At 50.1% G+C, this 137,855-nt stretch overlaps 7 protein-coding genes, 1 non-coding gene and 1 pseudogene across 25 annotated transcripts in view; 6 read left to right on the forward strand and 3 right to left on the reverse strand.

Moving 5' to 3' along the window:
* Positions 1–4,765: 4,765 nt before the first annotated feature.
* ARPC1A (actin related protein 2/3 complex subunit 1A) lies at positions 4,766–31,425 on the forward strand. The gene is made up of 10 exons (XM_022587783.3): positions 4,766–5,002; positions 10,168–10,260; positions 12,082–12,186; positions 18,407–18,629; positions 20,989–21,096; positions 23,589–23,801; positions 26,053–26,128; positions 26,325–26,518; positions 29,364–29,454; positions 31,042–31,425. Exons 2-10 carry the CDS (start codon positions 10,197–10,199, stop codon positions 31,078–31,080), a joined length of 1,113 nt encoding a protein of 370 aa, XP_022443491.1. The 5' UTR covers positions 4,766–5,002; positions 10,168–10,196; the 3' UTR covers positions 31,081–31,425.
* PDAP1 (PDGFA associated protein 1) lies at positions 24,639–61,679 on the reverse strand. 2 transcript variants are annotated; one of them, XM_089895678.1, is made up of 6 exons: positions 61,552–61,679; positions 58,011–58,102; positions 56,524–56,634; positions 54,108–54,229; positions 53,008–53,159; positions 24,639–32,615 (listed from the first exon to the last, which is right to left on the reverse strand). In XM_089895678.1, exons 1-6 carry the CDS (start codon positions 61,562–61,564, stop codon positions 32,587–32,589), a joined length of 519 nt encoding a protein of 172 aa, XP_089751804.1. In that variant the 5' UTR covers positions 61,565–61,679; the 3' UTR covers positions 24,639–32,586. The 2 variants fall into 2 exon arrangements, with proteins under 2 accessions (XP_089751804.1, XP_022443506.1); XM_022587798.3 differs by lacking the exon at positions 24,639–32,615 and adding an exon at positions 49,692–51,878 and having other exon boundaries at positions 61,552–61,678.
* On the forward strand, positions 36,960–49,806 carry ARPC1B (actin related protein 2/3 complex subunit 1B). 2 transcript variants are annotated; one of them, XM_022587782.2, is made up of 10 exons: positions 36,960–37,043; positions 43,273–43,349; positions 44,090–44,194; positions 44,634–44,856; positions 45,601–45,708; positions 46,764–46,970; positions 47,058–47,133; positions 48,061–48,266; positions 49,065–49,155; positions 49,483–49,806. In XM_022587782.2, the coding sequence occupies exons 2-10, from the start codon at positions 43,286–43,288 to the stop codon at positions 49,519–49,521; spliced, it is 1,119 nt and encodes a 372-aa protein (XP_022443490.1). In that variant the 5' UTR covers positions 36,960–37,043; positions 43,273–43,285; the 3' UTR covers positions 49,522–49,806. The 2 variants fall into 2 exon arrangements, with proteins under 2 accessions (XP_022443490.1, XP_022443489.1); XM_022587781.3 differs by lacking the exon at positions 36,960–37,043 and adding an exon at positions 37,645–37,857.
* Positions 60,091–71,676, forward strand: BUD31 (BUD31 spliceosome associated protein). 8 transcript variants are annotated; one of them, XM_022587802.3, is made up of 7 exons: positions 61,723–61,839; positions 61,950–62,047; positions 63,080–63,209; positions 63,636–63,757; positions 68,700–68,822; positions 69,766–69,932; positions 71,436–71,676. In XM_022587802.3, the coding sequence occupies exons 4-7, from the start codon at positions 63,664–63,666 to the stop codon at positions 71,484–71,486; spliced, it is 435 nt and encodes a 144-aa protein (XP_022443510.1). In that variant the 5' UTR covers positions 61,723–61,839; positions 61,950–62,047; positions 63,080–63,209; positions 63,636–63,663; the 3' UTR covers positions 71,487–71,676. The 8 variants fall into 8 exon arrangements, with proteins under 8 accessions (XP_089751811.1, XP_089751809.1, XP_089751808.1 ...); XM_089895679.1 differs by lacking the exon at positions 71,436–71,676 and having other exon boundaries at positions 61,714–61,839; positions 69,766–71,324; XM_089895682.1 differs by lacking the exons at positions 63,080–63,209; positions 71,436–71,676 and having other exon boundaries at positions 61,713–61,839; positions 69,766–71,324.
* PTCD1 (pentatricopeptide repeat domain 1) lies at positions 68,751–85,550 on the reverse strand. 5 transcript variants are annotated; one of them, XM_022587789.3, is made up of 10 exons: positions 85,381–85,549; positions 82,901–83,402; positions 81,106–81,246; positions 79,382–79,600; positions 78,497–78,598; positions 75,955–76,656; positions 74,896–75,012; positions 74,009–74,191; positions 72,111–72,289; positions 68,751–70,860 (listed from the first exon to the last, which is right to left on the reverse strand). In XM_022587789.3, exons 2-10 carry the CDS (start codon positions 83,378–83,380, stop codon positions 70,842–70,844), a joined length of 2,142 nt encoding a protein of 713 aa, XP_022443497.1. In that variant the 5' UTR covers positions 83,381–83,402; positions 85,381–85,549; the 3' UTR covers positions 68,751–70,841. The 5 variants fall into 5 exon arrangements, with proteins under 5 accessions (XP_022443497.1, XP_022443498.1, XP_089751801.1 ...); XM_022587790.3 differs by lacking the exon at positions 72,111–72,289 and having other exon boundaries at positions 85,381–85,550; XM_089895675.1 differs by having other exon boundaries at positions 68,751–72,289.
* A 198-nt stretch (positions 85,551–85,748) lies between these two features.
* CPSF4 (cleavage and polyadenylation specific factor 4) lies at positions 85,749–99,793 on the forward strand. Of its 4 annotated transcripts, none has more exons than XM_022587793.3 (8): positions 85,864–86,106; positions 88,831–88,881; positions 91,037–91,189; positions 93,422–93,517; positions 93,834–93,927; positions 95,059–95,131; positions 96,560–96,730; positions 99,568–99,793. In XM_022587793.3, the coding sequence occupies exons 1-8, from the start codon at positions 86,004–86,006 to the stop codon at positions 99,634–99,636; spliced, it is 810 nt and encodes a 269-aa protein (XP_022443501.1). In that variant the 5' UTR covers positions 85,864–86,003; the 3' UTR covers positions 99,637–99,793. The 4 variants fall into 4 exon arrangements, with proteins under 4 accessions (XP_022443499.1, XP_022443501.1, XP_022443503.1 ...); XM_022587795.3 differs by having other exon boundaries at positions 85,865–86,106; positions 96,635–96,730; XM_022587797.3 differs by having other exon boundaries at positions 85,865–86,106; positions 96,638–96,730.
* A 1,530-nt stretch (positions 99,794–101,323) lies between these two features.
* On the reverse strand, positions 101,324–108,407 carry ATP5MF (ATP synthase membrane subunit f). The gene is made up of 4 exons (XM_022587803.3): positions 108,302–108,407; positions 102,870–102,977; positions 102,126–102,242; positions 101,324–101,459 (listed from the first exon to the last, which is right to left on the reverse strand). The coding sequence occupies exons 1-4, from the start codon at positions 108,312–108,314 to the stop codon at positions 101,431–101,433; spliced, it is 267 nt and encodes an 88-aa protein (XP_022443511.1). The 5' UTR covers positions 108,315–108,407; the 3' UTR covers positions 101,324–101,430.
* Positions 108,408–125,169: 16,762 nt separating this feature from the next.
* TRNAW-CCA (transfer RNA tryptophan (anticodon CCA)) lies at positions 125,170–125,241 on the forward strand. The gene has a single exon. It is a non-coding gene; the product is annotated as a tRNA-Trp (tRNA).
* Positions 125,242–132,699: 7,458 nt separating this feature from the next.
* Positions 132,700–137,855, forward strand: part of LOC149747376 (uncharacterized) — a 10,519-nt pseudogene continuing 5,363 nt past the window's right edge. Inside the window, exon 1 of the transcript XR_016387752.1 lies at positions 132,700–137,855. This exon is cut by the window's right edge and continues 718 nt beyond it. The product of XR_016387752.1 is annotated as an uncharacterized LOC149747376 (transcript).

Raw genomic sequence — 137,855 nt, forward strand, 5'->3', positions numbered from 1 at the left:
ATGGCCGCTGAGCCTGCGCGTCCGGAGCCTGTGCTCTGCAGCGGGAGAGGCCACAACAGTGAGAGGCCCGCGTATCGCAAAAAAAAAAAAAAAAAAAAGACTCCAAGCTTCTAATGCAGGGGACTCAGGTTCAATCCCTGGTCAGGGAACTAAGATCCCATATGATGCACGGCGCGGCCAAAAAATAAAATTAAAAAATAAAAATCAATCCAAAAGAAGGCAAGAAAGAAGAGAAAAAGAAACAGAATAGGACAAAAATAAAGTAAATGATAAGATGGTAGGGTTCAACTCCAATATATCAGTAATTACTTTAAATGTAAATGGACTGGATGTTTCAAGTTAAAAGATAAATATGCTATAAAAATAAAATGCAACTATATGTTGTTTATGAGCAGCTCATCTAATAACATAAGGTAATAGAAAAGTTTAAAGTAAAAAGAGAGAAAAAGATATACCGGGCAAACACTAACCAAAAGAAAGCTGGGGATGCTATATTAATATCAGAGAAGCAAACGTTAAGACAAAAAGCACTATCAGAAAGGAACATTTCATAATGGTAAAACATTCACTTTATCAAAAAACCTAACATATTATATAAAATAGAGGCACCTATAATATAGCCTCAAAATACATAAAGGAAAAAAATGACAGAATTAGAGATAGACAAATCTACAATCATTTGGGATGTATTAACACACCTTTCTTAGCAACTGAAAGAATAAACAAGCAAAACCAAATCAGTAGTTAAGCTAGAAATTATGCAGTTAAGGCAGAAATCTTTAACAAAAATATAACTTAAAACTTCCATGTTGGGCTTCCCTGGTGGTGCAGTGGTTAAGAATCCAACTGCCAATGCAGGGGACACAGGTTCAAGCCCTGGTCCTGGAAGATCCCACATGCCGCGGAGCAACTAAGCCCATGCGCCACAACTACTTCTATAAGTTTCTGTCAAATGAGGTAATGATAGAGCCTTATGATAGAGCCCGCGAGCCACAACTACTGAGCCTGTGTGCTGCAACTACTGAAGCCTGCGTGCCTAGAGGCTGTGCTCTGCAACAAGAGAAGCTACCACAATGAGAAGCCCACGCACCGCAACGAAGGGTAGCCCCTGCTTGCCGCAACTAGAGAAAGCCCGTGTGCAGCAACGAAGACCCAGCGCAGCCAAAAATAAATAAATAAATTTATTTTTTTAAAAAACTCCCATGTTTAGAAATATTAAAATGCTAATTCTACACAAACGCCTCCAGAAAACTGAAGAGAAAGGAATACTTCTGAACGCATTTTACGAGGCCAGAATTACTCGGATACCAAAACTAGAAATTACAAGAAAAGTAAATTACAAAACAATACCCTCCATAAGCAAAGATTTTAAATTATATTTTAAATTGTCAAATTCTTAACAAAATTTTAACAACCGAATACAATATTGTATAAAAAGAATAATACATCAAGACCAAGTAGGACTTTTCCCAACAATGCAAGTTTAGTTTAACACCCTGAAATCAATCAGTGTAAAAACTATAAAACTTATAGAAAAATACAGGAAAAAAAATCTATATAACCTTGAATTAAGCAAAAATTTCTTAAACAGGACACTTGATAAATGGACTTCCTCAAAATTAAGATCTTCTGCTCTTTGAGAGACATTAAGAGAATGAACCAAGAGAAGCCACAGACTGGGGAAAAAAAAATTGGGAAATAATAAATTATGACAATCAATTTGGTACAGTATTCTCAAACAGTAATTACCACAATTTATTGGCTGCTTTTAATGTGTCACGCACTCAAGTACTGTATATATGTCATCTATTTTAATCCTTAGAACCACCCTAAGAGGTGGGAACTATTATCCTCATTTGACAGAAACTTATAGAAGTTGATTGACTTGCCCAAAGTCATATATGTACTGTAGCTGGTAAGCTGCAGAGTAAGAATTTGAACCCAGTTCAATTTATTTCCAGTCAATGAACTCTCTTAAGCTGTCCATCATACTACCTTTTTATTAAAATAATAGAAGATTCCATAAAAACATGAAAAAAATGTGTCAGAAACAAAATGTGTAAGAAGTGGCCCTGGCCTCCAGGAGATTTACAGGCTTGCAGACTACAGATTTCACTTATCAAATTTGGAAAACGATACTTAGTATTCATAAGTATGCTTATCTGCTTGTTCTTGTAAGTATGGTTATTAGTGATTGTATGCTATTTATATACCACCTGAGACTATCTTACGTCCCTAGACATCCCATAAACTGGTCCCATCCCTGCGCTATGGAAATGAACTGGGTGAGCAGCCTAGAGTGGAAAAACCTGCATGCATTTTTCAATCCCTCTGCACTAATTGTATAAAATCCTTTCTATAGGAAACCTTCCCCCCTTGGGGCCACACCCAGCAATTGGGGCAATATCTAAATCATAAGGATTATTAAGTATTAACACAGAGTATGCATTTAGGTTTTTGTCCTTCTGTTAACTTATATCTTTTATATGCATTGATTCAGTAACATTTCCAAGAGTCTTGTGGTGAATAGGTGGCAGGCCTTAACCCATGTAAGAGAAATGGAGGCAAATTGGCAGTAAGTGTTCACTGTCATTCAGCTGGTGGTACAAGCAAGAACCAATCTTCTTACTCTCCAAATCAACATTCCAGAAACTAAATCAAAGGTCTCCTGAACAGGAGGAAATCCTTAGATGTTTGCAAACACATAACCTTTCCAACCTATGATTGGTTATGTTCCTGATGTGTCTGTACAAACCCCCTTCCCATTCACAACTGGGGGTAACCAGTCGAAACCCCAGACTGTTTTCATTTATTCATAGTTTCATTCAACAAACATTAACTAGGAACTTCCAGGTTCGAAGCACCATGCATTTCCTTGTATTTAAAATATGTGTGAACTGGTTTCATCCTAGTCTCTAAGTTCCTTGAGGACAGTGGAATTTTACCCAACTCTTCTGTACACTGCACAAAATGCTTGACACAATACTTGGCACTTGGTGAATACTCATTATTTGATGACTTGAAGCTTGATCAAAGCTTCAATTCAATCCTATTCCAATTCCAACTGAGAGGGGCTGGGACAAGATGGCGGAGCAGAAGGACCTTGAGCTCACCTCCTATCACGAGCTCACCTCCTATCACGAGCTCACCAAAATCACAACTGCTGAACAACCATCCATAATAAAGACCAGAACCTACCAAAAAAGATCTTCTACACCCAAAGACACAAACAAGAAACCACAACGAGATGGTAGGAGGGGCGCTCTTGCAATATCATCAATTCCAAGTGAATCTATTAAGCAAATAAAATCATCCCATGGCAGTGTCCAACCACTCTCTTCCTCCTGTTTCCCATTTCTAAGTACCACCTTCCCTGGAATTAATTTTTTAAAAGGCAGAGTCCTCATATTGGATACTAGATCAAGGTCATTACACTAGTCTAAAAAACAAACACTAAAAATAACTTGCCCTTCTTGTAACTCAAACTGGCTCTTACACCAGAACATGATGGGATTAGGGGCTATGTTCTGGACTAGGCATCAGGTCAGCCCTGCCACTGACTTACATCAAAACCTTCCTCAACTCTCAAAATCCTCTGGTCCTGTTTCTTCAGTACAGAACAAGATGGTTTCACTTCGAGCCCCTGTGGAACTAAGAGTAGTCTATCATCTGGAATGGCTCATAAAACATGAAAGGAAATGCATCAAACGGTAAGCTTTGCTTAGGCTGAAAAGCAAAATATTAACTCAAACGATAGAACCAGTGACTAACATTAAACGTCTCACTGTTACTTTTCTGAGGCTAAATTATTTCTTACCTTGTCATGTATCATAAAGAGCCTGGTATTACTGATTTGCATGTGTCACCCTCATCTGCCCGGATTATAAACTCCTTCAAAGAAGGAACTGTCCTTTGTAAAGAGGTGGGATCTGAATAAAACACGGTAGGTATTTTGACTCTGGGTACCAACTCTACGTACTTCTGGATTAGTTCACCTAACTTGCAGACACACGAGGAATCCTTGCTTCCACGCGTGCTGTCCTTTCTTTACCAGGATGTTGTCTTCAGGAGGGAGTGATTAACTGAAAATGATCTTTCAGCTCTCAATCTGTCCTCGATCGCCCTTAAGACCAAAGGCTTTGCAGCCACGGGACCAAATACAACAATTACTTCCAGGGCGTTACTGCTCCATGAATAGCCCCAGAGAACACAGTGTGACTCTGAAGTAGGGAATTTGACGAGTTCACTTTGGTGAACATCACCTGACAGCCAAGCATTGGGGGTCAAACTTGTAAACCACCCCAGGGCCAGGAGAGCCGGTTCAGAATTTCTGTGGGTTCAAGAGCAACCAGTCTAGCGGGAAGAGGGGTTCAGGGCATTGTCTTCCTGTGTTTAGGGGGCAGTTGAACTCTCCCAACTCCCCGGTGCTGTGGCGCCATCTCGGGAACAGGGAACAAGCGATTCTGACCGGGAAAGGGTCGAGAAGGTTCCTTGGAGAGACTTCCACAGAGGGAGACGGGCTCTGACGGGGCCTCTATGAAGGGAGAAAAACATAGGGATTTGTCGGTCCGTGTGGCTCAAAAGGCCCCAATTCTCAGTACCTCATTTCGTGACCAATGCACTTGTGAAAGCGCCAAGGCTCCACACACTTCGGTCCGTGAGTCTGAGGACATTTTTCGAGGGAATCAGTAAGACGTCCACGCTGCCGCGCCACCACCTTCCAGCGGTTTTCTGACGCCGACTTCGCAGAGGCAGCAGCTTCCCCTCAGGCCCGACCCTCCCCCGCCGGCCGCGCTCGGGACCCCGGCCGCGCGCCCGGCTGTGCGCGTGCGCCGACCGCCCCAGCCGCGCTGCGCAGGCGCCGTGGCCACTTCCGGGATCTGTCAGCCGCTCCCTCAGGGCCTCGGTCGTTCGCCCGCGCTCGCCGGAGCCTGTTCGCGTCGACTGACCAGAGTCCGCGAATTCAACGCTCCGAGCCCGTTCGGACGGCCCCGACCCCCAGGTAAGGCGCAGCAGGGGCGAGTTTCTGGCCTTGCCGGCCTCCCCTGGGCCGGCCTCGTCCCGGATCTGAACCCGCGGGGGCGGCGAGGCGGGGGCTTAGGCCGTGGGGCCCTGAGGCTGAGGGGCGGGCCGGGGGTAGGGGGCGGGGAAGCCGCGTTCTCAGAGGGGCCTGCCGAGCCCTGGGGTCCCCACACGTCCAGATCCCATTTTCACGATTTTCGAGCGCCAAGCCTTCTCCGATGCCAGAATTAAAGGTTGCTTCTTCTGCGCTTCCATTGTGGGCATTTATCCCAGTCTCTAATATTGTGGTGAATGGAATCATCTCCCCCCAGTCGAGCGTCACGAGGCACCGTTCATTCCTTTCTTCAGCGTCTAGAATAGGGTCCCTGCGCGCCATAGGCGCCCCTGGAATGTTTGGCTCCTGTCTAGGGCCGCCTTCCATCCTTCAGATGTTGGGGGACCTTACCGAGCTCGAGAAGAACCTTCCCCCGAGTTCTTTAAGAATCCCCCCGCTTGGGTGCCTCCTTCCCCTAAGTCACAGTTGTACCTCTTCGCTCCTGGTCGCTCCGTGGAACCCTTTTGTAGCGCCTTTCCCACCACACCCCTTCGGTTCGGCTGCCCAGATTGCTATCCCGGCGCCACCATTGCTTGGATGACCCTGGGAAGATTGCTTCTCTGAGTCCCCGTTTTCTCATCTGTAGTAATAGGATCCTCAGGGGGTTTCTGAGGCTCCAGTGAGTTTATTTGCATAAATGCTTAGGATAGTTCCTGGCCCAGAGTAGGTGCTCAATAAATGTTAGCAGTTATTCCTGCTTCTCGGCGTTCTCTGTCTGTGTATCTATCTCCCCTTCCTCTTCTACGCTTCTCCCCCCAGATTTGAGGACCAGGAAAGTGTCAGATTTATTTATGTTTCTGGCCCCAACCTGGTACTTACTACACTGCTGGGCACATGGCAGGCACTTAATAAATTGTAGTTTAGAACCTTTAAATTATAAAGCCATCTGTTCTCATACTGGGGCTTTGGAACCGGAAGGAAATGCTGACCTACTTTTATCTCTTTCAACTCATTGCTGAAATTACCTAAATTATCCTAGTTCTGCCCTCTTTTATCAGTTTTTAAATCTAACCTTTTGGTTTCCCGGAGGCCCTGGGTTTTTCAGGTATCTTAAAAAAAAAGAAAAAAGAAAGAAAAGGAGAAGGTATCATTCAGGAGGCAATTTTTTGCCCTGTGAGGGAGTAGGTGTAAGTGCCTGCTTCCTACACAACCTATTCGGAGGCCTTCCGAGGTTAATTTATCTACTTACCACAATTAAAGGAGGGGATCATTCTCGGAAAATTAAATCTCCTGCTGGGGGAGAGTATCAGATCTAGGTAACTAATCCGGTGCTGAAACAGGTTCTGCCTAAGGAAGTTTGGTCTGCTGGTGAGACTGGTGCCTGGAGTTGGAACCTGTCTCTGAACGCTGGGGAGGGTGTGGTGACCTTGTCAGAGCACCTGCTATTGCTGGGCTGGGTATTGAGAGCAATTAGAAACTGGATGAATCACAGTCTCAAAAACTGGCCCCAAGCAGGGAACTGAAATCCCCACAGTACAAATACTTTAAAGCTCCAGGACCGAGAATTTAAAGCCTAGGTAGGTGTTTCCAAGTTCAGAGGGTACTTACTGGTGTGTATTTCTAGGGATGGTTTCAACAGCCTTGGGTCAGAGGAAGAAAGGGAACTAACTAACTTAACTTACCAAGCATCTGTTTTAGGCTAGGCTTTGAACTACATGCTTTCACGTATTATTTAATCCTGCTACCACTGGCCTTGGGATGTCAGTTCTGTGTCCATTTTACAGATGAAGAAAAATGAGTTTTAGAGATATTGAGTGACCTGCCCAGGGTTTCCTAGCTACTGTGTGTCAAAGCCAGGATTCAAACCCAGGTCCTCTTGGCTCCACAGCCCATGGCTAACCAAATACCAGGATGACTCAAGTGATAGGTAAAGAAAGGAGTTGGGGGGTGGAGGGGGTCCCTGGAATCATAATGTCCTATAAATTGTTCTTTCTCTCTCTGTGCTGGACATTAAAAGTTCATCAGTAGAAGTTTGTTAAATTTAATGCAGCACCTTTTTGTCTCTCCCTTTTTCTTCTCTCTACCCTCGTTAAGACAAAGTTTTTCAGATTTCACTTAAATATGAATCACAGTTTAGAAATTATAATTATCACCCTACGACAGAGGTTTCTTTTTCTTTGTACAAAATTCAAGTTGTCATTATTCTGCTTTCACACTGAGTTTAATGAACACAGGCTGTGTTTACTGGTGTCTTATGAATCTGACAAACATGAGTGTTGTCTTGGCCTACAGACTTAAAATAGCCACATGATTATAGAAGGAAGTACAGGTCTAAGTGTATGTCCAAATATGGAACTTGAATGCTATAACGAAATTAGAAATGTGATTTTAGAAATAATTATGCCATTGAGTAAATGTTTACCTCTTTTGAAGGCTTTGCTGCATTGCTTATAACCGTGAGGTTTAGAATGAGAAAGCCTTTGTCTGCACCTTTTTTTTTAATATAAATTGAGAACTTTTTTTTTTGCGGTACGCGGGCCTCTCGCTGTTGTGGCCTCTCCTGTTGCGGAGCACAGGCTCCGGACGCGCAGGCTCAGCAGCCATGGCTCACGGGCCCAGCCACTCCGCGGCATGTGGGATCTTCCTGGACCGGGGCACGAACCCGTGTCCCCTGCATCGGCAGGCAGACTCTCAACCACTGCGCCACCAGGGAAGCCCGAGAACATTTTTTAAAATTAATTAATTTATTTATTTTTGGCTGCGTTGGGTCTTTGTTGCTGTGTGCGGGCTTTCTCTAGTTGCGGTGAGCGGGGTCTACCCTTCGTCGCGGTGCGCGGGGTTCTCATTGCCGTGGCTTCTCTTTGTTGTGGAGCACAGGCTCTAGGCATGCAGGCTTCAGTAGTTGTGGTGTGCGGGCTCAGTAGTTGTGGCTCACGGGCTCTAGAACACAGGCTCACTAGTTGTGGTGCACGGGCTTAGTTGCTCCGAGGCATGTGGGATCTTCCCAGACCAGGCTGGAACCTTTGTTCTCTGCCTTGGCAGGCGGATTCTTAACCACTGCGCCACCAGGATAGTCCACCTTTTCTTTTTTAACTATATATGAAATGTGTGCTTTTATTGCATGTAGATATTTACATTAAATTATTAATTTGCAGACCAATTTTGTTTCAGTTAACAAGTAAGCCTTTAAAATGTGGCATATAAACTAAATTGCTTTTAATTAAGCAGATGTTTATGGCACAACATGTTATTTTGAGTAACTGAGTAAAACCTTTTGTAATGGGTAAGCGTATCATATCAGAGAAAAAGAATCATGTACTGAGCTTCTGGAGGTTTACTTAAAAAAAAAATAGACAAATTAAGCAGTGTTATTTGAATTCATTTAAAAGTTTTTTTTATTTCGAGTTAGAGATTTTATTTGTGAGTTGCAATTTGCTTTCTAGAACATGTACCCGTAAAAAAAAATTAATGACTTAAATATCCTCACTCTTAGAATAGAATGTGAAACACTGATATTTCTCTGCCAGTTCAAGATATCAGATGTTTTATTTAAGGGTACACTTATCTCTTTTTGACCTTTAGGTTCCCTTACAACAATTAGCAGAGACACTTCCTTTGCTTTCTACTAAGATTGATTTCTGCTTTGTCTGAACTTTCATTGTTCACTTTACAACCTTCTGATGGCCTTTCCATTCATTTCCTTCTTGCATCAGAATTCCTATCTCACATTTCAGTCTCCACCCTAGGTTGACTTGTACTTAAGTATTGAAACGTCTGAGTGCTGTGGGAGTGCCTCTTAGAAATGATAAAAAAAGGGATGGGGGTGGGGCCGCTGACTGCTTTTTTGAAAAAATTTCTCCTATTTCAGGTAAAAGTTGCTTCATCAGTGTATCTAGATTTCGGTGCCTATAGAATGGAGAGTGTGATTTGATTTTTAATTTAATGATGTTTCACAGATTCCTGCTTTTCATTTAGTTACAATAAAAGGTTTAAAGAGTAACTAACATAACAAACACCTGCCTACTCTTTGCCTTGATTCGCCAGTTGTTGACGTATTGCCACATTTGCTCTTTATACATCTACTTGTTGTCCTGAATGATTGAAAATAAGTTACAAAAGACGTCATGACATTTCATCCCTAAATACTTCATTATCTTTGTCTCCTAAGAGTTAGGACATTCTCCTACCTAACAGCCAACCATTATCATAGTTAAGAAGTTGAAAATAATTCCGTATTGTTGTGTGATAGGTAGTTCAAATACAAATTTTACGAAATACATCTTTTACAGCTGTTTTAAAAATGTAGGTTTACAATCAAGTTTCATTTATCAAATTTGGTTTTCATAGCTCTTTTAATCTAGAACAGCCACCCTCCCCCACCCCAACCTCTTTTGAATTGTCCAGGCCAATTGTTTTATAGGATGGCACACATTCTGGTTTTAACTGTTTGTTTTCCCTTGGTGTTACTTAACTAATTCCACTCCCCTTTATTTCCTGTAAACTGGAAATTAGGTCTAGATGCTGATTGGATTTAGCATAAATACAATATGTTTGGCATAAATACTTCATAGGTAGGTTGGCCATATTACCAGGTTTCTCCAGCATAGTCCTGTGGCCTGTTTTTGCAGCATAATTATTAATAGTGCCCCTTTATGCTCTCTTGAAAGTATTCCGGTCTGGATAATAAATTAAGTGGTCACTATTTATAAGTGATGGTGTGCCCTTCAGTTTGTCTCCTGTCAGGAGGCCCATCAGATTATATTTTTCCACTACTTATGATACTAAGATTGATTGCTTGGTTAAGGTGGTGACTGCCAGATTTTTTTATTGTAAACGCATGTTTTTCTGTTTGTAATTAATAAATAATCTATGGGATGATCATTTGAGACTGTGTGAATATCTTGTACCCCAACAGTTCTTAAGTCATGGTTTTAGAGTCCCTTGATGTGGTTACAGTGCTAATTGTATTTAAATGATTAAGTTTTGACATTGAGATTGGTCTTTTTCAATGGGAGAATTGTTTTATTTATCCCCAAACATTTCAGGATCCCCAGACAACTTAAATATGGGTTGCCTGCCATTTTAAGTGCTTTTTCTGTTGCTTGTTGCAGCTTTCTGTCCTTTGAACACACTAAGAATAATGTCCCTGCATCAGTTTTTACTAGAGCCAATCACCTGTCATGCCTGGAACAGGGATCGTACCCGTAAGTATGCTATTAACTTTGCTCCTTTATTTTGGTACCTTTGATTCTTTTAGATGTAGGTACTTTTAGGGATCACATATTTCAATATCGTATGTGAACAGGACATAGATATAGCTTCAGAGAGAACTAGGTCAGTCCTTTGGTTTACAGGTAGAGAAATCGAGGCTGAGAGGGTTGGAAGGACTTTCCAGTGGTTACACCCAAGTTAATGTCAGAGCTGTAATTAGCACTCAGGCCTTCTGGCTCCTTGTCCACTTCTTTTTCTACAGTACCACCTGGAGGACAGTTTATATCAGAGACATCTTTCATTGCCCTAATAACCCAATGTCTGGGATGGTTGTACAGTAACACTCACCACCCAGCATTTAGTCAGAATACTAGGACCTAGATATAAGACACATATGGTTTACAAAGTGGCGTACTGAGAGCAGTATTTAATCTAGTGTTTACTATGTTATTCGTAATAAGCTTGAGTTTCCAGTTTTATAGCTCTAGCAAACTAGAAAGGGATAGAGAAGACTTTTACAAGTAGGTGTAGTACAGCAAGCAAAGTGCAGGTAACATGACAAGGAGAAGGCAAAAAAAAAAAAATCTAAAAACAGACAGAAGTGTAGTATTATGCCCTTGAGTTATTTTTAAAAGTTAGGTATTTATTCACTGTCTAAAATAATAGCCTTATTGAAATATAATTCACATGACATAAAATTCACCCTTTTGAAGTATACAGTTCAGTGGTGTTTAGTATATTAAACAGAATTATGCAACAATCACCACTGTCTAGTTTCAGAATATTTTCATCACTCCAAAAAGAAACTCTATGCCCATTAGCATTCACTTCCAATTTTCCTCAAAACTTCCAGCCCTAGGCAACTACTAATCTGCTTTCTGTGTCCATGGATTTGCTGTTCTGGATATTATGTATAGATGGGGGAACCATTAAATGATTGACCTAAAGTTTGGGTCATAGACTTTAATTTTAAGAAATCGATATTTATTTTTAAAACATGGATGAACTAGAAAGGAAAAAATACCAGTATAAGTTCAAAAAAATCCATCATATATGTATATTCTTAACATTTTAGATTGGTCTAAGAGAGTTCTCTTGAGAATTCTATTTTGTGATTTATATTGGCTTTATTGTAAAGAAAAACTTCAATATATTTTATCAGTAGTATCAAGGGTTGTTGGAGGTTTTGTTTGTTTGTTTCTTTGTTTTTATAAACTAGTGGTTCCAGCCTGGGTCTGTGATAGCAGTAATGAAAGCCTATGAGCTATTTTTAGTATTTCAGAAAGTCTAACAGAAATAAAATGTTTGTCTTTAATAGTGTTGTACAGGCAAACTAAAATGTCAAATATATTTACTGTGGACTAAAATTATGTCAGTTAAGGGAATTCCCTGGCGGTTCAGTGATTAGGACTCAGCACTTTCAGTGCTGGGGCCCTGGGTTCGATCCCTGGTCGGGGAACTAAGATCCCTCAAGCCTAGCGGCTGGGCCAAAACAAAATAAAATAAATAAAATTATATCAGTTAAGTATAGTAATATTGTTTATTTGTTACTGGTTAGAACTTTAATTGACAGTTGTATATGTTTCTAATAAAATGAATTTTTTAATTCAGTTTTTCTAGAAAACATTTTAAAATATGGAGTACAAGTAGAGGTAAAAATAATAAAGGAATTCTTCAGGACGAATATTGGGAACCATTTTCTGAAACCGCTTTCCTGTTCCCTCCTTCAGTCTGTTTTTAAAATGCCAACTGTAACATCACTTTTTTTGTGACAATTTCGAGTTCAGGTGTTAACTATTGACTTTTTTCTCCAGAGATTGCCCTTAGCCCCAATAACCACGAAGTTCACATCTACAAGAAGAACGGGAGCCAGTGGGTGAAAGCTCATGAACTCAAGGAGCACAACGGACACATCACAGGTAAAAAAAAAAGGAGATCACATGAGCTTAGTATGGCATTTCCAAGTCTAGCATGCTTCTGTGTAAACAGATAGCCTAGTAAAGGAAGTCTGCCATGGTACTTAGTGCAGCATTTACTGATTTTTCTTGAGAAAATTTGAGAAAATATATAATAGTGACCTCAGTTTTTAAGTGCGTCTCTGAGCCCAGCTGGTATGCATTGCTCTGCTAATGTTACAGAAAACACAACCTACTCTGGGGACTAGAGAGCTTAGATTAGATGAGACATGAAAGCGAAAACCAGACAGCACGTCAGCTGTGTGCAACCGCAAGCCAAGCTGTGTTCCCAAGTCCTAAGGGAATGCTGTGTCTTCCAAAAATTTCCTGTATGTTGTTTTTAGGGCAAGGAAGACATTCCAAAATATTGAAAAGGACATAGAGTAATATAACAAACACCCATATTCCTGCCACCCAGAATTAGCAGCTATTTATATTTTTTCCTGTGCCAGAAAACTTGGGACACAAAGATTTGATTATAAGAAGTATATTATTATAAGAAATATTATTCCAGATAATGGTAACGTCTCCTGTCACCACCAGTCCTATTCCTCTCCCCCAGAAGACACTGTAATTGGTATGACATTGTCCCAGTCCATTTTTTATACTTTCACATACATGTATGTGTGTGTGTGTGTGTGTGTGTCAGTGTGTGTAAGCAGTCTTTAGCACTATTGGCTAGAATTTTTAAATACTGCATAAATGGTATCATAGCATGCTTCTCCTGTGGCTTACTTTTGCATTCCACATTGTTTCTGAGTTCTCTGTATGTAGGTGTATCTAGATCAAATTGATTCCTTTTACCCGCTGGGTAGCATTTCATACCTCATCTATTTACTCTTTCCTCCATTGAAGGATATTTAAGTTGCTTCCACTTTTTCCCTGTGACATTTTAGTGCTAAATTGAGCGTCCCTGGGCAGATCTCCGTTCAGGTGTGAATGTCTCTGGGAGACTTGCTGTACCACAGGGGTGCAAGCATCTTCAGCCTTGCCAGGCATTGTCAGATCGCCTGCATTCCTGCAGCCCTGATAGGAGTGCTTTTCTTCCCACACTCAACACATGCTTGATAGAAGCAGACTGGCTGATGAGTGACCTTTGGTCACTCTATAAGCTGCATTTCTCTGATTAATAGAAAGGTTGAGCAGATGTTTATTAGCCACCTGGGTTTTAATTTTCATGACTTTACTGTTCATAACTCCTAACCATTTTTCCATTGAGTTTTTAACTTGTTCTTGTCAATTTGTAGAAGACTGGATCTTAAAGCATTAGCTCTGAGGCAGATTCCTAAGTGTACAGTAACTTTCATCTTTGACAAAAACTATCAATGAATAGTTGGGTAGAGGTAGCAAGCAGAGCAGTGTCGAGTTTTATTAAGCAAGTGTGAAATAAAGGAGAAGGAAGAAAAAATGGAGAATTTTTACAATGTTTTCAGAATTTAGTAAACCATATCTTGATACCAGATTTCAAGACAGTGTATTGCTTTGTTGTTAAATCATGTCTGGCTACTTTTTTTTTTTTTTTTTACGGTACGTGAGCCTCTCACTGTTGTGGCCTCTCCCATTGCGGAGCACAGGCTCCGGATGCGCAGGCTCAGCGGCCATGGCTCACAGACCTAGCCACTCCACGGCATGTGGGATCCTCCCAGACCGGGGCACGAACCCATGTCCTCTGCATCCGCAGGCGGACTCTCAACCACTGCACCGCCAGGGAAGCCCTGTCTGGCTACTTTTTAAAAAAACATACTAACTTACTGCTGCGTTCAGGGAGAACTCTTAGTCTTTGACCCTTACTACCATAGTTTCTTTTTTATCCTATTTTCTAAGTGATTCAACTGCTTTAAACAATTGGCCAAGCACATCAAAACTTATTCTCCTTAACTTTTCAATTATAAATTTCTCACCGCAGTCTTGGGTTTCCCTTCTCACGATGATTTTTTGCACTTAAGTGGGCAGCACAGGGACTGATGGTAATTTTCTTTTTTTTTTTAATTGGGACCCTTGAGTTTTGCCTCTCATCCCCTAATATACTGATTAGCTTAAATATATCCTTCCCCCCAATCAGAAAAAAACAGCATGTTTTGACCCTCTGCACCCCTTACATTGTATCCCCAGCAAAAACTTATGACCATCCCTTCTTGTTTTTACCAGTGCTTTGTATGTGATATCAGTCAGGAACCGACTAACTGTATTACCAAACCAGCACCAAAGACATAATTTCTATTTTTGTTGCTGTTGCTTTCCCATGACCTTATTTTTATGAGGTTTGGCCTATTTTCTTTAAGTCCCTTTGCCAGTGGCCTTACAGCCTAAAAATAAGAACACTCATATTTTAAATTGGAATTTTAACATTAGGAAGTACTTATAAACGAGAAAGGGCCAAGATGAAAGACCAAAGAAATAGCCAAAAAAGTGAAATGGTTAGTTATGTCCTTTTTCTCCCCCTGCTTCTCTTCTGGAATCCTTTGAACTTGGGCCTGTTTTCTGTCCAAATGTTCAAATGACATTTTTTTTAAGATCTGAAAAAACTGTTGTTGGAAAAGTCTAAATATAACTCTGTGGCAGGAGACCAAGGATCAAACATAATTTCTCAGAGAGATAGTAACTACGGAAAAAGAAGATTACTCTCTGAAGCTTTTTAGAAGAAAAGTCTGCTCAGTACTACAGAGAAAAAGAGTATGGCATGCATCAAAGGGATATCAGAGTTCTGGTGTTTTTCTCTGACTTTATTCTTTTGTGTTAAATGCTTGATCACCATCTCCTTTAAAAAAAAAAATTTTTACTGTGGACACTTTTAAATAGAAAGCATATAAAAGCAGAGTAATGTAATGAGCCCCTGTATACCCATGACTCAGATTCAGCAATTATCAATTCACAGCTAATCTTGTTCTCAGCTCACTCTCAATTCTTTTTCCTGTACTATTTTCAAGCACATCCCAGACATCGCATCACTTCATATTTCAGTTTGCGTCTCTAAAAGGTAAGGACTCTTCAACAATAATCAATACAATAGTCTGTTTTAATTGGCATCCTAATAAGGTACACACATGGTTGTGATCAGTTGATCTATCTATTAAGTTTATAGGTTCCCTTCTTTCTTTTCCTTTGCAATTTATTTGTTAAGAAAATTGAGAAATCAGGTTGTTTGTCCTGTACTGTTTTCCAGAGCCTGGGTTTTATGGATTGCAAGCCCGTGGTGTTTCACATATTTCTCCGTCCTTTGTGTTTCCTGTGAATTGCTAGTTGAAGTTAGGTGGTAGCAGGTTCTTTCATGAAGGAGGCACATAATGTCCGGTTGTCTTTCTTTCTGTGATGTTAGCAGTTGTTGGTGATTAGTGCCTATAGCCATTAATTTAATAGTGGCTGCAACATGATAATATTCTAAATCTATCATTTCTTCTCTGTTAGCTGGAATACATTCATAAAAGAGATGCTTACCTTCATCTACTGTTTGGTTATCCTGAAATATAGTTAGTATAGGAAAGACAGGATAGATGTTAGATTCCTTTTCTTTTCCTTCGAAGTCTTCCAATGGCAGGAAAACAAAAAAAGATGCAACGCTAAATGAGCAAGAGATGAGAACTTGCCTTTACTGAATATTTGCCCTTCCCACTCTCTTTTTAACAAGTGTGTGTTTTAAAAAGTTAAAAGCTAATGTTATCTAAAAACAGGTTGAGGCTACGACTCTGGTTTTACAACTCCTATATTCAAATGAAAGATGTAGCCACAGAAGTAGACTTAGAACTATAAAATGAAGCAGAAGGCAGTTCCTTGTATTTTTCTTAGAGAATAAGGATCTATTGATTTTTTTTTTAAAGCACCTCAGGAATTCTTATAAAATACATACGTGTGTAATTAAAGTGGTGGTGATATTGGAATGGGGTGAAATTTGAGATTGTCAAAATCATTACAGAATCACTGAGTTTTCTCATTACAAGGCAATATTCTGGATATTAGAGGATGTATTAGTCTTCTATCGCTATGTCACAAATACTACACACTTAGCCACTTAAACCAAAACACACTTATCTCACAGTTTTTTGTGCGTCAAGAGTCTGGGCTTGGCTTCTCTGGGACCTCTGCTCAGGGTCTCACATAAGCTGTAATCAAGGTGTCAGCCACGGAAGGGCTGTTCTCATCAGAGGCTCCACCAGGGAAAGATCTACTTCCAAGCGCCTTCAGGTTGGTGGTGGTAGAATTCATTTCCGTGCAGCTGAGAGATTCATGGCAGCTTGCTTCTTCAACAGAGAGTAACAGAGAAAGACCTTGAGAGTCTCTAGCAAGAGGGGTGCCGTGCTCTTAGGTAATCTTGTGCACTAGTCACATCCATCTCACCTTCCCAGCATTCCACTGGTTAGAAGTGAGTCAGGGGTCCTTCCCACACCCACAGGGAGGGGGGTTCCACAGAGTCGTGAACAACAGGAGGTGGAATCTCGGAGACCACTCCAGGGTCTGCACCACAGTAGTTTCAGAGACTCGCTTCATATTGTCAGGAATCTGGTAATCAAGTTAGGAGAACAAGACAGTCATAAAAATAACTATTTTGTATCACACTTCTGGGAGTTTATCATAGAGATCATTTTAACCAGAGCAAGAAGGTGTGTGCCTGAATGTTTATTTCAGTTTTATCTATTCTAATAAGTGATTGGGAATAAAACGTACAACAATGGGATGTTTTGGGAAATTACTATGATAAGATCAGTGTTCTAAAATAATGTACAACCACTGCTGATTTATAAAAAACAGGAGAAAATGTTTGCCATGATATTAGTATCCTTTGCGGGAAGAATGTGTGTGAAGAATGGAAGCAGGGCTTTTTTGACTTTGCATGTGTCCCATTGTGATGTTTGTCTCATGATAATATGTGGGTTTGCTTTTGTAGTTAAAAATAAAATTTAGGGCTTCCCTGGTGGTGCAGTGGTTGAGAATCCGCCTGCCGAGGCAGGGGACACGGGTTCGTGCCCTGGTCTGGGAAGATCCCGCGTGCCGTGGAGCGGCTGGGCCCGTGATCCATGGCTGCTGAGCCTGTGCGTCTGGAGCCTGTGCTCCGCAACAGGAGAGGCCACAACAGTGAGAGGCCCACGTACCGCAAAAAATTAAAAAAATAAAATAAAATAAAATTTAAAATCTAATAAAGAGAGCTGCAAAGCTGTCCTATAATGAATAGATTTAAAATAAAAATACATATCACCGAGAATACACTTCCCCATCTTTTTCCCTTCACTGGTATGAATAATTGAGCTGACTATTCCTGTAGGTGAATGAACATAAACTGTTCACACTACTAAAGTCACTGTGATTTATGGCTAATGGAGCCTTTGATTCTTACTTTTTTCATGTAAATGTTAAGAATGTTAATTATTTTTAAAGAGATATCTGTAATAAAAAATTATTAGTAGTATTTCTATACCTTCAGTGTTAAGTTATACTTATAGAAAATACCTCATCAGTAACTATAAAATGACTGAATCATAGCAGATTTTACTCTTGGTATATAACAAACTGACCTTGACTTTGGGATCCTTCATAGAGGCACCAAGTAAGTAAAAGTCTGATCAAATAAGAAAAATAAATCTTACATTCAGATACATATTTAGGTCTTTTCCTTGTTTAGATGCAAAGATACTCAAAGACTCTTTCATAGAACCTGTATCATGTAAGAAAGGTATTTCGGTTAGTTTAAAAAACAGTGAGCTTCTGAAGAATCACAATTTATATTTTCCCCTCTATACTGATGATTGTTTACCCTATATGTTGTTTTATTTGTAGGTCATATAGCAGTCTTTCAGTTAATATCATGGACCAAGGTCTGTTACTGAATGAGTAAAGGTACTTTCAGAGAAAAAAAAAAAATCCAATAAAGAAGGAAGAAAAGGGTCTTCAGATCAGATATTCTAAAGATATGTGGCTGGGTGTTAAGAATGCCCCTGCTTGGTTTGTAACCTCCGCAATTATAACAGCTCTGTTCTGCCTGGCCTCCAGAGGATCCTGAGTTACAGAACTTTGCAGAGAAACATCCTTGCCTTTGTGTGTGAAGTGGTGACCAGGACCATAGGTGGGGAAGGATGGGCTGGGGAGGAAGGTCCCAAGCCCTCATCCAGCCCTGCCACGCCAGTGCCCTCCTGCTGGTGCTGTGTCAGTTGTCAATGGCCAGGCAGAGCAGATGCCACCACATCTCAACTTGCAGGTATCGACTGGGCTCCCAAGAGTGACCGCATCGTCACTTGTGGGGCTGACCGCAATGCCTACGTGTGGAGTCAGAAAGATGGTGTCTGGAAGCCGACCCTGGTGATCCTGAGAATTAACCGTGCAGCCACTTTTGTCAAGTGGTCCCCGCTAGAGAACAAATTTGCTGTGGGCAGCGGAGCACGACTCATTTCTGTTTGTTACTTCGAGTCCGAAAATGACTGGTGAGCAACATGAGTATTTTTATTTCTCTGTAGAATCATACATTTGGACTGCTGTGTCCTCGGTGACTTCTTGAGGCGCTGGGTGGAGGCTTAACTGTAACTTCATCTTTTCCTCATCTGGATTTTTTTTTTTTCCTTTGAAATTCTCCATTCTCTCTGAACATTTTTCCTTCTTCTGTGTGCAGTGAGTCCAATCTCACATCTTTCTCATATTAATATCGAACTGTGGTTTACATGTTCTGATCTCCTGACTTGTTTGTTCTTTAAGATGCTACAACTCTTCTCACTCTGTACTGTCTAAATTGCTGTTTTCTTACTCTGATATATAAATTATAAGCTTGAAAGATGCTCAGTGCCCTAAGGAAGTTTTTTTCCCTATCTCTATTGACTTAAAATATCTAGGAGTCTTACAGATAACAATATTCTCCTTTCTTTAAAGTTTTATACCAAATCTGTGTCCTGGTATAATATTTTACTTGTTTAAACTGTTAAACTTTAAAATTTGACCAGAATCTCAGAAATATAATCAGGCTGTTGTACTTACTTTATACTGTAAACCACTTGGAGCTGAGCCAGTGAAAATACGGGGATTTATTTAATGGCTAAGTAAGTTATTTTAACTACTCCTTCCTGCTTACTTTGATAAGGAAACCACTCTGCTCTACCTGGCACGTGTTCAGAAAGGGTGGTAGATACGCTTCAACATGGAATTGTCATTTAGTGCGAAACTGGCAGTGTTTGTACTAAAAATAGCCGGGTACACATTACTCTTCATGTGTCACTGTCTGAAACAAGGAAAGGAAGGGATTATCACATTACAGTTTGTAATTTAGTAAAACCTCAGAAATTTTGATTCTTTGAAACAAGTCTGTGAATTTGCACCAAGATTGAATTTTGAGTTGAAGACCTGCGGTTTTTCTTGCTTGCAAGCTTGCAAGCATGTGTAAAAATAAGGCTAACAAAATGTTGCCTGCAAGAAATTGTTTAGAAGGCTCACTGTAACAAATAGATTAGAAACAGCTTTTTTCCTGGGTAGCTTTCAACCTCAGTGACTTTGCATTTTTATTCATTGAAAAATAGTCTCAGATTCAGGCAAATGGGGCTTTACTGTAGTACGAGGTATTGTCCCTTGATCAAGCCATTATATTCAGGGGAGTGTCTCAGCTATGGCACTATAATTCATTTGTAGGATGCGAGTACTTTAAAACATCCTCTAAACGCCTTTAAGGTAAAATAACTGTTATAAAACAAGTCAGAATGTTGTCTGCTTTTCAGAAAAGCCCCTACGAAAAAGATTCTATAGAAAAGTGATTTAACGTTCAAGGAAGGGCGCTCTGCTCGAGAGTAAGTCTCTCAGCTCCTAAGCAGCAGAACAGCATTGGTCTTTAAGCAGCAGTTTAGGGACAGAAATTGAATTAGGCCAGAATAATGACTGATCTTAGACATAAATAAACATTTTAGTGGAGCTAGAGAGTTAGTCAGAGGCCCATCACCAGCAAGAGGTTCTGCTAATTTCTTGATTTCTCTGTGAAAAAATAAAGAATTTGCAGCTTCTCAGAGACTTAGAAAGGAAATTAAACTATTTTACAACCCAAACTTAACCCAAAACAAAGGAACAAATCACTGAATATTTGTAATAAAAATTCAGCAGAAAAAAAAAAAAAAAAAAATTCAGCAGACTTCCCTGGTGGCGCAGTGGTTAAGAATCCACCTGCCAGTGCAGGGGACACAGGTTGGAGCCCTGGTCCGGGAAGATCCCACATGCCGCGGAGAAACTAAGCCTGTGCACCACAACTACTGACCCTACACGCTGCAACTACTGAAGCCCACGCATCTAGAGCCCGTACTCCGCAATAAGAGAAGCCACCGCAATGAGAAGCCCGCGCACCACAACAAAGAGTAGCTCCCGCTCACCAGAACTAGAGAAAGCCCACACACAGCAACGAAGACCCAACGCAGCCAAAAATAAATAAATTTATTTAAAAAAAAAATTCAAGTGATTTCAAACCTCAATTTTTATTTCAAAGGTTAGAGTTACACATAATGTGAAAGTCCGTGGGGGACGGTATGAGAGTTAATCCGTAAATATACTTAATGATGAGGATCCCCTGGTAGCCGGGAAAGTTCCGAACTGGCTGCTCTGATGAAAACGTCAAAGCCTGAAAGACAGGAGAGCAAAGGGGCCACATATGGTTCCCCTTCCTCTCTTCCTCTAGAAATGCACCTTCTCTCTGGTAGAACACTCGGTGGCCACGTGAGAACCACGTGTAGGTGTTTTCGCCTGACACACACTTGTAGGTCATTTGGGGACGGTTGCTTGATGCGTGGATAAACTAAAATGGGTTTTCTCCTTTTGTAGGTGGGTAAGCAAGCACATTAAAAAACCCATTCGCTCCACGGTCCTCAGCTTGGATTGGCATCCCAACAATGTCTTGCTGGCAGCAGGATCCTGTGATTTCAAATGCAGGTGGGAACGAGTGAGGATTGGTAGACGGCCTTGAGCTCTTCGTTTTTCATCTTTCAGCAAGTATTTTTGAGGTTCCTTTTCTTTGTAAGGTACTGTGCTAGGCCCCACGAGGGTCCCAGAGATGAAAGGAGCTTGTGATCTAGAAAAGGAGCTACAGCAAGTGCGGAAATCAGGAGGTATCAATAGAAAGCAGTGGACCAGGAGGGGCAGGCGGAGGGATGCAAGGGCAGAACCAGGAAGTTTCCTTAGGCAGAACATCCAGGTACAGGGTCCCCCGCTCCCACGGTGTTATTTCTCACTTCATAACCCAGGCAGCAGACTGGGCAAATTCCAGAGTGAAACCAAAATCAACAAAACAGAGCTGAACAGAGCACTGCTGAGCTGTTATTGTGCGGTTCCTTTTCAGTTAAAGCTCTTTATTTGTCATTAGCATGAGACTAGAAGAAACACAGCCACTTTGCTGAGAGCTTTAAGGGTCATACAGTGTAATTGCTTTTTAAAGCTGTTCTTTATCAAGAAGGCTCCCCCCTCCCCACCCCGGCCTTAGCCAGAAGAAAAGCAAATGTTGCTTCATGTTGACTCTATGGTGGGGTGCAGCATTCTTTGGTAAGCTATGTGGAGAAATTCCAGAAAACCTGGCCAGTGATTTATATCCAAGAATCCTCACGGGGTTTTTGGTTTGGGATTTTTTTTTAAAGGATATGTATGGGAATTTGGCTGTGGGATGGGAGTACAATAGTGTCAAGGTACTTTTTGGAAAAATATTGGCTCTTCTGCTTGAGAACCAGTGTTAACAGTAAAGATTTTTTCATATTCAGGAGTTTTGTTGTTTGTGATGTGTTACGCAGAGTCATTCCAGCTCCCTTAGAAGATGCAATTTAACCATACCACCTGGGTTGTCAGGCTGTGTCTAAAAATCTCCTTGTACAAATAGCTTACAATTCTTTTGTTAATATTAATTTCCAGAAATAAACTTGGCTTTGACCTGTGGTCCTGTGGGTAAGGGTCTTTTCTGTTCGAACTCTCATTTTGGCAGCACAGTTCTTTCCTGGCTTCTGATGACTAAAGCAGTAGCCATCGTGATGCAGATTTAAAGCACAGAGATTCTGAGGTCACATCATCTAACTTACAGATTAATTCGAGGCTTCCTTTACCTCTCCACTGTCCTACCTCTTCCAGAGCTGCTGCCGCCAATATTGTTTTAGGGGGGAAATATCCCAGATCGCTTCGGGAGGCTTTAAGTTTCAGAAGTTTTTGAAGAGAAGCTGTATAAAGAAATAGCATTGGAGGGCAGATCCCCAGCTGTTCTATAGCCCTTCTGCTTCCCAACTCTGGTCAGAACATCCTTACGCACGGCTTCATGGAATTAGAGAAAGAGACTGATGATCCCAGGCTGTAAAGGACCCGCCGTCATCCCAGACTAGCCCTGCCACAAAGGCTGGACAGTGGACCTGAGGGTGACACTAGGGAGAGCCTACCCACTCTCACTGGCCTCCCTTGACTTTCTCTTTGGTTGTCTCTTTCTTCCTTTCTTTCCTTCCTTTCATTCCTTTCCTTCCTCCCTTCCTTCTTTCCTATCTTTCTTTCCTTCTTTTCTTCTTTCTTTCCTTCTTTCCTTCTTTTCTTCTTTCTTTCTTTAGTTTTGCCAGGTCTTAGTTGCAGCAGGCGGGCTCCTTAGTTGCAGCATGTGGGATCTAGTTCCCTGACCAGGGATCAAACCCAGGCCCCCTGCATTGGGAGCATGGAGTCTTAACCACTAGACCACCAGGGAAGTCCCTCCCTTTCTTTCTTTAAATGAGTTAATGCTAGTGGTTTATTGCAGAGTAGCAAATAGTTTCCTCTCTCCTACCATTTGACTGTGTGGGCTCTGGACTGCTGTGTTAAGAATGATGGTGAAGCAGACACGAAAGTATGCTGTGCTCATTTAGCAGAGTCTGCCATGGGCCAGGGAGCGGAGAGGGGCAGGACAGAAAGGTCCTCCCCTGGATGCACTCCAGGAGGGAAGGGCTTTTGTGTCCATCACTTCTAGAGCTATGCCCCAAGAGTAGTGCCTGACACGACGTAGGCCAAACTTGAATTGACCTGTAGGCAGCCCTTAGAACCCTTCTGTGTCTTAAGAGGTTTGTGTATCTGAACTTGTCTGTCATCAGGTTTTGCTTTTTTTTTTTTTGCGGTACGCGGGCCTCTCACTGCTGTGGCCTCTCCCGTTGCGGAGCACAGGCTCTGGACGCACAGGCTCAACGGCCATGGCTCACGGGCCCAGCCGCTCCGCGGCATGTGGGATCTTCCCGGACCGGGGCACGAACCCGTGTCCCCTGCATCGGCAGGCGGACTCTCAACCACTGTGCCACCAGGGAAGCCCATCAGGTTTTGCTTTTGATGAGTCAGTATCTTTTCATTTTGGGACACCTTACAGCAGCTGCCTGTGGCCTGTTTCTATATACGCATATTTTCATTTACTCTTTCTTTCTCTTCCTGCCCTTAAACCACAGAGTGTTTTCTGCCTACATTAAAGAAGTGGATGAGAAGCCAGCCAGTACACCCTGGGGCAGCAAGATGCCTTTTGGTCAGCTGATGTCAGAGTTTGGTGGCAGTGGCACTGGCGGCTGGGTGCACGGGGTCAGCTTCTCCGCCAGCGGGAGCCGCCTGGCCTGGGTCAGCCACGACAGCACCGTGTCCGTTGCCGATGCCTCAAAAAGTGTGCAGTGAGTATCTGCCTTTGTCTGGACTTAGAGAGGAGTGGGGTGGGATCTCAGCAGCTGGCCTGAGGCTGCCCTTCCCTGGGTATAAGTGCAGGGCACCAGCATAAAAATCTGAACCAGGTTGCGAGGCAGCCTTTAAAGTTACCTTCACACGTTTAGATTGTCCATTTGGGGAAATTTTGAAGACTTAGGTCTCACTTCCAGAAACACTTCTTAATGGAAGTGCTGATTGTGGTTCCTCCAAAGGAGTCTCCTGGTTTGCTCCTGGTAAGAGTTCCTTCAGATGGCAGTTTAGTCTGTTCCTGTGAATTCCTCACAACACGTAAATGGCATCCAGCAGCCTTAGATGAAGTGGGAGATGTGTTCTTACTCTGTAGTCAGTGGACAGTGCTCCATTCATGTGGGCCTTCATGCAGTGACACTTGACACCCTGGGAGCCAGTCCCCCTGGTGTGTGCACTGGGGGAGCCCGAATCGCAGAGACTCGCTGTGAAGAGGTGCCTGCTCAGCCCTGAGGAGAGCAGTGTGTGTCTCATCAGACTTCAGTTTGTGTCTGCTTATCATGTCTAGAGGGAGAGAGAGGGTGACCGCAGTCCTTTCCGCTTGTGAATCTTGGTTCTGTCCTGGTGAATCCTTTCCGTTGGCAGCTAAAGGTAACCCACCTGGGGCTTCCCTGGTGGCGCAGTGGTTGAGAGCCCACCTGCCGATGCAGGGGACACGGGTTCTTGCTCCAGTCCGGGAAGATCCCACATGCTGCGGAGCGGCTGGGCCCGTGAGCCATGGCCAATGAGCCTGCGCGTCCGGAGCCTGTGCTCCGCACCGTGAGAGGCCACAACAGTGAGAGGCCCACGTATCGCAAAAAAAGCAAACAAACAAAAAAAAAAGGTAACCCACCTGTAAGGGTTTCCTGACTTGTCCCCTGTGCAGGGAGCCAGTCACATCTGACTCCCACTGCCCCACACTGACAACAAAGTGACATTTCAGAAAGAATATATATTTTACTGATTGGGGTGAATTTTTTTTTTTTAATTTTTAAACACACCCCCAATCTAAATTATGAAGCCTTCCAGAAGATTTCTGTACATATGTAGACACATATATCTTTTCATTTTTAACTCCACTGGGATTATGGTATACATTTTGTATAGTAATTTGCTGTTTGTCATTCAGTAATGTTTTGTCATGGCTATTTGATTTCTGTACAGTTTATTGTAATGCATAATAAGCTCTTAGCACATGCTTATATTATAAGCTCTTGTCTACCTTCATATTGATTTATTATTTGGCTTCTCTGGTCCTGCAAGTCAGATTACATCTGCTACCCTTCTCCATATCAGAGTATTTCATGTAGTAAGAGCCAGGTATGCCACAGGAGAGCCTAAGATGAGGTGTTAGTACTTTAATCCAATACCATTCGTACTGAAGGGGATAGGGCAGGGGTGTCTCCTGAGACACAGTTTCAAAATGCATCATCTTTTACATGGAGCCATATGATCCTACTTCATCAACCAGCATGTTTGCTGCCGTATCTGTGTAATCTCTCGGCCAGATGATCATGAAGCATACATGTGTACACACACACACACACACACACGGCCCATTCGCATGTGAGCTCCTGGCTGGCCAATACTGTGTCATGTTCATCGGTGGCCGTAGCTCCTGCCCCAGTGCCTGGTGGGGCACAGAATAGACTCCCATAAATGTCTGTGGTCCCAGCCCTCTAGGAGCCCATGTGAGCACAGGTGAGGAGAAGGGAGCAGAGAAAGGCCTTCAGTCCTGCGTGCCGGTGATAGTCAACTCTAGGAGGCCAGAGAGAAGAGCAGCCACTGCAGGCTGATGTGGTCCAGGAAGGCTGTTCATGGGGGTGATGAAACTCAAGCCGAGTTTCGGAGACTGGGGTGGACTTTGGAAAAGCAGGAGGAGCAGAAAGGGCGTGTGGGTAACGGGGCAGGGGGAGCCAAGGCCGAGGCGGCAGAGAACCAGCGCTCCTGGGACCGCAGTGTAGGGCAGTTGGTGGTGAGCAGGGGTGCAGGAGGGGTGGGCACAGCCAGAGGGGGCAGAGGCCTGCGCGTCTGCGGGTCACCTCAGGGCTGGCTCATGCTGGAGATTCCTGGAGGCTTGGGTCATGGGACTCCTCTTAACGTAAGTGTTTGTTCATCCTGCCAAGCCCCCATGAGAACAGGCCCTTTGTCGTCTGTGTCTGAAGAGGCTGCGTGGTCCGCTCCATCTCAAGTTAACACTGTTCTTGTGTTCAGGGTCTCAACTCTGAAGACAGAGTTCCTGCCCCTCCTAAGTGTGCGCTTCGTCTCGGAGAACAGCGTCGTGGCCGCTGTAAGCATCTCTCTTGCCCCGGGGCCTGTGCTTACTCTCCAGAACGGGAGCAGGGCGTGCCCTGTGGCTGTGCACACGAGCTCGGAGCAGCAGCCTTGTAGGGGAAGCAGCTCTAGAGGCTCCCATGGTGGGGCCGCTCTGCTGGGGCGCTCGCTGGGCGCACACCCCGCAGGGCCTGACTGATCCCTCGTTTCAGGGCCATGACTGCTGCCCCATGCTCTTCAGCTGCGACGACCGCGGCTGCTTGACCTTCGTCTCGAAGCTAGACATCCCGAAACAGAGCATCCAACGCAACATGTCGGCCATGGAGCGCTTCCGCAACATGGACAAGCGGGCCACGACCGAGGACCGCAACACGGCCCTGGAGACGCTGCACCAGAACAGCATCACGTAGGTGCCGCCCGGCCCCTGGCCCGACGGCTGTGCAGAAGTGTTAGGTGACCGGGCTGCCCTTCTCCCCTCTTCGTTTCCTGATGGGTCCCTGTGATGTTCTCTGTCCTGCGGGCCCAGACATCCGTTCAGGAACGGGGGCGGTGAGGGGTCTGTAACTTCCCGGCTGCAGGCTCTTACTTCCAACTTGTCACAGAGAGCGAGCCGCCCCCACGTAGTCATTACGTCCTTCAGGGCATAGACGGCCTGGGCGTCCCGCGTGCGGAACGCAGGCCCTGCTGCGGGCCCGTGAGCTGGCGCGGCCTGTCATACAGCCTCTTCTGGGTCTTGCTTTCTCAGAAACTTGACTGAGGACAAAAGGAGACCTTCCTGAATGTCGTGTTCCTCTAACAGTGAGCACCTGACAGTCATATCCTTTTTGAAAGGTAGCTGTCACTTCAGCCATGGATTTCAAGTAAGGTGTACAAGTAAGAAGATAGTTTAACTAGAGAGACAGCTTTTTCAGCATCATTATGACAAAGCCAAAAAACTCCTTATTTTTCATCAGGCGTCTGTGATTAAATAAGACAGTAGAATTGTGTCGTGTCTAGAAAGCTTGGTGGGTTTTTTTTTAATCTAGAGGAGAAATGCACTGTGTTCTTTTTTTTTTAATTTATTTTTGACTGTGTTGGGTCTTCGTTGCTGTGCGCAGGCACTCTCTAGATGTGGTAAGCAGGGGCTACTCTTCATCAGGGTGTGCTGGCTTCTCATTGCGGTGGCTTCTCTTGTGGAGCATGGGCTCTAGGCGCAGGCTCAGTAGTTGTGGCACACAGGCTTAGTTGCTCCGCGGCATGTGGGATCTTTCCGGACCAGGGCTCGAACCCATGCCCCCTGCATTGGCAGGTAGATTCTTACCCACTGCACCACCAGGGAAGCCCTGCACTGTATTCTTTGACTAGACCTTTTGTGTTGAGAGACTTTAATGTGGGTGATGATCATGGGAAGAATAATGGAAACCTCTAGACTTTCTCTTCGAGAGAATTTCTTCTTTTTTTTTTTATAAGATTCGTATTACTTTCTTTTTTTTATTATTTACTTGGCTGCGCTGGGTCTTAGTTGTGGCATGCGAACTCTTAGTTGCAGTATGTGGGATCTAGTTCCCTGACTAGGGGTCAAACCTGGGCCCCCTGCATTGGGAGCTCAGAGTCTTAGCCACTGGACCATCAGGGAAGTCCCTCTTCAAGAGAATTTCTAACTGCAGGTTGTTATGTTCAGCGGAAAGGGCCACTGGACTTAAAATAGGCTGGAAATAATCTGTGCTCTATTGAAAAGTAGTCATTTGAAGGCATAGCAGAACTTTTCTCCACACTTTTCAAGTTTCTCTGTCTTGAAAGATTTTCAAAATTATTTTCTGTGAGGTTCTCTTAAGCTTCTCTGCAGACTGTGTATCTGTAAAGAGACAGCTCTCATTGCCTTTTTGAGACTTTGAGGTTAGGAATAAAAAGCCCCTTGCAGGTTGGCGTGACTGCTGCCAGATATTAAGTCCTCTTTACCCTAGAGCAGGGTCAGCACACTTTTTGTATAAGGAACCAGAGAGTAAATTTTAGGCTCCGAGGACTCCATGGTCTCCATGACAACTACTACAGCCCTGCCATGTGGCCTGCAGGCTGCCATGGACAGTACAGAGATAAATATGTATGGATGTATTTCAGTAAAACTTTATAGGGACTTCCTTGGTACCACAGTGGTTAAGAATCCGCCTGCCAATCAATGCAAGGGACACGGATTCAAGCCCTGATCCAGGAAGATCCCACATACCGCAGTGCAGTTAAGCCCGTGCGCCACAACTACTGAGCCTGCGCTCTAGAGCTCACCAGCCACAACTACTGAAGCCTGCGTGCCTAGAGCCCGTGCTCTGCAACAAGAGAAGCCACCGCAGTGAGAAACCCACGCACTGCAACGAAGAGTAGCCCCTGCTCACCACAACTAGAGAAAGCCCACGCGAGCAGCAACAAAGACCCAACGCAGCCAAAAATAAATTAATTAATTTAAAATTTTATTTAAAAATAAAACTTTATAGACACTGAAATGTGAATTTCACATAATTTTCATATCATGAAATAATAGCCTTTTAATTTTTTTCTAAGCACTTAAAATTGTAAAGGCTATTCTCTAGCCCATAGGCTGTGCAGAAACAGGTGGTGTGTGCCATCCCCTTCCCCAGAGGGAATGTTCTAGGCATTTCGGGGAGAAAGACAAATATTGTCTGAGCTGTGGAATTGGTTTTCTTGAAAGGTTTTCAGATAATCAGGCCAAGCCAAGTTGTTTCATCAGCCTCCTCTGCTGAGCTTGGTTGGAATTTTGTGGTGTGTCTGAATGTTGCTAATATTAATAATGATTAATTTCAAATGTAAGGAGAGCTTTTGACTCATATGCCCTCATTGTCCTAGAGGGTAATTTGGGAGTTTTGGTTTGGAGCCAGTTGGATTTCAGTCGTGCTTCATGATGCCTCTAGTATTTTTTTTAAGCAGCGTGTCCATTTCAGTCACAGCTGTGGTCGTGGCCTCTCCTGGCTCCGCAGGGTACACGCTGTGTGGCCTGAATTGTCCTGCTTCTCCACGTCCCTCTAATTAATGCACATTCTTAACTTTTCTCTCTTTCCAGTCTTTTTCTTTTCTGGACATCTGGTAATAAAATACATTTTAATATTTTCTGAGTCAGATGGCTACAGACTAATATCTATGGACACTTTAAAGGAATTGATAGACAGTTCGTTTCCTGAAGACGCTGTTGCCCTTCTAGGAAGGTTGGAGCTCACTTTCACCATGTGCCTTACAGTCTCTCTCTTGTCTTTGCCTTTTTTCAGTCAAGTGTCTATTTATGAGGTGGACAAGCAAGATTGTCGCAAATTTTGCACTACTGGCATCGATGGAGCCATGACCATTTGGGATTTCAAGGTATCGTCTGTCTTTCAGAACAGATCTCGTTTGTGTTAAAAGTCTTCCCATGAGAAGACTGGTCCTCATTTCTTGGACCCAGCCGTCAACTGCAGTGCACGTCAGGAGCGCAGTGCACGTCAGGAGTGCAGTGCACTGGCTGTGGTTCTCTTGAAACCCTGGGAGTTGTTAGCAGGAGAGAGCCGCACTTGCTCACTGAGGTGGAGTCCACACTTCTGGATGTCCTCGGAGTCACTGAGGGGGGCTGGGGGCTGCTTTTGTGGCGGGCCCCAGGTTGGGCCCGGACTAGCTGAACTCTGTAGACATATGTTTATGGTTGTCACCAACTAATCGGATCAGCACTCACTGCCTGCCTGCCGGGTGCCGGGCCAGGTGCTGGCATTGAGGACGTGGACGTGAAGGAGCCCTCGGGGAGCTCGTCGTGGGAGAGAGAGGAGGGTGGGGGTCGGGTGGAGCTCCGGGAAAGGAGCCAGCGCCTCTGTTTACACCTTGAGGAGTTGGGGGGCTGCACGAACTGCCTGAGTTGCCTCTCTGGGCGAGCGGTCTGAGCTGCAGGGGCAGCACGTGCAGAGCAGCCGAGCGGCTCAGGGGGCGCGTGCTGCACTCAGGCCCTGCTGTGGGGCCTGCGGAAGCAGAGCAGAGCGGGCCCTGCCTGTGGGCAGCTGGGGGCTGCTCTGGAACTGTTGTGGAAAGGCACCTGCTGTGACGTGCAGGTGGCCTGGACTCTGGACAGAGGCTGCTGGAGTGAACGGGTGGCAGGGATGTGCCTCCAGCCGTGCTGGGGGGCAGGGGGTGGCCAGGAGGTTCTGGACTAGAGGGATTTAGGAGGCCGCATGGAGGGGTGTTGTGACCATGAGGGACAAACCCCGGAGGCCTCTGCACCCTCCACCTTCGGGGTTGGGATAAGGAGGCGGGGAGGAGGGGCGGGGCTAAGAGAGCAGTTCCGGTGTGCAGCTCTGCGGACTTAACCCCCAGAAGTTAAACGTTTACAGAATTCTGCCACTGCCTGTGCGGTTCCATGATTGATGTTGCTGCCTCTACAAGTCTCTCCTCACCCTTGTTACCTTCACCTGCTTTGGGGCATCGTGCACCTGTGCAATTAGCTCCACCTGGGCAGGTAGCTCCGCCCTTCATCCTTTGATCCCTGCGGCCAAGTCCCTTCTCTCCTGTGCAAGTGAGCTGGGGAGTTCCAGCGCATTTTCCTCTCTGGTCCGTCTGCCTTTGAGCACTGCTAGGCGTTGTGCACCAGGCTGACTGCATGAGGGCCACAGAAACACGGGAGTGCCTGCCATCAGGGCACCTGGAGTGAGGGCCAGTGACACAGATGATAAGCACATACGTGCCCTGGGAGCAGGCGTGTGCCCAGAGCCTGTGGGCTGGGGCCTAGGGGACAAGGTGGCGCAGGGCCTGGAAGGGCCAGCAGGGGGAGTCCTGCCTGGGAGAGTCTCTGCAGGCCATAGTCCCGGAGCCCGTCTCAGAGGGAGCGGGTCACAGCCAGGAAGGAGGGGGTGTGGGGTAGTGCCTTGGGGAGAACGCCAGGATGGCCGGTCCCCACTGACCATCGGTGTTCTTCCTGCCGCTCTCCAGACCTTAGAGTCTTCTATCCAGGGCCTTCGGATAATGTGAAGCTGAGTGAGCCGCCCAGATCCAGCATGAGGACGGACAGGCTGCGCCGGGCAGCTCCGCCATTCGCATGATGGGCAGGAGAGCCGGCCTCCAGGAAACACTGAAGACACATATGGCGCAAACCTTGTTGTGTGTTTCGTTTGAGGATAATTGGTGAAAGTGTTGGTTTTTTAAAAGCAGCAGTGATTTGGGTTTTGTTTTTTGTTTTGCTGTTTCATTCCATTCTTGACCAAAGCTTCTCTTTAAGTAGTTTATTATGGAAAATTGTCACACTAACTTAAAGGAAGGGGTGGGGGAGGTATGTAAATTGTTCGCTACAAAATTAAATAAAAATACTGAATGTGTTCTTGGTTTTGTCTCCTTATACCGTTTGCATTTTTAGTAGGAAAAGATGCGTAAATTCTTTGTTATACTAGTTAGTTTTTAGGGTAGAACCTTAGATTCTTAGTTTCTTATATTGAGCCATCTTGTACAACCTTTACCCAAAAGAACCGGTTCTCGAATGCTGTTTTAGCCGTGCAGGACTTCGGCAGAGGAGGCCTGCTTGCATACAGGCAGCAGAGAAACCTGCCTCCAATGAGCAGCCAGGGAGCCCCTGCCCAGTGCCCGTGGCAGGCGTGTGCAGGGGAGTGTGCAGTGGGAGAGAAAAAGCACAAGTTGTCATTTTGGTTTAGAGATTATTGTACCCAAACTAAGTCATCTTCATCATAATTAGACACAAAGTTTGACATTTCAAGGCTGAGACTCTTGAGAGGCGCAAATAAATGAATACAGCGTAGCCTAGAGCATGGCTGTGTGCCCAGAAGCGGAGCAGTGATTCCAACACAACTCTAGTAGTTAGGACAACGCTGGTAATAGCACTTCTCAAAGGACATCGTGATATTCTTAAAAGAGTAAATTTGCCCTTTTGCTAACCCATGGGAAGCATTACTTCCCTCCAGGAGAGAATCCCAGCACCTGGACACCTGCCTCTTTCCGTTTGCTGTGGCATCCTCCCTGCCCGCCCCCCACCAATGGCAGGAGCTCCTTTGTGTACACGTGTTTGTACCAGTACATCGGCAAGGCTGTCGTGACAGAACAAGGATAGACAAAAGCAGGCCAAGAAACAGGAATTAGCTACCAATTTCTTTTTAGTTTCATTAAATCACATGGTTTGGGAGCAATTCCAGAGGTTTTTAGAGAAACAATGTATTCTGTGAAAGAAACAAATTTACTAACTTGGCCTCCAAGAACTTAAGCCTAGAGTCATCTTTTTTCTTTTTTTAACTTGGGCCATCTCACGTCCATGGAAGAAGGCCCATCCCTGTGGTGGCAGCCAGAAACCCGCAGTGCTGGGGTCTGAGATGGTGGAAGGTCCCTTCTCATCTCGCCCTGCTTGTGAGACTCCGAGCAGTCCTCGGTCCACAATCGCTACCGATTTGGAGGGACAGTGGCCAAAGCCCTTTGATTGGAGGCTTTGGTGTCAGGTCATAGTTCTGCCAAGCTGCGTAGCCTTGAGCAACATAGTTAACATCTCTGAGCCTCACTGTCTTCACCTGTAAAATGGGAGTAGTAAAGGGTTAGCAGTTCCTGTTATTCAGTAAAGCCGAGGTTTGCCTTCAGGCTTGGCATTGGCCCTATACTAGGCCCCCGGAGACCCTTAATAGCAGAGTGGGGTAGGGTGGGAAGTGGTGTAAGAAGGATTCTGCTAACCAAAAAAAGTTTTTTCTAGAATATGCTGAGAAAACTGGGGTTGGCCTCAGAACCCAGATTAATTGCTTAGGCATGGCCCCTTCAGTTTGACCCAACAGTCACGCAAGTGGCTTAGTTCTCATGTGTGCCCAGTGAGGCAGTGATGCGAAGGCCTAGGGTTCCCTCAGGTGCCTGCGATGTCGGTGAGGCCATCAAGCTACCCCACGTGGAATAGTACAGCTGGTCTATACATTATAAAGGCCTGTGAGGTGTGTGTGTGTCTAATTCAAATATTAGGTGTGGTAGGTAGACTACTGGCCCCCCAAAGATGTCCCTGCCCTAATCCCCAGAACCTGTGAGCTTTGCAGATGGGATTAAGTTAAAGATCTTGAGCTGGGGAAGCTGAGCCTAGATTATCAGGTGAGCCCAGTGTAATCACAAGAATCCGTAAAGGAGGGAGGCGGGCGGGGGAGAGTCTGAGCAAATGAGGGGGTAGAATCACAGATTGGGGTGGGAGAAGGCCAAGGCCTCTAAAAGCTGCAAGAAGGAACCTGGTTCTCCCCTGGAGCCTCCAGAAGACACAGCACCCCGCCAGCACCCTCCAGCCACTGATGTGGGCTGTGAAGATCTGACCTCCAGCGCTGTAAGAGAAGACACTTGCGTTGTCTCAAGCCACCCGCTCTGTGGTGAGTTGCTCCAGCAGTAACAGGAAATGAATCCACTAGGTCCATTCAGAAAAGGGGAGGAGGGACTTCCCTGGCAGTCCAGTTGTTAGGACTCTGTGCTTCCATTGCAGGGGGCACGGGTTCGATCCCTGGTCAGGGAACTAGGCTCCCACAAGCCACTCAGCACGGCAGGAAAAAAAAAAAAAGGAAATATGGTCTGGAGCTGAGTTTATCAAACTGAGGGTCAGAGCCCATTTGTAGGTTGTAAAATCACGGCTGGTACTTAGAGGAGAAAACAACATTCTGCATTGCGTGTCGTAAGTTCTGCTTCATGGTACTTCTGTTTCAGATACACAGGGGGCTGTGGACTAGGCCGCAACATATGTCTGTGGGGGTCATGGTCAAAAAAAGTTTGAAAGCTACTAAGGTAGAGGAGCCAGTCACCTGAGTGGGGCTTGATGAGGAAGGATGGGCGGATCCAGCACAGCAAGAATGTGTGCCATGCACACAAGGTCTCTGTGCCGGGCACCAAGGGAAGCAGCTGATATGCAGGAACTCCTCACAGCAACCCTGCAGGGTTAGAACTGTGACTGACTGCCACATCTTAGAGATGACAAAACTCAAGTTCAGAGAGGGAGGGCAGCCTGTATCGAGGCAGCCTCTCCAGAGCCCCAGGGGTAACCGCCAAGCATGCTCCCTGCTGGGTGGTGACAGGCAGGGGAGATGCCTAGCGACCCAGCCCAGTTCTGTCACCACACTCAGAAGCAGGGTGATGTCATTGGAACCAGGAGGGGACCCCCCGGCGATACCTGTGGGGTCTCCTGGTAGACCTCGGTTTCTCAGTTGAGCCTTGTGGCTTGGAAGGGGTGTGAGCAGGCCCCGGCTGAGGAGTACTGTGTGTGTTCCAGACCTCCATGTGTGTGTGGCCTTGGAAGGAGGCCCAGGGTCTCCCCTCTTCCCTCCTGGTACCGGGTGTCAATTCTTTGATCTCAGGGGGAGATCTATGGTCCCCATTCGGGGGTGGGCAGGGGCTGAGACAGAAGGAGATAGCGCTGCGTGCTTCTGGAAGGTTTTCCTCCCTGGTTTCCCGCTGCCTTGGCCAGCCCACCACCTCCTGAGTCCAGAAGCCTGAAGCTAGGCTGCCATCTTGTGACCAGGAGGCAGTAAGGCCAGTGCAGCAAGAAGGAAGGAGCAGAGAGCCAGGAAGGACCTTGATGGCCCTGAAACGCTGCACCAGACCCTAACTGACGGCCCTCCTCAAGTCAGCCAGCCCTGAGGAGTCAGCCTGGGTGTATGTCTGCCTCCTGGGAATCCTGGGAAGGCGGGGAAGAAGGTAGAGTGTAGGACCTTCATCCCAGGGCACCAGGGGAGGCAGATTCCGGGCAGAAACAGAAAGCTGAGTTGTTCTTTGAGCTCCAGATGAAATTCTTCCACCACCAGGTTCTCCTCACCCAAGGACTTGCTCCACTTAAGGCTTAGAAGACTGTTCCCCAAGGGAGCCATTTCAAATAACACCCCTGTCGCTTCCCAGCTTGAGGCGTGTTTCCCATCTACTGGGTCTTCCCACAGTGACCGCAGGCCTGTGAGGTGGCCGGGCAGTGCTTGTTAGGAATTAGCCTCACTTTACAGATACAGAAACCCAGGCACTGCAAGAAGATTCAAGTTACACTACAGGTTAAGTGGCAGAGCCGGAAGTGGGTTCAAGTTTCTAACCCCGCTGGTTTGTTCATTCATTGATTCATTCAGCAAATACATACTGAGTGCTCCTGGCTGCCAGGCACTGATCTCGGCGCCGGGAAGAGCAGAGTGAATAATACAAATATGGTTTCCGCTCACACTAAGCTTGAGTCTTATCAAATTAGCTCAGTTTCGTGAGGAAGAGGGAGTCCTCAGGTATGCATATTTGTTAGGATGCTTTTAGGAATGAGTAACAGAAAAGCAACTCAAACCAACTTAAAAAGTAGATTCCTTGGCTCACGTACCTGAAGAAACCCCCGGAGGCAGGTTGGGCTCAGGCTGCCAGTCAGAGGTTGACCAGGGCTCTGGTCATTTCCTGAGATTCTCTCCATCATGCTCCCCCCCCCACCCCGGGTTGTCGGGCTTCCCTGTGGCTCTTCCAGTTTCGTGTTCAAATTCCAGAAGGCGCTGCTTTCCCCTCTATCTTCATCCGAGATCCTGGGCTTTGCTTTGACCCACCGTCTCAGGTCACAAGTCCAGGAGGTGGGGCGGGGAGACCACACGCTGATTGGGTGACAGCACTCAGGGGCCGCCACCAGAGATGGAGCTCAGTCCCACCTGGGATGGTTCCCTGGGCATCTGCAAAGCTGCGGAGGGGTAAATGGAAGGCAGGGACACAAATGTCACCTCAGCATTAAACTGCACTTATCCTTACGGGATGGGGGTGGCCAGTACAGACCATCTGAAACTTTTTTCTGATTAAAGCCATCACTTGGATTTGCCAAGGCTGGATGGGGGGCCCTGCTGACAGCCACTCAGTGTCTCCTCAGAGCCAGGAAGGCCAGGGTCCTACTAATTGAAGCTGAAGTTTCCCAAGCACCCTGTGTGCTCACCTCAAAGTGCTCCTCACCTTTGGACACCTTTCATTCTCCCGGCTGCCCGCAAGTGTGGAATTGTGTAATGGGAGCCATGACTGGTGAGCACAGGATCCTGTTGAGGAGGGGGTCAGGGACAGAGTGACCTAAGAGACACTCACTCATGTCCTGCAGGATAAAGGGAAGTGGGCCAGGTGGGGACAGGGTGGGACAAGTGTTCCAGACAGAAAGAACAGCATGGCTCAAAGCGGGGAGACCTGACAGGGTGGGTGCCTGGCCCCGGACCTCCTGAGACCCACGAAGACCCCACGCCCATCCGTGATGCTGCTTAGTGCCTGGCTGACCAGCTGAGCTGAATCGTAGCGGGAGGGACCACCTGGCCACATCTCCATTGATGAGGCAGAGGGCAGGGATGGAGAGACCTACAGGCCTACCTGGCCCAAGACCCACATACAGGCGGCTGCCAGGCCGCTGGGTAACTTAAGGGTCGGAGGCGGTCTGCGGTGGAAAGAGGGGCAGGAAGTCGGCACTGAGAAGGAACTGGACCAGCCGGGGGTTGGTGGCCCCGTTTTGAAGCGAGGACCCCGGCGGCGGGCGGGCTGCCTCGGCTCCCCTGACTGCCCACACCCCGCACATTCGGCGCCCAGCGGGCATCCGATCGCGAATGGAGGGGTGGTCCCCGCGCGGCCGGGGCACGAGGCCGGGAGAGGCAGCTAAGCTGCTGGGTCACCGGCGCTCCCCACGGCCGCTCGCGGGGATGGGGGCTGTGCGCGCTGCAGGGCTCGGGTTCCCGCCCGGGCGGTGTCCCCCTTGCCGAGCCTCAGTCTCCCCGCCCGCCAGGGGGCGAGGGGCGGACGCCTTCAGGGCGCCCCGGGTCAGCTCGGCCCCAGCCCCGGGGAGTGGGCGGGACCAGGGCTCTCCAACCGCTAGCCGCCCGCCCGGGTCCCGCCCGGTCCCCGCGGGGCTGAGCCGGGAGGCCCCGCCCCCCGCCCACGAGGAAGTGGCAGAGCTGCGCGGGGCCCAGAGCCGGTTCGGCGCGTCGACTGCCCAGAGTCCGCGGCCGCGGCGCCCCGAGGTGAGGGGGCGCGGGAGCGGCCCGGAGAGGGGGTGGGCGTGGGGAGAGCGGGGAGCGACCTCATGCAGGTGGGGAGGACGCAGCGAGGGGCCGCCGGAAGATCGGGGATGAGAAGGGCCACACGGGGCCCGCCTGGAGGTGAGGGGACACGCGGGGCACGGGCTGCGGGCGGGCGGCCTCCTCCGGGCGAGGGAACCGCAGCGCTCCCCACCCCACCCCCCGCAGTCTGCGCCCTCGGGGCGCCCCGGCCCGCGCGTCCGCCTCCCCACCCCCCTAGCCTCCCCCCTCCCCCCAGACTCTGCCCCGCCGTCGGTGTGCCCCGTTATTTCGGGCCGGAGGGCCCCACGCCCAGTCACTTCCCCTCCGTCCTCCAGCCTTCCGGGTTGCTCCAGCCGGGAAATGAGCTGGCGCCCCCGCCCGCCTCGCCTCGCCCCTCCCCTCCCTCCCTCCCTGCCGGCCACCGCCCCCTCCCTCAGCCCGCCTCCCGCCAGCTGGGCCAGGTCCTAGGGGTCCGGTCCAGGGAGGGGCGGGCCGGGTCTGGAACGCTCCCTCCTGAGCTCCCGAGCGCTAGACCGGAGCGTTCCGAGCGGCGCCCCCCGTTGCCGGCGGCGTGGGGACCGCGGCCAGGGCCGGGACCTCGGGCGGTGACAGTGACACAGTAGTGACTGGCGTGAAGCCGCAGGAGCTAGCCTGGTGCGGACACCGAGGCTCTCAGGTTATTCCGGGCTGTCCCCCGGCCCCTCCCGCCTGGCGGGCAGTGTTGCCCGGTGGTTAAGAGCACCCCCGCCGGCGAGGTCTCCGGGACCAGAATCTGGTAAGAGCGCCAGCTTCTTCCATCACTGGCCACCGACCTTGCAAGCCACCTAACCTCTCTGGGCCTCAACTTTGCTTATCTGGAAAGTGGGGAACTTTCAAGTTGTGAGGCTTAAATATGATCATGAGTGTAAGGCACACACGGGGACTAAACATGCCCTGTTATTGTCCTTGCTGTTATTTATAAGGCCTGCCTACATTTATCAAAGTGTCCAGGTGAACCTAAACTCTGAGATTGGGGTCAGTATCCCAAACTGTGCCGTTTAGGAGTGGGGTGACTTTGAGCAAAGTTTGGCTTTTGTCTGAGTCTGTTTCCTCCTGTACGAGATGAAGGTTAAAACAAACACTGGAAAACTTCTTGGGCTTGTTTTAGGGTGTAAAAGAGAGAATGTATGTCAAAGTCCTGGGTAAATTCTGGGCATTTAAAGATGCCAAGTTGGTCCAGTGGTTAGGACTCTGTGCTTCCACTGCAGGGGGCACTGGTTGGATCCCCTGTGGGGGAACTAAGATCCCCCAAGCCAAGTGGCAAAAAAAAAAAAAAAAAGCCAAGTAAGTTAATTAATTACATAGTTAATTACATAAGTGTTTGTATATTATCCACATAGGTCTTATAACAACATGTTCATATCACTATTTCTCTTTCCATATTTGTAGTCATCTGGAGTTTTCTATCCTGTCACCATTTTAAAGAGGGTTATTATGAACATGTTTGCTTTAAAAAAAAAAGTCGGCTATTTTTTTAGCACCAAAATGAACTTATGCCACCAAAAATGTTAACAATTTTTAAGTTCCTGTTTGTGTTCTTCTCTTCTGTTTGTTCCCACCCAGTCGGTTGGATTGAGTGTTACCACATTGCCCTTCAGGAAGGCTGAACAAATTAGCAACAAATGAGAATTTCTCCACAGTCTGGCCAGCATTGAGTTTTATGCGTTTGAGGTTTTGTTTGGTTTGGATTATTTTAGCTGATGCTTTATGGTGCCTTATGATTATTTTCATTTGTGTTTCTTGACTTGATTTTGCCTGGTTTCTAAGACCTCAAGAGCGGAGCTGGTCTAGGATTGGCTGGTCTGTTGGGGTGAGGAGGGCTGTTCCACATACAACAGGAAGTTGAGTAACAGCTCAGCACGTGTGCAAAATGGCTTGCTGGCAGCTCCCTGGGGTGGCTGAGCTGGGTGGGGACTTCCCTGAGTGCCTGCAGAGCAGAGATCCTTGCTCCAGGCAGCTCCTGCCTGGTTTAGCCTCCAATGCAGTCAAACCTCTGGATTCAGAGAAGGTTGGGCCGGCGAAGCTTCTCTGAAAGCAAGAAAGAACCTACAGCTGGTGCCTCGTCCAACCCCAGACTTTTCTGGATAGAGATGTGGGGGAAACATGGGCGGAGGGCACCCAGTCAGTATGGAGAGAGTCAGAATTTGCACCCAGCATGTAAGAAAGAGATGGGAGGCCTGAGACCGTTGGCTGGGCAGCTGGGGGCTTCGCCTGGCTTGCCTTGCTTTGGAAGGGAGCTGTTTTCTCCCCGAATCCTCAGAGAGGACCCTTTAGATTGACGATTTCCAAATTTTTTGGATCATTGACGCTATCAGGAAAAAATCTTGAGCGCATACTCCCCAGTAAATATTTACAGATTGCATACATGTACCAGTGAAATAATAGGGCTGGTCTATAAGAAGTATACCATAAGACGGATGTGATTCATTCATGCAACCACATTCAAGAAATATTTATTGAGCACCTACTATGTGCCAGGCACTCTAATTGGTACTGGGGATTCATCTGTGAACAAAACAAATATACCTGTCCCCGTGCAGCTTATGTCCACACCCCGGTACATGGTCCTTGGCACCCCCTGCCTGGAGACCCACGCCCCACCTTGGAGACCCAAAGCTCCTCCCAGCCATCATGCTGCTCTCCCAGCCCTGCGTGATCCCCCATCCATTCATCCTGAGCACCTACTGTGTGCCAGACACGGGGGAAGAGCTACCTGGAGCACAGAGAGATCCCGGCTCCAGGCTGGTGGGGGACAGTTAGAGCCAGCTGGGGGAGTTTCTCGGGGTTTGGCCCGTGCTCCCCCAGCCTCACTCTCTTCCAGGGTGATGGGGGCACAGAGCACTAGACGTGGACTCCCAGTCCCAACGCCATCCTCAGGGCCCCTTCCTCTCTCTTTGTCCTTGACAGTCAAATGGGTCCACAGTGCTGACTCACAGGGTCACAGCGATGAGTGGGTGGGTTTCCCGGGGCCATGCCTCAGCCTGCCTTTGTCTCCACCAGGAGACACCGCTGAGCTGTTGCATTGTCCACACTCGGGCAGTGCCCGCCCCACCCTCCCCTCCCGCCCCTCGGTAGGGTAGAGGTTTCCCTGGGAATGATTAAGACATAGTTCCTGTGGCGGGGTGGCCTGGTGTGAAGGCTGTTTTCCTGGATCTGACCACACGGAATGATCCCATGATCCTCAAGCCTGCAGTGGCTGGAGAAGCCACGCCCCTCCCTGGGCTGCCACTTCCGCATTTGTAACCTGTGGGGGTAGGGAGTCCTCGGGGGGGCCCTGCTGCTTTCAACCGCTTTGCAGAAGTTATGAAAAAGTTATGAAAAGGGGAAAACACGTCTTCCTCTCTCCCACCCCTTCCACCCGTACCCCCTCCCCCCTTTACAGTGTGGGTCAGTAGACTAGGGAGTATTTCTGTCTGAATTTATGCTAAAGTGTGATCGGCTGATAGGTGTGCTCTGAACCTGCCTGTCCCACTGTGCTGTGGCCATCTTTATCAGCCCCTCCCTCTCCCCCTTGAGAACCTTTGGGTCCCAGGAAACAATGGGCAGGGTCCCCAAGCCCTCTCAGATGCGATATTGGCAAGTGTGGGGGCCGCGGTCCTCTGTAGAGCCAGTGTCTCCATCTTCACAGCCTGGAACAAAGTCCCTAGACAGGCTGTTAGAGCCCGGCCCACACGTCTGGACACTCACCAAGAGCCGACAAGGGGCAGAGATGCCCGGCCAGACAGTGTGCCTGGGACAGTTGGAGCTGGGAAGTTGGGTTCTGCTCCGTCTGAGTCTAGGGTCCAGGGACCCCCTGGGCTCTTGCTGGGACGCCTGGGGTGAAGGGGAGGGGGTGGTTGGCCTCCTGTGGAGTCAGGGGCCAAGAAGAACCTAGCTGGCGTTTGGAAGTGAGTTTCTTACTTTAACCACCACCACCCCGCCCCGCCCCCGCCCCGTTTGTGACCTTGGGGAATGGGGGCAGGCAGAGCAGCACAGCTTAGTGGACAGGCCTAGGTGCTCCCTCCCTGCGGTGGAGACGTGGATGACCCCCGCCCATCCAGGCCGGATGCAGCGGAAGTGCCTGGGGAAACCCTGTCAGGCCTGCTGACCTGGGCTCCGAGGCCACTTCCGGGGCCTTTGCTTTACACAAAGAGGCCTTATAAGGAGACAGAGGCTGGGGAGGCGGCCGCTGTGGGAGCGGTGTGCTCGTGTGTGCATGCAAGGCTGACATGCGTGTGTGTACGGGAGCAGTGTGTGCGTGCGTGCGCGTGCGCACGTGCAAGGCTGACCGCGCGTGTGTGTGGCCTCAGCCTGGCTGTGTGTGTCCACCTTCTTTCTCAGCAAATGTTGCCCAGGGACCCACTCGGGGCCCTGCTCTAGGCCTGCGGGAACAGGCGTGGTGGTCCCTGTCCTCTCTGTGCACGTGTGCGCGGTAGTCTGTGCCGCTTTAGGAACTTTCCAGGACTTCCTGCTATAAATTAAAGCGGGATTTGTGGTCGCTGAGCCCCGGAGTCCCCAGCAGTATGATGGACGGCACTGCAGCCTGACCCTCGTGTCTGGGCCCCAACTCAGTGCTGTTCCTCCCAGAGGAGTCTTGGTCGAGACCCCCCCCTGGGGGCAGAGAGAGACCCCAGGGTTCCGGGGAGGTCAGGGCTCAGATCCAGGCTGAGGAGCGGCCTTCCGGGGGCCCAGCCTCGGGCCACAAACCTGCCAGTCAGGTGGGGGAGGTGACCGAGGGCCTGGGAACACCACGTCAGGGCCACGTGACTCTGGCAGGTGGCTTCCCCTCCAACCGCAGCCCTCACATCCGTCATCTGGGGCTCAAGTCGAGAATACAGGAGGGCTTAGAGCTGGTGAGTGCAGCATTCAGGGAATGCGGTGTGGCTTTTTTTTTTTTTTTTTACATTAAAAAAAAAAACTTACTCTGCTGGACACTAATGGCAGTAAACAATTGTGTTCATCAAATATTTATCGAGTGCTTACTATGTGCCACGCATTTAGGCGCTGGGGATAGAAATGTAAACAAGATGGTCAGAAATGTGTGTCTCCATCAAGCTCATTACTTTCCAGCAGGGGGAGAAAGACAAACGGGCAGGATGAATGAGCACAAAGTAACTCGTGTTCAGTAAGATTATCCCCTGGAGAAAACTAGGGCCTAGGGAGTGTGGAGGTGGTGTGGGAGGCAGCCTTGCTCAGAAGGTGGCCTTGGACACAGACTTGAATGGCAGCAGCGAGGGTGGGAGCTGTGCAGGCAGCTGGGGGAAGAGCTTCGAAGGCCGAGGGAACAGCCAGTGAGAAGACCTGAGGCTCGTGGGCCCCTGGATTGGCCCCTGGTCCGGCCGGGAGGCCCACCCCTAAACAGGTGAAGCACGGCGGGTGCCGGCACATCCATTCTAGACAAAGCGCTGCCATTTCATGATCACCTACTATGTGCCAGGCATGGTGTGTCGTCTTGTTTCACCCTCTTAACACTTTGGCCGGCGGGGGACCGGATTCCTGTTCCCATTTGGCAGATGTGGAAATTGAGGTTCAGAGAGGGTGAGTGAGATGCCGGGGTCACACAGCTGGTAGGCAGTGCTGCTGGGCTCTACCCATGACTGGGAAGCTGAGGTGGGGAGAGAATGGGTTTGAGGAAGTGATGCTCTCTTTGGGTCTTCCCAGTTGAGCAGGACTTTGCCGCATAGAACAGAGGTGGACATTTGGTGGTGTAGAGAGACTAGCACGCTGGTGTGAAATGTGGACAGAACTGGCCTCCAAGGCACATCAGGCTTGGCCTTCCCTGCAGTGGGAAGGAACAGCATGTGCAAAGGCCAGGAGGCCTGGCTCACCCCTGGGGAGCGAGAGTTTCCATCTGTGGGGAAACTGAGGCACAGATGATGAGTGATGGCCTGTCTGGGGCAGGGTCCCAGCACACCCCACTCATGGTAGTGGCTTCGCGCACACCCCCATTCCCTGCCTCCACTCCCCACCCCATCCTTTGTGTTTGTACCCTGGAGCCTCGGACACATCCCATGAGAGCTGCTGTTTCATGAGGAGGGAAACTGAGGCCCCAGGAGGGAAGCAAAGCGCTAGGCCAGAGTCGGGAGGCCAGGGTGGCCCCTGGCTGCCCTCCCGTGAGGCCGGCTGGGGCAGGGTGGGGCTGACCTGGCTTCCCTCTCTGTCTTGGGCACAGCAGCCGAGCAGCCATGGCCTATCACAGCTTCCTGGTGGAGCCCATCAGCTGCCATGCCTGGAACAAGGACCGCACCCGTGAGTGCCCCCCCCGACCATCGGATGACGTGGGAAGCTGTCCCCCTGCTTGACCCCCGATCCTGAGATCCTGAGTGTTAGGAGGGAAGGGACCCAAGCAGGGCAGCCAGGCGAGCGGGCATTGAGGGTTGGAGGCGAGAGCACGGCCCTGCCTGCACCAGGCACTGCTCTGGGTGCCAGGACTGGGTGGGCACAACAGCGGGTCTGCCCTCTGCTCACGGCTACGGGAGGGTTTGGGGATGGGAAATGTAACCTGCAGTGAAATGAGCTCTGAGGAAACATGAAGGGTGAGGGGAAAGCGATGGAGCCAAGGCACTAGTTTAGAAAAGGGGGCCAGGGAAGGGCTTTCAGGGGAGGTGACGTTTGCATGGAGACCCAAAGGAGGTGACGGAGCCGGCGTGCGAAGGCCAGGGTGGGTGTAACGGCCCCGCGGTGGCAGAGCCTGGTGTCATCAGGAGCAGCAAGGAGACCATGGCTGGAGCAGGGGCGGAGCAGGGGGCAGGGAGAGCTCCCGCAGGTTTGCGAGACTGCCTTGGGGACACTGGGGCTGGGGGGTGCAGATGAGGGGTGGCCAGCCCCTGGGGAGGAGTCCCAAGGGGGGCCCAGCAGGACCTGAGGCAGAGGAGGAGCGTGCATTAGCACAGGACAAAGTGTTGCTCAGGTGGCCTGAGAAGGTGGGGAGTCATGGGGGAGCCTGGGCACGCATGCCTCCTCCCCACGCCCACCCGTCTCTCCTGCAGAGATCGCCATCTGCCCCAACAACCACGAGGTGCACATCTATGAGAAGAGTGGGAACAAGTGGGTCCAGGTGCACGAGCTCAAGGAGCACAACGGGCAGGTGACAGGTGGGTTGGGCTGGCTGGGGTCATCTTCCTGAAAGAAGGCAGGGGACAGGGCAAGGCCGGGCCATCCACCTACTCACTGTGTTAGGTAGGATAGTTTGGGTTGCAAGTAACAGAACCCTGATTCAAACTGGCTTAAGTTATAAAAGGATTACACTGATTGGTTAATGTTACTGAAAAACTGAGAAGTTTAAGGGCTTCAGGAAAGGTGTGATCCAACAGCTCAGCATCACCAAGGACCCATTTCTCTTCAGTCTCCTGGCTTGGCCTTCCGGCATGTTTGCTGATAGCTGGGGGAGCTGTAACACCCCCAGTGAACTCTAGTAGTACCCCCTGCAGCAGCTTTCATCCCGATCGTGGCCTCTAAGCCCCCCCCATGCGTACACTGGAGAGCCACCTCTGCTTGGATGGCTTCAGCCTAGTGCCTCCTCCCACCCCACAGGCATCGACTGGGCCCCCGAGAGTAACCGCATCGTGACCTGCGGCACAGACCGCAATGCCTACGTGTGGACGCTGAAAGGCCGCACGTGGAAGCCCACGCTTGTCATCCTGCGCATCAACCGCGCCGCTCGCTGTGTGCGCTGGGCTCCCCAGGAGAACAAGTTTGCTGTGGGCAGTGGCTCCCGTGTCATCTCCATCTGCTATTTTGAGCAGGAAAACGACTGGTGGGTGCCTGGGTGGGGCCAGAGTGGGCTGGGAGGGACCTGGGGCTGCAGACCAACAGGTGCTGGGACAAGAGGGTCCCAGAAAACACGGGACGGGGAGTCAGGACCCCTGTTCACATGACCCTGGGGAAGTGTGTCCTCTCTGGCCCTTGGAGGTGAGGCGAAAGGCTCTCTGCACAGCCTCCTGCCCTCCCACAGCTCTGTATCAGTAATAGGCGCCCAGGCAGCACCCGGGCCGCCTCTGCAGGCATCACGCTAAGCCCTGCACACGTATTGGCACTGACCCACCCCCTCCCATCAGCCCCCTGGACTGGGCGTCTGCTGCAGTCCCGTTACAGATGAGCAAAGGCCCTGAGGCAGATCACTCGCCCCAGGCTCCCCGCCCATCACACTCCAGGGCCCACTCACAAGCTCCCAGGCACGTCGTGATCTTCTCCCCGGGGTCCCTGAGGGCAGAGGCCAGGTGGGAGGTCAGGCTGGAGTCCAAGAGTCGAGTTCAAATCCCACCCTGACCAGTTAGCGGCCTCGTGACTTCTCACTGAGCTGCCCCAGGGTTGTCGCAAGACAAGGGATGGAGTCCCCACCCTGGGTGGGACCTGGCACGTTGCTAGCCTGGACCCAGGCCCCTTCCTCCTGGGACCTCTGTGGTCTGCAGGGCCCAGTGGGAGCCTGGAGCCTCTGGGTTGGCGGGTGCCCACCTGTGTGTCCCTGTCTCCTCCCTACCTGTCTGCCTGCCGTGTCCAGGTGGGTTTGCAAGCACATCAAGAAGCCCATTCGATCCACCATCCTCAGCCTGGACTGGCATCCCAACAACGTGCTCCTGGCCGCCGGCTCCTGTGACTTCAAGTGCCGGTGAGGGGGGCCCTGCCATCGACACAGGGACAGGGATTGGAGGGTGGAGGGGAGCTCCGTCCTGGGAGCCCCACGACCCACCTTCCAGACCAGCTCTGCTGCCAGCAGGTGACCTGGGGGCCTCAGTCGAGCTTCTGCGAGGTTTTGCTCTTTGAAGGGTCATCCCTGGGTCCTCTCTCCAGCCTCTGGGGAGTCTTAAAAGGATGTGCCCCTTGCCACCGCTTAATGTCAGCAAGATTTCTTTTCTAGGCCCTCCTGTATTCATGAGAACCTCCCACTCCTTCAGCTTCTTGGCTTCTATCTGAGGGAAAATGAGTGGGTGTACTTTTTCACATTAAGGTATAATGACTGATAGGCTGGAACAAACCCTGCCTCGTTATCTTAAGGCCTGGAACAAAGAGTCTCCACCTGCCACTGGCTGGCTGTCACTTCTGGGCCCATTACCCTCCCCCCCCACCCCCGAGTCTCCCAAGGCCTCCGGCTCCCAGCTTCAGGCAGATGGCCTGGGTTTCTGCATCTGCCCTGGGAAATGACGCTACAGCAGGCACCAGAGGCCCCAGGCACAGAGAGGATGAGGTCCTGATGAGGCTCTTGTTGGCACCCTGACCTGTCAGATGACTCCGGGCTGGCCCTGGGATGGCGAGTGGAACTGGTGGAGCTGGCAGGAAGGAGGGCAGGATTGGTTCACGGTGCAGAGCAGGAGGCGGGGCACATCCTAGGGGCTAGCCCTGGAGGGTAGTGGTCAGCGTGAGGGGGACAGGAGACGCCCTGGGAGCCACGTCAGCCGTGGATGGTCAGTCCTCAGGTGAGGGCCCCAAGGGTCCTGGGAGCTCCCGGGACCCTGGGCTGGGAGACCTGACCCCACACTATTGCCCAAAGTGGGCACCGAGGCCCAGACTTGTCTGCGCGTGAAGATGCAGGTCACGGAAAGCCGGCTACAGTACCCTTGGACTCAGCCGGGTGCTCTGGCCTCAGCAGGCCAGTTTGGGAGAGGGAGTCCCTTGTCAGGCCCCTCCCAGACCCCCGGTCACCCCCTCTTTGGCCTCTCCCGGCAGGATCTTCTCAGCCTACATCAAGGAGGTGGAGGAGCGGCCAGCACCCACCCCGTGGGGCTCCAAGATGCCCTTCGGGGAGCTGATGTTTGAGTCCAGCAGCAGCTGCGGCTGGGTGCACGGGGTCTGCTTTTCCGCCAGCGGCAGCCGTGTGGCCTGGGTCAGCCATGACAGCACCGTGTGCCTGGCTGATGCCGACAAGAAGATGGCGTGAGTACAGGTCACCCGAATGGGGGGCAACCCAGGCACCGAGCACGAGGGGCCGGTGTGGCTGACGTCTCTCTCTCTCTCACTCAGCGTCGCGACTCTGGCCTCTGAAACGCTGCCGTTGCTGGCCCTGACCTTCATCACAGAAAACAGTCTGGTGGCAGCGGTAAGGGGGCGTGGGGGCAGGAGAGCAGGGGCCGGTGACAGCAGGTCTCCCAGCGAGCCCCGAGAGATGCCCAGGCAGCCCTCTACTTGTCCCCCCTCCCTCCTTTCCTTCCTCCCATCCACCCACCCATCCATCCATATCTCTGTTGGCCAAAATAGGTTGGGTTATGCTGTGGTAACAACAACAAAAAAATCCCCAACTGCAGTGGCCTAACACAGTAAAGGTTTGTTTCTTGCTCACTTCGACTGTCCAGCGTGGGCGCTGTGAGGGGGGCTCTGCTCAGTGCAGATGGGAGCTTTGTCTCCCGTGGAGTGAGGAGGGGAAGTGGAGAACTGGGCCCTGGATCCTAACCTTTCTGCTTACATTTTATTGGCCAATGAAAATGACAGGACCACACCTCCTCACTCAAGAGAATGAGTGCTTGTGGGGGAGTGCAGTCCTGTGTGTCCAGAAGGACACTACTCTCCCTCCCTCCTCCTGCCCACCTATCTGTCAAGGCTCTTCTCAGGCCTCAGGAAACCTAATGGGGTCCTAGAGGGGGATCAGGCCTGCTTTGCCTAGACAAACGTCCAGCTGTGGGGTCTCTCCCAGAGCAGGTGTAACCGTCTAGGCAGGACAAGGCCCCCTGGGCTCCCAGGAAAGTCCCAGACCAGCTTTCTCAACTGAATGCTGGCCCTGCTGGCTGAGGGGGCTGCTCCTAGGTGCTCAGCCCCGACATCCAGTCCCTGTTACTACACCTGGGGTCGCCGACTGTGTCCCCGAGCTGGCATCGGCTTCTCTGTGCTACACCCAAGCCCTGCATCCAGCCTCTGGGACCCCCCGATTCGTGGCCGGGCACCCCTCGGCGTTGCACCTGCCCTTCGGCCTGGGTTTCCCCGGGAGGAAAGTGGGGGCACTCCAATGTCACCCCGCCCCTCCCTGCTGCAGGGCCACGACTGCTTCCCAGTGCTGTTCACTTACGACGGCGCCGTGGGGACGCTGAGCTTCGGTGGGCGGCTGGACGTGCCCAAGCAAAGCTCGCAGCGTGGCTTGACAGCCCGCGAGCGCTTCCAGAACCTCGACAAGAAGGCGAGCTCGGAGGGCAGTGCGGCAGCGAGCGGGGGCCTGGACTCGCTGCACAAGAACAGTGTCAGGTGAGAGCGGGGCCGAAGGGCGAGCTCCACACCCACCCAGGCAGCGTCGAGGTGCAGGCCCACTTAGGAAGCTGGTCAGTCTCTTGAGGTTTTGCATCAGGTGGGGGCAGAGCAGTCAGCCTTGCTCTGCGTTTTCAGTTTTCAGGACGCGCTGTGGGACTGTTCTGGGGGGTGGCCGGGCAGTGACTGGAGGGGGGAGGGGCGGAATGAAGGGTCTCGCAGCAGCCTCCCTGAGGAACTAGAGTGGAACCAGAGCCAGAGACTCCCGGATCCTGCCAGCCACAGGCGTCCACCCCAGGACAAATCAGAGGAAGTGTGGCGAGACTTTGACCTTGCCCCTTGGCTAGTTAAACCCTCCTGTGGCTGCCTGGCCCAATGTCTTCAAACTAAACTCCTCTGCCCGGCCTTCAAGGCTCTTCAGAACTAGCCCTGCATCCACTCAGTGCCATCTTCTGCTGCTTCTCCCCACCCTACCATGCTCCATCATTCTGATTCCCCCAGCACATGTGCCTTCACCCCCTGCCCAGGCCTTTGTGCGTCCTGTTCCAGCTGCCCGGCCGCCCTGTGCTCCTTGCACAGGGACTACTGCTCGTCCCTACAGCAGACTCAGGAGCCCCGTCCTGTCGTCCTCTGTGATCCTTCACAGCCCGGCCTCCTGGGCTGTCCCTGCTGGGCACACACACTCACACTCACTGGGGTGGGCTCCCCCAGAAGTTGGGGAGCTCCTGGAGGGCAGAGTGGGCCGGAGCACAGCCCAGGCACAGGCTGGGATCTGTAAAGCCCTCATCCTCTTTGCAGCCAGATCTCGGTGCTCAGTGGGGGGAAGGCCAAGTGCTCGCAGTTCTGCACTACAGGCATGGACGGCGGCATGAGCATCTGGGACGTGAAGGTGAGGCCTGCCCTCTCCCCACCGCCTCGCTTCCCCGCAGGCCGCCCAATTCTCCCTGGCAGCCCCGCAGGCCGCCCAATTCTCCCTGGCAGCCACCTAGATGCCCCAGTCCTCCTTCTTCTTTCCTGCAGGGCACTTCAGTGGGGTGAGGGCTCCTTGGCATCTGGGCCTTGGCACCCTCTGCAGCACCTTCCTTTAGGGCTGGGATTCAAACCCAGGTCTCCCTGACCCCAAAGACCAGGTTCTCTGTCCCAGGCCAGGTCCCTGTGGGTGGGGTGTCTGCAGGACAGCTGAGAACCAGCCCGTCTTTTACTTGTCTCCTTCCAGAGCTTGGAGTCAGCCTTGAAGGATCTCAAGATCAAATGACCTGTGAGGAGTCTGTTGCCCTCATCCCAGCTGCTGAGGGAAGGGGGTCAGGGAGACGAAGGATCGCTTTGCTGAATGTTTCTAGGGTACCAGTTCGGGTCCCCACAGGCTGCTCCCTCAGGTGGGGAGGGGAGGGGAGGGGAGGGGCGGGAGGCTTACCTACTGAAGGAACAATTGCCTTTTTCTTAAAGAAATGCTTCCATTTATTGTAAAAAATGTCCCCAAAGCACTCTGCTGGTCATGAACTGCTTCAAAATGTGGAGGTAATAAAAATGCAACTGTAGACACGCCGGCCTGTGTGTCTAGGAGGAGAGGTTAGTTTGGGCAGAGCACTGGTAGCTTATTTTTGTTTGCCAGCACAGCTGATCCTTAAACCCAAGAGGCTGCCCCCAAATGGTTCCTTCCCTGCTGCAGTCCAGCCTGGGAGCTGCCAGGACCAGGTGTCTTTTCTGTCACTCATTCAGCAGTCAGATTCCTAGACAAGTGGTTGCACATTGTGGGCTGGTTCTGGGCTTTAGTGGAAACTTATTATTTCTCTATTTGATGTTTGCGGTTGGTTTCTACTAACTGCTCATCATTTTTTAGGACTTTTTTTCCCCATTCCTATTTTACTCAGGTGTTTTTGTTTAATTACATGCTTTTTTTTTTTTTTTGCGGTACGCGAGCCTCTCACCGCCGTGGCCTCTCCCATTGCGGAGCAACAGGCTCCGGACGCACAGGCCCAGCAGCCACGGCCCACGGGCCCAGCCGCTCCGTGGCATGTGGGATCTTCCTGGACCAGGGCACAAACCCATGTCCCCTGCATCGGCAGGCGGACTCTCAACCACTGCGCCACCAGGGAAGCCCTCACATGCTTTTTAGTTACCTGTTTACGTAACCATGGTTTTTCTTTTAGTCTAACTAGGTAATGAATTACATCAGTAGATCTAATTGTGAACTGTCCTCACATCTGCAGGACAAACGATACTTAAGGAAGCCTCCCCCGCCCCACTGTTCTAGGGCCTGTCCCTCAGGATAGCCTCCTCGGTGAGAGGAGACCCACTGATGCTTTTTTAAATCAGGAGATAAAAATTCTCAGTCCCCAGAGACAGCTCAGGCTACACAGCTCCCTTTAGTCTTTAGTCTTCACCGAGTCCCTCCCTGCCTGGCGCCCATGTGCCTCTCAGGACTGCGCAGAGGGCACTGCTGTTTAGGAGGCGGTGCCCCTCCTGGAGGGGTGCAGAAGCAGAACAGGCGCCCACGTGACTGCTAAGCCTCGGCTTCCCCACTGCCACCCCACCACGAACAAGGTAATGCCTAGCAGTCATGCTGGGTGTTGAGTCCCTTACTCCCAGCCCTGAAATCCTGAGGCTGTCACCACCAGGGGGCACCAGGAGGACAGGACGCTATGTACTGTGCCCAGGTCCCTGGCCCCTCCGGCCTAAGGTCCCCGCTTGATTAAAGGAGGGGAGGGGGCTGGCTCCTGTATCCTGAAGCCTCTCCCAGCTCGGATGCCCGGGGTCCAGTCCCTGTACCCGGATTGGTGCCGCCCGAACCCTGGGGTGGGCCTGCCTGAGAGTGACACCTTGTGCTGCTGGGTGAAACAGCCCAGGCATGGGGGCCCAGAGACAGATCACAGAACCAGAATTACGATAATGTCAAGTTTAATTTGCCAAATATACAAGTTGGACTTGTGGAGCATGTTTTGCCTGGGGGCTACACAGTAAACAGGTTTCTTGAAATGATCCATGGGCAGGGTTAAGAATGGGCCCGGGCCCTGGCCAGAGTCGGGGGTAGGGAGTAGGGTGGGAAGGTCAGGAGCGAAGCCTCAGTCAGAGGGGACTGACTGGGGATGAGCCATGACCCTCAGAGACCCAGGGCCCTGGCTCCCAGGCGACAGCCCCCCCAATTGGGCGCCGGGGCAACACAGACAGGGGGCCGTCCATCACAAACTTGTCAGCAGCTACTGCGGCTCAACCGTCCCCTGCCCCGCAATCGACCAGACAAACGGAAGCTCTTCTTACCCCACCTCCCAGGCACCCCCCCTCCCACAAGGGTTCTGAATTCTAAAAACAGCCAAAACATTCAAATGGTTACATATGCAGCTGTCCTGCATCTTTCTGTCTCAAAGATAGCAGCTGCCCCTCCCCCCACCCACCATCCCCCCAAACGATTTCTGTGTCAAGATGAAGAGGAGCCGTGGGGGGCTCCTTGCCGCGAGGGGCTGCTGCAGTGGCGCCGGGGCACAGGGTGGGTGAGACACGGCAGAGGTCCTGGCAGCACGGCCCAGTTCCCTGCTATCTCCTCCCACAGGCCGTGCTACTTATTCAGGGAGAGCGACTGCATTCGTTTTCCTGACAAAGCGGCATCATCTTTTGCTGAGGAGCAGGAAGGGAGGAGTTACAAGACAACACCACCCCTCCACATACGCAGCCCGCACACCCCCGAACCATATACAACTGTAGGTCTGAAAGGCCTCAGACAACATTTTGTGCAACTGGTTCAGCTGGCAGATGAGGAAGCAACCCAAGGAGAAGGGCCCGGACTGACGCCCTCCCCTGGAAGCCACCGGACCCACGTGTCCAGACATTCTCGTGGAGTCTGGGTGGCTGCCCCCTCCACAAAAGCCCACCAACACACAATCTACTGAGCAAATGGAAACTCTTCTTAGCCCACCCCCCAGGCAGAGCCCTGTAATTCCAACCTCTCCCTGTGGATTCTGAAGCCTGCAATCAGCAACATTCAAATAGTTACACATGAGGTCCTTTCCTGCTTGAGGTCTGTGAAAGGAGCTACTAGTGGGAAGTTGAGATTACTGGGTATCTCCAATGTGGTGACAATGCCCTAGGGCAACTGATTTCCCATCTCTAGGCCTAGAAAGCAGGACAGCAAGATCCCAACACACTCATGACCCCCCACATATGGAGCCATGAGGCCAGAAGGTCATGAGTCAAATGCTCCTTTAAAGCAGACCGGTTCCCCACAGCCAACCTGGCCTGGAAGAATCCCTACCACCTTTGGCCCCACTGGAAGGAAGGCAGGGGGGAAGAGGGACACCTGGGCCAGGTATCATCTGTGACATCCAGCTGAAATACGAAATGCTGACATATGAAGAGCTACCCCAGGCAGCTCTCCAGGCTACACAAGACACCAGAGACCTTAGGGGAACCTTCTAGCCTCTAAGGTAGGTGCATCCTGAGGCCTCCCTCGGATGCTGTGGACAGTGCTCTGCTGAGATTCAAACTCACATCTGACTCCGCTGCTGCTGGACTCTCCTAGCATCCTGGGAGGTGGCGGGCAGGAACACCCACCTCCATCTGACAGTGAGAAGGGCAGGCAGACAGGCACGCACGTGCACATACACCCACACCACCCTCCCCACACACACGGTAGGCCTCTACCGAACAGTCTGACCTCATACCACTTCACGACAAGGACACTGAAGTGCAGGGCTTGGTGACCTGTCCAGAACCAGTCAGGCTGCCACAGCAGCGGCTCAAGACTTACCTTTCCTCTCTTCTTCTTTCTTCCTGGCAGCCTCCTCCCGCTGTTTCCGGATGATCGCCAGCCGGGCAAGGTCAGCCTTGGCTTGCTCCGTCTTCCCCGCTAAATGCATTTTCATGTAACGCTCTTTTGCTTTCTGCTTCTCGATTTCTTCTCTGTTTGGGTAAAATGGTGTCACAGGGGCCATCTTCCCCACCATTAGCAGCTGAGCTGGATGTGGGAGCCAGAATAAAGCCCAAGCACTCAGGCCTGGGCCCTAGCTCCGTGTGCCCCCTCCTTGATGACGCTCAGCAAACAAGCCAGCAGTGGCTGTCACTCTGCAACCTCAGAGGGGGTTTCACTGGTGAGAAAGAAGCTGCTGGAAGGGGAGACTCTTCAGCAGCCTCCAATCACACCCCAAGCTTGTGGGCCTTCCCCACTGGGTTTTCAGAGACCCCCCTCAGCTGTCACAGAGTCAGCACAGCAAGGTGGATTTAAATCGAGCAACCCAGTCAGGAGAGAAATCAGGGTGGCTTTTCCTAGTAGCTTTCAACCTCCTATAAGGCCCTTGATGTCACCTGGTGGCCGTGAAAAGTCAGGGAACAACTTGTTAAAGACCAGCTGTGTGCAGGGCACTGTAGCACTTGGTGTGATCCTTGCACAGCCTGTGAGCGAGCTCTCTGCAGCTCCATTTTCACCTGGGACTCAGAGAGGACTGGGGCAGCTGGTGGACCTCCCTGCACAGTGCTGGACGGCATGGGTCCCCAGTCCCCTCCCAATCCCTATGGCCACAACATCAGGGATGGATGCAGGCCAAGAAGGGTCAGATCAGGCTGGATAAGGGAGGTATCCCTGGAGTGGGGTGCCCTGGAGGAAAGGGCTACAGCATAATTTCTGTTTTTCCTGCTATGCTTCCACTGGGGGAAAAAATTCTGTTTTCTGCTTTGTTTTGTGGGGGAGAAGCTTCTATAGGGCCTTTGGGTGAATGAGATGACAGAGAAATAAATACCAGAGCCAGAGCGCCCACCAGCCACTGGGGACCTCAAGAGCCCAGGAAGCAAGGGCAGAGGAGCTGGGGGCCTCAGCCCCTGGCCCAAGTCACAAGGCTCAGAAGCAGAGGTTACCTTTCTCTCCTTGAAAGTTCCTTGGGCCCATCCAGGTCCAGCTGTGTGACCTTTTTGGTTGTCTGTGCCACCCGGTTGGGGTTCTCAATGTCAATGAGCCCTTCTACACCTTTGCGCTTTTGCTAAGATAGGACAAGAAGCCGGCTGTCAGAGCCCCTGAAGGCCACTCCCCATCTCCACATCCTCCTGGACTAGGACAAACTCCCGCTCCACCCCCAGGCCACGTGACTCCTGGCCCAGCCTCACGGTGGGAACAGTGCTCGGGTGTCTTCACCACCTGGGGAGATGCAGGGAGAGCGAGTGCGGGTGACCAGAGCCCATCCTGTGCCCAGTCCCGGCCACCAGGGATCATTATCCTAGTTTCACAGGTGGCAGAGGCCAACTCACAAGCTCTCAGCACAGAGAGTTACTCCCTCACTTCAAGCTCAGCCTCTGAAAGCAGTTTTCCATGGAACGCCATGGCTGACTGCAACAAGCCATGCTGGATCCCCACAGCAGGGTGGGCCAATCCCTAGCCATCCGGGTGACAGCAGGGAAATGGGACTTGGGAACGAGTCACACAGTCTACAGGTTTGGGGAGGCGGCACAAGAACCTGGAGCTCGCACCTCCCACCTGCCCTGGGGAAGTTCAGAAAGAAGTGAGAGCACAAGTGCTAGACGTAACAGGTTCGATCAAAGTTTCAGGCCCTGTCAACCCAGGTTTTCTCTTTAAGAGACCAGGGAGACAGCTTCCAAACGCCAGTTAATCTGAGCACTGCACGGAGCTCCAGGCACCTCTACCCAATCGGCTACACATATACACCTCCACCCAGATACCTGACATCACAAATTTAACTTGTCTGAAACAGAACTGGAGACTCAGCCCTCACCCACCCCGTTCCTCCCAATCCTAAGGACAACCTTGTTTTTCTTTCCCTCAGCAAACCCCAATGAGTCTACCTCTAAGACATGGCTTGAATCTGCCCACTCCTCTCCACTGCCATTGCCACCAGCCTAATGCAGCCACAATTTCTCATCTGGATACCTGCTGCCGTCTCCTGGCTTCCACCCTCAACACCTTACAACTCACTCTCGGCGGAGGAGCCAAAACAATCTTTTTTTTTTGCGGTACGTGGGCCTCTCACTGTTGTGGCCTCTCCCGTTGTGGAGCACAGGCTCCGGACGCGCAGGCTCAGCGGCCATGGCTCACGGGCCCAGCCGCTCCGCGGCATGTGGGATCTTCCCGGACCGGGGCACGAACCCGTGACCCCTCCATCAGCAGGCGGACGCTCAACCACTGCGCCACCAGGGAAGCCCCAAAACAATCTTTTAAAAGCAAATCTGGGGGCTTCCCTGGTGGCGCAGTGGTTAAGCATCCGCCTGCCAATGCAGGGGACAGGGGTTTGAGCCCTGGTCTGGGAAGATCCCACATGCCGCAGAGCAACTAAGCCCGTACGCCACAACTACTGAGCCTGTGCTCTAGAGCCTGTGAGCCACAACTACTGAGCCTGCGTGCTGCAACTACTGGAGCCCGTGCACCTAGAGCCCATGCTCTGCAACAAGAGAAGCCACCGCAATGAAAAGCCCGCACACCGCAACGAACAGTAGCCCCCGCTCGCCGCAACTAGAGAAGCCCACATGTAGCAACGAAGACCCAACATGGCCAAAAATTAATAAATAAATAAAATCTATTAAAAAAAGAAAAAAGCAGGCTTCCCTGGTGGCGCAGTGGTTGAGAGTCCGCCTGCCGATGCAGGGGACACAGGCTCGTGCCCCGGTCCGGGAAGATCCCACATGCTGCGGAGCGGCTGGGCCCGTGAGCCATGGCCGCTGAGCCTGCGCATCCGGAGCCTGTGCTCCGCAACAGGAGATGCCACAACAGTGAGAGGCCCGCGTACCGGGAAAAAAAAAAAGCAAATCTGGTCATCTCTGTCTCCTACTTCAAGGCCTCTGCCAGCTGCCCACTACCTACCACAATGAAACCAAAACCTTTCAACAGCTGCACAGGAGCTGCCCTTGCCAACCTTTCCTCCTTCATTCCTCACCACTCCACTTTGTACCAACCAAGTCACAGCCCCACTAGCCTCTCTGTTCCTTGAACTTGCCCAGGTTGTTCCCAGGGCCTTTGCCCTTGCTAACCTGGCTGCCTCGACTACTCTGAACAACAGTTTTCACACAGCTGGCTCCACCTTGCTTTTCAGATCTCAGTTTAAAAGTCACCTCAGCACACACTACTCCAAGTACCCTCGATCACGGTCTGTCTCATTCATAATACTTCTGGCTGCTTGAAATCATACTGTTCATTCATTCCTTATCGTCTGTACCTCCCTATTACAATGTAAACCCTTAAGAGCAAGGACTCTGCATGTCCTACTGGGACGGGTAATGTTTGCTGAATGGATGAGTCTAGGTCCCAGGCCCCCCTCAGACTCAGTACCTGGTAATCATCTTCTTCATCCTCGCTCTCATCTGAGTCTAGGGATTTTTTCTCCTTTTTGGGGTCACCTGCAGCCCCATCTCCACCTTCTTCTCCTTGTTCCTCTTCTTCCTGTTTCAGAAATGGACAATGTGAGGTATCAAAAATGCAAAACAAACCCCCAAGACTGTGATCCAGCCGCCACCACCCCCAGACTGTGGACCTTGAGAAATCAGGCCCCTAGAAGGCTGGGGCCAAGTATGATTAGAGTCCCACTCTGCCATGCTGGCCTCCAGTGGGGGACCTGTGTCAGAGGCAGCCTCTCCACTAGGCTCCACAGCCTGGAAGCCAATTCCAGTCCAACCACCACCTCGTACAGCCATAAAAGGCCCTGCTCCTCTTCTCAGCCCAGGTACCTCAGACAACCAGGGTGAGCAGCTCGTCTCCTAGGGTCCAAAGGACGTGGCTGTGGGGCTGGAAAGCACAGGCCTGCTCAGCTTCCCTCCCGCTCTCCCCGCTGCCATGTGGAGCTGCCAAACTGTCCTTGCTGTCCTGGGCAAGGCCCCTGCTTTCCACTCTCAGTCAGTGGCGGGCCAGCCACTCCAACCTGCCCACACAGAGGCCCGGCTGTGCCAGCTTCCCATGACAACACCCCGACAGGACGCTTCCCTCTACCTTTCTTGCCTCCCAGCCAAAAACATCCCTTACAAAAACCATATGACCTTTGCCCCTTGGCACCTGCCCGCACACTCTCCAAGGTCCTGGTCAGCCTCTGGTTCCTCCACCAGGCCCTCCCCACCACCCCACGCCCCTCTGATGGGCATGAAGTGTCAGTCTCCCTGACACTTCACAGCCGTGCCCCTCATCCAGCCTGACTGTGCTCCCTTTGGCCCTTAGCCAGGTGAGGATCTAATGGTGTGGTAGGGACATGGACACCAACGATGCAAACACGTTCTGTTTCCTGACAGTGGGCTGGAAAAAGGACTGGGGGAACAGAATAGAGGGACTGCCTAAGCTTCGACCGGAGGGGGAAGGGTGGGAGTCACGGAGGAGGGGATGCTGAGCAAGGTCTGAAGGAACGAATGGCACTCTGCCTGCTGGGGGTGTGGGAAGGCAGGGGCATCATGTCACAGCAGGGCTGGCAGCAGTCCTGCATGGCTGGAGCACACAAGTAGGGGTGCCGAGAGCCCGAGCTGCAGACGGGCAGAGCTGGGCGAGGGAGAGAGGAACAGGAGCAGGAACACAGGACCACAAACAGAGACCCACCAAGGCACCCGCTGCTGAGTGGACAAAGTTCTAACTGATCCAGTCAGAGGCTGGCCCTCCTCCTGACTCTCAGCGGTTGCTCTGGGACTCCCATCTGCTACCTGCTGCCTGTCCCCTCCAATCGAGCCTCAGGTGTTAGCTGCTTCTTGAGAATGGGTGGTCCTTGCCTGGCCTCTCCGGGTGCCAAAAGCGCAGGGTGCCGCCCTGGGCTACTGGAGTGGCCCGGACAGGCACGTACTCACCCTGGCCTTCTGCTTTTCAGCCTGGAGCTGTGCGTCGATCTCCTCGGGGCTCGTGTACTGCCTTGCCCGGCCTTTGTGGCCTCCCTTTCTCCCTGCACAAGGATTGGCAGTTTAAGAAGGTGGGAGGGAAGCAGCTTCCTTGATTGCCCTGGGCCCCAGGCTGTGTGCTGCTTGAGGTGCTCTCAGCAGAGGCTGCAGACCTCAGGTACCCCTCACCAAGCACCACCCAAACCTGTGCCCTTATGTGTTCAAAGGGACAAAAAAGGAAACACACAATCACCTGATGCAGTCCCAAACCATGTACTGGATGCAGGCTCCCACAAATAAGACCTGAGGGGAGGATCTGGGGGAGGGTGCACCACATGGAGTGACTGGCTAAATCCCCTGGTCCCTTTATCCAAACACAGCGGACTCAGATGTAATCATGACGAACATGTAACACTCGCCCCTGCTGTCACAACAGTGCTCTTTACTTGCAATGTTCTGTCATAGCTATGGGCTCATTTCATCCCCAGATTAAACCTATGGCACACAATCACGGCTGGTCCCACTTTATAGACAAAGGAGACTTGAGAGTAAAGCAGAGTGGGGAAGAGCACAAATGTTGGGGTCCAATCCTTGAGTTCAAATCTCAGCTCTACCACTTAATAGCTCTGTGACTTTGGGCAGGTACTTAACCTCTCAGAGTCTCAGCTTCTTCGTCTGTGTCCCTACCACATAGGGTTGTTGTGAAGATGGATTTGTTAACATATGTAAAGATGTTGGCACAGTGCCCGGCACTGGACAAGCACCACAAAAATGTCTGCTATGACTGGTACTCTTCTAATATAGCACCTGGTGTGGAAAAAAACAAAGCCACTGGTCACATCGGCGACTTACTACAGGTGTCAGGGAATATAATAAGATACTTCACGTTCACCTAAGTCATATGTATGGTAGAAAGAGAAAACTTAAAACCTAGAAAGGAAAACTTTCTCGTGCTTGGACTAAGAAACACAACTGGCAAACAAAGTTATTTAAAGTTGAAAATAAAACTGACTACCTTCTAAAAGTAAAAAATGTGACTAGCAATTAAAGTTCATCACAGATAATCAGTTTTACAGTCTGACCCTCTTGAGCCAAGACACTAGACTGACCCCTGCTAAAGCCATCAGCCAGTTTTACAGAAGGGTGGCACCCCCTCAGCTGGTCCTGGAGAACGCTGGGGTGGCTGTGGCCTGGATCCATTTCCACCTGTCCTGGAAGCTGCAGGTATCCCACCAGGTATCTCGTGACTCTCTCACTGAGAGCAGAGAATCTGTAATTAGGCAGCCAGAGCTGCTCTGGACTCCAGAGCCAGTAGCAGAGATACCGGCCTCCCATGATTTCCTAAACAGCAGCTGCAGAGCCATAACTGGGCTGCTGCAGACAACACCACTCATTTTTAATGACTACCCAGGGTTCCCAGGGGTGTCTCAGTCTATGTTCATCAAAGTCCTACTGTGAGAGATCAAGTTTGCCATCCAAAAAGCCAACATCTTTTCTTGCCCTCTTAACACTCTAAGTAACAGAAACAACTCAAAATTGACTACTATAGGTTCTCATCCCCCACGCTTGGCTATGCGATAATGATCTTAGCTTGGTCTACAGTAACTCTTATCAGAAGCTTTCCACGCCTTTAAAAGTGCTTCACAAGGGGCTTCCCTGGTGGCGCAGTGGTTAAGAATCCGCCTGCCAATGCAGGGCACACTGGTTCGAGCCCTGGTCCAGGAAGATCCCACATTCTGCGGAGCAATTAAGCCCGTGCACCACAATTACTGAGCCTGTGCGCTACAACTACTGAAGCCCGCGTGCCTAGAGCCCGTGCTCCGCAACAAGAGAAGCCACTGCAATGAGAAGCCCGTGCACCGCAACGAAGAGTAGCCCCCGCTCGCTGAGACTAGAGAAAGCCCGCGCGCAGCAACGAAGACCCAACAGAGCCAAATATAAATTTTTAAAAAAGCTTCACAGGTTTCATAACAGAAACAAGAGTTGGTCCTTGGCTCTTGGAGAATTTTATACTGTTACTTACATCTTCATGTTCTCTCTCTCTCTCTCCCTTTTTAAAATATTTATTTATTTATTTGGCCGTGCTGGGTCTTTAGTTTCGGCATGTGGGATCTAGTTCCCTGACCAGGGATCGAACCGACCCCCTGCATTGGGAGCGCAGAGTCTCAGCCACTGGACCCAGGGAAGTCCCTTCATGTTCTCTTTTACTTTTCAAGCAAATTAACACAAGCAAGAAATGTAAACCTTATCTGCCCATGAAGCTTTCACAAGCCAAAAAGCCAAGTCGTTTAAACAAGAATCCATATTTAGGATTTTCTAATTGTAACCTCCAACCTTGGCTCAAAGCATCTATTAAGTAGGACTCTTAGAACCAGAATTCTGGAGCCAGAAGGTACCCTTAGTATCCCTGCTTCTGCAGAACAGGAGACTGGGGAACACAGAGAAGACAAGGCTTTTCCTACCACAGAATAAACCAATAGAGACCTAAGTTTAAAGAGATTCAGCTCTGTAAACCCTGTGGGCTGACGCATCTTAACCAACGTAACACACGAGCAACCAATATCAACTGAACATCTGTTCTGCGCCAGGAGCCAGCCAGGCACGGCGAGTGCTCTAGTTTTACGATCCCGACCGAACTCTCCAAGCTAAGGGTTATTTCCAGATGGGGAAAACAAGCTGGAAGAAGTTAAAGAACTTGTTCAAGGCCATAAGGTTAGACAGTGACACAGCTGGGCTTCGGGTCGAGCACTATTGACCTTAAGGGGGAAGCAGATAGAGGATGGTCTACAACGTACTGGGAAGCCATGGATCCTTTACGCTCCTGGCCAAGGAACTGGCAAAGTCTAACGACTAACAGTAGTTAATTATTACTGGGCACTTAGCGACTATCCAGCACCGCGATGCACTCTCCACATGGGTTACCTAGTTAAAACCTCGCGTCAGTATTGTGAGGCAGGTACAATCACAACCCCACCTGCAAGTGAGAAAATTAAGACTCGGGGAGGTTAAGCGACTGGCTGAAAGGCACACATCGAGCCGCTCGAATAGGGCAGTCAAAACTAGGTCGGCCAGGCTGAAGAGCATCAAGTTAGGTCGCAAGAGGCAGGCCTGGCTCGCCCAGAACCCAGGAAGACGCACGTTTTACGCGCGAGGCAGGCGGGTCCGGCACTGGCGCGCGAATGCGGTGACTCAGTCCCCGGCGAGCCTGAAAGTGGGAGGAAACTTCAGACCCCCCAGGCCGGGAGAAGGGCGCCCTAGATAGGGCTTCCGGATCGCCAAGGACCCAGAGCCTCAGAGTCTCCTCAGACCCCCGAGGGAGTGGCTCGAGGCCACTACGCTCTCTTCAGTTTCCCCAGCGGGACAATTGGGCTTCGAGGCCCAGGCCTGGCCCTCAGCCCGAGCAGACGTCCTCCCTCTGTGCCGCTCTCCGAGGCGCCCGCGGGCTGAATGGACAACAGGAGCCGGACTCGGGCTGCTCCTCGAGGCCCGCAGGCCACACGCGCCCGCCCCTCACCTCCTTTAGGCATCGCGGCTCCGGCGGCTGCAGCGGCGGCGCCTCTAACTGACACCGGAACCGGAAATACTTCGGGCTCGACTTCTTCCGCCCGGCCAGTTCCCCCTCCGACCCCGTCCCCACTCAGCCAGCCGACGCCGCCGACGCCGCCGCCGCCGCCGCCGCCGCCGCCGCCGCTAGGACCGGGTACCTCAGTGAGGCAGGACTGTCCCACGCACCGCCTGAGCCCAGGCTCGCACGCGCGCTGCTGGGCAACAGAGCCCCCAGCCCCCGCTCCGGGGGAAGCGCGTAAGTCTGCCAGTCACCCCCCGGGAAGTGAGGGCAAAAGGCGACAGTGGCTCTGGAATTCTGTACAGGCAGAGCTGCGGACACCTAAGATAACGCAATTTCTGCGCTAGGTGGGGCGGGGCTCCGCGAGGACCTCATCCTGAAGGGATAACTTGGGAAGCGAAGGCAGGCGATAGAGAAGGGGCGTCCTACGGTTACGGAGGACGTGGTGAGTGTTTCTCGTCTGTTTTCGAGTACCTTGGTGACTGCTGGGGCCAGGGATCGGAGGTCTGCATTGGCTCAGAAGGGCGATCTGAACAGCTGAACTGGGACGGGTTCGGGCCTCTGGACCGGGAGGTCGAAGTGAGTTCCAGAGAGGAGGCGGCGCTTTGCTCGTTCGGCCGAAGGGATGAGAGATTTGGGGGGTTCCCTTGCTTCTAGGCTTTTCCCCCCCTTTATTTTCCATGCTTTTTTTTCTCCGCCTGGAACTTTTTTTGTCTAAATATTGCGTGTTCTCGTAAGCCCCGTTCAGATGCAGTCGTCTCTCTGAGCCTTTCCTACAACCCAGGCTGTAACGTCTTCCCTCCCTCCGAACGCCTTTCCGCTCGCCGCCTCTTCCGAGCGCTACCACCTCTCTTATACGGCCCCGCACCTCTTCTCCTTGATCTGGTTACTTCTTAGCTGTTACCTCCCCTGGGACGCCTCCTGTGACTCCCCGGCTGGGCCAGGCCCTCGAATCTCCCTGAGTCTTAGTAGAGTGGTCATCCCGTGTCTTTGTCCTCCCAGCCCTTGCGCGTTGGGACAGGGACCAGATTCCATCCGTCTCTAGCTTCATAGCAGGGTAGACAAGTGCAAAGACCGCTGATTTGGGAGTCAGGAGCCCCCGATTAGAGTCGGACTCTTCCAGTTCCCAGCTGTGTGCGACCCTGAGTTTACCTCCTGTGGTTTGATCTTCATCTGTAAGGTTGTTACGGAGAATTCATGAAAGGGAGGGGCGGGGCTTCATCAACTTGTCAGGCCCCCTACAGCGGGGAGGAACTCAATGAACTTGGAAGAGAGGAGTCTGCTATGCTTAAAGATGAGATCATTAACCTGAGTTCTGTTTGCCACCTAGGAAATGCTATGCGGTTTGAAAAATGACTTGCTATGTAGATTTGCACTGGTCTGTCGTTGGGCTTTACATGACTTTCCTTTATGTAGTATGTTTGTTGGGTTTAAGAGACTTTGGCCATCCGGCTAATACACTGTCCTCGTCTTATAGACAAGATTGAGGACCAGAGAGAGAAGGTGACCTCTCCAAAGTCACAGCTGGCCAAGAACCTAAGCCTGTAACTGAAGAGACCAGAGATCTTTCTTTCTGCTACATACACTCTTGGGAAACAGACCCTAAGGTACTTTGGTTTCACACTGTCTTTATCCTTTTTAAACACTCATCTTCTTCGCTTTCCCAACCATAGCCTTCCTCACACTGTATTGTAATTCCCTTTTCACTTTGTATTTCCTTGCTAGAATATCACCTTCTCAGGGACAGTGTGTGTCCTATTCTTTGTTCTATGTTCTCAGTACAGGGACAGGCTCATAGTTGATGTCAGTTAATGATAACAGCAAAAATCTAGTAAGCACACATTAAATGCCAGGCATGTTACATATAATTATAATTAATCTTCACAATGGCCCCATAAGTAGATTCTATTATCCCCCCTTTACAGATGAGGAAACAGATTTAGGGACATGAGTGTGCATCAGAGTTGTGGCTTGTGAATTCTTTTGGGGATCTGAGGCTCAGAAACCAATTCTTTTAATTTTTTTCCCCACAGATCCTTGCAGATTATCTTCTGGGAAAAAATGCCTAAAGTCAAAAGAAGCCGGAAAGCTCCCCCAGATGGCTGGGAGTTGATCGAGCCAACATTGGATGAATTAGATCAAAAGATGAGAGAAGGTGAGTCTAGGAGTTCCTGTCTGAGTGGGCTGTGTCCAAGGGTCACAGGCTTACATGCTTCAAGGGGCCAGGCTAAATGCAAGGATAAATGAGAAGAGACAGGCTGTACCACTGTGGCCTCCTGACACTGACATGTTTTGTTTGCTTATTAACTGATAGGAATACTATAAATGCCAGAAAGTAAGATAATACAAATGAAAAGGTCCTCAAAAATGTTTTTGAATATAAGAGCTTTAGGGAGTATAGATCAAGTAGTCTACCTATAATTATTTGCTGTGTTGGTTAGAGGTATATTTAAAATCATACAAAATATATTTACTTGGGAAATCCTGTTCTTTTTCACTTCCAAATTTTCTGAAACATTTTTATTCGGATTTTTCTTGTGAGTCTCTGTTTTCATCATCACTTTGTTTTTGCATCATCTACCAGTTTTCCAGAATGCACCATCTTCACTTCCCTCTAAATGTTGTGTGATCCTGCACTTTGTGAGTCAGTGTAGTGTGCAGTTTTGGGAAATTTTATCTGAAGCCACAAGCATCTGTCGGCCCTATCACAGTATAACCACTTACTGAATTGCTTTTTTTTTTTTTTTTTTCTGGTACGCGGGCCTCTCACTGCTGTGGCCTCTCCCGTTGCGGAGCACAGGCTTCCGGACGCGGAGGCTTAGCGGCCATGGCCCACGGGCCCAGCCGCTCCGCAGCATGTGGGATCCTCCCGGACCGGGGCACGAACCCGTGTCCCCCGCATCGGCAGGCAGACTCTCAACCACTGCACCACCAGGGAAGCCCCTGAATTGCTTTTTAAAGCGATCTCTTTTTTTTTTTTTTTAAGGTTTTTGGTAATTAATCTAACCTTTGTTATTATGAAGCCATACCTCTAGCAATAAGTAGTAAGTGAGTGTTAAGTTACTTTGCTTCCTTCGAAGCTGACTGTATCAGGTAACTTCTATTAAATACCCAGAACTTGCAGTAATCAGGTCATTTTGGGCTGAGAGATTTCTTCCCCAAACAGATCTTTATTCAACATAAAGGAACTTAGAGATTGCTGTAATAGAAGAGATTTTTGTGAGTCCTTGCAAATAAACCTACTTCCTCTTTTTAAGGGGTGACTTTTTGGAGGGAGAGCATTTAGATGTATGTGATATTCTTTACCGTCAAAAGAAGTATTCCTTCTCTTGTTTTTATTTAAGCATATAGTTCTTCTCTGCTTTCCCATTTCTGATACACAGGTTTTAAGACCTAGTTTCATGTTGCTCTTGCTTCCACTATAAAGAAAACAGAGTGGATGGCAGGTAGTACCAGAGCTGGCTTTAGTGTTGGGAACAATAGGGAGCTCTGGGGGTGGGGAGAAGCTGCTACTCACCCAGGGCCATTTACCATGTGGGATGCAGCCTCAGCTTTGCCAGATTTGCTGAGTGTTTTTCTTTTTCCAAGATAAGCAGAAATTCAGCTTTTCTGTGTGAAGTCTTCTAATTTAAAATTCAAACTTAAAAAAAAAAGTGTCTGTGGGAGGAGCCAAACAAAGCCAGCCTTCAGGCTGGTGGAGGCTGCCAGCCTCCAGTTTGTAGCCTTCCGCACAAGTTTTGCCTGTGGGATCTGCGGCCGCACTCCTAGGCCATGGAGGAGCCTTGGGCCCACAAAGGCCCAAAGCCAGTGGCATTGCCAGGCCTGTCCTTCTGATCTGAGGGCCATTTACAGGACAACTCACACTTATTGAAGCAGTTGGTCCTCTTATCTTAGGAAGGAAAATTCCCGTTTTTTCCTAGTTTGTCCCTGTTATTTCCTAGCTCAGCACAACTGCCCAGCTCTTTGTATGTTTCTTAGCTTGCTACTCAAGTTTTTGTATAGCCAGTGTTGCCCTGTAAGTCCCCAAACAAAAAGAGCCTGATCATAGGGACTATGGGGCAGAGATGGGGGAAGTTATGTGTGGCAGGGGTTTTTATGGGTGACTGAGAAATAAAGGCGCTATCTCCATGGACTGTAACCAGGACTTATAAATAACTTTGCTTTTACAAGTACTTTAAACTAATTGAAATTTGAAGTTAATAGGCAGTTTGGGGCATTAGCAAAGAGGCAGAAACCTAAGTCTCATCTGTGCCACAGTGTCTCCTCCCTCTAGCCTCTTTTCATACCCTCCTAGTGGCAGGACTCCACATCGCCCACTGAAAGCTGCCTTCTACTGTGTGTGCGAACCTATACAAAATGATATCCAAGAATGTTCACATGAGCTTGTGAAAATGGGTCCAAAAAGCAATTTTTAAAATGTGGGTGATGCTACAATTAAAATGTTGAGAGATGACTCAAAAGCACAGGAAGGTTCCACGTCCAGGATGGCAGCCTGAGGAGCTCCATGGCCCCCACCCCCCCTTCCCTCAGTCATCCCATCTAGTCACGTGGCTTTCCGAAACACTCTCGACTCCGGTGAACAAATGTCTTCTCCAGCCTTGACTCAACACTAGAAGTTTCATTTTAAAATACTCCAGTTCCCCCAACTCCTAAAAGTAGGGAGAACCAGATAAAATACAAATAGCTGAATGTTAATTGTTGAAGCTGGGTGGAAGGTACTTGGGAGTTCAGTGTACTGTTTTCTTTTGTGTATGTTTGAAGTTATCCTTATTGAAACCTTAGAGAATTCACGAATCTAAAATCTGTCTCCTTTTAGCCCCTCCACCCCACCACCTGGTCCAGGCTACCCTCACCTGTCACCTGGGTGCCTGCAGCAGCCTCCTGCTTCTGCTTGCCCTGCAGTCTTCTCCACGGGGCCGCCAGGGTGAGGGCTTTAGGTTGTACATCGGATCACATCATCATCTACTCAGGACCCTGCGGTGGTTCACCCCCCCCAGAGCAAAATCAAGTCCTTCTGTGGCCTTCCAGGTCAAGCACACTCTCCCCACACCCCGTGAACTCCGTCCCCTACCCCCCACCTCCCCCAGCCCACCAAGCCCCCAGCCACACTGCTGTCCCTTGACTCCCAGGTACAGTCCCACCTCAGGGCCTTTACATTGGTGTTGGCTCTGCCTTGTACACGTTTGCCCCTCTTCTCTTTTCTTTTTTTTAAAATTGAGATATAATTGACATACAATGTATTGTTTTAGGTGTACAACATGATTTTATATATGACTATATTGTGAAATTATTACCACAAGTTTCGTGAACACTCATCACCTCACATAGTTTTCTTATAAGAACTTTTAAGATCTACTTTCATAGCAACTTTCAAATATACAATACAGTATCATTAACTTTATAGTCACCGTGCTATAGGTTCCCCAGGACTTATTTATAACTGGAAGTTTGTACCCTTTGATCACCTTCACCCATTTTGCCCACCCCCCCAGCCCACCTTGCACGTCTTGTTTCTTAAGGTCTCTGAGCAGATGTCTCCTTTGATGACTAGTATTAAGTGGCAGTCCCCCTCTTTCCCTGCTCGCCATCCCCTTCCTTGTTCCCTTCTTTTCTGTGGCCGTTACCACTTAACAACCAGGGGCTGATCTGCTTCCCTCTCAGATCATGGCTTTGTTGTTTCTGTGTCTTGCCCACTGCCATATCTTGGGCACCTGGATCATGGCCTCGCCCATAGCAGACACGCAGTGTTGCTGAGTTCTCAACACCTGCCTTTGACTTGGATCACAGAATCCTGTTTATTGAGCTGAATTACAAATTCTAGGTAATAGAACAGCCTCGGTGTCGGAGAAATGGAGGTATAGGTTTCTTAACCCTTCTCACCTTTCTCCTCTGCCCTAAAAACCAAGAAGAGGTGACAAAGATCAGCTTGTAATGCTAAGAGAAAGACTTGCCTTTTGGCAGGTGCAAGCTGCTACCTGATCCTACATGACTTGATGGAGCCATTATTTCCTGCAGGCTCGCCATGCTAAGAACTTTCAGACTTGTCTTTTTCTTTTTTCCCTAAACGATTTTGGTTGGGAAATGAAATTAGAGGTGCCTTAAAAGATTATTAGAATGCCCATCTGTAGGTCCGGAATTATCTTGAGAAATTATTATGCTGGAGAAATAGGTCTGGAAGGATAGAGACCCGGGTATTAACAGAGGTTGTCTTTGATTTTTTAAAACCTTTGCTTTCTAATTTATCTAATTTAAAAGGCATTTTTAATTTAAAGCAATTAATGTTTGTCATGGGGCTTACCTTTTGCTTCATCTTTAAAAAAAAAAACAGCCCTAATGAGCCATAAATCATATGCTGTAAAAGTCAGCCTCTTAAAGTATTCAGTTAAGCAGCATTTAGTGTGTTCACAGTTAGGCAACCATCACCACAGTCAGTTTTACAGTATTTATCACCCTGCAGAGAAACCCCATCCCCTTTAGCGGGGGTCTCCCTCTCCATTTCCCCGTGTCTCCCTGATCTAGGCAACCACTAATCTACTTCCTGTCTGTATAGACAAAGTCATACAATAGGTGGTCTGTGAGGACTGGTTTCTTTCACTGAGCATAATGTGTTCAAGAGTCATCCATGTTGTGGCATGTGTGAGTACTTCATTACTTTTTATAACTGAAAAATATTCCAGCATGTGGATAATTACATTTTAACCATTCATCAGTTGATGGACACTGGGGTGATTTCTACATTTTGGCTACCACAAACATTCATGTACAGGTTTTTGTGTGCAAGCGCATTTTCAGTTCTCTTGGGTATATACCTAGAAGTGGAACTGCTGGGTCATGCGGTTACTCTGTTTACCTTCCTGAGGAATTGCCAGACTGTTTTCCATAGCGGCTGCATCATGTTCCATTCCCACCAGCAGTGTGTGAGGATTCTGATTTCTCCACATCCTCACCAATATTTATTACTGTCTTGTCATTTTGATTATAGCCATCCTAGTGGGTACAAAGGATTTATTCTTTATCCCTACTTATTAAAAAAATAACACTGTATCCTATGCAGACTACCCTATCCCCCAAAAAACAAACATGTGTTTTCTCTCCAGCTGAAACAGAACCTCACGAGGGAAAGAGGAAAGTGGAATCTCTGTGGCCCATCTTTAGGATCCATCACCAGAAAACCCGCTATATTTTTGACCTCTTCTACAAGCGGAAAGCCATAAGCAGAGGTAATTGGCCAAAATCTCTCTTGACCTTCCCAACTTGAGTAGCTTTCAGATTTATTTAATTCTTGAAACCTCACCAAGTGTCATGATGTTTCTTACCACCAAAAAAAGGAGAGGGGCCAGGCCAATATTGGCTACTTTTTTTTTTTTAATTTTTGGCTGCGTTGGGTGTTCGTTGCTGTGCGCGGGCTTTCTCTAGTTGTGGCGAGCGGGGGCTACTCTTTGTTGCTGTGCGCGGGCTTCTCATTGCAGTGGCTTCTCTTGTTACGGAGAATGGGCTCTAGGTGCGCGGGCTTCAGCAGTTGTGGCTCGCGGGCTCTAGAGCACAGGCTCAGTAGTTCTGGCGCATGGGCTTAGTTGCTCCGCGGCATGTGGGATCTTCCCGGACCAGGGCTCGAACCTGTGTCCCCTGCACTGGCAGGCGGATTCTTAACTACTGTGCCACCAGGGAAGCCCCTGGCTAAATACTCTTTTTAAGGGTGGGTAGTGATGGGCCAGGGGTGGGGGGAACTTTGTTTTTTTGTTTTTTTTTTTAAATCTGAGAAGGTTTTTTTTTTTAAGATGTTGGGGGTAGGAGTTTATTAATTAATTTATTTTTGCTGTGTTGGGTCTTAGTTTCTGTGCGAGGGCTATCTCTAGTGGTGGCAAGCGGGGGCCACTCTCCATCGCGGTGCATGGGCCTCTCACTATCGCGGCCTTTCTTGTTGCGGAGCACAGGCTCCAGATGCGCAGGCTCAGTAGTTGTGGCTCACGGGCTCTAGAGCGCAGGCTCAGTAGTTGTGGCTCACGGGCCTAGTTGCTCCGCAGCATGTGGGATCCTCCCAGACCAGGGCTCAAACCCGTGTCCCCTGCATTAGCAGGCAGATTCTCAACCACTGCGCTACCAGGGAAGCCCGGGAGCTCTGTTATACTATGGTCTGATGCCCTTTCCCCATCTTTTTGACAGAACTGTATGAATACTGTATTAAAGAAGGCTATGCAGATAAAAACCTGATCGCAAAATGGAAAAAGCAGGGATATGAGAACCTATGCTGCCTGCGGTGCATTCAGACACGGGACACCAATTTTGGGACGAACTGCATTTGCCGGGTCCCCAAAAGCAAGTTGGAAGTGGTAATGTCTCCACCCCTGTCATGTCTGACGACTGGGTGGGATGTTACTGTCAGGATTCTGCCCTAGTTGACCACAAGGAGTTTTATGTTTTTCTGTTTTGTGGTTGGCCATCCCCCCAGCAGTGAGACCCTCTGGTCAGGAATCCATGCCAGGGAGTTTGGCAGTAATTATCTTACATCTGGGGGCCAGTCTCACCTCCTCCTTTGGGCAAGTTATTGGGTTCCTTTCCTCACTTAACCAAATGGGGGTGATGATACCCACCGGCCAGTCGGCAGGAGCTTGTCCCTTTCCCTCCAGTGCTTGCCCTTCAGCCGCCCTTTTTTCCAGGCCTCCTTTTCCTCCCAGGGACACTTCAATGTTAGCATCACCATGTCTCCTGCCAGAACTTCCTCGGCGGCTGGGGAACACGGCTGGGTGTGCAGTAGCTTGGCTCCACACACATACGCCTCTGAAGTGGAGCCGCAGGAAGCAGAGAAGGGTTGCTGGGCTGTTGGCCGTTAGCAGCCTTTGAGCGCGGCCCCTCGGCTGACTGCCATGGGCCCCGCTGGGAGGTCAGGCCAGATGTCTTCTTTCACATGGTCCCTCGTCACAAGGTCCCTTCACACTGCAGCACTAGTTACAGCTTGTAGGGCTTCGGCTCAGCAGGCAGCTCTGTCCCCCTGAACCATCTGGAAGCTCAAGGACGGGCATGTGGAGCAGTGGAGAGCGAGCACGGGCTGCCTCCTGAGGGGCAGCTCTGCTGCTGGTCTCTGGCGGGGGCAGGAGGGGTGGCAGAGCAGCAGAAGCCCTGCTCCTCCAAGAGCCCCAGGGTTCCACGGTGATGTCTAGCTGGGGCTCCTGCCCCCGACCTGAGGCCAGAACAGAGCCTGCTTCAGATTCAGTTGGGTTTCACCATCAGATCTTGTTTCCTTAGACCAGAGTCTTGCTCCTCCAAAAAAGAAGAAAAAGGAAAATAAACACCATTGCCCTGGGGCCTTCTGTCTGCTGGGCGGGCTCCCCCGCCGGCCAGACACCAGGCCACACCTGGCCTGGGGGACAAGACCATTCCGCTGCCACACAGATTCAAGTACACACTCTTCTTCTTCCCGAGCCCACAGTGGAAAGTTCCCCAGCCCAGAGGCGGCCCTGAGGCCTCTGGCGCTGAGCCCCCTGAGCGGTAGCAGACCCACCCCCAGCTCACTATAGGGTGTGTCCTGCGTGCTTCGCAGAATAACAAGAATCATTTACACAGACTTTTTTTTTTCCTTTTTTGGGAGTAAGTGTGTACACTGAATTTGCATAAATTAAATCCACATAGAGAAGTAACTGCAGTGTCAACAGCAGCTGTTTCCATGTTCACGAGGGAACCGAATTTTCCCCATCCAGCACTGTCGCAGAGGGTTTCTGAGGAGTGTCCTATGGGGAGTGGATGTCCCGTGGCCACCCTTCCCACAGGAGAATTCCTGCGTGTGGGTGTGTGGCCCGTGGCAGGGGCAGGGGGTCTCAGCTGTCTTCTGTTTGCAGGGCCGGATCATCGAGTGCACGCACTGCGGCTGCCGGGGCTGCTCTGGCTGAGGCCGTCGGCCCCGACCCCTCTCGGCCCTGGACTCTGGACTGCGCAGGTTTCTGCCTGTCACGCCACCCTTTCCTGGGAGCAGCTCTTCCTCAGAGCAGTTCCCCAGGCCCGAGTAGGAGCATGGTCTCTACGTGTGAAGGCTTTGGTGTTCATCAGCTGTGATTTGTAGAAATAAAACTCTTAAACCTTTTGGGTCCTGCCTGCCTTCTTTCAGAGCCAGCAGTCTGTGGAACCCAGTGGGACAGCGCCAAGCCCTGGAGACCAGTCGCCCTTAAGGCGTGATCCTAACTCCACCTCACAGGTGCTGTGTGACCCTGAGCACTTACTTTCCTCATTAGTGATGGGGGTGGCAACCTCTCAGACGAGGAGGGCCTAAGATGACATACCAAGGTGGCCCAAGCTGCTCTTGGACTTGCCATGAACTTCTTGGGCACCTCAGACCAATGCCTGCAAAAAGCTGCAGCTCTTACTGTGGCCCAGACCTTTCCCTCAAGCTTGCAGCTACACCGGCACGTTCACGTGTCTTGAATATGAAAGGGACTCTTGGGGCTCCCGCAGAGCCATGTGAAAGCCATGCACTTTGTTCCAGCTCTGCTGGAGGTCCCCCAGGGTCTCCCCATCACCTGCCCCCAGGGCCTCTGTCCACATCGGCCACAGTGACGGTGTCCTGGTCTCCCTTTGGTTTGGTCCGGAACTTCTGCCACGGGTGGGGGGTTTCCTCTGCTGGCATCACTTTCAGCCACTGCTTATAATAAGCTCGGAAACCATCAATCTTCTCCAAGTAGGTGTTTCTCCCTTTGTACTGTAATTGGAAAAGCGTGGGGTTCCAAGGCTCAGAGGGGCCACGATTAGACTCACTGCATACTACCTACCGCTGACCCCGAACCATGGCAGCTGGCTCAGGGCTCAGGGAAGCTGTTCTTGCTTCCAGTTGGTCAAAGGGAGAGGGCAGAAAAGCTGCTCAACACCGAGTAGTGTACAGTAAAGAAACAAAGTTGTACCATGGGGCAGACCCAGATTCTCTCTCATCTGCTAACAATCCTTCCTGAATCTTTGCTGCTGTGCTCCTATATACCCAGGCATGGCACCCCAGCCCTGCACAGCTAGAATCGCTGGGCGCCACCAGCTGTGCCTCCACAGCCTGCTGAGCGCCTCCCGCTTGGCACAGGCATTGCCTCCCTCTGACTGTCATCTCAGCACTGCTGCAGAGGTCTCAGGAGAGGAGGGAAGAAGGAAAGGAAACAAGACGTGCCAGGCAGACACCAAGAGAAAGCTGGTAGGGAAACACAGAGAAGATCAGAGGAAAAACAGACAAAACGTATGAGATAAAGACCGTTACTACATGATGATAAAAGGGTTGATTCAAAAGGTTTAACAATTCTAAACTTGTACCTAATAGAGCCTGAAAGTACGTGAATCGAAAACCTGATGATCACAAATAAAAGTAAGTCCACCATAAGGGAGCATGAATGCATGACTGAATGCAATAAGCTTTAGGCTTCTGGTAGTTTGGGGACTGTTGACTGAACCTGAGAAGACCCCTAGTGGGCCCTACACAGTGAAGAGACAACCCCCCAACCGGAAGATTCTTGCAACATGAAACCAACAAAAGACTAGTGTCCAGAATATTTAAAGAACTTTGAGGCATCCGTAAGATAAGACTAACAATCAGCTGTTCAAAGATGCCCAGCTATGCCCTCCAGCACACTCTCCACTGCTGTCTCACTAGCTCTTACTAAGCCTTCAAGCATCCCCCCTGCACAGCCGTCCCTGACCCCACGTCCCCTGGCTTGGTGTGTCCTGGCCGACTTGTCTCCCTCCCAGTCAGGCCACAGCTGCTCTGGAGGTGCTCAGCATAGGGTCTGACTTAGCGGACCTAAAAACCAAAGCCCCGGAGCCTGATATCCTCAGAACAGCAAGGAGAGAAGTGGCCATTACAAATCAGATTCTATCGCTGCCCTCCTGCCGTCCCCATTCACTCGACAAACAACAATCTATGCTGGGCGCCAGATGACAGGCAGGCACCAGGGACCCAGGTGAGCAAAGCAGACAGTCTCCACCTCTAGGGGCTTTTACAATCTCTTCAAGGGAAGAGTCACACACGTGTGCATGTAATTACCAACTGTGAAACATGGTGAAAAGGAATAGTGCTCCTATGGGGGCCGCCAGCAGGGCACCTCTGAGAAAGAGCCATCTGAGCTGACACCTACCAGATGAGAAGGAACCACAGCCATGTGAAAAGCAGGGCAGCCTACTCAAGGTGGAGGGAATACAAAAACCCCCGAGACAGGGAAGAGGCTGTGGGACTGACAGTGAACCGAGGGAGGAGTGGCCCAAGCTGAAATGAGCCACGTGAACAGGGGCTCGCAGGCCGCAGTCTGAGGAGTTTGGCATTTTCCCCAAGGGAAGCCACCGACAGTTTAAAGCAAAAGGATGCCAATCCCAGCAGGTCAGAACCAGGCGGGGTGGGGGTGGCGCTGGTTAGGGAGACGACGGGCATGTTAGAGCTTGGCGCACTTACCCGGTCGAAGGTGGGTGGGTACTGGGCTGCGAACTCCAGCTGGCGGATGACCACTTCATTCACCGGGACCCTGTTCTGCCTCATGTCCTTCAGGATGTCGATGAGATAGGCGTAGTCCAGCTTCTTGACGGCTGCGTTGATGAGAGTGCTGTAGATGTGGGCGCTGGGGGTCATCTGGGATTTCTGGAACATCACAGACACGCCATCAGCAAAATGATGGCGGTGGCTGGGACAGAGAGGCCACTGGTGGCACGTCGGGCTTGGGGAGCTACCCTGCCAGTCAGGCCTGCTCTGCAGACCAGCCACCAGGGACGAGAAGGGCAGGACCTCGTAGCAACAACGGGCTGTATGCCCCGCTCCACGTCCCCCGCTCTGTGGGTCCATCCCAGGTGGCTCAGGACCCCGCCCTCTCAGCCCTGAAGAACCTAGACAGCAAGTAGAGGGTTGTTCTCAGAGATCAACAGACTCAGGCAGTAAACCACATCAGGGCAGGAGACCACCTCCTGTGGTTCACTGCACCCCTGTCCCCTGAGAATTCTGGTACCCTCCCTGCTCCCATCATGGCCTCCATCCCTCTAGAGGGTTGGGGCCAAGCCCTGCCCCCACCCCTCAATCTCACCCCGCGGCCACCACCTTGGCAATCGTAACACCCCTGGCCCTCAACGCCCATTCCTGCAGTGCCTCACCAGGGTTTCCTGTCTCCCAAATTGGGCCACTGACCATTCCACACTGCAGCTAGAGAGACCCCACTCTCCCTGCCCCACCCCCAACAGCTTACCCTGAGGGCAGAGGCCTGGACAGTTCAAGAGGGCCCCCTCGCACCACCCCCCCCACCCCAGCTTTCTTCTTCAGCACCACGGGGCCTGCCTGGGCCCGGGCCCGCTCACCCTCATGTCTGCGAGCAGCTGCAGACCATCCCCTGGCCTGCGGCACCCGATGGCCAGGCTGCAGAATGTCTGCAGGTTAGGGACGATTCCCCTCTTTGCCAGGACTGGCAGCAGTGCCTGTGGGGACAGACGTGGCATCACCGTAAGCTGTAGCCCAGCAGCCCTGCCAAGAGCCTTCTCTGCTGGAGGCGCCAGGGCACGGCTCTGCTCCGAGGCCTCGTGGCTCCCTCTGCTGACCACACTGGGCACCGGCCTTGGCCCAGCTCCCCAGGATTCAGCTGCTCTGCGAGTCCTCCCTGCCTTCCCGCCCGCCTGTCTGTAGCAGGTCATCCCTTCTTCGAATGTCCTTCATGTTCCTGCCCCCTCTGCTCCTCTCCCGGCCACCATCCATCCCTGCGCTCGGGCCTTCGATGTCCATCGAGCACCAGGGGCCTCAGGGGATGGCGGTCCTGTGGTCCAGGGCAGGAGACAAAGCCGACAACAGCATGAGAAGTGCGGGCCGAGGGAGCCCCCGGGCAGGAGATGAGGAAGAGGGTGCCCGCTCAACATGGCTGGGTCAGGGCGGGGCCCAGGGAGGGGCTCTAGAGAAAGCTGTGCTCTGCTCTGAGGGCCTGAAGGCAGAGGCTGCCTCTGTCAGCTCTCAGGAGAGCCCAGGTCAGAGCTTCTGGCAAAAGGGGCATCACACAGAAATACGTTGTACGAACGGACAAAAATCCCGTGAGGGCCCCAACGTCGCCATCTGTGAGACGAGGAAAGCCACAGGCCAGCGGAGTCTCCTGCTGTGGTCAGTAAAGAAACGAGTGGATTTGAAGCTCTCAGAACAGAATGAAGCACAGTAAGTGTGAGCAAGTCCATGAGGCTGGGGCGGGGCTGAAGGGTGGCCCCTCTGGGAGGGCGGGGAGTATGGCTGGTTCACCACCTGATTCCAGGTTTTCACCAGGGGCTCCGGACAGTCTGCGCCCCTCTCACAGGAACTGCTGACACACCTGGCAGGGGAGGGTCTGAGGGGGAAGGAGAGGGGCCCAGCCGGGAGCCCTGTGCCTCCCCTGCGCCCCTCACCTTCGCCCCCTCCAGGTCGCCCAGCTTGCTCTTCCTCCTCATCAGTGTGTTGAAGAAGGTCAGGTCGGCCTCCACTTGCTGCGCGTCCAAGATGGTGAGCAGCGAGGACTCTGCGGAAGTGCCGGGCTCCACCACCTCCGCCAACAGCGTGAGGGTTTTGATGTCGGGCCGAAGCCCATGCTCCGCCATCTTTCCCAGGAAGCCCTCCAGGCCCCCCATCAAGGCCAGCCTGTCGGCTGGAGTGGTCACGGTCCCAAAGGAGACCACAGCCGAGGAGACCGCCCCGGGGGTCAGGAGGTTGGCCTCCAGCCCCCAGGGAGGCGGCACCGGGGCCGCAGGGGCCACAGCGTGGTCAGGCTCCACCTTGGTTTCCACCCCAGGCTGGGCCTTGCCGCAGGCTCCGGCCTCCTGAGGCTCCAGAGGCCCCTCAAGTGCCTGAGAAGGTTCTAGAAACAGCTGCCTCTCCAGGGCCTCCACGTGCAGCCTGGTTGACAGGCTATCGTCCGCCCCGACCCCGTCTCTCCTCCTTGCCTGCTGCCCAACTGCCGGGGGCTGGAGCAGGACCATCTCCTCCCTGGGCCTCAGGAGCACCGCCGAGGCCACCTCCGGGTCCCCCAGGCCACAGTCCCGAGCTGCCCCCAACAGCAGGTTGTAGCCGTGCCGGCTCGGCCGGAGCCCCAGGCTCAGCATCTGCCTCCACACCTGCCAAGGAGAACAGGCCTCACCCCCAGCTCCCGCTCCGAAGAGCCCCCAGCAGAGCAGGCAGCGCAAGGCAGCAACCAGTCTGCAAACGTGGGGGCGGGGGGGACACGGGAAAGACGCCAGGCTCTGGGCCACTGAGAACCCCAGAACCTGGGAGCTTCCATGGGGCGCCGCTTCTCCTCTCCTCTGGCTCACCCCAAAACCGTGTCGCACGTCCATCTCTCCGGCTCTCCCAGGCCCTCCTCCCACTCCCCTGGGGAGGGACAGCCGGAGAGGCTTGGTGCTGGAGGAGTCCAGGCTGACTGAAAGACTGGACGCAGCTGCCCTTCCTGAGCGCCTGCCGTGTGCCCTGCCCCATGCAGCGTCCTCAGCTGCCTCAAGAGCACGGAGCGGGCGTGGGCGGAAGGGGGCCTCAGCCAGGAAGAGCACCTCACAAGCTGTGGGCCCGGGCAGGCCTGTCTCCCTTCAAGCTGAGGTCATTTTCACCCCTCAGTGAGGAGTCTAGCACACTTGTGAGTTCTCAAGGGGGCAGTCTGACCACGTGCGGTCACTCTGACACCAACCAAGATGCCACGAGATGCCCCACGAGGCTCATGGTCTCGCTGGCTCCTGTCCGCAGGCTCACTGGGAGGCCACGTGCAGCGGCCAGGAGCTCACATCAAGTGTGCCTACGAGTCAGGGCCGGCCAGGCCCAGGTGGGTGCCACATGCAAAAGGGCCACTGCCCACCAGACAGGGTCCTGAGGAGGGCAAGGGTCTGGGAAGCCACCTCCATGGGGAACACTGACAGAACTGAGGTTTATCAGGGACACAGATGCTATCCCGTGGCAGGAGGGATTCTTGATTCAAATCACAGCTCTGCTTCTTAGTGGCTGTGAGACCTTGGGCAAGTTACTCAACCTCCAGGAGCCTCAGCCTCGTCGTCTCTAAAACGGGGCTATGGTACCCAGCTTGAGCAGTTTAACAAGTGCATGACACAAACCAGCTGCTAGCGTGATAGACTATTTCTCACTAGAACAGATCGAGGCCAAAGAGAGGGAGGAACCAGATCCTGTCTATAAAGCAGCCAGGGGATGGCCGGCAGCCACTGTTTCCAGGGGGTTTGCAGAGCGGAGGCACGTGGTCCAGGGCTGCCCCAGATCACTGGGGCTCAAACTCTGTGCAGACCATCCCCCTGGGGATCTTGCTGAAATGCCGATCTGGCTGCACGAGGCCTGTGTGGGGCTGAGACCCCGCATTTCTGACAAGCCCCAGGTGAGCCTGAGGCTGCTGGTCTGTGGGCCATACCTGAAGTTAGAGCTTTTGGTGAACTCCAGGTCCTTCCCACCCCTGAGGAGCTGAGGAGACAGCTGTGGTACCAGTGCTAATCCCGCCTCCGCACTTGATAAGAGGGGTGCTGCGATGGGATTAGAGCAGCGTGTCTCAACTTTAATGTCTGTGAGGCTCTCTCAGGACTGAATGCTGACTCCTGGGTCCCACACACAGAGACGCTGAGTTGGGGATGGGTCGGACAACCTTCAGGGACCGTAAGCTCAGCGGGTCTGGGCCGGCTGCACAGAGAGCCACCAAGTGGAGTGGGAGAGTGTGGGCTGGCTGTGTCCCGACTGGAGCAGCAGCCACGCCTCCTCCGCGTGCCCTCCCTCCCTGCCATCTGTAAAATGCAGGGAGCAGCGTGCTCTGGGAAGGCCAAAAGATCACAAATATAAAAACACTCAGCACAGGGCAGGAGCAAGTGCTCAAGTAACGCACACAGGATCATCACTTGCACCCAACACAGGCACACGGAGGGGGAGCGAGCAGGGCAACAGGAGAGAAAGGACGCAGAGCCAGGCGGGACAGACCTGCAGGGCATATCGGAAACCCGTTTTCTTGTCCTGGATGCAGCCCATGAGCAGGTAACTGAAGGTCTCCTCTGTGACTGCATGTCCTTTCTGGATGATTTCCTGGGGGAGGGAACAAAGAGGGCCGGATGAGAATCTGCAGAAGAGCCAAGGCCAAGGCCAAGGCCCAGGCCCGATGGGGCTGGCTAAGGGCAGACACCCCAGGTCAGGCTCAGGGCTACGCCTCCGGAAGAGGTGGGGCCTGACTCCGGCTCCGGGCCAGCTCAGTACCAGCTGCTGGGCAGAGCTAACTGCTGCCTGCACCCCCTCCTCCTCTCCTTCCCAGGCCTCTCTTCCTGGCTCTGCTCCGGTCACTTCTCTGCAGCCTCTCTGCAAAGGCCACCCCAGCAGCCACTTTTAACCCCTGTACATGAGGCTTTGGCATTGCACAGAGCTGGCTTCAAGTCCCAGCTTCACCACTGGCTCGCTGTGGGAGTGTGGGCAAGGCATTATGCTCCCTGGTCTCAGTTTCCTCATCTATGAAGTGAGGGCACAGGACTTGCCTTATAGGACCTTTGGAACGACCCCTCAGTGAGCACTGGCTCATCTTCAGCACCATGAAGCCCACCCTCTGGTACGGCACCACGGAGTCCCATCCAGCGGGACTGCACACGGCAGAGCACACGAACCACCGCCTTCACAGGGCTGGGGGCTCCTCTGTCTGCCAGACCCAGGCCTCTGACAACAGGGTCTCATGGGATTCACCTGTGAACCCCAGAGCCCAGTACGGGGCTTGTCTCATCGGCCCCTGAACCTTCCTTCATGAGGAACACAGACAATACAGCCTCACACCCTGCCATGTGGGACTGGCCCCGAATGGGGAGCAGGAAGGAAGGGATGTCCCACCTTAAACACGTCCAGGCACATCCTGAGGTCTGCGCACATGGCGGCCATCTTCAGCAGGGAGTGGTACGTTTTCAAGTTGAGCTGGAAGTTTCTGGCCTGAAGCTGCTGCCGTAACTTCAAGGCACTCTGCAGAGCAGAGTCCTTCCAGGGGGACTCAGCACAGACGTTAAACAGGGCTGTGTAGGTGGCATCTGAGGGCTCCAGGTCTCGCTTCTTCATCTGTGGAGACAGGGAGAAACTTGGAAGTGGCTCTGGGATCAGCCCGACGCACAGACGATGGCCACCCTGAAAGGAAGCTAGAGAAGACTGTGCTACCACACTGAACAGGCCTGGGAGCTGGGCCTGTGACAACGCAGAGCCGAGTGACACGCAGACTGGGCTCTCTGAACCCGACTCAGCCCGAGGGGCTCTGGGAACTGACCCCGCACCGCAGATGCTCCAAACAAGAAACCATCCTCCCCATGGTGCTCAGCAGCCCACCCTGGGCCTGGGGTGCTTTTGCAGCAGGGTCTCCCCAACGCTCCCGCTCTGTGCCCGACCAGGCCACCCTGACTGTTAAGATCCATGGGGTGGATCTGGTCTGGGAAAGGGTGGAGGAGGGTGGTAATCAAACCCCAGCTCCAACATTTACTACCTGAGGGGTTGTAAGTTAGCTCGTCATTGGAAAAATGGGGGTGATACGGTCACCTCGAAAGGCTGTTATGAGGGAGAGCATCATGGGAGAGAGGCCCTGGGAGCAGCAGCAGCCAGGAGCTCATCCCTGCAGCACATGTCATAGTCCCCCACCCCACCTCCACTGAGTCACAAACCCCGGACTGACACTGGGCTTATTAAGCCCTCCAGGTGACGGAGTTTGAGAAACTCCTGGTAAAGCCAAGCACTCGCTATTTCCCAGAGAAGGGCAACCTGACCGAGGGTAGGTGACCAGCTTTTGCAGAGTGTACAGAACCCTGTTCTCAGGCCATTTTGGGCTCCACTCCCAAGTCCAGCACTCTCGAGAGAGAGAGGTAACCTTAGACATGGCACTTCATCCCTCCAGGCCTCAGTTTCCTCATCTGAAAAAGGAAGACGGTGATCCCAACTTCAAGGATGGGCAGATGCTCTGTATGTGTTCACATATTCTATAGCGCGTACTAGGGACTTACTAAGGGCCAGGCCCAAATGACGAGACTAGGGCTCCCAAGAATTCTTGCTGGAATAAAGGATGTTCTCAGCTCCTGGCTACAGGAGAAGATGGGAATACTTCTGCTAGAGTCTATGGTCCTCTCAGGCACAGCTCTTTCCTGACTCAAGAGGGAAGCAGCTTCCTGGCTCTAAGAATGACAAACACACCCCAGAGGTGGGCGAATGTAAAGTAACACCATCTTCCAAGAGAAATAAAAGCCCTTTTTCAAAGGATCAGCTTTGGAAGAAAGGTGCATCTGTGCACCTGTGTGTAGCGTGAGGATGGGAGTGAGACAAAAGTGAGACAAATTAACTGGGAGTAGCAGTGGAAAAGGAAGGGGACCGGTGGGCCCTGCCACGGCCCAGACAGGCACTGGAGGACGTTCCATGTCATCACGTAGTTATCTGAGATCACCTCCATTTTATGAACGATGAAGCTGAGGCTGGAGGGGGTAATGCACTAGCAGGTGACACATCCAGGGTCTGTACCCAGCTCTTTTGGGGCCCAAAGCCCATGTTCTATGGAGCCTGGCCCCTGCTGCCCCCAGGCTCATGCTCACGTCATTGTAGAGCTGGAAGGCCTTCCTCAGGTAGCCGGCCCGCCCGCAGCCCCCGATCAGCACGGTGTAGTTGCATTCAAGGGGCTGGAGTCGCTCCTCCTTCAGCATCTGTCTCTCAAACAGGTCCAGGGCCTCAGCCAGCTGGGCAAGAGGGGTGGGGGGGGGACACAACGGGGGGGGGACCTCAGAGACCCTCAGCAGAGGGAGGGAGACTGAGGCTGGGGGACCCTAGCTGAGCCCAAGCTCAGGCCTGCCCAGGAGACAAACACCCACCCTGGGCCTCTGCCACCAGCCTCTTGGTGCCCATGGTCTGCAGCCATGGGCCTTCGCGGTGGCCAAGAAGGAAGCCCACCAGTCTCCCACCACCTGTGACAGCTCCTGGCCCCACTGCCATGGGGGAACTCCCTGAGAGGCAGGGGCGATGCCCAGGTGAACAAAGATCTGAGGATGGTGAGGGAAGGAGCCACGTGGCTCTCTGAGGGAACAGCCAGTGCAAAGGCCCTGAGGCCGGAGTGTGTTGGGAGCTGTGGGAGCAGAGAGGAGGCTGCAGCAGAGTAAGTGAAGGAGGGGAGATGCGGGCGGAGAGGTAAGGGGGGTGGAGGGCAGGTGGCAGTCCTTGCAGGCTTCATAAGCTATTGTGAGGACTCCGGCTTCTCTTTATTTCTCAACTTTTCATTATGGGAAATCTCAAATATACACAAAAGTAAAGAGAACAGCGTAACTACAATGCCTATTAACATCTGGCCAATCTTATTTCATCTATACCCTGCACTTCTCCTGCAAACTGAATTTTTTTTTTTTTTTTTTTAGCGGTACGCGGGCCTCTCACTGTTGTGGCCTCTCCCGTTGCAGAGCACAGGCCCCGGACGCTCAGGCTCAGCGGCCATGGCTCACAGGCCCAGCCACTCCGCGGCATGTGGGATCCTCCCGGACCGGAGCGCGAACCCGTGTCCCCTGCATCGGCAGGCGGACTCCCAACCACCGCGCCACCAGGGAAGCCCCCAAACTGAATTTCTGAAAGCAAATTTCAGACATCCTGTCACTTCATTCACCAAAGCTTCGACATATACCTCCAAGAGATTTTTAAATATAAATGGAATGTCGTTATCAATACCTAAGGAAATGAACATCCCCAGTGTCACTTAATACACTGGGAGAGCTGGAGAGAGAAGTCAGGCCATCTGCTCTCTGCTTTAGCGGGATGGCTCCATGCTGCAAGCCCACATCCTGGAAAGAGGTGGAGAGAGCCTCGGGGAGCCCAGAGACAAGTGTCGTTATAGCTGAGGTGGGGCGAGGAGAAGGCTTGGCCTGGGCATTCCGGGGTAGGCTTGTGAGAAGTTAGGACGGGAGAAATTTTGAAGCTAGAGCTGGTGAGAGAAAGAGAAGGCTCAGAGATGACCTGAAGGCATGTGGCCTGGGCGGATGGAATAATGGGGTTACCATTGAGTGAGATGAAGAAAGCGTAGGAAAATCAAAGTTGGGAACAAAAATTGCAGGCCACCGAGGGTAAGTATAAGGGAGATGGTGAGGAGGCAGCTGAATACACAGATGGGGAGTCCATGGGATGGCCGAGCTGGTAACAGGAAGATGGGAGCAGCATGAAGGAGGGGGCACTGAAAGCCAGGAGGCTGGCGGGTCGCCTGATGCAGCACCGAGGGGGGAGTGAAGACAAAGAGAGAGGAGCTCTCAGCATCCCACCCTTTAGAGATGACTGGAAGGTTGGGTGGCCCATCACAAAATACCACAGCACGGTGGAAGCAGGAGCCAGGAGCAGCAGAATCCAAAGGTTCCCTACCTTTCCTTCCTTGATCAGGCGTTTGCACTGAAAGAAGTACCAGCAAGGGGTGTTTCTCGGGCCCTGCCGTGATTCTGGCTGCAGCACCCCTTCCTCATCTTCTTCACCACTCTGTTCCTTGAGCCGCAGGTTATACAACTGGGCCGTCGATTTGTGGAACATTCTCCGGGAGGAGTATTTGTCGGAAAGGGTCCCAAAGCTCTCCTCCTCCCCTTCCTCCTGGGTGGCCATGGGGCTGGGCTGGCCTGGGTCAGAGCTCAGGCTGCCTGTGTTCTTCTGGCTCCGCGGGCCGAGGGACAGCCGAGAGAGGGAGCTGTTGAAGGCTGCTGGCGCTAGCCGAATCAGCCCTGCGGCCCTCGGCCACATGGGCCCCTCCCTGCCTCCGGCCCACCTGGCTCTGAGGGGGTCAAGGTGGTGCAGGATGGCCAATCCCATGGGGCAGGGGCCGGAGAAGAGCCGCGAGAGTCTCACGAGGTCCATCTCTGGCGTTCCCCTCCAGGGCCTGGCATAGGTCAGCAAAATAGTGAAAGTCAACGCGAGTTCATAGTCACAAAAGGCAGAAAGAAGACCGAGAAGGTGGGCACAAGCACAAGCCCTGAGGTTAGAAAGTAGGCCTAGCGTTAGGGTTAGGTTCAGATTTCAGCTCCACCAAACAACTAGCCTTGAGTCCCTGGGCACTCACTGCTCTGGCCTGTCTCCTCGGCTATAAACTGGGGTTAACTATAACATCACCCACACAGCACCGTAGCAACGATTCAATCTCAGATATCAGTGTTCAGGTGCAGCATGGTGAGCACTCGATAGACCTAAACTATTGATCTGTATCACTGAGCCACGACCTAAGTGACTGGGCACTCAAGTCAGAGCTCACTTTGAGCCCTGGCCAGAGCTGAGTAACTGGGCCCATTACTTGACCTTCTTGGACCTCAATTCCTTCAGCTGCAAGACCCACTCACCTTACCACAAGGCCATAAGGATTAAATGAGATGTTTTTATCATAATGCCTGGGGTTTAATAGGTGTTCAAAAAATTATAGCATTATCATTTATTAGGAAAAAACACTGGCATTCTGGGCCTCTGCACAGGGAAGTTAAGTTAAACATTTCTCTTCTGCAAAATTCATGGGCAAATCGGCTTCAGCTGTGCTGTCCAATGGGATTACTGACACTTGAAATGTGGCTAAACTAAATGCAGATATGCTTTAAAAGTAAATTATACACCAGATTTCAAAGACTTTGTACAAAAAAAGAAGGTAAACAAACTACACATTTTTTTCCATGTTGAAATGATAATATTTTCGATATACTGGGCTAAAGAAAATTTGAGACTGATTTCACAATCTTTAAACTTTAATGCGGCTACTTAAAAATTTTAAATTACATACGTGCTCACACTATACTTCTATTGCACAGTTAGGCTAGAGATCCTGGTCTACATATTTGAAACTCTTTAATAAAAAAATATCAGAATACCCCCTATGAACAGAGCCATGCACTTATTTTGATGGGAGGGTATGAATAGTTTTAGTTACTTAAGAAACAATTTGGGGAAGTTTTTATCTACTCTGAAAACTTTCGGCCCAATTCAAGGACTCTGTCAGTTGACAAAAAGTTTTCCCCCCAAACAGATGAATACTTAAACTCATTCAAAGGAGAAGAAAGCTCCCCAAATAAAAAAAAAATCAGAATAACGAGCATGAACACATTTTAAGGTCTGGTTATATTAGAAGGTGGAAAGACCTCAGAGGGGACAGCAGGTTGGACAAATTAATATCTGTGGCCCAGGGAGGGGACTGACTTGCTGGGGGCCCTGCAGCAGTGTGGTGGGCGAGATCCACTAGCTCTGGAACTGGCTGGCTTTGAACCCACGTCCATGAATAGTATCAAACAGCTTCTCTTGACCAGCACCCTAGTGACACCAGTGCAGGGGGCCTAATTTACCATTCTGCACCTGGTGAAGCTCCAAGAGAAACATAATGCGAGCCCGTATGTAATTTTAAATGTTCAAGTGACCACATTAAATAAAGGGTTTACACGTTAATCAAAATACAGAGAATTTTAATTACTGATATTGATATAAGTACCAAAATGTCTTTCAAACAAACTTATGCTCTATTAGTATAGACGCTTCTTTTTCCAGCATTAAATAACAAGTCCTATCGTCATGTCCAAGCAGCGACAACTGGAGAGCAGTTTGTTGCAGATACTCTGTCTCCAACCATCATTTACACTCATCCCCCTTTGCAATCGCGACTTCGTTTTGGACAGAGCGAACGCCACTCGGTCAGTCACCGAAGGACTTGCTAAATTTCACACTGAGACAATAAAGGGGTAATTCCTTCCTCCCCAAGTTCGTCAACCCGCTCGGGTTACTAATCCCTGAATTAGAGACACGGGGCCGCCGTCCTCCCTTGGGGAACCAGACCCTCCCCGGACGCTCCCCGGGACCCTCAGGCCGACCCGCCCCCTCTCCACACCGGCCTTTAGAGCCTCGGTCTCCTCAGCGGACGCCCCCGGCTCCGACTCTGGCTGTCACCCTCTCTGCCCCTCTGGTCAGTCTTCGTCCGGAGCCCGGGCCCCTGTGAGGGTCAAACAGGAACTCACTCCAAGGGTCCAACCCAATGAACGCGGCCCCACCTCGGCCGCCAAGCCCACGGCACCCCCCGCCCCGCCTCGCGTCACCCCCAGTCCTGACCCCGCGTCACCCCCAGTCCTGACCCCGCGTCACCCCCAGTCCTGACCCCGCGTCACCCCCAGTCTCGTCGCCGCGAACCCGTCTCCACGTTCCGGACGACCTTGCGCAGGCGCAGTCCGCGTCGCTAACACCCGGCGCGCATGGCTTCAGGTGGGCGTTCGGCGAGCTGCTAGCCGGCCTAGCGGAGCGGCCCGTACTCTGCGCTTGATTGGCCGAGTCTGGGCAGGCGAAAGGGCCGGCGCGGGCTCCGGGAGCTCCCAGCATCCCTCGGGCGGCAGCGGCGGCGGCGGCTGCGAGGCGGGGCGGTGGAGGACCTTGTGCTGCGGGGCCGACAGCGGTTAGAGGTGTGAGGGCGGCAGGGGATCTGAGCGGGAGCCGGGCCGGTGTGGCCGCCGCCGCCACCGCCACCATGCAGGAAATCATCGCCAGCGTGGACCACATCAAGTTCGACTTGGAGATCGCGGTGGAGCAGCAGCTTGGGGCGCAGCCGCTGCCCTTCCCCGGCATGGACAGTGAGCGCGGGGTCGGGGCAGGCGGGCGAGGGGCGCGACCGACTCGGCCCCAGGACCCCTATTCTCTGGTTTCGGGACGCCCTCCCCCTCAGTTCGGGAGCTCCTCCCCCTCGGTCCCGGGACTCCTTTCCCCCAATCCAGGGAACCCCCCCTTTTCACCTCATTTGGACTAGGGAGCTCCCCTCTGCCCCGGGGGCTATTTTAAGGCAGTCTTCAGAAGGGCAGGACCACGTCCGGCAGTTCAGATAACTCTTGAATGAAGGCAGGTGTCCTGGGTTGGAAATCCTGCCTTCACTCGCACACACTCCCCAACTACAGGAAAGTACTAAGATATCCCCTTTCCCTACCTCCAGGCCCCCCACTTTGAGCGCCCTTTTCCTGCTTTCATCAAAACTGGGCCGTTGGAGGAGTCTTGCTGAGGGAAGGACCCACCTACCCCTCTCTGTAGGACACCCCAGTGAGACTCTCAAGCTCCATTGTTTTCCTAGGACTCGCACTCCTGGGAGCCCATCCCTCACTGTTTCTCTGGACCCCACCTCTGGGTCATTCATCACACCCAGGCAGCTGCATGAGTTCCCTTCACTGTCCCAATTCGCGTGGTGGCTCCTGGCTTCCCCCCCACCCCAACTCAGGTGGGACGGGTAACACTTTATTTATTTTTATTTCTTTTGACCGCGACCAGGGATTGAACCCGGGCTACGGCAGTGAAAGCGCCGAGCCCTAATCACTGCACCGCCAGGGAATTACTTGGAACGTCTAGCACTTTAAAAGAAACCAACAGTTTCCTTAATTTCTCTCTTTTCCAGACATACTTGAAATCTAACGCTATAGCATTAAACCTCAGAGGGCTCTTAGAGGTCATTGGGTTCAAGCCACAGGTGGGGCAGCTCAGGCCTGGGTGGGGGAGGGGACTTGCCAAAGATGGCTCAGCGCCTGGTGGCTCAGCTCGACAGGATTCTTGACCCTTCCACCTGCAGTTCCCCACGCCATCTCCTGTAACTGCCAGAGGACATGGGCCATAGCCCCACGTTCTCCCACGTGTCCCAGGGCTGGTCAAGTCTCCCTGCAGCCTCGTTCTCCCCAAGTGGCCACACTTCTGATGCACACGTGACCTCTGAGGTGTCCCTCTCACGCTGACACTTCTGTGTGAGACAGTGCTTACGCTCAAGAGATGTAATTCGAACAGCCTTACTTTATACACACTCAGCACTGTCTCCACTGTACACGGCTCATAAGCCACTGCTCGCATTCAGATATGCACTCTTAAACCTACTCGTTGATACGCGTGGTCACTTTGTGCTTTTACGTGTATGTCCACTCACGCGTGGGCTTTTCCTGTGTTGATGGCACTAGCCTGATGGCATGGAACCCTCCACGCAGGGCGGCTCTTTCTCTTCCTCCCCGCTCCAGCCTGGAAGCACAGATGCTTGAGCCTGTGAGGGCAGGCACAGAGGTGGGGAGCCCACAAACCTGTTCTTAGGGAGGGTCCAGGACATACCTGGCCACAGGTACTGCCTCAGACTTGGTAAACGCCGTCAACATTCACTGCCTGCCTGAGATCACGGTCAGTGTGTTAGAGGCCAGGGAGGCCACAGCTCTTCTTCCCCCTTCCCTGCACTTCAGTCCCATCTTAATAAATCCCATCTTAGTTATGCCCTGAAGGCATACTTCTTTATCCTGTCTGCCTAAAACCCGATCCCCAGGACTCTGGACTTCTTCTGGCTTTAGGGAATGAAACGACCTTAACCTCTGAAAAGAATGAAGGCCCAGAAATACTCTTAAATGATACTTTTTTTAATGTAAGACTTCTCAGACTTTTTGCAATGCAAACGAGTGACACCCTTGTGACTCCCATCACTGGAACCTTAAATCTGTCCTAGCAAAAGCTGCCTGCTTCCAAGAAGCCAACGAATCTCTTGCAAGTTAGCAAGGAGAGGCACGTAAGTGGGCTTCAGAGATGGTGTCGGTGGATTTCCCATGATGCTAAAATGCCTGTTGATAGAGAAAACTGTGTGGGAAGACACGGGCTATTTATTCTGGTGGCCATGGCAGGTGAGTCCCTGGGCTCCTTGGGACAGCCCTGGACCCCACTGACTTCCACTGCGCTCAGCTTTTATTCTCCTGTTCCCCTCACCAGGACCAGCTCCATCTGTGGAAGCAGAAGACTGTGCTCCTTTAGTTACTGTGTGTTGGTATTGCATGTTAAGAGCAGTCCTGCTCCTGTGTCTTCAGTTACGCTCTTCCCTCCGGAATAGCTTCTCTAAGGCACCTGCCTCTTCTCTGGAGCCGGTTCCTCCTCAGAGCCCCCATCCGCTTCTTTGTGCTTCCTGTGAGATCATTCCCTCCCTCTGCCTCAGGTGAAAGTGCCCCTGAATTAGCCCTCTGGGACGTCTGAGCTGGGAGTAATGAATTTCTGTGATCTTCCATTCCATCCTTCCTTCCTCCATCCACTCTGAACTCCTTGAAAGCATCTTGCTTATAGGAGATTCTCAGAAAGCCCTGAATAATGACTGGTCTCAGCGTGGATGTCTCATTTTGCAGGGAATGACTGAACTAAGGAGCTTTTGCCTTGCTTGGTCAGGCTTAGCATTTTTTTTGCCACTCTGTTTCCTGTGCCTTGACCCCTCCATGGGTTAAAGGCCAGAAGGGTTCCCTCCCCATCTTCACATGTCACCAATAGCAGTTACACATCGCTTTGTTTGACACCTCTTCTCCTCTCTGCAGAGTCGGGGGCTGCTGTCTGCGAATTCTTTTTGAAAGCTGCCTGTGGCAAAGGTAAGAGACCCCTGGCTCCCGACGTTCCCCCTGAGGCGCCCTCCACCGCCCTGTCCCCGGCAGACTCGCAGGCTCTCAGGTCCCTGGCTCACCCTGCTTTCTGAGATTCACGGTGTCCCTAGATGAAACTGTGGTCCAGATAAGCTAGGAACGTGGTGGGGTGTTCTGCCTGAAACCTGGAACACAGGCCTGAATCTGGCTCTGAGTCTGCCTTCTCACCTCACTTTCTCTGCAGCCACGAGCTGACCTGTGACATGGACAGAGGCCCCTAGCCCTGAGGTGTTCAGGAACTTTCTCAAGGTCATAGAGTCAGTGAGTGGCTGAGCCCAGGCCTTTTCTGATTCTACAGTGTACACAAGCTCATGTCCTCTGTGTACTCTCATCAAAAAACTCCACGATAGTGTGTCTCGTGGGGTTCTTGTTCATACTAACCAGGTCCCAACACAGGCAGCGTGAGCCAGACTCTCTGCTGATCCATAAGACATACCGCTGGGTGGGACCCTACATGCCATGTACAGGTCTGGGCATTTTTCTTCCTGTAGCCAAATTTATTTGGAAACTAAATTTTAATTAGAAGCTTGAATAGGGTGCACAGAATTACAGCAAGGGGATGGTTTTAAAGGATGATTTGGGCAAGTTGTGGTTCTATAACTCAAGTCATTTACCCTGCCAGGTAGATCAGCCAGGTTGACCTCAGGCTCTCTGGTCGGAACATTATTCCTCTGCTGGGCTCCTGGTCTCATTCCCTTGTCTTCTGCCTTTCTGACCCACCACCTTCTGTTAGTACAGCCATCCTTAACACAGGGCACTACGACTGTTTCTGTGTTAACTAATACAGTAGCCACTAGCTCCGTGTGGCTGTTCAAATTTAATTAAATAAAAAATGCAGTTCCTCAATCACACTAGTCGTATTTCAGTTACTTAGTAGCCGTATGTGGCTGGTGGCCGCCACGTTGGACGGCATAGATAGAGAACATTCCTATCATTGCAGAAGGTTCTGTTCAGTGGGGCTGGTCTGGATCTTTCCCAGACACAACCTCATTCTGGTCAGGCCTTCCCAGTAGTCCCTCCAGGTCACCAATTAGACATGTGACTTTCCCAGGGTATGGCTCTGTCCTATTTGGGTGATTGATTGCTCAGGTTCTACAGAAGGCAGACCTCCCCCAGTTTGTATACGATGCATTTCTTCAGTTCTGAAGTTGATTTCTTTCTTACTTGTTGGAAGCTAAGTGGGCACTTTTTGGGGTTTGGGAGGTTTTTTTGGGGGGTATGGTTGCTCTACAATGCTGTTAGTTTCTGCTGTATGGCGAAGTGAATCAGCTATATGTATATATTTATCCCCTCTTTTTTGGATTTCCTTCCCACTTAGGTCACCACAGAGCACTGAGTAGAGTTCCCTGTGCTATACAGCAGGTTCTCATTAATTATCCGTCTGATACATAGTAGTATATATATGTCAATCCCAATTTCCCAATTCATCCCACATCCCCTTTCCCCCCTTGGTGACCGTAAGTTTATTCTCTACGTCTGTGTCTCTATTTCTGCCTTGCAAACAGGTTCATCTGTACCATTTTTCTAAATTCCCCATATATGCGTTAATATACAGTATTTGTTTTTCTCTTTCTGACTTGCTTCACTCTGTATGACAGTCTGTAGGTCCATCCACGTCTCTACAAGTGACCCAATTTCGGTCCTTTTTGGGCTGAGTGAGTGGGCACTTCTAACTAGGGGTAGAGCCCACGCGGAGCCCAGGCTTCTGCTGGTGGTCCTCTTTGCCTTCTGTCTTTTAGGGCAGTGTTTCTCAAACCCCAGTCTTTTACGACCCCTACAAATTTTGCCACGTCAGTGTATCACCGGAACTCTTCTTTAACTGAATTAAGAAAAACACTCCTCCCTTCCCCCCCACCTCCCTTAGACTTCTTAAGTTTCCATCTTATGGAATATCTGTGGGATCATGATTTGATGTTTTAGATTTTCCCAAGACACATTAAAATAAATCCATAACTATTGAAACTTAAAATGTGTGCTCACATGCTGCCGAAAATCACACTGCCTTCTGCCAGGGCAGTTGGCCACCTTCCAGGACACGCTGCTTTCAGGGGCCGCCTGGGTCCTCACACCACACCCACCCACCCCGACCCATCTTCCTCGGCAGGGGGCATGTGCCCGTTCCGCCACATCAGCGGCGAGAAGACGGTTGTGTGCAAACACTGGCTGCGGGGGCTGTGCAAGAAGGGGGACCAGTGCGAGTTCCTGCACGAGTACGACATGACCAAGATGCCCGAGTGCTACTTCTACTCGAAGTTCGGTGAGGCGTGTGGCAGGCTCCCGGCACCCAGACCCCCTGGGTAGGGAGCCCCGGGAGGCTCCACTGAGCACCAAGACCTGGGGGTTAAGCAGCTACTCAGGTGCCTGTGATGCCTGCCGACCTCAGCTGGCCCTTCAGTTATGGGCAGTTAGGGTTATTCTCTCATAACCCCTGTGTCTTCCTAGTGCTTCAGTGTTTTGAGTGCTGGCAGGTACTTTGGGAAGTCGAGGCTAACCCGGCCTCACGGGTCTCACGGTGGGTCTCACGGTGGGTGCGGGAACAGGGCAGCTGGCTGGAGGCCCTGTTTCTGCTCCAGTGGACGTTCTCCCTTAAATCAGCTGCTTCTTCCGGAGTGGCAGCTGGTTGCCCCCCAGGCTTGAGTCGGTTCCTTCTCTCTGGAAGTGTGATCCTGAGTAGTAGCTTGTCTGTCCTAAATACCCCTTAAGAATAGCTGCTCCGGGGCTGTCTTCTGGTGGCAAAGAACCGTCCTCTTAACCTTGAAAGTGAGATTGCCTTTGTTTCTGCTTAGAGGACACGTGGCCTTAGCTGAACTGAGTGAACTGTGTGGAGAAGCCAGGGCGGTGGGGCTGGCACAGGGCCCGGTGGAGCTGATGTGCTCCGTGATGGAACTAGACTCCCCTGCCTGTGCCCTGGGCGAGGTTGCCCAGGAAGAATCCCTGTTGGTCAGGATGAGGGTGGGCGCTGGCCCCAGGACTGCTGGCCTCAGGCCCCGGGTAGGAGCCGGCAGGAGGCTGGAAGCCTGCTGCACTCTTTGTGACGGGCCGAGGAACGCTGGGCGTGCAGCACGCTTTCAGAGCACTGTTGTCAGAGGAGACGTTAATTATTTCAGCAGCCCAACAGGCTTGGCCTGCTGGCTTATTAATGATAGTTGTGGCTTTTTTTGTAGAGGCAACATAAGCTGAGAAGTCAAAGCACAGACAGATAGGAAACAGGACTCAGCTTCCCAGCTCCCCACCCTCTCCGTCCTGCCCACAGCAGCATGGGAACCAGTAGCAGAAGGGGCAGCAGCTTCTCCATGGGAGCCGTCTCCCATCTGGCCCCAAAGGCAGGAGCCAGCCCTCCTGAGTGGACTCCCGGGGGCGCCTCTGCAAGCTGGCTTGGGTTACCACTTTCCCTGCTGATGGCCCTGGGCCCCACTGCCCTCCAGGCCTCTGTGACAATCGGCTGCCTGCACCTCCCCTGCAGAGTCTGTCCTGGTGCAGACGTACTGTCTGCAGCTCCTGACACTATTCCACAGGTGAGGGTCCCCCTTCTAGGCACCGGAGGGACAGTGGTAACGAGGACAGACGCCGTCCTTGCCCTGTGGTGCTTTTACTCCAGTGGCCCAGGGGAAGAAGCAGCTGATTCACCAGTAAGACAACGAAGAGAATTCACCATAAGTGCTCTAAAAGAGACAAACAGTAATGGGGTCACCTGAGGAGATCTTGAGGCAGTGTGGTCAGGGACAGCCTCCCTGAGGCGGGGAGACCTGGGCTGGGGGCCAAAGTCTAAGAAGAACCCCTGGGAGGCCAGTGTGGCTGGGAAGGGACTGGTCTAGACCCCATAGGGACTTGTGGGTCTGGGAAGGAGTGTGCTCTGAACAGCAGTGATCAGACTGGCCTTTTGTGTGTAAATGGACTGAAGGCAATGCAGCTGCCCAGGTCGGCAGTGCCTGTACTTGGCTGAAAGATGCTGGTGGCCAGCTGGGCCCATTGCTCCTGAGAGGAGCTGTCATAAAGGCTTCATCACATTCTACCGTAGGGACCCAGCTGTGAGTTCCCAAATCTTCCCCACTTTTATCGTAAAAGGTAGAGTCCTCAGGCCTTTCCCCTGTCCCATCAGAGCTTATCAGAGTGGAACGGTAATTTGCTACTGGTCTCAACTGATGCGTTTTCACATCTGGGCCCCCTACATTGCCAACACCTCTTTTGGGTGAGGGGTGGAGCCGTGAGTTGTTTGATGAGTGTGTACCCTGTGCCCGCCTCTGTCAGTGTCATTGACCCTCAAGGCAGCACGGACATCTGTGAGGGAAGGACTGTCACAGCCCACGTACGAGTCAGGTTACTGAGGCTCTGAGACACCCTGCCCTGGGTCTCAGGGCTCGCCGGGCCTGGACCGGACACCAGACCCACCTGGCCCTCTTTGCTGTACCGTGGCCCCGGCCACAGGAGAAGCACGGGTGGGTCTGGGTCCAGCTCTCCCAGGTGGACGCATGTCTGGTCTTCCCTGCAGGGGAGTGCAGCAACAAGGAGTGCCCCTTCCTGCACATCGACCCCGAGTCCAAGATCAAGGACTGTCCTTGGTACGACCGTGGCTTCTGCAAGCACGGTAGGTGTCCGGGTGGCTGGGCTGCCTGGTCAGAAGCCAGTCCTCCCCCCCGCCCACATGACCCTCTGCTTGTCCTGCGCAAGTCACTTGAGCCCCCCCAGGTTCCCGCTGGACCGCGCTCTCACCCGTATTTCTGATGAGGAAACTAGTGTTTAGAGGGTGCGCCCTGCCCGCTGGCCTACTGAATAAGAGGCAGAGCCAGCGCTTGAAGCCCTGTTCAGGCAGCAGTGTGGGCAGAGCTCGGACTGGCAGAAGGGCATGAGGGCATCCCCTGAAGAGAGAACAATCTGAGTGACCCTGGTGCTTGGCTCCACAGGCCCCCTGTGCAGGCACCGGCACACACGGAGAGTCATCTGTGTGAATTACCTCGTGGGATTCTGCCCGGAGGGGCCCTCGTGTAAATTCATGCAGTGAGTAGCCAGCCCCTGCCCAGGCCCTGCTGCCCCCTGTATCTCCCCTGAGTCCATCGGGGCTTTGGTCACTGGGTAGTGTCAGCACAGGGTCTGGGACAGGGGTGGGAGATGGGGAGGGACCACCACTGCTTCCTGAGCGGGAAGCTCAGGGTAACCTTTACTGTGTCCCAGACCATCTAGGACTCAGATGAAAGCTATGGGCCCTGTGCTCCAGAAAAGCTCATGTACCTGTGACCTCAGATTAAGAACCTGTGCCCTGAAGGAAGGGAGCTTCAGTTTCGGGGCCTCCTATATGGAGGTTCATAGAACCCTCACACGTGAAAGGATGTCCCCATTTCACACATGGGGACACTGGGGCTCGGAGCTCAGCCGCTGGCAGGGGGCAGGTGGTAGCTCCCGGTCAAAGGCAGATCTGTGACCTCTGGAGCCCAGTCCTTGCGTGGGAGGGCTCAGCGCTCCTCTGAGCACCTCTGTCACTTCTGTCACTTTGGGTGGTTGCACCTCTGTCACTTTGGGTGGTTGTGGGGTGGCACTGGGACTGTAGAGTAGTGTCCCCCCGATGCCCTGTGCTGCCTCCATGCTGCTGACACCTGCACGGAAGCAGAGTGTCCTGGTCGCTGCCACGTGGTTGGCAGGTGGCTGGTGCTCCTGACTTGGTCCCACTCCCTAGATGAGAGCCTAGGAGCCTACAGGTGGCCCAGGATTCCTCCGTGTGGGGTGGTGGTGGAGGGCGTGTCCCCCAGACCTCTGCTGTCAGAGGTCTAACACTTGAGGTGCTCCTGCAGGGAAGGGTGTTTGTTGGGAAGGCCTTCTGTGTACAAAGAGCCTCTGGAGAGGCTCTGACAGTACCAGCTGTGTTTCCCTCCTTTCTCTGAGCAGCACACTTGCCCAGGCTCGCAGCTAGGTGTAGGCAAAGCTGGGTCTGAGTCCAGGCACGTCAGACCTGTCTTCCGCACCATCCCGAGCACCAGCACCCACCCTATGTCCAGGTGGCTCGTGTGGCTCTGTGCTTAGCTAGAGGCTGCTTGTGATTTTCCCGGGGCCAGAACTCGAGAACCCTACCAGCCTAGCTCCTCTCTCACCTCCTCTTCTCCTTTTTCCTGTCCCCTTCTGCCGCTGGGTGACCAGCCCTAGATTTGAACTGCCGATGGGAACCACCGAGCAGCCCCCACTGCCGCAGCAGACGCAGCCTCCCGCAAAGGTACCGTGCCCCGGGCCCGCGGTGCTGCCGGGCCTGGCCGCGCCCTGGCCGCAGAACGCTCAGTGCCCCCGCCTCAGTGCGGGGCCTGCCGGAGACCCGGCTGGAGATCGTGGGAGGAGGCGGGAGAGGAGGGGAGTCACCCTGGTTCCTGCTGAAACTCCAGGGAGCGGAGCAGTCTGCACCTTCTCTGGGCTGGAGGGCTGTCTGCTGGAGCCAGACGCCCACCGGGCTTCTCTTCCCTTCTTGCCTGGCGAGTGCAGGGCGGCGTGGGCGCCACATGTCTGCCGTTCTTGCTTGCGGTTCAGACCCTTCTCTCTACAAATGGGACTCCCAGCGGGGTGGGAGAGGAAGTGTGGCTGACTGGTTCTCTGGCTGGTGCCCGACTGCAGGGGGGATGCTGGGAACAGATGGTCGAGGCATCAGCTGGCTCCAGTCTCCTAAGCGAGGGGATCCCACACCCCAGCAGCGGGCTGCTCCCCTCCAGCATGAGGAGAGGGAAATGCCATAAACGAATGGGAATCTGCAGCAGTGACCCCCAACCAAAGGCGCCTTGGGTTTGGTTACAAGATGCGGGCGGGGGCCCAGAGGCAGGCTGGCCAGGTGTCCTAGGCAGGGTCTCAGCGGGCTGAGCAAACTGCCCAGCAATCGTGAAGCCTCACCTCTTACCTGGTTGGACTCTGAGCCCTTTGCCAGAGCCTGCCTGGCCCTCCTCCATGCCAAAGGCCGAGCAGCCAGGAGATGTGGCCACCCTCACAGCACTGCCTGCCACCTTCAGGAGGATGTGGGATGAACCAAAGAGAACTCCTGTCAGAGCCGGGCATTCCCACGTGTGGATGCGGCCATGACAACCTGGGGTTTCCAGCTTAGGGCTCCTGCAATGATGGGGCCACAGCCAGGGACCCACTCAGTCAGTCGGCAGTGGCCTTGCTGTCCAGGCCCCACCCCAGGCGCCCCCGTCCGCCTTGCTCACGCGGCTCCCTAGCGGAGGGCCCTCTCAGCCCCTAGACCACAGGTCAGCGTGTCAGCCGCCGACTGTTTTCTGTGACTGTTGCCTGCCGTGTAGGCTCTAAACACCTGGCTGAACCAAGCGTTCATCCTGACCTGAAGCTAGAACCTCACAAACAAAAGTAAGGCCTGCTCATGCCCTCGCCCTGCCGCCCCAGAGACCGCCTCGTCTCTTTGGTGTTTTGTTTTCTTTTATTTTTCGTTTTTGTGTGTCTGCATGGTGTTTTTCGGGCAGCAGCTCCTGCCACCGTCACCAGACGTTTCTTTTCCACCTACTCTCCCGAGCCGGGCCACCGTGGAAGCCCTTCTTCCTGCTGGTCACGGTCATGCGGGAGAAGTCCCGCCCTCTTTTTTCCTGTCCCCATTGGTAGTCTGCGTGCACGTGTTTTCCGCAGTAAAACCGTGTTGTATAACTCTTTCCAGCAAAGTAACAATCCGCCATTACAAAGGTCGTCCTCCTTGATCCAGTTAACGAGTCAGAACTCTTCTCCCAACCAGCAGAGAGCCCCGCAGGTCATCGGGGTCATGCAGAGTCAAAACAGCAGCGCAGGCAACCGGGGACCCCGGCCGCTGGAGCAGGTCACCTGTTACAAGGTGAGTCCTGGGGCCGGGGGTGTGGCCGGGGGGTCTTCACAGTGGCTATTCCCTCATTCCCCAGAGAGTTAGCTGATTTTGAAGAATGAAGACATCTTTGTTTTTTGCTGATTGAAAGAGTAAAACTGGGTCACTCCAGTGAGCTAGAGACCATGCTACTTCCGTCCACGACACACTAAGGCCAGGTGAACAATTAAACACACGCTGTTGAATGAAAGGATTGCGCTTGCAAGAAAGGGATGGGAACCTTCCAGAGGCCGGGAACGAAGTGGGAGCACGAATCCAAGGAACAGAGTGAGCCCTGAAGCCTCTGGGTGTCCTCATATCCCAGGTGGGCACACCCAAAGGAAAGGGACAGAAGCTTTAGGCCCGCGTGGGGAGGAAATGGAGTAGAACCTCCACCCCCACCCACTCACAAAACGGGACGTTCAGGGAAAGGGTAAACTTTTTAAAAACTTACTGGAAAACTTGTCCATCTCACTCTTGGCTCAGGATGGAAAGAGGGGTGGGGAGAAAAGCCCTTCTGAGTTTGTCGTCACTGGCAGGCCCTTCCTTGAGTCTGGGCCTGTGTTCACAGCCTTGGTGAGGGCCAAAAAGCCACAGACTGAGTTTTCTAATCTAAAACAGCCCCGGATGGGTGAGCCCCTGGCACCCGACTTTGAGAAATTTATTCTCAACCCAGGCCACACAGAATTCCCACAACTAAGGTTCCCCAGAATGAGCTCATAATAAAAATGGTAGAAGGAAACAAGCACCACCGTCAGCACAACCACCAACAGAACTAGACTCACAAAGATTTCAGATGTGGAGATTATTAGATGAAATACAGAATTAGTACATGCTTTCTGTAAAACCTTTTAGATGATACAGAAGTGTTCAGCGTACAGTGTTGCCCTTTATTCCCACCGTTTTCCTAAAAGAGCCACTTCACTCAGCTGTTCTGTTCTCATGTTTTGTTTTCAATACCCCTTTACACTCCACAACTCCTACAGGGGACTCCACTCAGAGGAGTGCTCTTCTAAACTTTTATTCACACAAGCACAAGGACAATATATATTTTAATATAAATAGGGCCCTAGTATGTACAGTGTTCTGTAATCCCTTTTTCCTTATAACATATTCTGGATCTCTCTGTGTTGGCATAAGTAACTAATGTATTTCAGTGGCTACATAATTTTACCAGTTCTCTGTTGGTAAACAGTTCTCCGCCGGTAAACTATTAAGTTATAGTTTTTGCTGCTAAAAATAGTGCTGAATCTGACAGACATTTGTGAGCTCTTGTCTGGTGTCTGGAGCATCCATGCCTACAAGTAGAAGGGCCAAGTCAAAAAGCATATGCCTGTATTCCTAGAACTTGCCTTTGGGAAGAGCTGAGCCACTGGTCACTTCCCACAGCCATCAGACACTCATTGAGCACCTGCTCTGTCGGCTCCGCGCAGAAACCCACTGCTGTCACTCCTTCCCGGGAGGGGTCTGTGTTCTGAGGGAGTGGAAGGCAGGTGCCCAGACACCAAAGTTAAAAGTGCCCACGCATGTAGGGAAGGCCTCCCAGAGATGGCTGAGCCTGAGCCCTAACAGGTGAGGAGAGTATGGAAGGGGGGGCTGTGGAAGAAGGTGAGGGGAGACCAGACAGTTCTCAAGTGCAGTGAGGAGACTCGGGTGTCCTGAGTCAGCTGAGCTGTCCTGCCTCCTCCAGGACTTGTCGGCAGGGCCTCTGAAGCAAGCTCTCCTGAGTCCTGGAACCTTAGAAAGATGGGGCTGGGGATAGGGGACGAACCTAACAACCTCTTCCTACCACGGGCACAATTGATATTAAAGCCATCTCGGGGGAATCCTGATTCCCCAGGACCAGCCGCGGAGGCCAGTGGACAGGCCAAGGGCAGCACGCGGGGCCACGGAGTCCCTCCCTCTGGTTGTCACACCTGCCAAAGGTCCAGCTGGCAGCTACACAGGCCACTCGTCCACACGAGTTACACCTACAGATCAGAAAGACTTGAAAACACGGGGACTGTGCAGTCGGGGGAATAGAACAGGCCAAAGCCCCGAGTTCCAGACCAAGGAAGCAAGGACTGGGAGGGCCCTGGGTGGGTTAGCGTGGGGTGGGTGCCCCGACGTGTCTCCCGACCCCTTGTTCAGTGCTCGAGGCTGCCACTTCCTTATAATTCCCTTCTGCTTTCTGAGGAGTAACAGGAACGAATGAGGAGAAGCTAAGGAAGGGTCTGGATAATCAGCCGGACAAGTCAGGGTCCTGCTAGATTTTTTGAAGTGATTCTACCGGGTCTCTTCCCCCAAGTCTAATCATTGTCCCGTCTCTCTGATCCTGTGACCCAAACCTGGCCCAGGGGTAGCGTAGGCAAAAGTATGCACGAGCCAGGAGGGAAAGATCTTTGGGTGCAGCCCACCCTCTGTCCACGCAGTGAATCCCTGAGTTGGGGGAGGAGCCTGGTGGCTTCTGTTGCGTTGCCGCCTCCCCTGTCTCAGGGGAGTCCCAGAACTGTGCCTTAGAGGTAAGTGACTGGCCAGCCATGCAGAGGGGCTTGGTCCCTGGAGAGGCGGGAGAGCTGTGGTGCCACGGGCTTCTCTTCACCCCGCCCCCCACCACAAGAGTCCGCCGTGGCCTGCGTGCTCCCTTCTACCTGCTGAGCTGCTGGCTGTGGTTTCTGTGCCACTCTACCTTCTGGAGCTCCCCTTCCCTCGTGTTTGAATGAAAATCTGTGCCGCTGAGAATTTCAGAGTCCCTGCTCCCAACCTGGAATTTAGCGGGTGCTGCCTTAGTTGAAAATTGCATTTGAAACAATGTTTTTTTTGTTTCCTCCTTCCCTTCCTGCTGTTTGCAGTGTGGTGAAAAAGGACACTACGCCAACAGATGCACCAAAGGGCACTTGGCCTTTCTCAGTGGACAGTGACAGCAGCTGGAGCCAGCTCAGAGCAACCGAGGGGCCCCGTTATTGGGGACCACTCTGGGCCATCTTTGGGAGTGTGCATTTAACTGTTTGATGCTGGTACAACTCTGGCTGGAGCTGGCAGGCAGGCATACTGGGTTTTATTCTGAGGGGCTACATCTGTCAGTTTCCCTATCATTTTGCTGTAATCTTTTTTTTTTTTTTTTAAGGGGGACATGTGCTCCAGTTCGGTCCCTCAAGTTGGGATCATGTTTGTCTAGGCATCAAGGCCTCCCATCTGGGACTCTGCACACCACCCTCTGGGGAGGGAGGATGTTGTGGGGAAGGGCTTGTGTGCAGCAGTTCTGTGAGGAAGGTGGCCCTTCCCCTCAGGGCCTCCTTAAACACCAGGGGCTGCTGGATCATTTAAAGCTGTGGCCAAGTCACACCTGCTTCCGCCCTATCCTGTTGAATCAGAGGCCGTGCCTATCCATGTGATTTGAACGAGACAGCCCTTCAGAGCAAACAAGTGTGGAGTTGCCTCTGCCGGTCCCGCTCCAGGGTGGCAGCAGTTGAGAGGACCATGTAGGGCTCTTGAGTGTGATGGCCTTTTTCCTCTGGGTTTATTTTCTCGGGGCACTTGCTCAACAATGTTTAAGGTATACCTTAAGCTGGGGCTGCAGACACCCTTGAAATAGGCGATGCAGTCCATCTGTGCACCTACCTCCTGCCCCATCCAGCATCTGCACTGTCACACACCTCTGGCCTGGAGGAGAGGACCCTGCCTCTGAGCCTGCAACCTGCTGGACAAGTGGGCCTATTCAAGTTCAATTACAAGAACAATTTTTATGAAGTTGATTAAAGCTTGTTTTTTAAGCTCTGTCTCATTACTTCGGGGACTCCATGCCGAGAGGATTCTTGCTACTGGCTGCATTAGCTGCCTGGCACGAAGCTTTGACATTGGTGCTCGCTTTTCCGCTTTTGGTGAATGTGTCTCACGACCGGAAGTGATGCTGTCAGAGGAAGAAAAGGCCTTTGTACTGGCAGCCTGTACAGTCTGGAAGCCTGGCCTTTGGGCCAGCCACCTGGCAGATGTCCTTTATTTCTGATGTTGAATACTTGTTCCTTCAAATTCACATCTTGCAGGAGATAATTAGCCACAGCATTTCATCCTATACTCCATGAAGTATATATGCTTATCGCACACCCCCTAATAAGAAACTGATTCTGACCTTAATTATCACATTACTGAAGGCCTTGGTGAAGGATAAAGAGGGTGCTGGATACAGCAGTTGAGAGCTCGTATCAGGGCCTGTGCTTTCCCTTTCCGCCTTCATCATCCCATTGAGCTTCCTGCAAGTGGAGCTTACTTACCAGGACCAGGGGGTCCCACACGTCCCAATTCCCTGACATCCCAATACCCCGGATGGTGCAGAAGATGGGGAAGGGGAGGGCATTCTTAGGAACGAGGGTTTCTGCTTTATATTGTGAAAGTGTCAGCTGACAAAAGGCCAAAAATGAGGCACAGAGCAGGAAAACACCTCGGCACTGTTGGCGGAGGCTCTAGGTGACCCCCCAACACACTGGGACGAGATCTTGAAGCTCCATGGTTCAAAGCCCTGGGCTGTCTAGGAGCTGCAGAATGACCCCACCCCACCTTGTGCAACAGGAGCTCCTATAGGGCAGGGAAATGGCTGAACCAGTGAGGCAGTCCGCATACCAGTCATCTTTTATTGGGTGTTAATTCTCCACTAGGATATAAAAGGATTCAGGGGTGCCAGGCAAAGGTCATGGTCAGGAATGCAGAGTGCGCCCTCTTCAGTGGTACTTGCGTAGCCGCTCGTGTTCTGAAGTTAGAAAGGCAAAATGGTAAGTTTCTTCACAGGTGGAGGTGAAGCCATCCTGAGAATTCCTTTCAGGAGATGACCCAGAACCTACTTGTGGAATTTACAGCTAATCTGCCACCTGGCCAGCCTCTTCCTTCCCTGGGGGAACACCCACTCAGAAAAACAACAGCACCCAAGCGCCCACCCTTCAGGGCCAGCACTGTTCTGGATGCCACAGAGTGGCAGGTGGCTCGGCACTGGCAGAAACAGCCCATGAAGCCCACTCAGCGGCCACCAGACATCTCCCACCAGACCAACTCCTCTCATGTCTCAGCACCAGGAACAGCCACGCTTTTCCAGAGCACCAGACACTGGACTGTAGCACTCAACCTATTTCCCTCTTCACACTGGCTGCTAGGAAGATAAAGCCAAGTTTTCCACCAACCTTTGGCAGAGCCTGCAGTGGCTGACAGAATGCTGCCTAAGTATTACCTTTACCCCAGCTTCATCTTATTTTTCCTTTCTCTTTGCCACAATTTTTGCATTTAAAATACGCTATATTCTGAAAAGTCCCTCCAAGTCATCAGCTTGTCTGCAGGGTGATGGACTTCTAAGGTTGAAAGTGAACCAATACCACCCTGTCATGGGAAACCCCACTGAAGGCAAACCAACCCAGAAGAGACTCACTGAGTTCCTTGTAAGAACGGCAGTAGTTGAAAAGCATGTAAGCTGCAAGCACCATAGAAAGCCCAGCGATGCTCCCTTTCTTCACGTTGATGTACTTGTTGTAATACCGGTAGTAACCTGCAAAGTGGAGAGGAGGCCACTCCTCTGAGGGCACATTCTACACGTTCTAATAGGAGAGGGCAAAGTTGAGGAAAGGCCTGGGGGCAGGAACAAACAGTACACAAAAGACAGCCACAGGGTAGCCAGAATTATATAGAGAAAAACATCAAGATGGGGGCCCCTGAGGAGGCTGGCAACCACACAGGCTCCCAAAGGATGATGACATGATGACACAGGACTGCTCTGCACTTTAAAATGCACAGACCTGAAGGATAGACCATTTCAAATACTCATCTTGAAAGTTCTGCCTGGCAGGGAGATGAGCATTATAGACTCATGTCCCCTGTTCTTCCAACTCATTTTCCTCTTAAGTCTTATGACATTTCTTTAAGACAGAGGTACTGGTACCGATTCCAAGCAATAGAAAACATTTCCTTGTCTGAAATATCTCAGAGCCAGCCTTTGATAGGACCGATCAAACATGGAAATTCGAGGGCTAACAATCTCGCTCTGTCCTTCTCTACATAACTTACTGGTCTGAGACAAGGCTTGTACTGGCCAAAGTAATTCAGGGCAAAGAAAGACCCGTTTGCCCTGAAGACGCAGAGATGTGCTTTTATTTACACATGCCCATAAGGCTCTGACCTCTTTGAAATGCTCCAGCAATGCCTTTAGGGGTGAAATCCCGCATCAGTATCCAGCTTGGCAGCTCCCCTAGTTTGACTTCCAGGAGCTTCTTGTCCTTCAGTGGTACTGAAAAGGAAGTGCAAAAAAACACACACTGGAAGGTCTCCCAATAACACAAACAGCAACCTTCTGTGTCACTTATTTCAACCATTCAATAAAGGTGCGTTCAGTAACGTTACTAAATAGAGGCTGCATATGAGCAATATTATAAACAAACACGTCACACCAGATATACTATTTTAAGCCAGAGTCTATATAATGGCAGAACAGGCTTTTGAATAAAAGCTTGCTGGGAATAACTATGTAAAAAGAGAACTAAGGGCCATGAGGAAGAGGTAAAGCAGAGGACAGATGCCTTTATAAGTAGGAGTGGGGGAGACAGAGAAGCTGGGCACATCTTGGCCAAAGGCACACAGCATGCAGGCCATGGAGGCAGGGTTCCACCTTAGGTCTGGCTCTCATGCTCCTGAAGCCAATCTGATTTCTACCTCAAGCATCCTACCTCAGACCACAGATGTCAAATGACTTAGTAAAAACCACTCTAAAGACCCAACAGGCCACAGATCATTTTCCAATGAGAATCTGGGGACAGGAACGGCTCCTGGTTGAGGCCATACTGTATTCATCTCTGGGCTTAAGAGTAACATAGGAAGGGGGCCAGGGAGGGGTTGGCCCTGTGAATATCCAGATGCTCTTAAGGACAGAATCTCTCTTCCCCTGTCCTCTTCCAAAAGATCAACTTTAAAAAGCTGTTTGGGGCTTCCCTGGTGGTCCAGTGGCTAAGACTCTGTGCTCCAAATGCAGGGGGCCCAGGTTCAATCCCTGGTCAGGCAACTAGATCCCGTATGCTGCAACTAAGATCCCGCATGCCGGGACTCAGGCTCCTTAAGGACCATCCTCAAGAGTCCACTGAGGGGAATCCCACAGGTCTCTTGACGTCTCCCAACCCTTATCAAGGACAAGGGCCTTCAGGCTTAATGGCAGCTTCTACTCTGCTACAGGCTGTCTGGAGAATGAGACACATGGCCTTGATGGACCAGAATGACTGCTTGTCAAGAGGTCACAAGTGACAGGTGGAGGCACACCTGGTTTTAGGGTCATGGTTCAGGTGGCCTGTCCCCAACAAACTGGCCCCAACCTTCCATCTAGACTTATCCAAACACATGGAGCACCTACTGTGTGCTAGGCCGCCTGCTAAGCACTGTGGGTACAGCACTGACTGCAGATGACAGCCTTGTGCTCAGAAGCCAGCATTCCATCGAGAAAGGCAGCCATCTCAAATCCACTCATCCTCCTGGGTTCACCACACTTCAGCCAAACCCTTTTCTGTTTCTCAGATGCAACAGGATTATTTTCACCTGAGGGCCTTTGTATCTGCAGGGCCCCTGGATCATCACAGGGCTATCTCAACTTAACGGTCATCTCCTAGAAGGCCTCCTGCCCTGCCCGCCTTATCTCAAGCACCAGCACTTCCTTCCTATGTAACCTCTGAGCTCCAGTTTCCTCCTCTGTGAAATGGCTTATTCCAAGGTTTGAAGGAGAATCTATGTAAAAGCATTTGGAACATGCTCAGAACTGTAAGCTGTTATTATTACTGTTGAAATCTCTTTAAGGTCCATGTGAAACATCCAAGAAAAAAAAAGGGAGGTGGCAGAGAAAGAAATGGCATATAACTGAACTTTAGGACATTCATAGAGCTTCAGGGATTAACTGCACCCTTTAGTTCTTTTATGAACAGAAACTGTGATTAGTTTGGTAATACTTTTGAAATGTGAGATAGTCTCAAATGAATTTCAGGAATGTTCCAAATCAGGAATATTGAGTGTCAATGATATTGAGCTCAACACCAAACAATAATGTCATCTGAGAATGACCTATACCCTACTCTGTCACCTTGCCTGTGTTATTTCAAGAAAAGTTTAACAAGTACACATCTTACATCCCATCAAGTTTTGTCATCACTTGAATTAGTAGGCTTTTAGTCCAAGAATTACTATACCACGTCTCTTGAGTAAGAACATGGTGGCTACCTTTGCTACACTCTCAAAGTCTTCTTGCATGCAGGGAGGAGTACAAACATGTCATTCTAATACCAACTGGCTTTAAATATGGCAATGTGGTAGGGAGGGGACGATGAAGGGACAGATGGAACTAGAATGGCAGAATGCTGCTAACTGTTGATGCTCTGTAACGAATACAAAGCATTCATTACATTATTCTGTTTTCTTTGTATTTGAAGTCTTCCATAATAAAAAGGTTGAAAATGCTTTTAAAAATAGAACTATGTTGGGACTTCCCTGGTGGCCCAGTGGTTGAGAATCCGCCTGCCAATCAATGCAGGGGACACGGGTTCAAGCCCTGGTCAGGGAAGATCCCACATGCCGTGCAGCAACAAAGCCCGTGTGCCACAACTACTGAGCCTGCGCTCTAGAGCCCGTGAGCCACAACTACTGAGCCCACGCGCCACAACCGCTGAAGCCCGCGTGCCTAGAGCCCGTGCTCCACAATGGGAGAGGCCACGGTAATGAGAAGCCCGCACACCACAACGAAGAGTAGCCCCCGTTCGCCACAACTCGAGAAAGCCCGCAAGCAGCAACAAAGACCCAATGCAGCCAAAAATAAATAAATAAATAATTTTAAAAATAGAACTATGTTGGGGAAATGTGCAAGAGAAACAGAATTTTAAAAATATTTTCAACTGGTATAGGGCTGGTGACTCAAAAGAAAAAAGTATTTAGGTCACTGCTAGGCCCAGTGAAGCTATTTTTTTCACATTCACACAAACTATGAAAACATATTCTCATTCTCACATTCAGGGGCTGACACAGTGCCTTGGCACATCACAGGAGAAAAAAGCCAACAATTTATTTTTCTTCATATTTATATCTCTGTACTATGAAGAAAACAGCACTTCCATAACCAAAACTAAGAAATTTATAAGCACAGAAAAAAAAATCACATTAGCCTTAAGGAGAGCCAAGTACAGCACCATCACAAAATTCCAAGAGACCATCAGATTCATCAGAGATGCATCTACACTTATTCCGAAGTTTCTCTTTTAGTGGAAGGCAAAGGCCTTAGTCCTTGGCAGCCATACTGAAACCCTCCCCCAACACTCCTCTGCAGCGGCTGGTTCACACCAGTAGAGTATACTGATGAACAGAGCCGCCTCTACCATGGAGTATTCTGGATTTACTGCCACTTTGAAGCTGTGTGCCCTTGGGCAAGATACTGCTCTGTTTCCTCCTTTGTAAAATAAGGCTATGGGACTTCCCTGGTGGCGCAGTGGTTAAGAATCCGCCTGCCGATGCAGGGGACACGGGTTCGTGACCCGGTCCGGGAAGATCCCACATGCCGCGGAGCAGCTGGGCCCGTGAGCCATGGCCGCTGAGCCTGCGCGTCCGGAACCTGTGTTCCGCAACGGGAGAGGCCGCAGCAGTGAGAGGCCCGTGTACCGCAAAAAAAAAAAAAAAAAAAGGTAAGAATAGTACCCACCTCGGTACTTAGCTCTAGGTACTATGTAAATAGGAATTATTATCTGTCTTTCTGCTTATGAGCTATCTAAAGGTGGGAGGGAGTTCCCCACACACAGTTCCTGTTTATGACAGATTTTCAGTGAAGGCTGAGAAAGGACCACAGGTTCTTGGGAGGGCAGGTGACTACTTGGCTTGATTTTATGACTTCAAGAAGCATACTGTCCACCTATATGGAGAGACATGGAAATGCCAAGTGTCTTCTGGGTGCTAAATCCAACTCTGGGGTTGGCCAGAGCGAAGAGTTTTAGGTTTTGCAGGCCACACAAGGTCTCTAACATAGTCTTTTTTTTAACTATTTTTTATTTTTTTTATTTTTATGTTTTTGGGCTGCGCCGTGCAGTATACGGGATCTTAGTTCCCTGACCAGGGATCGAACCCGTGCCCTCTGCGGTGGAGTCTTAACCACTGGACCGCCAAGGAAGTCCCTTAACAAATTTTTTAAAAAACAGAAACTATTCTTAGCTCACAGCATACAAAAACAGGCCACATGAAATCCAGCCCATTGGCCATACTTTGTCAACCCTGATCTCATCTATCACTGTTAATTGGTATTTCCATCACTTTATTTGCTAATGGACTAGTGGCGTTATGCTCTGGCAACAGACACCATCTGAAAGATCATCAGTACTTGGACTCCAGTTCCTTCACCTGCATGATGCTGAATGGGCCAGATGTGACATGACCTTACCCAAAGGTCACGCAGGGAAAGCTGGACGACTAGCATTCAACTGTGGGTCAGGCAGTGTTACAAGCACCTTACATATACTAAGTTGTTTAACCCTTAGTTCATAGCACTCTCCATCTCCACTACAACCCTCTGCTTAAATAAGATACCAAGTCTCAATGCTTCCTTTTCACATGTTGTCTGTTTAAACAACATAACCACCCTGGATAAATATTCTCATGCCCGTTTTAACAGATGGGAAAAAAGCATCACTCTCATATTTTTTGATCCCCTTTTCATTTCTCCGGGCTGAAAATAAGAATATAGAAACTGGGGTAAGACACACATAGATTAGTCAAAATTCTGCCACTATCACGCTGTGTGACAGCAGGCAAGCCACACCACATCTCTAACCGTTATTTTCCTCATCTTTAAAATGGGATCAACGTTCCCAGCACTGATCCTGACAAGGCTACAGTGAGGATGCAGGGCTAAAACATGGTGGCTTCCGAATTTAAAAAAAAAAAAACAAAAAAAAAAAACAGTGTGGACGGTCCGATTTATACATGCATGTCATCGTAAAGCCTGCTGGTCATAAGGTCACCCTTGTGATTAAAGCTCAGGTTACCACGAGGCCCCAGAAACCTAGGTTTGAATCCCAGCTCAGCCCCCTCACTAGTAGTGACCTTGAATAGGTCACTTCACCTCTCTAACGCTATTCAACATATATATACATGCGTCAACCCCGACGTGGTGTCAGGCACCATCCTAGGCATTAGCTCCTCTTGGAACTTAATTTGAGCTTCGAATTTGCGCGGAGGGCTCAGGTGCAAAACAAGCGCCTGGGTTGCGGCAGGGCTGAGAGCAGCTATTCCTCAGCGGGGAGAGGAGGGGTGGCCCGAGACAGCGCATTCTCAAGACCCGAGGCGCCTCGCCGAGCTGCCGTCACCCTCCCCGCCACAGCTGAGTGGCGCGGACCCTGGGCAGGCGGGAGGCGCGGCGGGGCGAGCTAAGAAGGGTTGGACGGCGTGGGGCCCTGGGCAAAGGGCCCGGCGCGGCGAAGGTCCTGAGCGAAGGGCAGGCGGCTCCGGCACTCGGTCCCTCCCCTCCAAGTGCGGCTCTGAGCACTGGACCCCGAACCCCGACTCCTGCCTTTAACCTGGTAGCCCTAAACCGATCCGGAAACTTACCAATTGACGCCATCTTGAAGCCCTGGCTGTCCGCTCCTCCGGGCCGCGCGAGGACTGCTGGGTAGGGAGCATGCGCCCTGGGGGCCGGGAGCAGAGGCTCACGGGAAGCAGGTCGCGACTGGTACGAGGCTGGGACTTCAGGTGTGCCGTGGTGTGAAGGGCGAAGAAACTGGAGAGCAAAGCCCCGCGACCCCGCAGTTGGGAACCCGGGGGTGGTGAAGGGGTGGGAGTGGAAGTGGTAGGACTCAACCTGGGCTCCCAGTTCTGGGAGGAAAGAGACTGGAAAGGACACCCCCCCCCAAAAAAATAATAAAAGGGAGGTGAGGAAAGAGCATCCTAGCTTTCTTATTCTGTCGTGTTAAATTTGTTGTGAAAGATGACAGGAGCATCTTAAGACCCTTCCTCCCAACTGTGCTTGATGGGAGATTAAAGGAATCCCCAATCAGCAGGAAAAGCCAGTGTCCAGGCTTAGGCTCCAAATAGGTTTGATTCAGGAGTATCTAATGTGTCCAGGCTCTGGCGCTACGCTCTAAGGACAGAAATAAGCAAGACCCTAGGGTACACAGCTCCAGCTCTTCTTTCTGCCACTTCTTTTCCGGGCACAATGATGCCTCACCACCATTTTGTGTTTTTTCTGGAAAGGCCACAATATACATTCTTGGTTAAGCAATTCTGAGTTGGGCAAGATGCTTTGATACCCTGAATCTCAGTTTTCTCCTCTGTAAAATAGGGATGTAATGCTTACCTTGCTGTAGGAGTTAAATGAAACAATGTATGTCAAAATAAAGGAATAAGAACTGAGTAGAGGGGGCTTCCCTGGTGGCGCAGTGGTTGAGAGTCCACCTGCCGATGCAGGGGACACGGGTTCAATCCCTGGTTCGGGAAGATCCCACATGCCATGGAGCAACTAAGCCCCCGATCCACAACTACTGAGCCTGTGTGCCACAACTAATGAAGCCCGTGTGCCTAGAGCCCATGCTCCGACCCACTGTGATGAGAAGCCCAGGCACCACAACGAAGAGTAGCCCCCGATCTTTGCAACTAGAGAAAGCCCACACACAACAACGAAGACCCAACGTAGCCAAAGATAAATAAATAAATAAGATCTCAGTGGATAGTAGGAATTGGACCAGTGAACTGATGGCTTCTTCAGGAAAGTGACTTGGTGGGGAGTTAATTATCAAACTCACTTTTTATCAGTCACTTACTTATTCACCAAATACACATTGCTGTGTACTGGGCACTAGAGACACAGAAATCAATCAGACATGGTCTCTGCATTCTAGGATCCCTGGTATTGTGCAGGAGACAGGTGTGTAGACAGGTGAGAGCACAGCAGTAGATCCATGTATGCACAGCAGGGGGCCATGGACTCCTTAATGAGGGGTAGGTATATTGTATCACAATAAATAAAAATAATACAAAGTGATGGTTGAGATGAGAAATGGAGAGGCAAGCAAGGGAAAATGCTGTGCATGCTACGTGAAGAGTGGAGTTTTTACTGAGGGAAATAAGGAGGCAGTGAGGGTTTACGAAAGACAGTGGCATGATCAGATTTACATTTACTAGAATGATAACCAGGCTGCCAGGTTTAGAATAGTCCCTCCAAATCCCAGGGACTTAAAAAAAATTGTTTTGCAGGTTATTTTTTGTGAACTGACCCTAACTGCCCATCACAGGTAGTTAAGGGACTCTATTCGTTGTACTCACTCAGGGATTCAGGCTGGTGAGCAGCCCCCATCTCAATCACCTGGCTCAGGGTAGAGACTCAGCCGACCTGTCAACACCCAGGCCTGGGGGCTCACCGGTACTTCCGTGCACACTCATAGGCCGGAATTGTCACGTGGCTTCACCCGCCCAAGGAGCCCGGAAGTAAAAATCCACCTAGGGCTCCAAAGAAGAGAAAGTGAGAGCTATTTGGGAAATGGCCGTGACCTTTCCGTTAGGTCTGATGGTGATGAGTGGAGAAAAAGAAAGCTGAGAAGGATAGGGAGAGCCAGCGGAAGAAAGGCAGTGGTTGTAAATAGGGTGGCAAAGGCTGGTGGGGGTGTGGAGTGAGCCCCGTGGGTGTGGGTGAGGTGGCAGGCAGAGGGAGAATGTAGGCTTGTTTACAGAAGGGAAGCGGTGGAGAGCAGTGGACAAACGCATTCAGGAGGCGGATCCTTGGGGCTTGGGCACGGACTGGTTTTGATAGGTGGTCGTGGGAAGGGGTCAAGGACACTCAGTTTTCTGGCCTGGGAGAAGATGGGTGGGTAGGGTAGGACCATCTCTGAGATGGGAGCAACTAGACCAGCGTTGTCCATACAGCGTTCTGTGGTGGTGGAAATGGTCTGTGTCTGCACTGTACAATTGAATAGCCACCAGCAACATCTGGCTTTTGAGTCCAAGTTATTTAATTTCAATTATTAATATGGCCAGTGACTACCTATTAAGCTAGACCATGTTTTAAAATGTAGGTTTTATTATTATTCAGATATGATCAGGGGATGATTGCCATTGAAAAGACAGCTCATGAAAAAGATACATGCAGGGACTTCCCTGGTGGTTCAGTGGTTGAGAATCTGCCTTCCAGTGCGGGGGACACAGGTTCCATCCCTGGTTGGGGAGCTAAGATCCCACAGGCAACGGGGCAACTAAGCCTGCGTGCCGCAACGGAGGATCCCACATGCCGCAAGGCGGATCCTGTGTGCCGCAGCTAAGACCCGACGGAGCCAAATAAATAAATATTTTTTAAAAAAGAAAAAGATACATGCACCCCAATGTTCACTGCAACACAATTTACAATATCCAAGACATAGAAGCAATGTAAATGTCCACTGACAGGTGAATGGATAAAGAAGATGTGGTATATGTATATGCAATGCAATACTACTCAAGCATAAAAAAGAATGAAATGCCTTTTGCAGCAACATGGATGGACCTAGAGATTATCATACTAAGTGAAGTAAGTCAGAAAGAGAAAGACAAATACCATATGATATCACTTATATGTGGAATCTAAAATATGACACAAATGAACTTTTTTTTTTTGGCCATGCCAAAGGGCTTCTGGAATCTTGGTTCCCTGACCAGGGATGGAACCCAGGCCCTCGGCAGTGAAAGCACAGAGTCCTAACCACTGGACCACCACAGAATTCCCATAAATGAACTTATTTACAAAACAGAAACAGACACACAGACATAGAAAATAAACTTATGGTTACCAAAGGGCAAAAGGGGTAGGGGAGGGATAAATTAGGAGTTTTGGATTAGTAGATACAAACGACTATATATAAAATAGATAAACAACAAGGTCCTACTGTATAGCACAGGGAACTATATTCAGTATCCTGTAATTAACCATAATGGAAAAGAATGTGAAAAAGAATATGTGTATATACGTATAACTGCATCATTTTGCTGTATACCAGAAACTAACACAACATTGTAAATCAACTATACTTCAACTTTTAAAAAAGAAGAAATGACCTATCAAGCTATGAAGAGACATGAAGGACTTATACTCTAATAAAGATGTTTAAAAAAAGAGACATGGAGGAAACTTAAATGCATATTAAATGTATATGACTTATGAAAAGACATGGCAGACACTTAAATGCGTGACTGAAACTTAAATGCATATTCTTGCAGATTGGAAAGAAGCCAATCTGAAAAGGCTACATAATGTGACTCCAACCATATGGCATTCTGGAAAAGGCAAAACTATGGAGACAAAAAGATCAGTGGTTGCCATGGGTGGGAGAGGGGAGAGATGAATAGGCAGAGCACAGAGGATTTTAAGGGCAGTGAAAGTATTCTGTATGATATTATAATGATGCATATATGTCATTATACATTTGTCCCAACCCATAGAATATACACCGAGTGAACTCGAAGATAAACTATGTACTTTAGGTGCTTATGATGTGTCAGTGTAGGTTCATTCTTCGTAAAAACTGTACCATTCTGGTGAGTGATGTTGATAACAGGGGAGGGTATGCGTGTGGAGGGAGGAGTTATACTGCAAATCTCTGTACTTCCCTCTCAATTTTGTTGTAAACCTAAAACTGCTCTAAAAATGGCTTTAAAAAGATGCATCAAGTACCAGCCACAGGCTGTAGCCGGTATCATCTCTCTAGAAGTTGAGCTGCAACATAGAAGCCATGGTTTTCTTACTGAGTTACCTGCCTGGGTTTTGTAGGAAGGCTCTGTTCTCTGTATTTTTTTTTCCTGGTTCTTGAATTATTTCTTTATATAACTTCACCTCCTTGTCTTTACTCATTTTCGTCCCATTCTTCATTATATGGAATGACTTCCTTTGGAGAGCCTCTTGCATGTTTTTTTCCCCAAAAGATTTTTTCTTCTTTGACTTCCGTTAATATTCTGACAATGTTGTAAAAACTTCTTGCCTTTATGGAGGTATTTTGAACAAACTGCGGTTCCAACGTTCAGCCAGTTGATATCTTCTTTTTAAGGAGAGTAAAGTCCCTAAGAATAAAATAGACTCCTGGAAAACTTGAAGAAATTCTGGCACAGGATAGAGTCATCCCTCACCCTAGCATAGCCATTAGCTTGAGTCCATCTTACCAGGTTTCCTTAACAGAAATGTCTGCACTTTCCACACCTCTGATGCCTGGGACTCTCTTCTAAGCCATGCCCTGACGTTCTGATGATTCTTAGCCAACACTGGATCCAAGAGGCTTCCTCTCTGCACCTGTCAAAACTATTCTAAGACCTACTTTCTCATTCTCTATTCTACTCTCTCTCTGTGACCCTCATTTCCTTCACTCACAGTTATCTACAATACTGGATTTTTTTAACGTGTTACAATATCACTTAATATAAAATGATTGCATGAAACAATACACATTTGCAAAGTCTATAAAAGCAAAGAGAATGACTGTCACAGACCGGATGACTTTTGAGCTGTTTTTTGTTCATTTAATCTCAAACATTAAGTATTCTCCAGCGGCTCAGAAGTCACCATTGGGACACCTTCCTGTCCTGAAAAGGGGATTGTCCCCTACTTGCGGGGCTTCACATCAAGGCACCGACACACCTAGTGTCTCAACCCTACGATGGATCATCTCCCTGAACGCCCCATTCCCAGTCCGGTTTCCAGGACGCAGCAGCCCCCCCTGGTGGCCCCAGACGGATATGCACAGGAGGCCGGGAGCTGCAGGTGTTACCCCGACAGAAAGCCTGTTTCTGAGTCAGGCTGGACCCCGGAGATGCGAGTGCGGGATGCAGCAGCCCCAGCCCTGGACAGAAATGGGGGACAAGGCGAAGGAGGGGACAGTGGGCGCAGGAAAGCCAAGAGCTGAGTCTGGGCTTGTAAAACGGGATACGGGATTGAGGTAAGAACAGATTCCTTAGCAGGGTCAGCTTTACAGAGCTTCTGGAAGGAAGGGATCAGCAGAAGGCCCAGAGCCAGAGACCAGTCTCTCTGCGCCCAGACCCTCTCTGTCCAGTATCATCTGGCCTACGCCTGTGCTTTTATCGTTGCCCTTCCCAAACCTGACCAATCAGAGGTCAAGCCTTCCGCCATATCACCATGGGACCCTCTGTTCCCCGTCTCCCATCTTGACTCCATCGGTTGAAAGCCCTCTAGAACTGCCCCGTCCTTGTCCCTGCCCCTCAGCGCCCTATCCCGCCACATCCTGCCCCTTGCATCTTCTGCCTTAGTCTCCTGGTCCTGCCTGCTGTCTTCCCTGTGCAGAACTGGGAGATGTCCCACATTTCCCAGAGAAATTGCAGCAGCTCAGTGACAGCGACTAGCAGTGATCACGATGTCCGGAGGAAGGGAGAAGATCCAGTGTTCCCCGGGGCCACGCTTCCTCCTGGGGCTGGAAGATTTCCAGAGAGACCAGGGTGCATGGTCGAGCCTGAGTAGGGAAGCCAGCAGAAGCACTACCTGGCATTACCCTTCGAGTCTGGGAGACCTCCTCTTCCTAGGACCCTGACCCCACCCCTTCCCAACTCCACAGGCAGTTTCCATGGTGACAGTAAACAAGCCTCAGCGCAGCCCTGTCCCCCTACCTTCACCTGCGCAAATGAGGTGACCCAGAATGACAACGTAGATGCTCAAATGGACAGATACACTGGAGCCTCAAGAAAGGAAGCCCACGTGGGGGCGAGGCCCTTGGATGGGTGGCCTGGGGTTGTGGGCACAGAGAACTGAGGCTCTGCTGGGAAGGACTGCAGACACCAGGAATGGGCAGCAGCTCCTGGGAGAAGCAGGAATCAGTGTCCAAGGAGAAGTGCAGACGGAGCCTAGATGTACCTGTGGCCCCATAGGGCAGAGCTGAGGAAGGTGCCAGGGGCATCATTCACAGCCGGAGCATCTCAGCCTTAGAGGAGCAGTTCAGAGACTAATCCACTCAGGAGGGCAGCTTTTGTTTTTAAGGACTGAGACGCTGAGAAATGGCTCTGGGCAGAAACATGTCATCGTCGTGTTCTCAAGCCACTCTAACCCCCATCCCCGCCCCCCAAAGCAGTCTCATCAAGTGACTGATTACTAGAAAGTTGAAAACAGTTCACACTGGTCTCTGTAGATCCTCTCTCAAAACCACTGAGTTTTGTACAGACATAGAAAATCATCTTATGGTTACCAAAGGAGAAAGCAGGGAAGAGGGATAAATTAGGAGTTTGGGATTAACAGATACACACTCTATATATGAAATCAACAACAGTGACCTACTGTATAGCACAGAGAACTATATTCAATAGTTGTAATAACCAATAATGGAAAAGAATCTGAAAAAGAATATATATAGTACACCTGAAACTAACACAATATTAGAAATCAACTATACTTCAATTTTAAAAATTGGGGGAAAAAACTCATTGGGTTTTGTAATTGGAAGTGAAGTCCTGGGAGGGGATAGGAGAGATGAGGGTCTAAAGCAAGCCCTGACGAGTGGCTAATTGATTAGCTCAATCTGTCCCCAGCTCTCTGATCCCATTCCTGTGGGAAAAAGTTAAAAGAATTTTTTTCTTGTTGTCCAGCAACACGACCTGCCTGCCGTTGGCTGCTCTGGGTCTCTCTCACCTGGGAGCTTCCTGCAGCTTCTCCACGCAGGTCAGGAACAGGGTGGAGGCAGCCAGGACGGAAGGGACTCCCTGGGTCTAAGCAGACACAGGTACCGGCATACTGATATACCAGTTTACTGATGTCTGCAATTTTCTTTGAAGTCGATAAAAATAAGATGGGTTGATGGATGGGGGATGGATAGATGGATATGTGATAAAGAACCTTAAAATATTAATGATAGAATGTTCGGGGGATACAGGTATCAACTGTAAAATTCTTTCAGCCATCCATTAGATTTCAAAATCTTCATTATTAAACACTGGGGAGGGACTTCCCGGGTGGCACAGTGGCTAAGAATCCGCCTGCCAATGCAGGGGACATGGGTTCGAGCCCTGGTCCAGGAAGATCCCACATGCCGCAGAGCAACTAAGCCCATGCACCACAACTACTGAGCCTACAGTCTAGAGCCCGCGAGCCACAACTACTGAGCCCACGTGCCACAACTACCAAAGACCGCGCAACAAGAGAAGCCACCGCAATGAAAAGCCTGCCTGCTGCAACGAAGAGTAGCCCCAGCTCACCGCAAGTAGAGAAAGCCCGCGCGCAGCAAAGACCCAACGCAGCTAAAAATAAATAAATAAAATAAATAAATTTATTTTTAAAAATAAATAAACACTGGGGAAAACTTTATGAGGTCCTTCCTCCTTTCATGTTTTGTGGAGGTCCCCATGCAACGAGATGTGAAGTTTCAGGGTAGCTGGATCTGGTGGGATGCCAAGACAATGGGGGGAGGAGCCTGTTCAAAGCAAGAAGACTGTAATGAACCATTACCCAGATTATTTGAGAGATTGCCAGAAACCTGTCACCCTCAGTACCTGGACAGATGGAAGGATGCCTCCCACAGCTCAGAGGGGAGCCACAGAGCACAAGGAGTGTGGATCTCACCCCATGGAAGACACACTGCTCCCTGAGTGTCTGGCTGGGGTACGTGTTAATGTCACAGGTGGGACAAGCTTTGTGCTGGCAACTCCCCCGTGGAGAAGTCATTAGAGGGGACTCACGTGTTCGTTTGTCTGCTCTGATGGAGAAGAAAACAGCACCAAAGAAGGCTAACTGCTCAGCACGCTGTTCTTTTTCTCCTCCTGCAGACCCAGAACCCGATGACGGTGCTCGCTCGGGCTCTGGTTTGTTGCAAGGTTCTACCTACATCTTCCTCTCTGGCTGGTGCCCCATTCAGTGAGCACCTGTCGTGATTCAGCCTCCTACAGGTTCATCCAGCGCCTGCCCACCTGACCTCTCCCATCTCCTCTGGGTTGGAAAGAGGTCTGCAGCTTTTTCAACACTGAAAACTACCTGCTCTGAGAAATACCTGGCATCCTTCCCTTCTGAGGTTCTCTTTTGCCCTCTGGTGTTCTGTAAACAGATTTTACTGCCCACGGCACCTTCCCACACTCGCTTCTCTTTCTCTTGTCAGCCTGAGTTGCTGAAGCTTTCGAAGATTTCCCATCACGCGAGAATCACTGAACTCACGGTGTTCACTCTGGTGGTGGCTTACTGTTGCCACAACTCCACAAGCACAGAAATATGGGTATTTCTTTCCGAAGCCAACGAGGCTCAGCTCCGAGTTTCTCTGCTTTTTTTCTTCAGCTTCCTCAAGGGGAGAGAAGGTAGCCATGGGTGAGAAATGGGAGACCAGAGTCTATGCCTGAGACTCAGAAGAAGAGCTGCGGGTCTGAGTGGTCACCTCGGTAGAGTCATCTTAAAAGGGCTGCTGGAAGGAAGCGGTGGGAGCGAGGGAGCCTCCTCTGGGCTCCAAGACTCTGTCTGTGGCCCTGGCAACCAGGCTTTTATGCCCACCCCACGTCCGCCCGGCCAATCCCCACTGAAGCTCGGGGCGCGTCGCAATGGGGCGTGGTGTCCCCACCCCCACCTGACTCCCTTGGGGAAGTCATCCCGGAGCAGTGCCTCCAGGACCCCTGCGGCGGAGGGTCCTTCCCCTCCTTCATCCTACCTATTCTCTGCCCAGGAGAGTCAGGATATGTCCCAGAGTTTATTGGTGAATTTATTGGAGCTCAGAGACGGTGGCTTGTTCCAGGATCACACCCTTAGCTGGAAGCGGACAGCGCATCGAACCCAGGATCCCCCAGCACCAGGGGGCAGGCGGCAGCAGGGGTCGTCCAAACCCAGCAGGAAGGCTGCTTAGGTTCTGGTAGTCGTTGGGCGGGACCCCCGGACGCCCCGCCCCCTGAAAGCCCCGCACCGCGCGCGTGGTATCTCCGGTGACGGTAAACAAGCCTCAACAAGACCCTTCTTAGTTTCTTAACTTGTTCATTAGGCTTTGTTTTCATAAGTGTATATTTCTCCCTGTTTGTCATTCGCCGGCCTTCATTACACAACTTTTTTCTTTTTTCTGGTTTGTTGGTGTTTCTGTACCTTGTATTTGACTTCTATTTTGGCAACAGGCAATACAGTTATTTAGTTAAGCTTGGAGTGGTGTTTGGTAACGAAAAATAGAAGGCGACAGAAGTTTCAGCTGGGTGTGCTGTGTCAAGAATAAAGATTGATGGGGAGAACATTTCCTTGAAAAATGCCCTTTAATGTTTATTGCCCATGATGTTGGGGATGATCTGATTTAGGAATAACTGCTAAGAAGGAGATCTAAGACAGCAGGAAATGAAGCATGAAAACTCAGGGATTGACTCTTACTCCCTGAGATAGTACGGAATGTTGTGGGGTTTGCTCTTGAAAATTACTAACGTTAGCGACCACTGCAATCATACAGCCCCCGTGGAGTGAATAATTAATAAATTCATGAGAATTGAAAGCCAGGTTTTACCCTGGACCTCTGAACCCTCTCTTCGTTCCCAAAGGGCTCTCCATCAAGAAATCTGCGTGGGTAGGCAAGAGGTCGAGTCAATTTAAAAGTGTTAACAAAAATGTTTACCTTTTTATTTCTGCAAGCCCCTCCTCAAAGCCAATCCATCTAAGACACACCCAGCTTCTTCCCCTCCCAGATGTAAAGGCAGTGCCGTATTTCTTAATTCAGAGGTGCCACTTGCAGTGTTCCTTCATGTTTGTTCCCTTCTTAGTGGTGATGAGGCAAATGAAATCATTTGATCATAAGATGTCATAAGGTGTGTGATATTATGTTGAGCATCCCAATGGGAAACAGCTGGGAGAGTGAGTGCCTCATTTAACATGAAGACTTATTATAAAAATCCGCATGTACGGTACAGCAGTGTACTAGTGGTCTTCAGGGCCCTTAATTCAGAATTTGATGGGGTCAAAAACATTCCCTACTAGGCCTTGGTCCTTACCTTTCCACCCCAGTGTTTGAACTATGAACTCTGAGATACCAGAATAATCTGTTTAGCATACACTGCCCCCCCCAAGTAAAATGTCTGCCTCCACATCAATGACTCCCAAATTGGTTCCGCTTAGAAATGTTTTCTGTGTTAGGAAAAGTCAGGGACTGGATTGGCCCCAGACTGGCAGACTTTTCTCAGAAACTCTGCAGTGTTAAACCTACAGCTGAGGGACGGGGTAGTTGAAGAAAGTCCTTTGATGGAGAGAAGCCTGAGGTTATATCAGAGCTTCCAGCTTTCAGAATTTCTGCATTTGAATCAAGTGATTAAAGTCAACTAGTGGATTTGGGAACACAGGCTAAATGAGGTCAAGCGACACTAAGCCAGAGACAGCCCCTAGGCCACCGTAAAACACCCACAGAAAACTATCAGAACAGGGATATTCTAGGAACCCACACTAAACCGCCTTGACAACCTTCCATCCTGGCTCAAAGCTTCCTACAGAATATCACATACAACTTGCTAATCCCACGACATCCATTGAATGGCTACAGCTGCACCTACCTCCACATGTGGGTTCCTTTTACTGGGTGGGCGTGGGTAGATGTGGACATCAGCCTCCAGCTCCATCTCATCGCTGGGAGGGGGATGAGAGGGGCTCATTCACTCCTACTAAGTGGTAAAGCACAGGGGCCTGCCTCCACCCTGAATGTGCTTATAAAGACCCATTAAAAATCATTTTTAAAAAAAGACCTGTCAAAAGCTGAAAACTTTTCTGGACTGAAATTCAGTTGGCATTTCAGGCACATTGGTCCTAGTTGTTATTGGGGAATGAGATTTATGCCTTCTCATCCACTGGTACTAATAGGTCTTTGCACTTGAGCTGATTGTCTCTGAGGAAAGTTCAAGGATTCACTGGAAGCTGATAACCACAGTCCTAAATTTTCCGAGTTGCTAACACCAGGCGGAGTCTTTGATTCCACAGTTGTTTGCTGACTGCAAAGTTCACTTCATTTTGAAAAACTGGGAATGCTGTCCTGGGATTATTGATAGATGGGGCTGTACTGTGGGCCAGGAGAGCTGGACTCCAGTTGTCCATTCAGCCATCACCCATGAACTTGGACTTTACGTCTCTGGATTGAAGTTTTCTATTCCTACTGGGTGAATGATGCAAGGGTTGGTGAATTGTGCCTCATGATGACAGGGAGAGTTATGGTCCAGGATCACAAAAGTGGTGACCAGCTAATCATCCCCCTGGTAACTTTTCCAAGCCCTGCTTAAAACCCTACAGTCAGAAGGATCATGAGGCTGGGAGTTCACCATCCATCGTTATTCAGTCTGAAAATCAAGGTCAAGCAAACTGGTCCCTTTCTGCTTCAGGGGAAGTTTCCATCCTCCCTGAGAGGTCTTGGGAACCTGCGGTGCCCCTTGACAGGTGTCCCTCCACATCCGAACTCCACACCTGGCACTCTGTCCCCAGCGGGTGGGCAGAAGGGAAAGTCCCTCCAGCCTCGCCTGCTCTTAACTGAGTCAGTAAACAAAGGACAGCCATAGGGGACACCTCACGACTCTTCACCTGGCTAGGCCAGAGTCAAGCTCAATTCGGTCATCTTTCTCTCTGATTCTGCCCTATGCATTGGCTGTGGTTTGGCCGCACACCGTGGTTTCCCCTGCACTGCAGCTGAGAAGCCACCTGGGCGGCGCTGGTGTCTAGAGGCCCCGCCCGGTGACTCCCCTGCCCACTCCGGTCTCTCTCGGGCAACCACGGGCAGCATATTAGACCGAGGGTCTCGCACCATCCATTTGCAGAACTCCTTACTCACCCACCCCCTTAGCGATTTGACTTCTAGGGTCACTGTGATGGGTGTACACAAACACGGTTTCTGGAGACTGAAGTCATCGGCATCTCGTGCATTCACCCTGCCTGGGGTTCACTCCCCAGCACAGTTCTGGCTTGGTCAAAGTGGCCCCCACCTCACTCGCATCCTCCGGGCTTTTTACCCATTTGAAGTCTGAGACTTAGTTGAGATCCTTTGGGCCCCGAGACCTCTAATCATTCGCTTTATCGGAGTCACCCGCGTATTTCCTGCTAGAGAGACAGCTGCTAGACGGTTCTATCACTCCCTAGGCCCTGCATCAAGGCATGACCGCCGATTTGCACTTCAGGGGCGCTCGTGACCTCCACGGAGTTGATTGATCACCTTTCTGGTCCTAACACCAGGCGCTTCTCCACCTCCAGGGCGTGGTGAGCGATGCTGCAGCGGCGCGCCCTGGACAGCCTGGATTCGGGCGGGGAGGCCGGGATCCCACCTCCGCCCGCCAGCGCTCTGCCCTTCACCTTGGCGGCCCCTGCGCGGCTTTTGTGCACCTGTCAACGTTTCAAGCCCAGCCAGGTGTGGAGGACACATTGCCACCAAACCTACTCCCTACTCTCAACACCGGCCACTCGGGCCCACAGGGGACAGTCTCCTCCCCGCCCCGCCAGGCGCCCCGGGATGGGGATAGGAAAGAGGGCAGCGGGAGGGACACCCCCCCCGACTTCCGGCGCCGGCGGCTGGGATGAGAGCCGGAGTGGATACTTGGGTACTGAAAATCAATAAATGAATGTTTCTCTAATAAAATTATTTTCCCTAAAACCCCAACATCTATAACCAACCTCCTCTATGTTCTTCTAGCTTCTATTCCTCCTTTCACCTGATACTCTTGCCTAATAATTCATTGAGAAATAGATCTCATTAGGCGAGAGAGGAATCGTCCTCCCGTCACCCGATAAAATAATATGCATAGGTTTCCTTCTTTGCTGCATTATAGAAGGACATCTGTCCCCTTCTCTCGCTAGAAAAGCCGAACCCGAAATAAAAGATTTAGATTGCATCCAGTCCCACTGTGAAAGGGATTTGCTCTGTTAGTTACATCTTTCTTTCCGGCCTCTTCAAATTCTACCTTTTCAATTAAGCCTCTCTTCAGCATGCTAACATAGGCTTTTCTATCTTAAACGTTCTATTTTGCCACATTGCCCTCTTCAAGACTCCTATTTCTCTGGGTTACTTTGGAGTTAAACTTCTAATTTTTTTAAATCGAAGTATAGTTGATTTACAATGTTTCAGGTGTGCAGCAAGTGATTCAGTTATACAAACATACATCTATTCTTTTTCAGATTCTTTTCCGTTATAGGGTATTACAAGATATTGAATATGGTTTCCTGTGCTATACAGCAGTTCCTTGTTGTTTATCTGTTTTATGTATAGTAGTCTGTATCTGTTAATCCCAAACTCCAAATGGAGCTAAATTTCAAAAAGTGCTAGTCAACATACACTCAGAATTCTCACCTAACAGTCACTTTTTATTCCACTACACTTTTACTTCTCCCACGAAATCACTCCAAAACATTGGTCTTGCCATGGTCACCATTGACGTCCAGAGTGAAAATCCACTGGACAGTCTAGTTACCATCTTACTGGACGTTCTAGCAGCTGTCCAAGTAAATGCTCCTCTTGGCTCCTTAGAATATGCCTGGCTGAGCTCCTTTTATTCCCACTTCTCTCTTTTTTTTAAAGTAATTTTATTAAAAAATATATATATATATTTTTTGGCTGCATCGGGTCTTTGTTGCTGTGCACAGGCTTTCTCTAGTTGCGGCGAGCGGGGGCTACTCTTTGTTGTGGTGCGCGGGCTTCTCATTGTGGTGGTACCTCTTGTTGCGGAGCACGGGCTGTAGGCGCGTGGGCTTCAGTAGTTGTGGCTCGCGGGCTCTAGAGAGCAGGCTCAGTAGTTGTGGCTCACGGGCTCTAGAGCACAGGCTCAGTAGTTGTGGCACATGAGCTTAGTTCCTCCACAGCATATGGGATCTTCGTGGACCAGGACTTGAGCCCGTGTCCCCTGCATTGGTAGGTGGATTCTTAACCACTGCACCACCAGGGAAGTCCCTCCTCTCTCTCTTAATGTTCCTTCCCAGAAATTTTCACCAGCAAATATTCCCCTACCTGAATTTTAAAGTTTGAAGTGTGTCATAGTTCAATCCTGGGTCCTTTCTTTACATTGAGTCACCTCATCTTTTTCTAAGGCTTTGCATATCAACTCTGGTAATAAGCCTCAAATTTCTACCTCCTGCCAGAATTAGGTATACAACTGCCTAGTTGACTTTCTGACTTGGATGCCTCCTAGACATCGCATATTAAAAAATAATCCAAGGGCTTCCCTGGTGACGCAATGGTTGAGAGTCCGCCTGCCGATGCGGGGGACGCGGGTTCGTGCCCCGGTCCGGGAGGATCCCGCGTGCCGCGGAGCGGCTGGGCCCGTGGGCCATGGCCGCTGGGCCTGTGCGTCTGGAGCCACCTCTCCGCGGTGAGAGGCCCGCGTACGGCAAAAAAAAAAAAAAAAAATCCAACATTAAAATCTTGTTCTTTCCCCTCATTCTATCTTTATTCTAAGATTTCCCATCATTTTAAATAAATTGTACCACTGTTCACCTAGTTACTCTATTCCAAACTCCAGAGGCATTTCCTCACCATTTATCTCCTTGCATCATGAACAATCCAATATAAGTCTTGTGCATTGTTCCTCCAAAATAAAACTCCAAACAGTGCATTTCTTTAAGTTTTACTACTACCCTAGTAGTTTTAACCTTCTTTCTCCCCTGGACTATCCCATTAACCAGTTGGGGTAGGCAAGGATTAGGCTATGTACCTGGAGGTTTCGGCTTCAGCGAAATTTGGGGGCAGGGTGGACGTTTTATTTTATTTTTATTTCTGGCCGCGCCGTGAGGCTTTACGGGATCTTAGTTCCCCGACCAGGGATCGAACCCGGGCCCCCTGCAGTAGAAGCCCGGAGTCTCAACCACTGAACCGCCAGGGAATTCCCTGTTCTGTTATCTTTAAATCGATCCTCATTAAAAAGAAAAAATACATATATGTATAATATATATTACCTCTCTATATATCTTAGTAGGAGATATATCTAGAGATCCTTTACAACCACTAACTCTATATCTCTAATATAAAGGGACACCAGTACCACTTGCTATAATTTGAAAATAAAATACATTCTTGAAACAACAAGTATTTTTCTTCGTGTTGCAACTTTAACTGGGTCCGTCCAACCTCTGAGAAATACCGAGGAGTCTGACGGCCTGTTCTTCAGCCACTGCAGCAAATTCACTGCGGGGCATACAGTGCAAGCCTTGCCGTGGGTGTTCTTTTATAAATGACATGGGCCCTTCTAAACGTCTTCGAGGAGGCCTGGATATGGCGGGGGGGTGGAGAGGGGAGAGTGATGCCCTTCTGGAGCCCAGTATAGAACCAGAGGTCCTCGAGTCTTCAGTGTAAAGCATCCTCAACCAGGCTAGTCTGACTGCCTAAGGATGTGACACACAAACGAGGGAATATCTAAACTATTCTTTGTTCCCAACTCAAAGTCATCATTCTGTTCTGAAAACTCGGAAATGGAAGGTTCCGGGTTACGCCAGCAAGGAAATGGAGAGATCAGCCTTCTACTTCATCCAGGAGGCCTTTGTGATGCCCAGGTCGGGGACTCTGGCTGTCACACGACTCCCTGTGTCCAGAACCTCCCGGATGCCGGCTCCTCCCCACTCCACTCTGCCCAGCGAACAAAGCGCGAAATCTGTTATCCCTGGGCACCTCGACAGCGCAACCACAAAGCATTGATCTCCCCTCCCCCACCCCTCTGTTCTTTAACCTGAAAGATCACGTGGGGCGGCAAGATGTACAGAGCCGGGTGCCTGCAGGCGCTCAGCACTGCTTATTGTAGTGGTTTTTGTTTTGTTTTGTGTCTGATGAGATTTCTACAATGAATATGTTACTTTAAATTTTTTTTGTTTTTTTTAAACTTTTATGGAAATACAGTTGTTTTACAATGTGTTAGTTTCAGGTGTACAGCAAAGTGATTCAGTTATATATATATATATACACAAATATATAAATACATATATTCTTTTTTAGATTCTTTTCCATTATAGGTTATGACAAGATATTGAGTATAGCTTCCTGTGCTATACAGTAGGTGCTTGTTTATTTTATGTATAGTAGTGTGGATATGTTAATCTCACACTCCTAATTTATCCCTCTCCCCTGAATATGTTATTTAAAAAAAAAAAAAAAAACCTTCTAAGCGCCCTTTTGGTAAAGGGAAATAGTGTTCCTCCGCAGGTGTGACCCACGTGCAAATCCTCCCCGCGCTCCACATGCAGAAGCCCTGGGACAAGAGAACCCGGAGAGCTGATCACCTCACCCTGCCTCCCCGGTGAGCTGAGCTTCTTATTTTCCAGTCTCTTCCCAAACATCGTTCCTTTAAACCTCCGTAGGGGAAGTGGGGTTCCCGAATTACCAGGGCGAGTATCCCCTGAGCCCTCAGCTTCCCGCTTGCTTCATTTACATTTACGTCTCGCTTTGAATAGCCTCGTTATAAAAGGGACAAAGAACTCACAGTCAATCCCAAGCCGTAGTGAGTGCAGTAAAAGAAAAAAATACTGGACGCTGCACCTGACAACCGCTGAAATTGTCCCTCTAAGGCATAAAAAATAGGGCTAATCCCAAGACCTCGTGGCGCAACGGTAGCGCGTCTGACTCCAGATCAGAAGGTTGCGTGTTCAAATCACGTCGGGGTCAAGGTTGTGTCTTTTACTCTTGCCCCAAGGGATAGATTCAGTAGTGAACAAAAATAAACAAGCGTCTGTCTGCGGGCTCCCAGGCGTGGATTTTCTCCTTTTCTTTAGTCCAGAGAAACTTCTTGTGAACAACTCAGCAATGGACAGGCACTTAACAGAAAGATAAGGATGATCTGAAAGGGAAGAAAAACCCAGGTGAGCCGAAATTTAGGTCGTTCCATCCTTTTCCTTATCAGGACTAAGCTTCAGGTAGGACATCAGACGACTTCAGATAGGACATTAAAACGGCATGAGGAGACTTTGTTAACGAATTCACTCTGATGTGGACGTAGTTTTATTGGGTCCCCAGAAGGGTATGGCACAGTCTCTCTGGGTTGATATTTGAGTCATCTAGATGAAGTCAGTTTCCCTGTCCCCCCTCCCCACCTCAACTGCCACCACCAGACTTCATGATTTGAGCTTCCTCTGTTAAAAGCCCCTGAGCTTTGTGGTTAAAGAAGTTGATTCTAAGTTTATTATGTTGATGACCGAGCTCCTGAATTCTATGGGAGTGGAAAGCTACCCTGGCATTTACCACGTTGTCACTTAGGATTCATTTAAATGCATCTCTCCCAGAGGGATATGAAACAATCGAGTTCCAGATACAAACCAGTGGTCACGACCTCAAAAAGGAAAATCCAGGCTGGCAGAAATGGGGACAATTGCAGACTTATCAGGATTAAGCTTTCACTTAATTAATTAAGCCAACCTCAACCCCCTTCCATTTAAAAGTCTGTCCTTTGCTGAGTTCAATAAATAAATAGATAGGTAAATAATTCTCTTTTAGGGAGTTCCCTGGAGGTCCAGTGGTGAGGACTCCGCACTCTCACTGCGGAGGGCCTGGGTTCAATCCCTGGTCGGGGAACTAAAATCCCACAAGAAGCGAGGCAAAAAAAAAAAAAAAGCCTCCTTTTTAAAAGGTTGATGATTGGTGAAATCTCAGAATTGAGGGGTAATATCTACTTGGATACCAAAGTGATTTGAACCCTCAACCTTCTGATCTAGAGACACATGCGCTACCTTTGTGCCACGAAGCCACAAATGCTGGTCCGTTTTGGATATTTATCACATGCTAACTTCCTCACTTCTCCCTTGCAGAATTCAATGTTTGCTCTCCATGCGTCCAGAGGGTTTGGGGTTCTCTCTGCACTTCTTGTCTTTACATCATGGGCGTGTAGAAAGCAAGGTGGAAAGGTGGAAAAAGTAAAGGTAGACAGGGTTAGGGGAAGGGGCTCGGAGAACACTTGCCTTCGCCTGTTTAAGCAGCTCGCGGTCCCTGGCGATTTTAAGGCTCTGGCCATCCTCCAAACTGCGCTGGTGGTCCAGCCCCTTCTCCGAGACCGAGGTTCCTGCAGCCACTAAGCCAGAGGAACGTGAGGTGGGACCGCGAGAGTTCCCTTTGTCACAGGAGCTCCCTAAGGATCAGTAGGCGCCAGGGGGAAGTTCTACCTACCCAGGGAAAGCGGGAGGGAAGCGCATGGAAGGCAACGCTGAGGTCAATCGTTTTCACTTGGGGTGAGCGCGCTTTGGGGAACGTCCTGGATCCATAGCTGGAGCCGGTCCTACTGCGAGGACACAAAAGTGGCCTGGGGACAAGACCTGTGCTCTCTCCTCCTTCACATTCCTGGATGTGACCTGCAGGACTGACTCTCCCCATGTCATCTGTCTGGAGACGGTCGTGCTTGACCCTCCCTCCCTCCCTTCCGTACGTCCAAATGTCTGAAACTTACTGACCTGCAGCAATGGCCGTGCGGGTCTTCTGTAAACAGAAACAGGGGCTCTGCTCGGGGAATCCGCTGTCTGTGCGGGATGCTTCTCCTCTGAAGGTTTTCTCCTCTTTAGAGTGACCCTAAGAGCGGTCATAATAATTTATTTCCCAAACATTTGCATAATCATGACAGGATAACACACACATGATGTTCTAGGATGTCCAAGCACCCTTCCAGGAGCTGGGGACGGGTCAGGGGATAAAACAGATCAGGCTTTCAGGGAGGCCCCAGTCTCATAATTTATCTGAAGAGATTCTGACACGTGACCAGCAAAACACAAAGCAGAGACTGAAGAGACGATGTGGGGACCCTCTTCCTCCAGCCCTTCACACAAGAATGTACTTGAGTCACGCCTATGAGGAAGAGTGTTTTATTTTGCCCTATTTTGAAAAGAAGGCAATTACTATTTTTTTCTTTTAAACAGTAAAATATGCTCTTTAATAGAAAATTTGTCGATACAGGACATGGTGATGAGAAAACTTAAAATGACCCAAATTCAAACATCTCAGAGAAAACCAAGACTCTTGTCATAATGTGTAACTTCACTGGGATTTTTCTGTCTATATGTCCTTACACATCATTCTCTTGTAAAAATCTTCATGTAAAACAATTTCCCCTGTGATACTACACTAACAGATATTACCTATAAATTTAATGTGCCTTTTAAAACATCTCTATTGAGATATAATTCACATACAATATAATTCACCTTTTTAAAGTGTACAATTAAGAGCTTTGGGTATATTCACGGACTTGTATGGTCATCACCACAATCCATTTTAGAACATTTTTATAACCACCAAGAGCAACCCTTTACCCATTAGCAGTCACTACCCATTTCCTCACACCCACTGTCCTGTCCAGCCCTATGCAATCATTCATGTATCTACTTTCTGTCTCCATAGATATGTCTATTCTGGATGTTTCTATAAATGAAGTTACACAATATGTGACCTTCTGGGTCTGGTTTCTCTTACTTAGATGTTTTCACTTAATGTTTTCAAGGTTCACCCATGTTGTAGCCTGTGTCACTACTTCATTCCTTCTCATTGCTTAATAATATTCCATTGTATGGATGGACCTCATTTTATTTATTTAATTTTATTTATTTATTTTTTGGACCTGATTTTATATACATATATTCATCAGTTGATGGACATTTGGGTTGTTTCCAGTTTTTGGCTACTGTGAATAATGCTGCTATGGACATTCACATACTATAAGATGTTATGTGGGTATATTTTTTATTTCTCTGGGAAAAATACCTAGGAGTGGATACTGCATATTATTAATGGTTACACTGTATTTCATCCAACTGGTATAAAAATTTTCTTTGCCAATTTACCATGCCATTAAAATTTACTTAAGTGTTAAAGAGATTTTATATATATATATATATATATATATATATATATAACTGAATCATTTTGCTGTACACCTGAAACTAACACAACATTGTAAATTAACTATACTTCAACTTTTAAAAGATCACAATTAAAAAAAAAAGGAATAATGGCATTTAACAAGCAGAGCCAAGTCCCCTGAGTCTGCCCACCATCAACATTGAGATCCAGGCCTTAACACAGAGAAGCACCGAACAACAGAACAAGAAGAGGTCCTAGAGATGATTTATTTCAGAATTTTTCATTTTACAGTTCACAAAGTCAGTAGTAAACAACCTGGAGTATTCCATGGATTCTAAGACACCATGGAATTATAAGATGCACCATTATTTTTTGTGCCACTAATAAAGAAAAAACACTGCCAACTAAATTATGACAAAATATTTTATTATCACTCTGACCTTTTATTTCATGTTATTAATAGATCCCTTTTAGACTTACTTAGACATAGTTTTAATCAAACATTTAAAATGATATGACTCTTGTACTCACATAAAGAGGAAAATAAAATGCTTAAGGCCTTGCTAAACTCTTCACACTCTGAATCCTATTCTGAATCATTTTTCCACTCAGTGTTGTCTGTGCCCATGTTTTTTTCACCCAGTATCACTTTCCTTGTCACCAAGAATATTGTAATAAAGCAATTCTTAAGTATGTTCCACTATTGTCTCTGGGATTTTCTTCCAAGCTGTTGACACCCATTCTGGTGTGTCTGTGTACATTAAATAATAGAAGAAAAATGTATGATTATAAATTGTGGCAATTCTGTGGAGAGAAAGAACAGAGTTCTGCAAGAGAATTAATTTGAATTAAAGGGAAGGAAGGGGAAGGGAAGGCTTCTCTGAAGAAGTGACATTTGAACTGAAATCTGAAGGGTAACTAGAGGAAGATGTTCTAAACAGAATGTGCAGACTAAGGGAGAGCAAAAGTTTGGGATGTGAGATACTAAAAAGCCCATGTGATCTGAGTATAGAGAAAGGTAGGAAGGTAGCCACAGATAATTCAGGATTGGCAGAGCCAGATTATGCAGGGTTTTGTAAACTGTGTTAAGGGGTTTACACCTTACTCCAGGGCAGAGGGAGCCACTGAAGCGTTCTAGGAAGAGTGACATAAACAGATTTAATTTTTAAATCTTCATCTAGGCTGCTTTGAATAGCACAGATTGAAGAAAAGGGAGATGAGATGTGGAGACTGTTCAGGTGACTATGGTAATTTGGACTAGAACGGCAATTGAAATACAATGGGTTTAGGCTCCCCTGGTGGTGCAGTGGTTACGAATCCGCCTGCCAATGCAGGGGACACGGGTTCCAGCCCTGGTCCGGTAAGATCCCACATGCCACAGAGCAACTAAGCCCGTGCGCCACAACTACTGAAGCCCGCGCCTAGAGCCCGTGCTCTGCAACAAGAGAAGCCACCCAATGAGAAGCCCGGGCACCGCAAGGAAGAGTAGCTCCCGCTTGCTGCTTAGCCCGCGCGCAGCAACAAAGACCCAACGCAGCCAAAAATAAAAATAAATTTATTTTTTTTAAAAAAAGAAAGCAATGAGACGGGTTTCCCTGGATTTCTGTGAAGAACTAGAAGCTAAAGCCCCGACTGTTTCTGACACTGTGGGAAGAAGTATCTTTTATCTTGGTTGATCTTTGGCTCCAGGGAGTGGCCCTCCCAGTATAGTACTAACGTTCCTAGGTCCGCACAATCCTCCACTTCAGAGCCAACCCCCCTACTTGTTTCTTTCTCACATCTAACTTTCCTTGTGAACTCATTCCTAACCATGCTTCTTCTTTTATATCTCTCCTATTAGGACAACGGCTGCTCACCCGTGACGATGCTTTCTAAATCAGCCAAAATGCTTTCAACAAAATCAGCACTAGCGCTCGGTGTCCAGATTTGAGGCTTTATTATAAGAAAGAATGAGAAATACTAGGAAAAAGACTATGTGTCACAGGTCCCCATCGCCCACTCCCAACGAATAATCAGACACTCAAATCACTCTGAGCTTTTAAACAACAGCTTCTCAGTTTATTCAGAAAAGAGACCTATCAGGTGGGGAATGATCTCCATTTCGAGGCCGACAGGAAAGGCCCGCAGTTCCCTCCCCTTGTTCTGCAGGCGCTCCTAGGACAGGCACCGGTGTCCCCGAGTCCTCTGGGAAGTGGAGTCCTTCCGCCGGGACCCCCGACCCGGCGCGGTGGCCTCCAAGTGCGCAGATGCGACTCCAGACGGAGCCTCGGGCTCGAGCCTTTTGTCTCCCCGCAGCTCCGTGGGTCCGGAAGGCGACTGTGTCCGCCCCTCTCGCCCCTCCCAGAACGCAGCCCGGCCGGAAGTCTAGCCCTGGGGCGGGAGCCGGGTCCGCAGCGCGTCCGGGGGTAAGAGAAGACCGGGTTAGAGGCGCGGACCTCCGCGACCCGCCCGTTGGCCGCGCGGCTCTAATGCCTCCCACCACAGCGCGGGCCGGGCTCTCAGGTCCAGGCCTCCGCAAGGTCGGGGCTGGTCCCTGCCTGCGTCCCCGTCCCAACCGCGGGAGCTCCGCGAACTCCTTTGGGGTATTTCCGGCTGGGTAGCTAGTCGGCTTCGGGAGCCTTGTTCTGAGTGAAGGGGAGTCCCGGAAGCGAGGTTGCCGCTAAGCGCTCTGGGAAATGGAGTCCGGGAGCCTGAAGGGGGCGTGGCACACCGAGGGATTCTGGGAGGGGGAGTGCGGAGGCCCGAGGGCTCGGCTTCTGAGGAGAGCGCGAGTACCTCTCGTTGGTATTAGCTTTAGATCTTGTCGCTCCACCTAGATTCTTAAAGTTCTGAACTTTGGGGACAGAAAGAAAAGAATGGGGTCCGTATCTTACTCATTCCCCTTCTGTGCTTTGCTCTATCAGAGTTTTTGGGCCTGCCTGTATTTGGGGTTCGACTCAACGTGGAAGGGAATCCCGGCCTGTGTATTTTTAGGGTCTTAATACGTAAGGAAGGGCCCCATCTATCAATTGCCTGGCGTTTATGAATAGGAAGAGATAAGGCAACTGTGGGAGCCCTGCTTGCAGTTACTGCTACATTATTCACAGGCCAGCTAACGGCCACTTCTGTGCTTGAGGGTCTCATGAAAGTTTGTGCACCGTCCGGAACCAGGTGTGTGACTGAAGCTCACAGTTCACTGCCCCGGTGCTCTCCTGTTTTTGCTTCGGTGTGGAATCCAGTGACTGACCTTAGTACTCCAGAGGAGGGTCTTCCAGCTGTGAAGGTTGATTTAGGCTAAATTATAAGGGTTCTAAGCAAAATAATAAGCCTCCTAGGAGTAGAGGTAGAGGGAGATGCCCCAGGGAGTAGGAATCAATTCCAGAGAGGGGAAGGCCTACCCCAAAATCTCTCTCCAGAGCTTTCGGGTAGAGCTGAATGATATACAAAGAAGCAGACTATATATTGCTGGAAAGTCCATGTTTATCTCATCTAAAACAGTGAATAAGGAGGGAGTCATAGCAATAACAGGCCAACAAAGAGAAGCTGATCATGGATTATCTGACCATTGAAGTTGAAGAAAAAGGTAAGAATTACAGAAATAAACATAGAGTTGAAGGTGGGGACAAGTGGAGGAAATACCCTTGATGAGAATGAAAAGGTTAGTTGCCTCTGCATGAAAGAAAAGGGAAGCAGACACATGTCAGGAGAAGGCCCCAAAGTAGAGAAACTCAGTAAGGTACCATGTTTGGAAATCCATGAGTAGCCTCCTTGTATAGCATCCCCCTGTCTCATCTTCCTCTTTCCACATTTCTGTTCTCATCCACATTCCCTTCCCTCTGAATCCGTGGAAGGGAGAATATTCCATAGTGCTTGCTTTTGTGACAAAGAACAGGTCATACTCTTCCACCTCCATTAGATTGTTCCAAAAGGTTGAGATATTATGGGTCCATGAGTTTAACTTTTTGGTCAAAGCACTTTCATGTTATTGTCTTTATCTGAGCTTTTTGAGTTAATTGGAGTAGGCCTTATGTACATAATTCATCTGTCTTGTGATAGCTTTTGTCCTAGTGAATTTGGAAGTGGGAAGGTATAGTTTATCTCCTTCATGGTTTTTTTGCTACTCCTTCCAGCTATGACTACTGAAGATGCTTCTCTGCCCCAAAAACAGAGCACAGAAGAAGTGGAGCCTACCGTAGAGCCCCTTCCTGTTGAGTTCCAGGCAAGTTTGAGTTTAATCTCCCTCCCGTGAAATCTCAGCTTGGTGTTCATAGTGTGTCCTCATTTCTTTCTTTCATCTTGCTTCAGAGGTTCATGGAAATCCCATCTGGAGGACTGAATGAAAGTGAATTTTCCTTGGAAACTCAAAGCTCTGGGAAGAACTCCAGTTGGAACTTTAAATTTGGGAGTAATCTGTGTGAATGGTATTTTAAACTATGAAACTGTGATCACTAAGGGAATAAGTATAGATGGAAAAGAGGTGAGATCTTATTACTGAGGCCTATAGCTTCCAACACTTCCAGGTCGGGGGAAGTGGAGCCAGCAAAGGAGACTGAGATGATGTGGCCAGTGAGGCAAGGGGAAGCCAAAAGTCTGGCATCCTGGTAACCAGTTGAAGAAAGAGTTTCAAGGAGCAGGGGGTAATCAGCTGTGTTAAATGCTGCTGCTAAGTCAAGTAAGATGAAGCCTGAGAATTGACAATTGGATTTTAAAATAGGAAGTTCATTGGTGACTGCCAAGAACAATTTCAGGGAGTGGTAGGAGAGAAAGCCTGATTGGAATGGTTTCAGAAGAAAATAGGAAGAGAAAAATTGGAGCCAGGGACTACAGACAGCAATTTTGGAGAGTTTTACTCTAAAGGAGAGAAGTATGGTGATAGCTGGAGGGAATAGTAAGACCAGTAGGTTGGTTTTTTTTTTAAAGATGGGAGAATCAGCAGATTGTTTATAGGAATGTAAGAGCAGATGAAAGAGTAGATGCCTAAGGGCTGTCTCTGGGGAACTCCAATATTTAGAGACACTTTTCAAACATTACTTCATTGATTTTAAATTAATAATCCTGTGAGTTACAGGTGATAATCTATTCTATTGACTGACTTTCCCAGAAAGCATTCTCCAATTAATTTTGGTCAACAAAGAACAGTTGCGTGACTGTCAATAGAACAAGAGTATGAATCTTAGAACAGTTGATCATTTTCAATTTCAAGTCAATAAATCCACTCATTCAGAGCAACTTTAATTACTAAAGGAGAACTAGAAATCATGACCCTAAGTACAGAGAAAGAAGAAGCGTCTATTAGAGTAGCATTACTATCCAGTATATCAAGCTGAATTTCTATAAAATCTCAGAACATTCCAGGAATCAGTATAAATTACATTTCTGAGACTTATCCCATCTATAACATTATTAGTAACTAACATTTGTTTGTCATTCAATGGTTACTATATATTCAATTTATTTAGTAATATATGTAAGAGACAGAAGAGCATAATTAAGAGTATAGCTTTGGGCTTCCCTGGTGGCGCAGTGGTTGAGAGTCCGCCTGCCGATGCAGGGGACACAGGTTCGTGCCCCGGTCCGGGAGGATCCCACATGCCGTGGAGCGGCTGGGCCCGTGAGCCATGGCCGCTGGGCCTGCGCGTCCAGAGCCTGTGCTCTGCAACGGGAGAGGCCACAGCAGTGAGAGGCCCGCGTACCGCAAAAAAAAAAAAAAAGGACGAGGGACTTCCCTGGTGGTCTAGTGGTTAAGACTTCGCCTTCCAATGCAGGGGGTGTGGGTTCGATCCCTGGTCAGAGAGCTAAGATCCCACATGCCTTGTGGCCAAAATACCAAAACATAAAACAGAAGCAGTATTGTAACAAATTCAATAAAGACTTTAAAAATGGTCCACATCAATGCAGTGGTTAAGAATCCGCCTGCCAGTGCAGAACGTGGGTTCGATCCCTGGTCTGGGAAGATCCCACATGCCTTGGAGCAACTAACCCCGTGCGCCACAACTACTGAGCCTGCGTGCCACAAGTACTGAAGCCCATGCGCCTAGAGCAGAGCCCATGCTCTGCAACAAGAGAAGCCACCGCAATGAGAAGCCTGTGCACCGCAACAAAGAGTAGCCCCCACTCGCTGCAACTAGAGAAAGCCTGTGTGCAGCAGCAAAGACCCAATGCAGCCAAAAATAAATAAATAAAATAAATTTATAAAAATAAATAAACAAATAGAAATGGTCCACGTCAAAAAAAAATCTTAAAAAGAAGGACTAGAGATGATGATTTTAAAAATCAAAAGTAGTTGTCTCCATGTGATATAAGTGATTTTTCTGTCCAATACTTTTTCATAGCTGCCCAATCTCCACCTGTGTTTTCATCCCTCTCTCCACTTCCTCAGTTATTTTAATGTTAACATTTATTCTAATACTGTCTGCTTATCCTCTTCCCTGGTTAGTCTGTTCGGTTGTCCATTTTCTCAGGTGGAGCATCCTCACGTCCGACCTTTTATTGTGCCTCGTATTCATCATTCTCCCATCTCTATTATTCACTGAAACTCTGTCATCTGCCATTGCCATGAGGCTTTCTCTAAGAACATTCAAATAAACATTTTTAATAGGCATCATTTTAATTTTCTTTAACTTCTTGCCACCTCAGCAGTTTTCTTTCTCTCGGCATGGAGAGCACAAACATTTGTGCTTTTTATTTATTTCAGATTCTGAATCTATCCCTGAAATGAAAGTGTCTCTTTCAAAGCAGGAAGTTTGTGAAGAAGTATCATCTGAAAGGGAGCTGATACTAGGAAGACTTACAAAGGATGATTCCTGGAGCTTCAGATTGGTAAAAGCCTGGGAATGTGGAGGCACATTACAAAGACAGCAGGGAAATTGACAAGTCATAATTAAACTCAAGAGAAACACTATGGAGGATTGTAATGAAATCAGGGAAGGTTCAAACACAATTAAACATCAGAAAGTTTACTCAGTGAAAAAGCCTTGGAAGTGCAGTGCGTGTGGCAAGTCCTTCAGTTACTACTCACCAGAGGATTTATCCTACACCAGAGGATTCATACAGGAGAGAAGCTCTATGTATGTTCTGAACGTGGAAAGACCTTCAGCTGGAGCTCGTCACTTATCCAGCATCAGAGAATCCACACTGGAGAGAAAGCCTATGAGTGTCATGAATGTGGAAAAGCTTTCAGTCATCGTTCAGCCCTTATTCAACATCATATCATTCATACCAGAGAAAAGCCCCGTGAGTGCAACGAATGTGGGAAGGCATTCAACCAAAGCACGTACCTTATCCAACATCACAGAATAGATACCGGAGAGAAACCCTGTAAATGCAAGGAGTGTGGGAAAGCTTTCAATGACACCTCATCCCTTATTCAACATCAAAGGGTTCATACTGGAGAAAAACCCTATGGATGTAAGAGTGTGGGAAAGCCTTTAGCGACAGGTCAGGCCTTACTCAACATCAGAGAACTCACACGGGAAAAGCCGTATGAATGTAGCGAATGTGGGAAGGCCTTCAGTTACTGTTCAGCTCTTATTCAACATCAAGGAACCCACACTGGGGAGAAACCTTACAAATGTAATGAATATGGGAAAGCCTTTCGTGACCACTCAGCTCGTGTAGGACATCAGAGAACTCATACTGGAGAGAAACCATGTAAATGTGATGATTGTGACAAAGCCTTCAGCCAGAGTTCTCCTCTTATTCAACACCAGACAATTCATGCAGGAGAAAAACCCTACAAATGTAAGAGATGTGAGAAAACCTTCAGTGTGCATTCAGCCTTTCATCAACATAAAGAAATTCATGATGAATAGAATGCAGCAAATTCGTGAAATAATTATGTATTCTCTCCTGATTGTATAGAACTGCTCTAAATATTACAGGGCATATTACAAAAACATATGAGGCTATGTCACACAAAAATTGACCATCTTCCTTGAAATGTTATTAGGTATGGAGGAGGACAAGAGGTACATGTAAATATCTCAGTTACAAAACCAAATGGCTGAAGCAGTGAAGAGAATTTCTAGGGGAGCACAGAAGGAGAAACTCTAGTTTGGTCAGGGAAACAGTAAGGAACTGAGCATCTAATATCAGTAGAAAAAGTAATGAGAGGAGCAGACTGAACATTGTTTGAGGCTGATGGTTCTATAAATAGTAGTTTTCAGCCTGAAGCCAAAGTGGGGGGGATCAGGATCCCAAAGAGGAAAATTACCAGGAAATAAATAAGAGAGGAACTAAAAAGAGGAATAAAAAGAAATAAGAGGGGGAAAAAAAGAGAGGAAAAAAATCTAAGCCCAGAAAATCTTCCTTTTCTGTGTCCCTGCAGTCTATCTGTTCATTTGCACGTTTGCAAACACTGAAACCAATATTTATTTACCTTGGATGCACATTGAAATCACCCAAGAAGCTTTAAAAACAATACTGGGTTCTAGGGAATTCCCTGGCAGTCCAGGGGTTAGGACTCAGCACTTTCACTGCCATGGGCCCAGGTTCAATCCCTAGTAAGGAAACTACGATCTTGCAAGCCACGCAGTGTGGCCAAAAAAAAAAAAAAAAAAAAAATACTGGGTCCCAGCACCAGAGTTTCTGATTAAATTGGAGTGGGGTGTAGCCTGAGCATTAGGAATTTTAAAACTTCTTGGGGGACTTCGCTGGTGGTCCAGTGGTAAAGAATCCACCTTCCAAAGCAGGGGATGTGGGTTCGGTCCCTGGTTGGGGAACTAAGATCCCACATGCTGTGGGGCAACCGGGCCCACGCACCACAACTACTGATCTTGCACGCCTCAATGAGAGAGCCTGCATGCCACAAACTACAGAGCCCACATGCCCTGGAGCCTGTGAGCCACAAGTAGAGAGAGAAAACCTGCATGCCACAACTAGAGAGAAGCCCGCGCACCACAACGAAGATCCTGCGTGCTGCAACTAAGACCCGATGCAGCCAAAAATAAATAAAATCAACAAATAAATAATAAATAAATCTTTTTAAAAAACACAAAATTTCTAGGGTAGGATGGACCTAGAGATGATCATACAAAGTGAAGTAAGTCAGAGAGAGAAAGACATATCATATGATATTTATATGTGGAATCTAAAAAGAAATGATACAAATAATATTATTTACAAAACAGAAACAGACTCACAGACATAGGAAACAAACTTTTGGTTACTAAAGAGGAAAGGTCGGGGTGGGGAGGGATAAATTAGGATTTTTTTTTTCTTTTTACATTTTATTTATTTTTGGCTGCATTGGGTCTTCAGTGCTGCACATGGGCTTTCTCTAGTTGTGGCGAGCAGGGGCTACTGTTCGTTGTGGTATGCGGGCTTCTCATTGTGGTGGCTTCTCTTGTTGCCAAGCGCGGGCTTCAGTAGTTGTGGCACGTGGGCTCAGTAGTTGTGTCTCGCGGGCTCTAGAGGGCAGCCTCAGTAGTTGTGGTGCATGGGCTTAGTTGCTCCGCAGTGTGTGG

Source organism: Delphinapterus leucas, chromosome 15, assembly GCF_059928025.1.
Source record: "Delphinapterus leucas isolate spDelLeu-1000000601 "Yukka" chromosome 15, BTC_Dleu_Yukka2, whole genome shotgun sequence".
In the NCBI taxonomy this organism is placed as follows: Eukaryota; Metazoa; Chordata; class Mammalia; order Artiodactyla; family Monodontidae; genus Delphinapterus; species Delphinapterus leucas.

Excerpts from the sequence above, each read along its gene's own strand:
- ARPC1A (XM_022587783.3), top strand. The coding sequence starts at position 10,197 with ATGTCCCTGCATCAGTTTTTACTAGAGCCAATCACCTGTCATGCCTGG. Across the intron at positions 10,261-12,081 it reads CTGGAACAGGGATCGTACCC|AGATTGCCCTTAGCCCCAAT; the intron begins GTAAGTATGCTA and ends TTTTTTCTCCAG. Across the intron at positions 18,630-20,988 it reads TTCGAGTCCGAAAATGACTG|GTGGGTAAGCAAGCACATTA; the intron begins GTGAGCAACATG and ends CTCCTTTTGTAG.
- ARPC1B (XM_022587782.2), top strand. The coding sequence starts at position 43,286 with ATGGCCTATCACAGCTTCCTGGTGGAGCCCATCAGCTGCCATGCCTGG. Across the intron at positions 44,195-44,633 it reads GCACAACGGGCAGGTGACAG|GCATCGACTGGGCCCCCGAG; the intron begins GTGGGTTGGGCT and ends CCCACCCCACAG. Across the intron at positions 47,134-48,060 it reads AAAACAGTCTGGTGGCAGCG|GGCCACGACTGCTTCCCAGT; the intron begins GTAAGGGGGCGT and ends TCCCTGCTGCAG.
- PDAP1 (XM_022587798.3), bottom strand. Across the intron at positions 54,230-56,523 it reads ATGAAGAAGATGATTACCAG|CAAAAGCGCAAAGGTGTAGA; the intron begins GTACTGAGTCTG and ends GTCCTATCTTAG. Across the intron at positions 53,160-54,107 it reads GAACTTTCAAGGAGAGAAAG|AGAAGAAATCGAGAAGCAGA; the intron begins GTAACCTCTGCT and ends TTACCCAAACAG.
- BUD31 (XM_089895683.1), top strand. The coding sequence starts at position 63,664 with ATGCCTAAAGTCAAAAGAAGCCGGAAAGCTCCCCCAGATGGCTGGGAG. Across the intron at positions 63,758-68,699 it reads AGATCAAAAGATGAGAGAAG|CTGAAACAGAACCTCACGAG; the intron begins GTGAGTCTAGGA and ends TTTTCTCTCCAG. Across the intron at positions 68,823-69,765 it reads GCGGAAAGCCATAAGCAGAG|AACTGTATGAATACTGTATT; the intron begins GTAATTGGCCAA and ends TCTTTTTGACAG.
- PTCD1 (XM_022587789.3), bottom strand. The coding sequence starts at position 83,380 with ATGGACCTCGTGAGACTCTCGCGGCTCTTCTCCGGCCCCTGCCCCATG. Across the intron at positions 81,247-82,900 it reads GCCTGATCAAGGAAGGAAAG|CTGGCTGAGGCCCTGGACCT; the intron begins GTAGGGAACCTT and ends CCTCTTGCCCAG. Across the intron at positions 76,657-78,496 it reads GTTTCCGATATGCCCTGCAG|GTGTGGAGGCAGATGCTGAG; the intron begins GTCTGTCCCGCC and ends TCTCCTTGGCAG.
- CPSF4 (XM_022587791.3), top strand. The coding sequence starts at position 86,004 with ATGCAGGAAATCATCGCCAGCGTGGACCACATCAAGTTCGACTTGGAG. Across the intron at positions 88,882-91,036 it reads GAAAGCTGCCTGTGGCAAAG|GGGGCATGTGCCCGTTCCGC; the intron begins GTAAGAGACCCC and ends CTTCCTCGGCAG. Across the intron at positions 91,190-93,421 it reads CTACTTCTACTCGAAGTTCG|GGGAGTGCAGCAACAAGGAG; the intron begins GTGAGGCGTGTG and ends TCTTCCCTGCAG.
- ATP5MF (XM_022587803.3), bottom strand. Across the intron at positions 102,243-102,869 it reads TGCTGGAGCATTTCAAAGAG|GTTACTACCGGTATTACAAC; the intron begins GTCAGAGCCTTA and ends TCCACTTTGCAG. Across the intron at positions 101,460-102,125 it reads CCGTTCTTACAAGGAACTCA|AACACGAGCGGCTACGCAAG; the intron begins GTGAGTCTCTTC and ends TTCTAACTTCAG.